Consider the following 139,130-nt stretch of genomic DNA (forward strand, 5'->3'; position numbering starts at 1 on the left):
ATTACGCAAGGACGCAGCCTACACAAAGTAAAACGGCACCCCCACAAAATCTTTGCATCAAGTAACTCGCGGCTGTGGTGTGAATTTGACAAATGACGCAAAAATCGTCCAGAACCAACCGTGAAAACTCTGACGACAGGAGGTCGATTTTTATACCAAATTTCCGCATGCACAGAGCAAGGTCTTTTTTCCCCCTCTGGACGTCCGCGTCCCAGAAATCTAAAGCTCCAAATCGTCGGTTGAGAATGATAAGGGCGTTAAGTGACCACAAAACCCAAAGGCCCGAATTCACGAAGGTGGTACAAATGAAACCATGGTTTAAACCATGGACAAAAACCATGGAGCGCCAAGTGTCGCACGGAATATTTCGTTACAAAATTGGTCATTTCCTCGACAAAATGACCGTTTCGTTAACGAAATTATCATTTCGTGGACAAAATGTTCATTAAGTTACAAAATGTTGTCATTTCGTTACAAAATAATCATTTCATCGACGAAATGACTGATTTCGTAACGAAATATTCCATGCGGCACTTGGCGCTCCATGGTTTTTGTCCATGGTTTAAACCATGGTTTCATTTGTACCACCTTCGTGAATTCGGGCCATAGTGTTCGAGAAGACTTAAAGCCCTTCTCATTCTCAACAGACGAAATTATCATAGTCATCACTGCCTCCGCTGGTTTTGCGTTTTTGGTTAGCGTTTGGTGGAGGGAGGAAGAAAAATTTGATAACTCTGGAATTACTCAAATAACTAATGGGAAAACAGGAAGATTATCTTCCCCTTGACACTGTGTGGAAAAAGGATGAAAATTTCTCCATCAACAAAATTGCTACTCTCTTTGAATAATGTTTCTATTGTACAGTTCATCTAAAAATCCTCAGACGTGACAACCTTTTTCTATATTGATCTTTTGTCCGCTTAAAGTTTGGATACAGGTTCAGTAACTACAACGGTAGAATCGGTGTGCTGGAGACACGTTAGTTAAGTCAATACACACAAAAGTGACAAACTCACACTTCATGAATTAAGTAGCCTACTCATAGTATGGTAATAGATTGGTTGGCACCATATACGTACATTGTGGCTTCTTTCTTTTCACTCACCTTACAGCACATAGACACATATCCAACAAATCAAACAAACAAACAAACAAACAAACAAACAAACATACAAACAATCAAACAGACAAACATTCAAGCAAGAAAAGCAAGCAAGCAAGCAGTGAGTTTGTCCATAGATTACAGATCTCATCGATTCGTCATCGGAATCTTTCGGGAGAGGTGAAACCTCAACGCCTGACTGTGGTTGCCATGGGAACCTGTCGTGACGGGAAAACCATGTGGAATATTGGAATGGAGGTCATTATATCAGCCAGTGAGATGAAAAATATGTACGGTGACATGTACCAGGACATGTACACTCAGATCGACCTCATTTATCATATCTGATGACCATTACTATTTAAACCCGGATCTCTCTATTATCCGGATAGGAAATGGCACGTTACTGTCATGTACCATATAGAAAAAAAAAAAGTCGGGATTTTATTCATATTCTGTTTCATTTCCACATCGATTGAATCATCAAACAGTCAAATGTCATGTATATTTTAATAGCGTTATATGTAGTAAATTGGTCATGATTTGCGCACATCCCTTCACAACTTGCCAGAAAGTGTAATGCTTGCGAGAATCTCGTTTTTCCAGTAATATTACTTTTGAATATCCGGATGGCCGCCGGTCCATCCGGACGTGACCGGATAGCTGACGATGGACTTTACTCCGAGTTTGTGCCCAGTCTGCCACAGATAATCTTGAATTAATGTAATCACTGTGATAAAGATTCCTGGACAACAGCAAAAAATAAATAAAAATAAAACAAAACAAAAAAACAGGCTTCAAGTTGTGTATTCGTTTCTTTTTCTAGTCCGTCTTTACAAAACTAAACGGCACAGAGATCTGCTACCTCTATATACATGTACAAAATAAATATATATTACAAGTACAATTACAAACAGCACCCAAGAAACACAACGATTTGCTCACAACAAATCTATACAGCCGATCAGAGTGTGACGTAACAATCATGGAAACACACAGGTGGAAATGCTTACTCTATGTTTAGTACCATACTTTAAATCTTCAAAGTACTTCTACCTTCAAGGGTATATTTTTTATTCCATTCTAGAGATCGTCACAGTGGTCACTATAAAAACCTACTAGCGTGGGGATCATTCTTGAAATGGGAAGGTTGGTCGGATTCGAATACGACCTACTCGAGTATCTCCAACTGTGTGTACAATGTAGGTTCATCACTGATCTCTATTCAGCGTTGCCAGGTCCCATGAGAACAAAATCACCAAATTACATGTGAAAAATCACCGAAACTCACAAAATATCAAATTTGAAAGTGTAGTTTCGGCTCCGATTCCACGACAAAAAACAAAAACAAACAAACAAAAAAACTATTATCAAAGCACTCTACATGATTGCCTGAGTTTTGGTGCAGTTTGATCGCACTATAGAGCTCTTTAGGGCCTAATCAAACAGATTGTGGTCATGATGCTCACGCACACACCATTATGCATAACTTGTACTACGGCCTTTCAATGTTTTACGGATAACACTCGATGTGTAGAACCTTGTAGATGTAGATGCCGTAGCTCTCCTTCCTCTTCCTATGTGTGCTAAATGACAAACGACGAACACGTTATCTTTGTATAGGCAATTGCAACATAATTCAAGGGGAGAACTTTTGGTAAATGCATTTTCGTTTTCATCATTGTGATAATTTTTCATTGGTCATCACCAAAACATCACCAAAAAAATTGCCAAATTTTGATTTGGTTACCAAGCTAGAATTTTGTTCCCAAACAATTTTAAAAATCACCAAATTTCACCCGTTTTGGTTACCAAAATCACCATCTGTTAACACTGTTGCTCTATTTCGAAGTTTAGTACACACACAGTCGGAGGATCCCGACTGAACTTAAACGTTACTGGTAAGTGAACGTTTGATATTGATGAGCGTAGTTTTGATGCACATATTAGTAGTTATTACTTACTGACAGGCGTGCAAACAAGTTGCGCTAGTCGTGGTTTCAAATGTACGGCAATGGACAGCGAATAAAAATTGAATCAGCTGCTACACACCACACGGCCCGACTTCATTTTCCACAACTTATCTTCTTAAAATTTCAGTCTTCATGTAATATTTCTTGTCCCAATCTCAACAAACTGTGCCTTTGTACTTTGTCACTCACTATTTTTCATGAAATTTGAAAACACAAAAGACATTTAATCGTTACATTAACTTTTTTTTTTTTTTTTTTTTTTTTTTTTTGCAGGATCCCCCCTTCATGGATTAAAGGAATACAGGGGCTTCGTGGATTAAAGGACTGCATGGATATATTTAGGACTGATCTTTGGTTTCGCGAAACCATGGGTTACTGCATAGCATTTATGCGTAGGTTTCCATGGCAAGTTAATGGCGGCTTTGGAGTGTAATTCATCTTTTCACATTTGTTTTTTTTTTTCATCCAACTCTCTGGCCTGAATTCACAATTAAGGTAGATTAAATTCAACCCATGCATTATGCAACAGACATCTAATAATGAAATTATAATGCAAACTGCTAGGGGAATGTGAAAGGTATACCTGGTACTTATGTGACACCTTTTTTCATCCAGGGATTGAGTTTAAGCCATGATGGATTTGATCAAATCTACCGTTTGGAATACGGGTCATTATTTCCAGGATAAGAGGAATCATCGACAATGGAAAGCACTTAGGAGACAAAAAAAAAAAAAAAAAAAAGAAGAAGAAGAACGTAATACATCACTACTACTCTTTTACAAAGAGCTGAAGCAAAAAAAAAAACGACAAAAAGGAAAAACAAATCGCACACACAAATTGCACATTAATGAGTAACATAGACATAACTTATTTCTGTTTAAGTGTAATATCAGCACATTGCACTACACAGGATTGACATGCACACAAACGCAAGCACAAGTCTTAATTGTGGTGGGAGTATTAAAGATCAACTCATAAAAAGTCCACTTTTCTATGCGTCTGAGAGACGGCAAGGAAACATGGCCAAATAACAGGCACAAAACATCAGATAAACTGAACAATGACAATACATAAAAATAATTAACACTATTTTACACCAAACACTACTTCATCACATCATTTCCATCTTATTTCAGCCAGATTTGAGGAAAAGTTCCCATTAGTAGCAATAACTTGTTGCCTGGACAATGCAAGTCTAGTTCAGTGTGAATAACAGACACCAACGTCTTTAATAACACACGGTTCCAATAATCATTGTAATTATGCCGCAAAATCAATTTGGAAAAGACAAAAAAAAAAAAGATTATAAATTTGCTGTGACAGCTTGTATATTTTGTACCAATTGAATGAAATGTTGAACTTCTTCCCTGTCCTTCCCATGGCAAAAAATCAACACATAATTTTCACAAAATTATCATCACGCAATGCCACCTTGGAGGAGGGATGCATTCCACAACAGACTGGACTATAGGCCGACTTGTCCGCATGGTTTGGGCTCAAGCTACATAAGATTATTATGTATGGTGACCGCTGAATCCGTTTCAGAAACATTGTCACTGTATGACTCACAGTCAAAAGAGCAGAAAGCTTACAGCAAAGGCTTCATTGGTATCAATGAAAGGGAACATTTCCCCCCCCCCCCAAAAAAAAAAAAAGAAACAAACTTACAAACAAACAAACAAACAAATTATATACATGGCACTAACAGGAACAAAACAGAAAGAAAAGATTAAAATGATTCACTGTTTACGTGCACACGCACTTGGCTTTACATTAAAGCTGTTTCATCAGCATTCAGTAATTCAGCCAAACTTTATCTAAACAAAAAGTAAGCATTTCACTTGCCTGTAGTGATATTTCTCATTGGTGGCAGGACATAGTGGCACAATATGAATTACAGGACCTAGATAATATCTATGCACTGGCAAGTACATTGTAAATTCTGGACATTTCTGCCAATCATCAGCACACAACAAAGCAGAGAAGGGGTTCAAAGACGAGACCATGAAATGCAATCAAATAAGCACACACAACCTCCATATCAACAGGTAGAAAGACGGACATTACCCAGGACATAAAGCCGGCCTTCCCACCTCCCCCTCCCCCTCCCATGTAGCAGTGTTTTTGGTATTAAGCCATGGAGACCCATGACTATTAAACAGAATAGTGGGTGGCAGTACGAGTGAAGTGAAATGAGCCGTGAAATGCTCATCAGCAAACCAGCCAGTATTAAAGGCTTACCTCATGAATCATTGAATACCACAGCCAATCGAGTGCCAGTGCCTGTCTAAAACCTTGTTTCTACTTGTACCTTGCCAGCCAGCCATAAATCACAAAGCCTTTTTCACTTTCCAGACAAGATTTTTGTGTGTGTGTGTGTGTCAAATATCTATCACATTTTGTTCATTGTATTTTAATTTTGCTGGGAATACTGTTATAAGTATTCCACCCCCCTCCCCCAAGAATCTATCATTGTGTGGTGAGAACAACTAGCCTACATATACACATACGTAGGTTCCTTTGCATGCTGCTTATATTATGTGATACAAGCTGGCACGCAGAAAACATGTATGATAGATATTGCAATTAAAACTTGACGTCCGTCTTTGTCTTGATAGGCCATTATTAAACAGAAATTCAATTGCACATCTTCACTGAAAACCCTGACATTTCCACAGGAAATCCACCCCAAAATATATTATGACGTCAAATACAGTGTTTGGGTGCAGTCAGGAACAAACATCATAATGGTAGCCGACTCGCACTTGCACTTTTACCAGCTCAAAAATAGATGAGCGGTTATCTCTACCGGCATTCAAACCATTCCACAAACAACTCAGCGGCCCTGCAACCTGGCCAAATCCAGTGACTCTTCATGGGTCCAGTACCAATTTAACAATGAATCTCGTAGTTATTGATGGGGATTATGAGGATTATATATGATCCCTTTCCACTGACAGTTCGAGGTTTCATGAAATCTGTAGCGATCACTACATGTAACTGAGCAGGCCAGCCAAGGGAGGTGCCAATCAGCAGGTTCAGAAGAGAAGGGGGGTACTAGTCTTTTTCAAGGACGCTCAGGTTTGTTACTACATAAGTAGCAATGACAGCCGTGAGCACAGACAGCTGTAGCCAGGTGTATCAATACCAGGGCTTTGGGATATCTTCAAATGTGACAATTATTCATGAGCCTGGAGATAGCTTTAATAGCAAGCCACTCCTGCCGAATAATCATAAACTAGTAGTTACTCTGACCAATGGAACTGCAAGATTTTTCCCTTTTGGCCTTCAGACTAAAACATATACATGCATATCAACTTCTCTGAACGACATGGTTTTGATTGGTTATGACTTTGCTACACACAACGGTAGCAAAATTGAGTAATTATGTGGCCTGAATTGAGAAGGTTCCCATCCTCTGCTTGCTTCTCTTACATTCACTACAGCCAGGGAGCCTTGAATTAAGACTAGGCATACACAGGATTACACACAGACGAATTCAAATGGTGATAGACTAGCAACACACTGCAACACAGGACTGTAGCCTTTGGTTTCAAAAACCACAGAGGCCAATACAAATCCCACTCATTGAACAACGTGATAGGAAAGCTGTTTGTGGTGGAACAATGTGTTGCACTAGCACAAAGAGCAAGAGAGGGCAGCAGACATGATTCACTGTCTTCTGGAATGGCTGAAGCACCCATTTGTGCACACTTTGAGTCACATCAATGTCAATGTACTTCAAACGAAACTACCTCGTCTCAACCCTGTATATTATTTTAAAATTGCACATTTTACTCATATTGGACTATTTAAAACGACAGACAAGAAATACCCATCCATATTCACCCAGACTTGCAGAAGAACAAATATTAATATTATTCACCGAAAGACTTCATGCAGGGAGTAGATGCAATGGGACTTGTATGCTTTATCCCATGTATCCATTAAGTCATGAAATTAGATTTCACTACCAGTGTGTGCTGTCATTACTTTTTAAGAAACTCTTCTTATTTCCCTTAGACAAAAGTTCAAATTATGTTATGATCTTTAATATGCATGTATGAAATAAAAAATAAAATAAATAAAAAAAATTAAAAATTCATATATTTTCATCCCAGTGGTTGCAGGATTTACTGCACTGGCTTCTAGAAAAGCATCAACGGTGAATCTCAGATCACTGAGCTTGAATTCAACGGCATAAATATGTAAACAATGGTGGGCTTCACACAGCATAAAACTAAATGTTTACACCATATGAGGAAAAGAAAGTAGATTGCACAGTTTTAAGAAGAACAGCTACAAAAACAATATCTAATACAATTCACTTCAGTACTCTTAGCACGTAGGTAGGATGTCTCCTTTAAAGGTACATTGCATCTCAACAGGGCACTACATGTACCGGCACTGGTGATACATGTCACAAATACTGCCACAATTACTGAACTTCAGTGCCAAATCTGCGTACGCTGAAGGGCTCTAGGTCCACTTAAATGTGGTCAACCAAGTTGGTCAACCAAGTGGACTTCTTTTTCTTTTAGATGAGCATTGATCCAAAGATTCTCCTCACCCTACACTTTGACTGGTATCTGTGCCATTTTCAGGGGGTGAACCGACAGACGCATTCTTCTTAAACATCAAATTTCATCGCCATGTAAACTGATAAGAACTCACAAAACATGTCAAATAAATTCTATCTGAAATGCACTTGTTTTGGTCAAGGGAACAAGAAACAACAGTTCAATGCACTGTTAGAATGATTACCTATTGTTGATGAAGATGAGCATTAATCCTAACATCATCAGCTATAGCTGAGCTAGATACATTTTGTAGTGAGGTACAAATTTCCGAGAGCTGAAAGCTCCGTTTTGGTCATTTCAGGAACACACTAGACACTGATAAAACAAGATTGATATAACTGCAGGTGGGCATAGATACAGCGATTCCGTGTAGAACCACATTACCAGCATTTATGAACGGAGAAAGACTTCAAGCTTAAAGCTGTGTAATACAAGAAATTCATCCTCAGAGATCTGCTTAAATTTTATGTCTAAAATAATTGGGAAAGACATGAAGCCACAAGGCTTAAATGAACAAGATATGAAGAGTTTGTTTGCAAAAACCGATAAGTCCATATTTGCCAAATGGAGATATTTGCGATTAAAGGTCAAGAAAAATAAAGAGAATAATAAGAAAATTTTTGCTTCTTTTGACCATAACTTCAAAAATATACATTTTCATGTAGTGACCAATATATAATTTAAAAGGTATTATTTTGCACTTTATGACAGAGATCGTACTTCAAAATCTTCAAAAATGGACTTATCGGTTTTTGCAAACAAACCCTTCATATACACTGAATATAATGTTCAAATTTGCCCTATTAAGTAGTTAGTCATACCACAAACACAAAGCATATATTCATGGACTGTATTCTAAAGTTGCATGGGCCAGCCATATGCAAAAGAAAACCATAAGAAATGCAGGACAGTGGGGTCTAGTATAGAATCACTTTTATAGAATGAAAAAAAAAAAGAAAAAAAAAAAACAAGAACAACATTTAACCCTTTATGTGCTTTGACTGCCGATTGGCACAGAATACCCCATAGTATTGTACACGCTGTCCAAAGACCCTGGTACAGAAAGGGTTAAGACAGTCTTTTCTTCTCATTCTTTCCTCTCAATCAGCTAAATGCATGGTTTTGTATACTTCAGTCCTAGAAGTGGTCTTTGCACAATGTGGGAAAGTTTCTTTTTCTTTCATACACGTGGCTGCAGAGGTGCTGTGAACTGCGTATTAAACATTTTCTGCGATGCAAAACCATTGCACATAAGGTATGAAAATCATTCCCACATCATTTTAGACTGCTATTTTCAGGTGTATGCAGTAAATCTTACACCGCTGCCTGGGGAACTGATTAAGAGCAACACATTTTTCAAGACTGCGCTTCACTCTTTGATAATTTCATGTCACAACCACAGCTACCTGAGGACCTCCTACAAAGGCTTAAAACGGGTGGTGGAATCATGAAGTGGTGGAATGGATGTGTATCAGGCAAATAAATATTCAGGAAAGGTACACTGTACAAATGACATTATGTGCTGTTAAAGTAGACACAAAAATGCACACATTTCATTGCAAATACTGCTACTCATCTCACTATTAAAGCCACAGCGTGAGCCAAATCGCAGCAGCCATTTTTGCGCAGTGAATCTAGGAAATGCGGATCTGCACGTTCACGAGAATAGCCACATGCTCTCATCTGAGGCTTTACCAGCTTTCTGCCAAGACTATACTATGAAACAGCATTAACGAGAACATCGACAGCAACGACAAAAAGATCACAGCAGTATGTGATAAGCTATTGCAACAGATTTGATGGCATTCTCTGCTAAAGACTTGTGGGCAAGCAACATCATACAGTCTTCTTTTTTGGTTTATTTGTTTCTTCCTTTCTCTTTCTTCCTACCAACTGTTGAAGCTTCTGCTACAGCTACATATCACAAGGACAATATGTGAATATAGAGTTTTTTATCAGCAGCTTTCAGAAATTCAAGAAAATCTAGACAGCATGGCGATAGATCCGGGACACTGCCTACAAAAATCTATCTCGAGGACTGATCATACATAATTATATACATGTGTACTGGTAAAATTTCATCTTACATGTATGAAATTGCATGAGGTTGAGGACAAACAAACAAACAGACAGAGACATGAGAGAAAAATGGTTGGCATGGCAACGGGATGCTCTCATCATCATTGTCATCATCAGCAGATGTTATTTGACACTTGGCTACAGGCACGATCCTTAGCATCCGCCATCAGGCCCTCCCGCGACACGGAGCGGCCGTCCGCGAAGACCTCATCCCCGTCGTCCTCGCTGAAGGAGGGGTTCACCGGCCGCGGCGACACGGCATAGTCCACGCTCGTCGACGATGAGCTGCCCGTCGAGGAGGAGCGGATCGGCCCTGGCAGGGACTCGGTGGAGTTGACACGCGACGATGATAGGCGGGACTGGATGAGCTCCACCAATCTTCGGAATCTCCTCACAGGACCTGGATAAAGTCCAGACATTATCGTTGCAACAATAAATACCTAACATTTGACCGATTAATGGAAATAACTTGGCTCAAAACATTCAAACCACAAAGAAGAAGAATTATTAAAAAAAAAAATGACATAGGTATGGAGCATGCAGTGCTATTGCAAATTAGAATATGTATTCACAAGCAAGCTTGTTGGCATTACCATTGCCAAACCTAGAAAAAGAAAGGTTTGAAAAATACTGTAATGTCTCGAGAGGGAACTACGAGTAGGCAATGTTATACTTGTATAATCAATGTCCCTCATTACGGGCATCAGAAAACTTCCCGTCACAGAATTACACGATAACAGGTGCATGCAAGTAAGGAAGAGAGCCAAGTTTGTTTAACCCATACAGTGTTTTGCTCACTACAATGCTTTCTTTGCCATTACAGACAGATGTCTACAAACTACTGTATATAATCAATGAACACAGATTACCTAATTTCCCCAATTACGTCACGATGACCTTTATTGCTGGACTGAGGCACATTACGACATCTGAATGGGTTTGCTAATCTACAACAATATACTACGTCAGGCTTGCATGGATTACAGAATAGTGATGAAAAAGACCCTCCAGAAGATACTGTTGCCAGGGAGACAGCAACTGATGCATTCTCACCCGAAAGCAGGAGAAAGTGGAGGATGTGGACGCAGTTCTCCTTGGAGGTATCCGCCCCTCCGTCCGGCATCAGAATCTCCACCTGGAACTTGATTGGCTTGGCAAAGACCGCGCCCGACCCCGCCCGTTTGAACTCCGCTCTGAACGAGGTGGTTGACTGGACACTATGGCTCATGTCTGGTATCTGGGGAGGTGACAGGAGAGTGGGAAATGTATGCTAAAATTAATTTCTAGTCATACTTAATCTTACCAAATATGCCACACACTGTCCTCAGGAATAAAATTTCTCTTCTGACTCCACTTTTACCACTTGCCTTTATGTAGATTTTCATTAACCCCAAAAGGGCGGGGGGCAAATCTGCTCCCTGCTACATTTCGCATGATACTGTAAAACATGATATATTCACGGCGTGCAATTTTCGCGAATTGGAGCCGACAGCCTCTTTTGTGGCATAAAATTTTTGCGAATTGCCAGTGACGTGCAATGCATACAGTGTAAACAAGAACTTTCGCGTGCATTTTATTTTCGCAACTCTTGGCGCTCGCGAAATCAAAATGTAGGCGAACATTCCTTGTTTTACAGTAATCCAGTAACGTGAGAAGGCCTCGTCAGGTTATTTAATCTTCTTTTTTTCCTCAAGTCTCATGCAACGTTTGAGACAAAATTTATGCCATTAGTGCATACTGTTATGAAGCCCCCCCCCCCCCATAATACTGTAGCATAGCCCCACAACCCAGGCTGAGTAGGGTTAAGCATGAGTCAAGCTACAATGTGTCTCATCCTCCTTTCACGAACAAAGCATACATTGTACATGGAAATTGGCATTCAAAATGTTTATACTTATCAAAACAGACATTTTTGAAGCCCTTCCCATTCATCTCTGTCTGACTACTATTGAAATATCCTATTTCAAAGAGAGAAATAAAAACACTTTCTTGCTTTAAGATGCATGTGACTACAATTTTTTAATGTAAGTTTTTTTTAACTTTGTCACGGAATGAGAATATGGGTTTTAATAACACAAACCACTTTACCCATCCTGAATAAAAGTGGTGCCCATATTCAAGATTGAGAGTCTCCCCTTAAACAGAGGCAGCATGAAAGATCCAGTCCTACCGTAAGGAAAGCTTGAACCAACTCTGCCTTGATGGACCCCAGCGACTTATCCCTGACGGCTATCGATAACTCCTCGTCCACTCTGTCCGACGCCATGAAGCTGCTGAACCATGACTTCTTGGACATTCTGCATCAGATGGAAAACAAAATAGATTAAAATCATTCAACTACACAAATGCGTCAGGTCTATGGCTTTTTCACATTTATTTTTGTACCGATGGACATTTCTTATCTCAAAGTCTGGTTCAGGTATTCATCATCTTCTGTGCAAACACAAATGGTCTGAATTAATATTTGATCCTCACAATGAATTGTGGAAAACAAAGCTTGAGCACTCAAGATTGGGATCTTAAACATTATCTTGAGAAAAAAGATGTTTTGAGTAGGGGTTGTGACATACAAGCAAAGATTCAAGATGATCTTGGTAAAGCTGGATAAAATGAAAAGAAAGTAGAAACCATTTTGATGTCACTTCATTATATTACATGTCATTGTATAGGTGCCCTGTTTTGCTCATGGCATGATCATTGACACTTTTGGATATCTTGTTTAATGATCGTCACTTGCTTTTTAGTGGAAAATGTCAAAACTGCTCTTTTGTTCTCAAAATTGTATTGAAGAAATTGATGAGAGCTATCCTAAAATTAGAGCATGATATAAAACTGGTCTTGAACTGGATTGCTATTGTTATCTCTACAAAAATAGAGGACATCAAAACCATTCACGTTTAAAAAAAAAAAAAAAAAGAAAGAAAGGAAGAATTACACCATAGCATTCAAATAATTGCTAGTTGGTTATCTATCTATCTCTGTTTGCATGTGCAATTTCATCATTATCATCATCTTTGAAAGGGGGGGGGGGGCGGAGATACAATGTATGTAGCGATATGAACAGTAAGCTGACAGAAGGTGCACTCACTCTGGTGAGTTGTCTGGTGTGAGGGAGAGCTCGTCCGGTTCGGCCGGCTGCATCTTGCGCCGGTGGAAGCGGGGCGAGCCGAGGATGGAGTTCTTGAGGCTGTTGAGGCGCGCCCTCCAGGGCGTGGATTGCTGCTGCTGCTGGGAGGAGGTGGCGGTGGGGCTGGCTGGGGGCGTACCACCACCGGAGCCCGTGGAGACCAGACTGCTACCGGAGTGCTGCCGACACACCTGCCGCGGGCTGTGGGTGGGCGATGCCAGGGGGCTGCTGGTGACACTCCTAGACCTGCAGGGTGGGGTACAGAGGGGTGCATTAGATCCCATCAAACCGGTCTTTGACCCCCTTTCCACAAGGTCTATGGTGTTGAAATACAAGCTTTTGTTTTGAAGTATTTATACCTTCATGGTAAAACCATGTAGATTTGAAACCTATAAATATGTTCTCCTGTTTTTCTCTGCATGGCTGTTCCTTTAATTTTCCATGGTATCTGTCATAATGACTCTCAGTGAATTTATCATTCTTGTTGACATTCATCTATTAATCATACAAACAGGCTAGGTACGTAGCATTTAACATTGATTATACTGATTAACAGTTTTGAATTGGTTGCTTCTATCCCTAACTCACATTTCAAAAATATTTTGAAGCACTAAAGCTGGGATTTTGTTATATCTGCATATGGTAAATAATGCCTTTAACCCATTGAGGACGGGCTACGACACGCATTTCCCACAAACACCTGCCCGAGTGTACTCGGGACTAGTCTTCAACGAGTTGAGGAAAGACGGGCTCACCCTGAGTTGTGATGGGACATGGCTCGCCTGGCTGGTGACATAGACCCATCTCTAGGCATATCAAAGGACTTCCTCTCTGATCTCCTCCGGTGGTAGGAATCCACTCTCTTCCTGGGCGGGTCCGCTGCACGAGAGAGACCGGTAATCATTAGCAACTGCATCAATATTTCTTTTTTTTAGCAGTACAGACGATTAACAGTGTACATTATAATCAAGGTAAATCAAATACCAATCAGTGATTGGATAAAACATGATCACATGACAGCATCCATTTGTAGAGTTCCCCCATGAGTAGATTGTTAATCATTATGTAGAGAAAGTATAAACTGCAAAAAACTACGTTAAGAGGAGTTCTACTCGTCTTTGAGTTGACTCAGCACTGAAAATGGAGTAGGCCCTACCCAACTGCATATAAAGCAACTATGCGAGATGTTTGCACGCTTGTGAATTATAACAAGATTTCGTGCACTAGTAGCAAGCGTTTGCACACTCAGCAAGCGCTTGGGCAACAGACGAGACAAAATATGGTGAACGAGATATGAAACTCGTCAGACTGACGAGTTAGGTGATACGCTTGGGGTTATCAGATGTCGGTCATCTGTGATCGACAAAGAAAAGAATGTGATATAGGCACCTTGAAGTTATAATTGAGTTTGCATGCAAAACCGTTTCCCTAACCTCTCGGCCACGGGACATCCACGGAAATGGTAAGGCAAAAAAGAAATGTATAGATATTACAGGGAGAAAAGTCAATGCCCACTCAACCAACGTGGCCGCGTGAACATGTATTGCACTGCTAGACGGAAATGCGGCCTTGTAACTACTGATGTTGCTATGCCATTTCTGGCAACTTGGGAAAAATACGTGCCGTAAACATAAAACCTATAATCGGCTGGTTTTGATACCTTGCCTTTAATCACAATTTTCAGTGTGATGACGTCATCAAAGTACAAAACAATGATGTGGTCTTGAAAGACAATTGTTCAAAGTACAACACCTTCGTCGTCGTCATTACATATTATGATCAGTTTGACAAAGTCAGCCTGCAAAATTTTGCAGCAGTCGAAGCAATATGGTCTCCAACACAAAAAAGAGGGATATGGTGTGTGTGTGTGTCTGTGTGTGTGTATAGGTGCGTTTATATACGAATGTGATTTCTACATGGACGATATATGTAATACAAAATTGAAGGAAAAAAAAGTAAAATAGCTAAGTATTTTGTTTCGTGATCTTGTGGGGTTCGAACCCGCCCGTGTGCAACCTCACGTCTCTGAGACGTCGCCTTTAACCACTCGGCCATACGTCTCGACGAGAAAATAAAGAGGAACGTAAACTTATGTATGTGAAAGATGAATCAGGAATCGTTTTGTCCACATTCCATTCTCATTTTCAGTTGTAAACTGCAAAATTGTCAAACTAATAAGGAGATTTCAAAGAATAACATGCATGATTACTGCAGCTTATTGTCTCAGTTACCACACACTTAAGTTACAGAGGAAATGGAGCAAAATCATCTGAGATAAAGGTGCTTAAACGTTGTCAAGTTAATGCACATAAAAAAAAAAATCACCTCCCATAGAGATAACACGTAAACTTGTCTGATTTTGAGTCTTTACCTTTAATAACAATTTGAAGTATGATGGTAAGTCTTCTTGAACCAAGAGTGTGGAACGCAAGCTTCTACGTGAAAGATGAATCATGACGATCACCCGTGACCGACACATCTTCAAAGGGATCAGTTATTAGAAGTGGAAGCCCTCGTGCCAAGCATATTGTCTCAGCAATTCCAAAGCAATGATACCCTTACATTTATGCATACCATAATTTCCCTCTGAAATCAATGGTAGGTATATTCATGTACAATTGCTTGCCTTGTCCATAAACTTTGCTTTACAAACTTTCAGTGAAACGTGTCATAACATAATTCTGTAACTCCATTAGCAGGGATTGACTTCATAAAGAAAGATTATATCAAATTGAACGCTTAGCGCGTATAACTAAGGGGGATTTTAGCCTGATGCTCTGTTCTTCACTGCTCAGATACCAACAACACTCATTACCTACGGCTACGTATAGAGAAACAGCCATGACGAAAATAAGTTATTCCTTTCCTTTGGCAGATAGACACACAACCCCTTTAAACCACACTATAATTGACATGGAGGGACATGAAAAAGTTCATTACTACTACTGAACAGTGATGCCTTCTACTCATGTGGCACAAGATACCTCTATAGCAACATAAAACCTGTCTACAACTCCGTTATTGCGTCAAACAATAACATCATGGAATTTCAAAGAGATGAGCGAGACGCCATACACCTGGCCTAGAGTTAATTCATTCAGTTGCCATTCCTGCTCCAGTTGAGTTATGCAAATTATTTTCCGACCTGTCTTGTGACAATATAACAGGAACAAACGTAGAGAAAAGGAAAGGGAAAAGGAAAGGTGGCAAGCGGGGCACTGTACCAAGGGCAATTTAAACAATACGTATGATAAATGAAGCAAATCCAACCTAGAGCCTCCGACAAAAAAAAAGAGGAACTTGAGCGACTGTGTGTCGTGGGGTAGTATAATTGATAAGATAATACGATAAATGACATCGATCGGAATAAAGCTGAACTGCCAAAAGAAACACAAAGAAAGAGAGAGAAAAAAATGATAGCGTCCTGCGGGTCTCGAACATCTCGTCCTAAGGTAGTGCATAATGACCATGCAGCGCGCTAAGTGACTATAAAGCCACACGGCTGTACCGAAGATTGGATGTGAAATTTATCTTTAATCTTTATATATATATATATATATATATATATATATATATATATATATATCTTAAATATTTATACCATATACAACATGAAAAAGTTCATTACTACTATTAAACAGTGATGCTTTCCATTCATGTGGCACAAGATACCTCTATAACAACATATAACCTGTCTACAACTTCGTTATTGGGTCAAACAATAACAACCTGGAATTTCAAAGAGATGAGCGAGACGCCATACACCTGGACTAGAGTTAATCAATTCAGCTCCCATTCCTGCAAGTTATTTAAACATACATGTTCCTACCTATCCTGTTACAGTATAACAATAACCAATGAAGAGAAAAGGAAAGAGCAAACGAAAGGTGGCAAGCGGGACACTGTAACAAGGGGCAATTTACAACATTAAGTGTGACAAAATTAATGAAGCGAACCCAATCTCCAAACTCCAATACAAAACAAAGGAAATAGAGCAGCCGTGTTCACGGGTTACGTACACTTGATAAAGTAATACGATAAATGACATCGGAGTAAAGCTGAACTGCCGAAAAAAAAGAGAAAAAAAGAAAGAACGGATAAAAGTCCTGCGGGAGTCGAACCTCTCGCCTTCCGGTATGGCGTTATGAACAACCAGCGCGCTAACCGATTATGCCACATGGCTGTCCTGAAGATCGAGTGCGAAACTTAAATCTAAATACTATCGTGACAGTGTTGACTTGTGATGGCGCTATTCAACTTCCCACAAGTAGCAGCGTGGATTCGATCAATATACAGTTGCAAAGAAAAATTGGGAATCGTTCCGTACAGATTGCATTCTCATTTTCAGTTTTAAATTGCAAAATTGTCAACCTGATGAGGAGATTTGAAAACATAAAATGCATGATTACTAAAGCTTGTTGTCTCAGCTACAACATATTTATGTTTCAGAGGAAATGGAGTAAAATCAGATGAGGTAAAGGTGCTTAAACGTTGTCAAGTCAATGCATGGTTTAAAAAAAAATCACCTCCCATAGACATAACACGTAAACTTGTCTGATTTTGTGTCTTTACCTTTAATCACAATTTCTAGTATGATGACGTCATCATATTTCAAAACCATCACATGGCCTTGAAAGGCAAATGTTCAAAGTGCAACATATCTGAATTTGGGGTAATATTGAGCTTAAACAACAGAGATACGAGCAAATGAATGTCAGAAACAGTACCTCAAAAAAATCAATTCCACTTTTTTGATTTAAAATGACGATATGATGACGTCATCGCGTATTCCTGGCAATACTGATACTTGGAATGTTACTTACAATTCATATACTTTTGTAATATGCAATAGAAATATAGGGTCAACGGACGATTTAAAGAGCTATGGCGAAATAAACAAAGACATGTTTTTTCACTATATTTGCAGAAAGACGCGCACGCGGAATTTCAACTTTGACGCCAGTGCATTCCTTTGTTATAGGTCGTAATCGATCGGAAATCAATGGATATTATTACTCAAAGTATCAGGAATCCAAATCAGTCAAAAAAATTGCATTTTCATGTTGCTTACGGGCTCTGCGCGCGAAATTGCGCGGACGGACGCGCACGCGAGAAAATGTTTGAAACGCTTAAAATTGTCTGAAACTTCGAGATTTCCCATTGGGAAGTCGTTTTGAGCCTTTTAAAATTTTGACGCGCGCTTACGCGCGCGTAATGATGACCTGTGTAACTAGCGTTAAAAAGTAAGATAGAGCGTGACCTGAACTTCATGTCCACCGAAAATGATACAGAAATGACATCTAGTTATGAAGTTATGATCGATCATGTGACAAGGTCCGAAAATCACAAAATGGCGCCTAGATGACGTCATAGATATGTTACTGTCATGAAAACCTTATTGTGGCTAGATTTTGTCATTAGACATGTTGACTGAAAATGTCATGTTATTTCGTAATGTCATTCTTGAGATATTGACGACACAAAATTGTCCAGAAAGAAAGAAGAATAAAAAACGAGATATGAAACTCGTCACACTAAGGACGAGTTAGGTGATACGCTTGGGGTCATCAGATGTCGGTCATCCGTGATCGACAAAGAAAAGAATGTGATATAGGCACCTTGAAATTATTCAGCGTGCATGCAAATCCGTTTCTCTAACCACTCGGCCACGGGACATCCACGGAAATGGTTAGGCAAAAAAAAAATGTATAGATATTACAGGGGGAAAAAGTCAATGCCCACTCAACAAACGGGGCCGCGTGAACATGTATTGCATTGCTAGACGGAAATGCGGCCTTGTAACGACTGATGTCGCTATGCCATTTCTGGCGACTTGGGAAAAATACGTGCCGTAGACATAAAACCTATAATCGGCTGGTTTTGATACCTTGCCTTTAATCACAATTTTCAGTGTGATGACGTCATCAAAGTACGAAACAATAAGCCAGTTCGGGGTTCCACTTTGAGCATGAGCAGAAAAAGGTCATCTGTACCAGCAGAGCATGGTGGTTTTTAAATTCACTGAGATAAGCATCTGTAATGTAATGATTATTCAACTGATCCCTATAAGTGGTGCTTGCCAGCACATCCACATGACAGCAAAAGCGGTGTCTGACAATATCAATAGAAAGAGATTGTTAATACATTCAATGCAAAATAATGAAATGGATGCTTTCCAAAATGTCAATGGAAGGATCATTCTGGTCACCTGGTCTATGCAAGTTCATCCTTTGTTTGAACATGACTGATGAATTCCATAAATTGTTACGTTGGGCAAGCTCATGCCTTCTGTCGCTTGAAACTAGTGGAGTGCCTAATCAACTGAGAAAGAAGAAAGGTCATTTGTACCCATGTGCCCATGAGCTAACCCCGAACTGGCTTATTGACATGGTCTTGAAAGACAATTTTTCAAAGTACAACACCTCCGTCGTCGTCATTACATACTATGATCGGTTTGACAAAGTCAGCCTGCAAAAGTTTGCAGCAGTCGAAGCAATGTGGTCTCCAACACAAAAAAGAGGGATATTGTGTGTGTGTGTGTGTGTGTGTGTGTGTGTGTGTGTATAGGTGCGTTTATATACGAACTTGACTTCTACATGGACGAATATGTAATACACCATTGAAGAAAAAAAAGTAAAATAGCAAAGTATTTTGTTTCGTGATCTTGTGGGGTTCGAACCCGCACGTATGCAACCTCACTTCTCTGAGACGTCGCCTTTAATCACTCGGCCATACGTCTCGACGAGAAAATATGACGAACGTAAACTTATGTGTGTGAAAGATGAATCAGGAATCGTTTCGTCCACATTCCATTCTCATTTTCAGTTTTAAACTGCAAAATTGTCAACCTGATGAGGAGATTTCAAAGAATAAAATGCATGATTACTGCAGCTTATTGTCTCAGCTACAACATACTTTAGTTTCAGAGGAAACGAAGCAAAATCAGCTGAGATAAAGGTGCTTAAACGTTGTCAAGTCAATGCATGGTTTAAAAGAAAAATCACCTCCCATAGACATAACACGTAAACTTGTCCGATTTTGCGTCTTTACCTCTAATCACAATTTTCAGTGTGATGACGTCATCAAAGTACAAAACAATGACATGGTCTTGAAAGACAATTGTTCAAAGTACAACACCTCCGTAGTCGTCATTACTTATACTATAATCGGTTTGATAAAGTCAGCCTGCAAAATTTTGCAGCAATCGAAGCAATGTGGTCTCCAACACAAGAAAGAGGGATATTGTGTGTGTGTGTGTATAGGTGCGTTTCTATACGAACGTGATTTCTACATGGACGAATATGTAATACACCACTGAAGAAAAAAAAAAGTAAAATGGCTAAGTATTTTGTTTCGTGATCTTGTGGGGTTCGAACCTGCATGTGTCATGGTATACCCTACTGTAAAGTCATGTAATGTCGTTGTGTTTCTACTGTCTTGTTCTCTCCTGTCTTTGTAAAAAAAAAAAAAAAAAAAAAAAAAAAAGTTTAATGTATTCACAAGAATCCTTTTGAGTGGTTCACAATTTACAAGCATGCTTTTCAGTGAACCTCTCAGTTCTTTCTTTTTTTTTTATCCTCCAAACATAACTTTGTATTTTGCCGGTATGCATGTATAATTTCGTATTTTTAAACCATTATCTACCATGTAAAGTCGAATACATGCCTATGTTATATCTTCTGATACATTTCGTGTTATGTTTGACGACAAAGAAAGAAGGAATGAAATAAATGAAATGAAAATGAAAATGAATGAATGAATGAATGTGTGCAACCTCACGTCTCTGAGACGTCGCCTTTAACCACTCGGCCATACGTCTCGACGAGAAAATATGAGGAACGTAAACTTATGTATGTGAAAGATGAATCAGGAATCGTTTCGTCCACCTTCCATTCTCATTTTCAGTTTTAAGCTGCAAAATTGTCAACCTGATGAGAAGATTTGAAAAAAAATAAAATGTATGATTACTGCAGCTTATTGTCTCAGCTACAACATACTTAAGTTTCAGAGGAAATGAAGCAAAATCAAGTGAGGTAAAAGTGCTTGAGCATTATCGTCTATGCATGGTTAAAAAAAAAAAAATCCCCCCATAGACATAACACATAATCTTCGCTGATTTTGATATCTTGCCTTTAATCACAACTTCTAGTATGATGACGTCATCAAATTAGAAAACATCGACATGGACTTGATAGACAATTGTTCAAAGTATAACATATTCAACGTATGTCGTCAGTTTGGTATTGACTGGACGATCAAACACAGGAACATGAGGCAGCGATTAGTAATCTTCGCTGATTTTGATATCTTGCCTTTAATCACAACTTCTAGTATGATGACGTCATCAAATTAGAAAACATCGACATGAACTTGATAGACAATTGAAGGGGTCGATGCAATATAGTGCTAACCCACACAATGTTCATTTTGAGATAATCGCTGTTGAATGTTTGGAAAGTCCATACATTGTATATTGATAAAACATGAATGCATGCATTTTTTACCATCTTATTGGTTGAATTCAAATATGATATTTTCACGGAGGTTAGAGTGAAGGATAAGGATTATGAAAATGCTTAATCGTGTCATTAATTCCCAATCAATGACATCCCTACTATAGGCATATCATAATTTCTCATCTAAAATCAATGGTCTATAGGATTCATGCACCATTACTTGTATAGTGCATAAACTTTGCTTTTTAAGCTTTGAGTGAAACGTGTCATAGCATAATTCTGTAATTCCATCAGCAGTGATTGACATAATGAAGAAGAAATATATATCACATTGAACGCTTAGAACCTAACGGGGGGGGGGGGGGTATTATAGCATGATACTCGGTTTTTTACTGCCCAGCTAGATGCCAACAACATCCATCACTCACGGCTACGCATAGAGAAACAGCCATGGCGAAAATAAAACTTTGCTTTCTCATAGGCACAATGACACAGAACCCCGTCAAACACACTTTTCTTGGCAGGGATGGACATGAAAAAGTTCATTACTAATACTAAACAGCGTATGCATTCCATTCATGTGGAGCTAGATACCTCTATAGCAACATAAAGCCTGTCTTCAACTCCGTTGATAGAACAATGACAACCTGAAATTTCAAAGAGATGAGCGAGACGCTATATACACCTGGCCTAGAGTTAATTTATTCAGTTCTCATTCCTACTTCAAGTTGGGTTATGTTATTGTAATCATTCCCATCTGCAGTATAACAAAACCAAAGTGAGGGAAAAGGGGAGAGAAAAACGAGAGGTGGCAAAAGGAAAACTGCATGCACAACTGCAATCCATAGCATTGCGTGTGACAAGTGAAACAAATGTTTTAGTTGTTATAGCAGTGTTTTATGAGCATAAACAGACAAATAGACAGACAATGTCAAATTTAAAAACCATCAATTTAATGTCAGAGAAGATGGTAAACAAGATGCATTGAAACCGTAACTAAATCGAACATATTCAGATATAACATTCTTGAATTAAAAACAAGATAAAGAAAAATAATGTCCACGTCAGGATTAAAAAAAAAAAACGCCGCACGAACATGCATTATATTCTTGATGCAAAGTTCCAAGGATTGTCTCATTAATTTAAAAGCAATGATTCCCTTACCACCACCAGCACCACACCACAATGACGTCTCTAAAATCAATGGTAGCACATATCATTGTATCTTGCATTGAATTAGCTCCCTTTTCCTAAACTACCAGTGAAACGTGCCATATTATATGGTGTAATTCGATCAGTAGTGATTGACTTTAAAGAAGAAAGATAATGCAACAAATTGAATGCTTACCACATTGCTTATAGGGCTATTCCAGTTTGGTACTGATCTGTTCTATTCTCCCAGATGCCAACAACACATATCACCTATGGCTAAACTAGTGAAACAGCCATGACGAAAATAAACGACAGAGAACCCTGTCAAAATCACTACACTAATTGGAAAGGTATTGCCCGAAATTCCTCATATAATATGAAGCAATATCAAGTCACTTCCTTCCCTGCCTGTCTTTAACTCCGTTTTTGTCAAACAATAACAACCTGGAATTCTAAACAGATAAGCGAGACGCCATACACCTGGACTAGAGTTAATTAATTCAGTTCCCATTCCTGTTAGTTATGTAAACATACACGTTCCTAAATATCCTGCTACAGTATAACAAGAACAAAATCTAAATGAAGAGAAAAGGAAAGAGAAAAAGAATGGTAGCAAGCGTGGCACTGTTTCAAGGGGCAATTTACAACATTACGCGTGACAAAATTAATGAAGCAAACCCAACCTCCAAACTCCAATACAAAACAAGGGAAATAGAGTAGCTGTGTTCATGACATCAGAGTGAAGCTGAACTGCTGAAAAAAAGAAAAGAAAAAAGAAATAAAAGGAAAAAGTCCTGCGGGACTCGATTAACTTCTCTCCTTCCGGTCGGGCATTATAAACACGCAGCGTGCTAAGCGATTCTGCCACACGGAAGATCCGAAGATCCTGTGCGAAACTTAAATCTATCTATGTATGCTATACACAACACAAATTTACATTGATATTCAGTTTTTTGGCGATATACGTCAAGTGACTGATAGCGCTGTTCAACTTCCCACGAGTGGTCGCGTGGATTCGATCAATATACAGTTACAAAGATAAATCGGGAATCGTTTCGACCAGATTCCATTCTCATTTTCAGTGATCGACAACGAAAATAATGTTAAGTAGCGACTTGAAGTATAATATAATATTGAGAAATATTCGTGAAGTCCAATTCTTTATGCAGTCCTACATAATTCAGATGAAATTGTTTCTGTCATGCAACCAATTGAAAATTTCGTGTGGTGTCGGCGTGTCCAAGTAAGTTGATTGGAAAGGATATGTGAATGAATATTTACCAATAGGTCTTTATATTATAAAAAAAAATCAAACATGGCCATGCGGTCTTTTAAGAGCCATCTTCACTTTAACATTTGTAATTTCAAGTCCAAGTTGCCAGTCAAAGCAATGTGGTCTCCAACACAAAACAAAGGGATATTGTGTGTGTGTGTGTGTGTGTGTGTGTGTGTGTGTGTGTGTGTACGTTTACATGAAAACGTGATTTCTACATGGACGAAGGTGAATACTCCATAAAAGAAAAAAAGCAAAAGATGTAAGTATTTTGTTTCGTGTTCTTATGGGGTTCGAACCCGTACGTGTGCAACCTCACGTATCTTGTGACGTCGCCTTTATCCTCTCGGCCATACGTCTCGACGAGAAAATATGAGGAATGTAAACTTATGTATGTGAAAGATGAATCAGGAATCGTTTCGTCCACATTCCATTCGCATTTTCAGTTTTTAGCTGCAAAATTATCAACCTGATGAGGAGATTTGAAAAAATAAAATGCATGATTACTGCAGCTTATTGTCTGAGCTACCACATACTTAAGTTTCAGAGGAAATGGAGCAAAATCAGCTGAAATAAAGGTGGTGAAACGTTGTCAAGTCAATGCATGGTTTAAAAAAAAAAAATCACCTCCCTTAGACATAACACGTCAACTTGTCTGATTTTGAGTCTTTACCTTTAATCACAATTTGAAGTATGATGGTAAGTCTTCTCGAACTAAGAGTGTGGAACGGAAGCTTCTACGTGAAAGATTAATCATGACGATCACCCGTGACCGACACATCTTTAAAGGGATCAGTTATTAGAGGTGGAAGACCTCGTGCCAAGATATTGTTTCAGCAATTCCAAAGCAATGATACCCTTACATTTAGGTATACCATAATTTCCCTCTGAAATCATTGGTATTATTCATGTACAATTGCTTGCCTTGTCCATAAACTTTGCTTTATAAACTTTCAGTGAAAGGTGTTATAACATAATTCTGTAACGCCATTAGCAGTGATTGACTACATAAATAAAGATATATCAAATTGAACGCTTAGCGCGTATAAAAGGGGGATTTTAGCCTGATGTTGTGTTATTCACTGCTCAGATACCAACAACACTCATCACCTACGGTTACGTATAGAGAAATAGCCATGGCGAAAATAAGGTTTTCCTTTTCTTTGGCAGATAGACACACAACCCCTTTGAACACACTATAATTGACATGGAGGGACATGAAAAAGTTCATTACTACTACTAAACAGTGATGCCTTCTACTCATGTAGCACAAGATACCTCTATAGCAGCATAAAACCTGTCTACAATTCCGTTATTGGGTCAAACAATAGCAACCTGGAATTTCAAAGAGACGAGCGAGACGCCATACACCTGTCCTAGAGTTAATTTATTCAGTTGCCATTCCTGCTCCAGTTGAGTTATGTAAATTATTTTCCGACCTGTCTTGTGCAGTGTAACAGGAACAAACGTAGAGAAAAGGAAAGAGAAAACGAAAGGTGGCAAGCGGGGCACTGTATATCAAGGGCAATTTACAACATTACGTATGATAAATGAAGCAAATCCAACCTCCAGCCTCCGACAAAAAAAAAAAGGGAACTTGAGTGACTGTGTGTCGTGGGGTAATGACATCGGAATGAGGCTGAACTGCCAAAAGAAAAACAAAGAAAGAGAGAGAGAGAAAAAAAAAATAATAGCGTCCTGCGGGTCCCGAACATCTCGTCCTAAGGTAGTGCATAATGACCATGCAGCGCGCTAAGCGACTATAAAGCCACACGGCTGTCCCGAAGATTGGATGTGAAATTCATATCTTTATATCATTTACAACATGAAAAAGTTCATTACTACTACTAAACAGTGATGCCTTCCATTCATGTGGCACAAGATACCTCTATAGCAACATAAAACCTGTCTACAACTCCGTTATTGGGTCAAACAATAACAACCTGGAATTTCAAAGAGATGAGCGAGACGCCATACACCTGGACTAGAGTTAATCAATTCAGCTCCCATTCCTGCCAGTTATCTAAACGTACATGTTCCTACCTATCCTGTTACAATATTACAAGAACCAATGAAGAGAAAAGGAAAGAGCAAACGAAAGGTGGCAAGCGGGACACTGTAACAAGGGGCAATTTACAACATTAAGTGTGACAAAATTAATGAAGCAAACCCAATCTCCAAACTCCAATACAAAACGAGGGAAATAGAGCAGCCGTGTTCACGGGTTACGTATACTTGGTAAAATAATACGATAAATGACATCGGAGTAAAGCTGAATTGCCGGAAAAAAAAAAAAAAAAGAAAGAGAAAACTTCCGCGGGAGTCGAACTTCTCGCCTTCCGGTATGGCGTTATGAACACCCAGCGCGCTAAGCGATTACGCCATATGGCTGTCCTGGAGATTCTATGCGAAACTTAAATGTATGATAATACTGTCGTGACAGTGCTGACTGAGATGGCGCTATTCAACTTCCCACAAGTGGCCGCGTGGATTCGACCAATATACAGTTGCAAAGAACAATCGGGAATCATTCCGTACAGATTGCATTCTCATTTTCAGTTTTTAACTACAAAATTGTCGACCTGATGAGGAGATTTGAAAATATAAAATGCATGATGACTGCAGCTTATTGTCTCAGCTACAACATATTTATGTTTCAGAGGAAATGGAGCAAAATCAGATGAGGTAAAGGTGCTAAAACGTTGTCAAGTCAATGCATGGTTTGAAAAAAAATCACCTCCCATAGACATAACACGTAAACTTGTCTGATTTTGAGTCTTTACCTTTAATCACAATTTCTAGTATGATGACGTCATCATATATCAAAACCATCACATGGACTTGAGAGGCAAATGTTCGAAGTACAACATATCTGAATTTGGGATAATATTGAGCTTAAACAACAGAGATACGAGCAAATGAATGTCAGAAACAGTACCTCAAAAAAATCAATTCCACTTTTTTTATATAAAATGACGATTTGATGACGTCATCGCGTTTCTCTGGCAATATTGATACTTGGAATGTTATTTACAATTCATATGCTTTTGTAATATGCAATAGAAATATAGGGTCAACGGACGATTTAAAGAGCTATGACGAAATAAACAAAGACATGTTTTTTCACTATATTTGCAGAAAGACGCGCGTGCGGAATTTCAACTTTGACGCCTGTGCATTCCTTTGTTATGGGTCGAAATCGATCGGAAATCAATGGATACTGTTACTCAAAGTATCAGGAATCCAAATCAGTCAAAAAAATTGCATTTCCATGTTTCTTAAGCGCTCTGCGCGCGAAATTGCGCGGACGGACGCGCACGCGAGAAAATGTTTGAAACGCTTATAATTGTCTGAAACTTCGAGATTTCCCATTGGGAAGTCGTTTTGAGCCTTTTAAAATTTTGACGCGCGCTTACGCGCACCTAATGATGACCTGGGTAACTAGCGTTAGAAAGTAAGATAGAGCGTGACCTGAACTTTATGTCCAGCGAAAATGATACAGAAATGACATCTAGTTATGAAGTTATGATTGATCATGTGACAAGGTCCGAAAATCACAAAATGGCGCCTAGATGACGTCATAGATATGTTACTGTCATGAAAACCTTATTGTGGCTAGATATTGTTATGAGACATGTTGACTGAAAATGTCATGTCATTCCGTGATGTCATTGTTGAGATATTGACGACACAAAATGTGGCAGAAAGAAAGAAGAATAAAAAAAAAGAGAAATTTTGACAATTACAATAGGTGATACGCTGATAGCGTATCACCTAACGAGACATGAAACTCGTCACACTGACGAGTTAGGTGATACGCCTGGGGTCATCAGATGTCGGTCATCTGTGATCGACAAAGAAAAGAATGTGATATAGGCACCTTGAAGTTATATTGAGCGTGCATGCAAAACGGTTTCTCTAACCACTCGGCCACGGGACATCCACGGAAACGGTAAGGCCGAAAAAAAAATGTATAGATATTACAGGGGGAAAAAGTCAATGCCCACTCAACAATTGTGGCCGCGTGAACATGTATTGCATTGCTAGAAGGAAATGCGGCCTTGTAACGACTGAGGTCGCTGTGCCATTTCTGGCAATTTCGGAAAAATACGTCCCGCAGACATAAAACCTATAATCGGCTGATTTTGATACCTTGCCTTTAATCACAATTTTCAGTGTGATGACGTCATCAAAGTACAAAACAATGACATGGACTTGAAAGACAATTGCTCAAAGTACAACACCTCCGTTGTCGTCATTACATACTATTTGACAGAGTCAGGATGCAACATTCTGCAGCAGTCGAAGCAATGTGGTCTCCAACACAAAACAGAGGGATATTGTGTGTGTGTGTGTGTGTGTGTGTGTGTGTGTGTGCGTATAGGTGCGTTTATATACGAACGTAATTTCTACATGGACGAATGTGTAATACACCATTGAAGAAAAAAAAAGTAAAATAGCTAGGTATTTTGTTTCGTGATCTTGTGGGGTTCGAACCTGCACGAGTGCAACCTCACGTCTCTGAGACGGCGCCTTTAACCACTCGGCCATACGTCTCGACGAGAAAATATGAGGAACGTAAACTTATGTATGTGAAAGATGAATCAGGAATCGATTCGTCCACATTCCATTCTCATTTTCAGTTTTAAACTGCAAAATTGTCAACCTCATGAGAAGATTTCAAAGAACAAAATGCATGATAACTGCAGCTTATTGTCTCAGCTACAACATACTTAAATTTCAGAGGAAATGAAGCAAAATCAGCTGAGATAAAGTTGCTTAAACGTTGTCAAGTCAATGGATGGTTTAAAAAAAAATCACTTCCCATAGACATAACACGTAAACTTGTCCGATTTTACATCTTTACTTTTAATCACAATTTAAAGTATGATAACGTCATCAAATTTCAAAACCATGACATGGACTTGAAAGGCAAATGTTAAAAGTACAACATATGTGAATTTGGGATAATATTGAGCTTAAACAACAGAGATACGAGCAAATGAATGTTAGAAACAGTACCTCAAAAAAATTAATTCCACTTTTTTGATTTCAGATGATGATATGATGACGTCATAATGTATTTCGGGAAATATTGATACTTGAAACGTTATTTCCAATTCATATGCTTTTGTAATATGCAATAAAAACATAGGGTCAACGGACTTTTTAAAGAGCTATTGCGAAATAAACAAAGACATGTTTTTCGCTATATTTCCACATAGACGCGCACACGAAATTTCAACTTTGACGCCAGCGCATTCCTTTGTTATAGGTCAACATCGATCGGAAATCAGTGGATATTGTTACTCAAAGTATCAGGAATCCAAATCAGTCAAAAAAATTGCATTTTCATGTTGGTTACGCCCTCTGCGCGCGAAATTGCGCGGACGGACGCGCACGCGAGAAAATGTTTGAAACGCTTTAAATTGTCTGAAACTTCGAGATTTCCCATTGGGAAGTCGTTTTGAGCCTTTTAAAATTTTGACGCGCTCTTACGCGCGCGTAATGAAGACCTGGGTAACTAGCGTTAAAAAGTAAGATAGAGCGTGACCTGAACTTTATGTCCACCGAAAATGACGCAGAAATTACATCTAGTTATGAAGTTATGATCGATCATGTGACAAGGTCCGAAAATCACAAAATGGCGCCTAAATGACGTCATAGATATGTTACTGTCATGAAAACCTTATTGTGGCTAGATATTGTTATGAGACATGTTGACTGAAAATTTCATGTCATTCCGTAATGTCATTGTTGAGATATTGACGACACAAAATTGTCCAGAAAGAAAGAAGAATAAAAAAAAATAAAGAGAGATTTTGACAATCACAATAGGTGATACGCTGATAGCGTATCACCTAATTATTGAACAGCCAGTAAAAACGGTAGCCTATGGGGAAATAATATATTGGCCAGAGTAGATGCATTTCATTCAATACGTTCTCGTTTTGTACAGTAAAATTTGAGCGGCCAACAATTCCCATCTTTAATGCGCTCCTCAAACATCCGATCACGATGATAATGTACAATGTATTATGTTGTTATTACTGTCCTTAAACCTTGCCAGTTGTGAGAAAGGAGCTTCTCAAGATTTGATGAAAAGAACCCTGTTGAAAAATATTATCAACTGGCAAGTTGGCCTTACACTTCACTTCTTGCACAACTTAAATTCAATAACACAAAAGGTTAAAATCTTTAGCTCTGAATAATAGATGACATTTTCACAATGACCAATTGTTCTGCAACATTGAAAAGCTTTGGTTTCTCTCTCTCACTCTCGCTCATTTCTCTTTCGCCAGTTTTCACTACTAAATATGTCTTCTGTCTGAAAAAGTAAATATCATGTCGAGAAATGATGACATTTACCTACAGTATAGGTTTTCTCACATTTCTGGAAACACACAGGACATACATTGTACATGTATCCAAATGTCAGCCACAGAGCAGACGACGGAGCTAGAATGACATGCCTGTCGTCATGGTAACATTTCAGTCATGGTGAAGTCTTAGAATTATTTTCATCCTTACTACCAAGACAAGTCAATAGAGACAGAAAATTCCAAGGCTAAAGTGTTTGTTAAATGCAACTTCGTACATATACATTGTATATGTACTTGAGAAAATGTTTCATTCCCCATTAATTATACATGTGTGTATTTCATTTACATACAAAATTCAATCTAAGCTTCTAAAATATGTTGTCAATTCAAGGAAGTTTTAAATTCAACAGGAATTCAAAGGTTCTTGGTATTTCTGTAATAGAAATAAATAGTGGAAAAATGAGCAAAGAAAATGGGATTCCATCAGGATTCGAACCTAAGACCTCCGGATTGCTAGCCCGGTGCTCTACCGACTGAGCTATAGAAAGCCCTAGTTCAGTGTTTGTCCCAGAAACCCCAAATTCTCAATGCTCGGATAGTCAGAAGCTACATGTATAGCAGTGTGTTTGTGTGTGACACACACACACAGACTTGAACCTGGCATAAACCCGAAGGATAATTCAACTTGGGGATTATATAAATGCGAGGGATCACCAAAGTGATGCAGCTTTTTGAGTACAGTATGTAACAAATGCAAACAGAAGAAAACTGCCCAGAAATGAATATAATTGATTTGTGGAAAAATGAGCAAAGAAAATGGGATTCCATCCGGATTCGAACCCGAGACCTCTGGATTGCTAGCCCGGTGCTCTACTAACTGAGAAATAAAAAGTGGCATATTACAAAATTAGGGAACAAATGAAAGAGAAAGTTGTTTTTTTTTTTATCATATGAAATACTGGTATTGAATGATAGAAATCAAAACAAAAAGTTACAGCTGCCTCAAACAACCACGCACACTTGTGGTTAAAAAGCTTCGCAAGTTCCTGCATCATGGGACACAGGAAGCAACAAGGTCCGGAAACTCACCAGAATCTGATCTTGTCCTGTATTCCAGCTCATCTTCAAAGCTGGGTTTTCTCTGTTTTCTGTCTAATAGCAGTGAATATATCACCTTCTCTGAATTGTGGCTGAAAGATAAGAGAAAAAAAAAATACATATAATGATGATATGAATCCTAATCAAACGATCGGCTGAAAGCTATCACAAGATCAGACTTTTATTTTTTGCCGAAAGGTCCAACTTCACTTTTTCTAAGGAACTTGTACAATAACAACTACAATGTACTAACAAGTGCTGCATTGCCTGTGTATTACAAAGGTATTGTATAAATACAAAATGTAGTTTGTGTGTGTGCGGTTCAGTTAGCTTGGAGCTGGTGCTGGCCTTTGGGAATCTTGCAAAAACGCCTGCTGCAGAATTCAAATCATGTCACCGATTTTATAAAACAAATAATGCACATCACTCGGTCGGGCGTTGGTACAATTACCCACCTTTTGTGACTCTAATATGAACAGTGCAGAACGCATGCCGCTTTGCCTCATTTTGTTTCTAACTGTTCTAAAGTTGCTATTGGGGGATACATTTGTAATTTGTACTCAGCTGACGCCCTGTGTGATTATTTGTCACTGAGTAATATCAATAAGGCATTATTAAGTTCTTGTAAAGACACTGCCACTATAGCAAAATCACAATGTCACAATAGCACACATTACAGAATCACTCGATAAAACATGGCTGGCTTTTCCCATCAACAAACTGGAAACACAAATCAATTGTGACCCGCTACAACAAAAGGATCCTAAAGTCGCTGACGGGCGAGCCAAGCATGGCCCAGAAAAATGCTATTTTCAGGCCTTTCCTTTGATCATTTAGCTTCGAAATTTCGGCAGATGATAGAAGATACATTAGACTACAAAATTATGTAAAAACAGAAATCCGAACGTTTTGACAGATTTTGGTGATCTGACTACAAACTCGATTTTCTCGGCTCAGCGACTTTAGGATCCTTTTGTTGTAGCGGGTCACAATTGTTTTGACTGCACACTATTTATCAAAGTCTTAATGGAGTTGAAATCAAGTTTCTCCTCAAAGAGTCTTACTGGGCTGAGAGAAGATTCCTCAGGAGCTTCTGCTTGTCTTTGAAGCAGCCCAGTGAAGCCATGCTTGCGATGACATCGGGATCAATGTCTTCATCACCGAGGATGGGAGGTATCTGGCATGGGTGAAGACAAGCAGATTTTATACATTGCACCTTTGCATATTACTGTATATGTGGTAGGATAGAAGCCACTAGACCAGTACAGTCAAGCAAGGAAGGATTAAAGGCTGTATCTCACCAACGGAGACGTCTCCATGACGTCTCCAACTTTATCAGTCGCAGCAGTCGCGGAGACATCTCCAACATAAAAATGGCTTGCAGTCTCACCAAGGTCTCTTGGGTGGCATGTTGGTAGAAGTAATGGCAGGTGTCAAAAGGTTTCAAATATGATGGAGCCATTGAAGGATCACCTGACTTGATCTAGGCAGGATGTCAGCACGCAGATGGGTCACGTGGTTTCTAAAGTAGGTCAAACAGCGTCAAATAGAGTCGCGGAGACGTCTCCGCGACCTCTCAACCAGTTTTTCTGGTCTCCAGCAGGTCTCGGCGACGTCTTTGAGACGTCGCGGAGACATCTCAGCAGTCACGGATATAATTAGTCTCCGCGGCGTCTCCGCAACTGATGGAGACGTCTCAGAGACATCACGAAGACTTCGCGGAGACTGGAAAAAGTCCCCAAACAAATCAAACATGTATAAATTTCTTGCGACTCCTCACAGACTCTAATTTTCAGGAGACATCTCGGAGACGTCGCGGAGACCTCTCTGCAACAAGCAAAATCTGGAGTCGCGAACTAGTCGCAAACTAGTTTCAAGCCCGGTGAGATACCCCCTTTAGCGTTTTTCTCACCTGCAAATTCTCCTGCAACCCCACCAGTTGCTTGTTCCCCAACCCACCTCCTTTAGATACATCAACTTCCTGGGATCAAGTTTGGCCCTGAAACACTATTCTCTTTGGCTGCCCTTAACCCGTTGAGGACGAGTCCCGAGTATACTCGGGCAGGTGTCTATGGGAAATGCGTGTTGTAGCAAAATCAGTCCGTCCTCAACGGGTTAACCTGTTGGAGGACGGGCTGATTTTGCTACAACACACATTTCCCACAGACACCTGCCTGAGTATATACTTGGGACTCGTCCTCAATGGGTTAAAGTGAGCTCTCGACATCATTAGTCCAGGAATATCAGGTACTGCACTGATTTGGAAGGCTACGACTGCATTTCAATAATTTCTAATACCCCCCCCCCCCCCCAATATCATGTGGCATACTTGCCAACTCTACAACACTTGGCAGTAGACTACCACTTTGAAAGATTTCATTTTTGAATAGCCTTCCAGCTAGCGCTTCTCGTACAACAGCAGGTAGCCTGGATTCTAATGCCTTCTCAAATGAAAATGTTGGCAAGTACATGATGTGGTATCTATGGCAGGTTTTTCTGCATAACCTAGTCCCATGTTATCATACTATTCAGGTGTTCAGAACATGCCTTTATAGTAAGGTACCATTTAGTAATTTTTTTTTTTAAAAGAGAGAAAGACTAGATACTACATAATTATGGTTGTTTCTCCATGAAACATGAATTCCAGTCCACTGATGAAATATTACATTGTACATTGCAGGTGGGTAGAGTGATAAACTTAAGTTCTACCACAGTATATAAGCTGACCCAGAAGGTACTGAAATCGTCATGATGACCTTTACATTGTAGCAATGCCTGCTATTTGTTTTATTAACCTAGCCATGAGAAACTTTGTTGGAGGCAAGAGTCAAACGCACCACATCACCACTGCACTCCAATATGATGCCATCAGATTATTCAATACCTTACAGTCTGGTTTTTGTGTAATGTGCCTAACTCTGGGATCTTACCTTCATGCGTGGTGATTTTACCTGCTATTTGTTTTATTAACCTAGGCCATGAGAAACTTTGTTGGAGGCAAGAGTCAAATGCACCACATCACCACTGCACTCCAATATGATGCCATCAGATTATTAAATACTTCACAGTCTGGTTTTTGTGTAATTTGCCTAACTCTGGGATCTTACCTTCATGTGGAGATTTGGGGGAGGATATTTTACCTTACCTTGGTTTAATATCATTATTTGTGACTGTGCACCTCAAAACGAACATAAAGTCGCACACACTGATTTTGCGTGAGGACTGAAAATAAGTGAAATGGGTCAACCTAGCCGAACTTGACTTTTTCATATTTTCTGAAAGAGCGGGTCTTCTTTTACATTATGCTAAAATTTGGTATCATAAAACGGACAGGAAAGTGTGTTTTTTTAAGCAGTTTATCTCGAACATTTTTGGTAGAACAGTGTGATTATGTGTGTCTTTAGAATCCCTTTTTCATTTCTGAAAAACCTTGTCCACACTCTTCACTTTCAACTCTAATAACTTTTGAAAGGATAGTGCTACTGCTTTGAAAATTGGCATTAATTATGGACATAATGTGTTAATGAGGCATGCTTAATTTCAGTTTAATCTGATAATCCCTTCATTGTTGTTACTCTGGTGGTTTACTTCCTGTTTTTTGTCCCATTCATCGCACAGCCAGCACGGTTTGGTAAAGATTAAGCGCTTGAATAGACACTGTACTTTAGAGCCTCTTTTCTCAGTTCACACTTTCCTTGAGTTTGTGCTTTCTTTCCAATATTTAGATAGGTTAGGAGAGTCCATTTGATTTGAGTTATACATCATTTTAAAGCTTAAAGTATGCTCTTTCAGAATATGGTCTTAACTAAAAATTCATGTCTGGCGACTTTTTGTTTGTTTTGAGGTGCAGGGTCGCATTTAAGAAATCTTACCTTAATGTGGTGCTTCTTGGGAAGATCTGACTCAGGTTGGTTGTCATTCCTTGTCCCTCTGGGATCAAATTAAACAGAACAAAAAACAAAAAAAAATGAAATAGGAAGCACTTCAAAAGGGCTGCATTAAAGGAAAAGAAAATTAACCTCAAAATCACCACCTAAACTTACAACCACACATATTATTCCATCGCATAATATACATTGTATTAACAGTAACTGTTCCAAGCACACACATCTATTTGTGTTATTATATAGTTTATTATAGTTATAAGAGTTCTGCAGTCTCAAATGATTTACTTCATTTTATTTTCTTCCATTTCTACATATTTTTATACTCTTTAAAAAAAAGGAATGCAAAAGTAAGATTTTCTCAATAAATAATCATGTACAGAAAAATTGTGTTCTGATGGCTATTAACCCGTTGAGGACGAGTCCCGAGAATACTCGGGCAAGTGTCTATGGGAAATGCATGTTGTAGCAAAAGTAGCCCGTCCTCAATGGGTTAAAGTACATATGTACAGTGTATGTGGCATAACAGAGTTTACCTAATGCATTTTCATCTGCAAGGTTGGTAAGAATTTGATTTCTGCCATTTCTGCCATTTTTTGTTTTGTACAATTGTGTATTAAGTGATTTAGAATCACACAATACTAATCATGGGGGCCAGAACATTAGAAATGTACAGTTGTATTTCAAAGATACAAAACACTGTACAGTGATACTTACAGTACAAACCAAGGATGTCTCTGTATTTGTGACAGCTGTAAAGAATAAAAGAAAGGAAAGAGTCTAAGAAAAGCAAAACAATATACTGTAAAATGAGAAATGTTCGCGTGCATTTTAATTTCGCGAATTTCGCGAGCGCCAAGATTCGCGAAATTAAAATGCACGCGAAATTTCTTATCTACATTATATGCATTGAACGCAAGTGGCAATTCGCGAAAATTTCTTGCCGCGAAAAAGGCCGTGGGCTCCAATTCGCGAAAATTTCGTGCCGCGAATATATCATGTTTTACAGTAAATGTTTCATGGATCACATTCAACAGCCCAGAGATTATAGATATTCAATCACAAAATATGCATACTACTTTTACTATTAGCCTTGTATATTTCTCTTCACCAGCTGGGAATATACACACATTGTAAAATTCTAATGCATCTTATTGCATTTTTGCAATCACAGCATAGAATATTCCACTTCTGATTCTAGCATATTTCCGTCTTGTTGATAGCAGGAAGTATGTCAAGTATTCACAGAAAAAAATAGTGCTGATCTGAAGGTATAGGTTTACACGAAGTATGAGCTTTTAAATGCATACTATTTTGACATATGATTTGGCACTTCGTAACTCCAGTTATCATCATACTCAGGTTACGCGGTTTGAAGCACCATCGTCAGTACTTAAGATGTACAGTTACACGCTGCTATCATTGCAGCCATTTTCAGCAGTTGGCAATGATCCAAATTCATTCCTGTTATGACACATTTAACATGTTTACAATAATAATTTTCTATAAATTTATAGTTATTTTTTTTTTCTAAAAGACTCTACTATAATTTTGGACTCAGCAATTAAGAATGAGATCAGTTTAATTAATCCACAAACTTGGCTCGTCATTCCTTATTTTCATCTGTGGACTGATATTTTCATAGCCAGTAGTGATACTGATGCTGTTGACCTGTACATGCATGCACTGTCTATACCATTACTGTAGCGCAGGGCATTAGCATGATACTGTTTGGTACTGGACCATAATCAGAGAGAGAAAAATACATAATCGAACAAAATACATAAACAAACAAACAATTGATTATGATAGCTTTCATTTCTCATTGTCGCATTTCATTATCACAGCAAAATCTTTTTGCATAAAGGATTTCAAAGCTTCTTTCACCTATTTTTGGACAACCCAAGATACAGCACTATTAAAAAGAAAATAGTAATATGAGCAAATGGTGAATTTTCACTTGGCAGGCAAGGGTACTTAAAGGTGCATAGTCCCGGTAGTGTAGAGGGCGCTGTTGATGATACTGCTGATCACCGTTAGCATTGATATGAAGACTACCGAAGGTGAGCTGTCATCAAGAGTAAAGTGCGTACATATGTAGGTGTTGCTAAGTAACGTTGCCTTTGTTGTCTTCTCTGCGCATCGTGCAATCTGTAGTAATGCCAGGGTGCGTGCATATGCACTTGTTATTATGACATCACAAGAGAAGTTTGCTAAAGCTGTCATCTCCCTCAGCTGAATCATGAGCCGAACTGTGATTGGACCACTGACTACAGTGGATTGGACTTCTTCGGACTCGGGGAAGTGGGCCAAAGCGTAAGCGCTAAAGAGGAGTCGATAGCGTAGGTCTCTATAGGAAACTTGCGCCGTGCGCCCGCGTACGCATTTGACTAAAACACCAGGACCATGCACCTTTAAATGAAGTATACATACATATATGTTCTGATACCAGTGCACTACATTATATAGATGATGACTGGCAAGAAGGGAACATACCGAATGTTCCACCCGAAGGGTTTGAAATGCTATTGAGGAAGGTTATAAGTCCCGAGACGAAGTCGAGGGACTTATAGCCTCCCGAAATAGCATTTCAAACCCTGAGGGTCGAACGTTTGGTATGTTCCCGACAACAAAAGTCATCATCTGTTATATTATATGGGTTTAATAGTCAAATACCATCACTATCAATTGATTTCACGCTCTGAAATTGGCACATTAAACCGTACACCGTACCTTTGATATCATGGTACGCTTTAAAGCGTAAAGGTCTAGCACGCGCACAATGCACTCGATCGCGCTAGCTCGCGCAGAGCCAAATTCACTGTGCGCGCGGGTATTTGTTACGTGAAAATGTTTTCCCATGGGCAACATAACAAGAATGTTCGCCCATGGGCGAACATAACGAATGTACCTCCATCACGTGACTGTGTTTAGCCAATCACTAACCGGTATTTGACTAACCTATTTAATATAATAGATTGTAATTAAAAGAATTTACATAGTATGAGTACTGGTGCTTCTTCAGTGAGTCAGTTAGTTTTGCCAGCCCACACACATCACCCATACCTGCCAACATTTTAAGATGAAATATCTTACTCGTGGATTGCAAAAATCTTATTTTATATGCAAACTGAAGTTAAAAATCTTACTTTCGGTCAAATCTTCAGAAAATACACATGAAAGGTATATCTAAATATTTTTTAAAAATCTGATTTCTCTGACAGAAAATCTGATTTTGCTATTTTGAATGTAAAAAATCTTACTGAATCTGATAAAATCTTACTAGTTGGCGAGTATGATCACCCCGACACTCACCGTCAGTCGCTTGTCTGCGTTGACCTCAACCATACCCCGCAGCAGGTTCTGGCAGTCGGGCGGGACGAAATGCGGAATGTGGAACACCCCCCTCTTTACCTTCTCCAGCAGGTTACGCAGGTTGTCGTCGTCAAATGGCAGCGCCCCCTGGTGGCGAAATGCATTTAAAGGTTTGATTCGGGTGGCAAATTTACTGCAAAACCAGCAATTCTCGCATGAACGAAACTTTTTCTAATTTTGAGAGGGGCCAAGATTTGCAAAAAGTAAAATGTGCACAAAAGTTTTCTCTACACAATGCACTGAATGCCAGTGGCAATTCAATCACACAAAGTTTCATGCCGCAAAAAAAAAAGGCCGTCAGCTCCACCTCAGGAAAGTTTCGTGCCGAGAATGCTTCTTGTTTTACAGTATGCTGGATAATGTTACAGAACTGACATTCACTGTGAAAAGGATGCCGACCTCATAAACAGCACTGCAGTAATCTGAGGGCTAAAAATACATGGTGGGAAGAGTATATTTACCTTCACTGCAATAGGCAAGGGAAGGATTACAATTTTGAAATTAAACAGCATTTTCCCTGAAACCTGCATTTTTTCTGGACAAAAAAAAAAATAAAAAAATTAGTACTACAAAAAACATTAAGCTGGCATCTCTCCTGTAACTCAATAGGCTCTGTAATGTGATTACTGTTGCTAGGAGTTTCTCATGCCACCTGTATGATTGGTAAAATGAAACATTATGATACTGAGGTCTGACGTTTGCAAATGTCATTAAATTAGTGATTCTATAAGGATATTTTGTACTTCAATGGAAACTTCTTGTCTTTTCTCATTTTCAGTCTATCTCCTTGCGACTGACGTCAAGTGCCATCTCATGTGCAACACACAATTGAGTGTCTGCTGTGAATTGATCAATTGTACGTGGAACAATAGAGCTTCAGGGAAGCTAGACCGAATTATCCAAATATAGCTACCCTCACAAAACACAAAAAGAAGAAAGCAAGATGCCGTCTTAAAATTCATTCTCTTTAAGAATGCGCAATGCAGAATCCCGCTTGAATCTACCATAGATTAAGCCTTAACATGCTACAAATGTATTAAAGTGAGTCCCTAGCCAGTGCACAGGTCCTATTAAACCCTCCATTGCAATATTCAAGTACTGTAAACCATAGATTTTTGTAAGAGCCAAGATTTGTGAAATCAAAATGCACACCAAAGTTCTTTTCTGCACTATCTGCACTGAATTCCAGTGGCAATGCCCAAAATTTTCATGCCGTGAAAAAGGCTGTCGGCTCCAATTTGCACAAATTTGATGCCTTGAAATTTTTGTTTTTGCTTTACAGTATTCAAAGACTTAAGTTTAAAAAAGAAAATAAGAAATGTACAAAGCACTGCGGCAAAATTTGTAGGAAGTGGATCATTTGTAATCTACCATTCATATTGTAATAGACCATCAATGGAATCAAATGGACCATTTTGTATATTTCACCGTGCAGTCACTTTGTCAGAAATAACGATTAAAAAAATAAACAACTTGAAATAAAATGATATACTCACAACAAGAAGGGCATAGAGAATAACACCAGCACTCCACACGTCTGCCTTCCTGCCATCATACTTTTCACCCTGCATGGAAGGAGAAAAATAAAGATGCAAAAGAATAGAATGAGACAATATTAAATGCAGCATAGAAAGAGAGGATTTATACTATGAATCAACTTGCCCACTTGCCCACTTGCCCCTGGTGACTAAAACTTTACTCTTGGGCAAGTAATAATGAATGGATACTAATAACTTGTTTAAGGCTTACTTATCAGAGTTAAAATTTTGAACTATATTATGATACAAACAAATCCCATAGAGCAGCAAGTTTTCTGGCATGTAAAGAGTTAAATCATGGATCCCTTGCCAAAAGCCATATCGAGCAAACGGGGGAGGAATATTTTATTTCTTTTTATAATTTACACTTCTTGTAAAAAAATTAATAAAACTACAAAAGCACTCTGAGAGCGCAGACCTCCGCCAAGCATGCAGCTCATTTCCACCACTGATCTTGTTCTTCCATAGAGATCAGTGATTTCCATCCATACGTACTTATAGCATTGTGTGCTGAAAGTCGCCCGATTACCCAATATAGAAGCCTTTGTTACGTCATAAAACCTCAGCTGCACGGCGAGCCTCACCCTAGCAGAAACTCGAGCACGCACTTAAATGCACGCATGCAAACCTCAAATACGCGCAGCTTGAACTCCCAAGTTCATTGACCCTACCTGCCAAAATATCAAAAATCCTTTATAAATTCAAAAAAAAAATTCTCGGATCACTACCAAAATTTAATCACCTGTTACTTGTATCATTCTTAACCTTTCCTGCAAGTTTCATCCAAATCTGTTACCTACTTTTTGAGTTATTTTGCACACGGACAAACTAACTAACTAACGAACAAACCAACGGTAACAAAAACATAACCTCCTCCCTTGGCGGAGGTATAGAAAAACAATAGAAAGATACTAGCATCATAACCCAGCCTGATGAAGACACAAAGCAGCCTGTATCACTGACATCTCTTTTTGATCTTACGTCCATCGGCTTGCTTGCTCTCACCAACAATTTTATCAGCAAAAGCAACAAGATGCCTTGTGATGCGTGGATGCATCATTCAGTGCAATGTGCTAATAAGTACTTTTATGCCAATTCACATAAAAAGAAAACAAATACTCAAATTGGCAATGCCAGGAAGCAAAAACACAACAAGTAAAAACAGGTAGGCTCTAAGTATATCTGAATAACTTAATTTGCAATGCAGGGTGAGAAAGTCAGAATAAATTGGAGGTGAAAAAAGTACACTTGACATGAGCAGCTATTTCATGAGCTATTAACCTCCGCTAAATGGACAATCATGTTAGTGTAACACATACATAACATCCTTACACACACAAAGTATGGTGTACACTGTACCAAATGAGGATCTGATGAGGTTTTTGTATGCACATTGCAGGTTAATGGCTAGTACTGTTTCACTATCCCCCTCTCAAAAATTTCTGCATGTTTTCAAACTACACAGTATGTCGTGGGCGAGTTTAACACCACACTGATCCCATGTGATAAAGAAGATCTGCTGCTGGGATAACGTTCCAGGTGAAAACACACTAATGCATGCAAGCATGAACCCCATGGACCATATTTTATCTCTATATCTGGGCAGATGATAGAATTCCAATGTGTGAAACTGAATTATATTTTGTATTAACGTCATGCTGGATCAACCATATTCTTTACTTGATATGAATAGCACAGATACAAATGTAGGGTATTGTATTAGAAAAAAAAAAGATAGCTGTACTGACAGCTACTGAATGCAGGCCTGTATAATTCACGTCATATTTGAATTGAGTTCTCGCCTGTGTAAATTATTTGGTATCCATTCTTCGATATTGTAAAAAGAAAATAAAACTTTCAGACATCCTTCATGCTTGGCAAAAAAAAAAAAAGCTCAAGTTTCACACAATAATAAACTCTACACTAAATATCACACTAGATTATAACCTGATTGTAAATAAAACTTCCATTATTTTGAATTGCTTTTCAAAGGATTCCATACTTACAAACAGTAATTAACAGCTATGGGGGAAAAGATCTGAATGCAAAGGTGTTAGTTGCAAAGTTTAATGTCAAAGCTTCGTAACACCATCCACCACCATTAGATTGTAGGAAAAGAGTTCAATTCAAATTTTAATGCCAGTGCCACAAAGAACACATATATCCATTGTATCAGAAGGCGTGGTCAGACTGGCAAAAGATCGAGAAATTTAAGATCGCGATCTTGACGATCTCTTCAGTTTTGCTAGTGTGACCATAAACTTCCCGCGAAACTTCTCGATCTGTTTGCAGGTGGTGTCTCCGAAGTGCGAGGCAATGTGCATTGTAAGTCACAATCACTAGCCAGCAGACAGTGCACTCTTGCTTGCGTGCGTACCAATAGCCCAAACTTTGCAATCTTAAACTTCTTGATCTTTTGCCAGTCTGACCGCGCCTAGAGAGTAGAATACTATGGATTATAAAACTATAAATAACTATAAAAAACTATAAAAAAGAAGATAATTCACACAAACAAAATGAACTTAAATCTAAAAAAAAAAAAAAAAGATTGGTGTAGCAGCTCTCCCCTATTCTATCAGGACTGAAGCAGTAAAGTAATACAGAGAGGAATATTGATGTGTTTTTTATGCAAGTACATTGCCTTTACGGCACTACGATACTGTAGCTAATTCAGTGGGATCAAAGTATATCCTTAAAAATCAAGGAACACCTCCAAGAAGAAAAAGTGAAGCAACATTTTGTAGTTTGCCGACGCTCTCTGATGCCGACAAGCTGTCTTGGTTGCCATGGCAACATGCAGTGTAACAAAAACGTGATGACGTGGTATCGCTTTCCTATAAAATGGATGCATAAAGCAGTGCAAGGCAGTTTCTCCTTTCAGAGATTAGAAAGGTACACTCACCGCTAAAGGTTTTGATTCTAATTCTCATTCTCCTTAATCTTTTTTGCATTTTTCCTTCCCTTTCTTCTCTCCTCATGCCCCTTTCTTCTTCATCTCCTTCATATATTTCTCTTCTTCTTCCTCCTACTCCTCTTTCATATTCCTTGTTCTCCTTTTCCTTATTCTTTTCCTTTTTTTCTTCTCCTTCATATATTTCCTCTTTTGTCATTCTTTCTTTCTACATAATAGTGGCCCGCTACAACAAAAGGATTCAAAAGTCGGGGGAGGTCGATTTTCAAAAAATAACATGATATCATTCACTTTGAATTTCACATATAACACGACTCATAAAAGTACTCAGTTGCGGAGATGTCAATAATTTTATTAGCGTATGTCGAGTGGCTTAGGAAATCAGCATTGAAATCAGCATTTCGAGAAAACCGTTTTCAAAGTTTTCCTTCAGATGCAATAGTGATCAAGGGGAGGCAAGACAGTTTTTACCTTGAAGGTATGCTCCTAGCAATCTCTGCGATGTTCATTCAAGCTTAGCCCTAGCGGTCCAAGCACAATCAATCTGTAACCAGGACGCCATGCACTAACCAATTAAAGATCACTCCCTCGTTGCTAGGGGCGGAGCCTATGTGCAGCGCTAAATCCAAATCTTCAAACACATTTCTGTTCCGCTGAAAGTCGGAAAATCATGGCCCAGAAACTGGTAACTTTCTTGCCTTCCCTTTGGTCATTTAGCTTCAAAATTTCAGCAGATGATAGACAAAATATTAGACTACAAAATTATGTCAAAACAGAAATTTGATGGTTTTGACCAATTTTCATGATCTGACTTCAAACTCGATTTTCTCGGCTCAGCTGTCAGTGACTTTCGGATCCTTTTGTTGTGGCGGGTCACATATGATAGTAACACTCTTCTACTTTCTCTTCCTTCTCCTTGCCCTTTTTTCTTCCTTTTATCTTCATCGACTCTTCCCTCTTTCGTATTCACTGTTATCATCATCACACTCTTCATCCTCATTATCATTTTCCTTTCATTATCTTCCTTCTCTCCGCCTTCCCCATTCCTTCCTTCTTTCCTTCTGTTTATCCACTTTAGGCTTCACTTAATGTAACACGAGGAATGCTTGCATGCATTTCAATTTCACAAATTTTGCGAGAACCCAGATTCACGAAATTAAAATGCATGCAAAAGTTCCTGACTACATTGCATTGAACGCCAGAGGCATTCCGCGAAAATTTCATGCCGTTAAAAAGCTCATCAGCTCAAATGCGTGAAAATATCATGTTTACAGTACTGCTTGTTTTTCAGAAAATAATCATTCTACACAGTCATTTAGATTTCCCGCGGCACAGGAACGTGCCAAGTTTGAGGAAACCCTTTATACCTCTCTGGGTTAATGCGTATGATAGGAATCATTTTTGCACCACTACTTCATGTGAAGTCCTAACAGTGGATTGTTCTGTCATGTTGCAAAAGCATGTACAAGTTTTGTACCAAGAGTCTCACAGTGAGCACAGGCTTAACATACGGTGTACAAGACTCATGACATTAAATTTATGATTTGAACCTTGTACCATGTTCCTCAGATTTACTTCGTCAATCTATTGAGGGTTTTTTTTTTCTGTTTTGAGAGTGCTGTGTGATGAGCTAAAAGACTAATTTGTAGTTCCTTCTATACCAACATTTTGGTGCAAAACAATTGGCATTAAAGGGTTACGATGTTTGTGCACAGTTTTCCATAAAACTACCCGTGAGCATTTGTCATGTGTTGTCATCTGTCACGTTTCTCGAGAATTAGATTAGAAGCTTTGACATCACTTTCAAAACAAACATTTGTGAGTGAAATATTCATGGTTGAAATTCTAACACCATCTAAACATGTGAATTGCTGGAATGAAGTGCCGAGCAAGTGCTGTATGCATGCCATGTTATGCGTGAGTTTATTTGGCAAGTTGGACCTTGTTCGTGATCAAATTCATAGTTGAAATGAGATGTTAGTATTATCCATTTATGAGAGAAATGTTTTAGAGTGACCCCCCCCCCCCTTGGATACAATACACACAATGCAATATTTCCAAGAGTTCCAAATTCCGTGAGTATCAGTTCACGTTACACACTTTGTGAAAGTATAAAACGTTGTTGAAGATACCATCGATATACAGTAGCTGTTGCATTGGTAATTACTGTCATGAATAATATTAATGATAATGAAATTTTTATAGCGCATATAACAAATGAATGTTCCCTATGCGCTTTACAATCTCATCACAAAACGTACTGTAACAATTTACTTTCAATACACACACACATATACAATGTACAAACCGGGAGTGGACATTAAATCCCCTTTTCATGTTGTTTGAAATTGCACTTGATCCAGGTATGTACTAGTAGTCTCAGGCCAATTCTCACCTGATAAAATATTTCTGAACTTTGGACTTCAAGACTGTCATTGGTTAAAGTTTGTGTGTCCCTTTTGTAGCTCTGAACACTGACTACTATTCATAAGCTGGTATAGTGATTTATTGTATAGGTTTGCATCTTTCCTAAGAATGATAAAACAAGATATTTCTTTTATGATGGAGAGGGAAACAATACTATAGATTTCTGGTGAATTTATTTGGATTTTTAAAAAAAATCCAATCGTTATTCTTGGTGCAAGAGGGGGAAATATTCTTGATTGACATGGGGTTAGTTTTTCATTTCTTTATTAAAAACTCTGTGGTGTATTACTGTAAGATTTTAGACATGATGTTGGGAGAACACCATTCTTCAAACATGCAAAATATTATCAATGAGATTTGCAAGAGGGATAAAAAAAAAAACATATATGACCTTCAGGTTTCTAATTCCATTTTCTATTTATGACTAAAAAAATGAAAACACACACACAAACACACACACACACACACACACAGTAAACAGAAATAGAGATAAGGAGCATTCTATTTCAAGGAGTAAATAGTCATTTCACACCTTGGACCTGATGTGGTGTACATGTATTTCTATTGCAGAGGCAATATTTTTGGCTTGTTGTCAATTTGCCATCATCAGTTAAATATTTAATTTTCCAAAGATACAAACACTGTGACATATGACGCATACGGTAATTCACAGATGAACCAATGCGATTGTGCTTGGGACAGCTACAGCTAAATTATTCATGAAAAGGTAAATTCTGTACCTTCACGCTTCATAGTTTACGCACATAATCGGCTTTAATGTTTAAGTCTAAGCACCATCTGTTCCAGGCATAGCAAACTTAACCCTTTTAATGTCGTTAACATCAGCATGCTCACAGTTTGATTGTCACATGGTACTTTTCACCACGGAGAGGGGAAATGGATTAATCCATTTGGGGTTTTTTTTTTTTTGGGGGGGGGGGGATGACACTGCCTGCGAGGATTACATCCCGAATTGCTAATTAGGGTGATTATCACTGGTCGTAATTGATTCAACTGGCAAGTGGATTGAGGGATTAGTTGCTCTTGGCAACAAATCTGACATGCCTTCAACCATACCCCTTTGCCAGCCCCCCCCCCCCAAATGTGGCTGTTAGAAGGGCAAAGCAGATTAATTAACAGCAAATGGTCTCACTCTATCCTACAGACTTTAACATACTCTCAATACCCCATACAAAACTGGGGAATTCACTATCCATTCATCATCAAATTCATAATAGAACAGAGAGACCAGACAGAATTTGTTTAATTTGTTAGGTCTGTACTAAATTTAAAAGATATTCAACATAGACTTGCCAATATGAGAGAGAAAGATTGAACTTTGATCTTTATTGTATACCATGTCATGACTCAGTTGTTCAAAACTTGAGCACTTGAAGCAGCTGTTGAAAAATCTATAATGGAAATAAACTAGAAATGTCGCTTTGGCGACTGGTATGCCTCCGCCATAATGCATGATTTTCCCAATAGGTCTAGATAGTACATGTGGACAATGTGTGATTACATTTTCACAAAATTGGCAAAATATTGAAATGACAAGTTTGTCACAAATGTGTTGAATGTTCACCTTCCTTGACCTAGGTTTAATTGGATGAATAGGAGAGCATGTATCTAGGGATTTAAGGACTTTAACTCGACTTTGACCCATTCATACATTTAGGCATTGAGTAATTTTCAAGGTACAGGTGTGGAGAAAAAGTGCAATTTCTGAATTGAATAGTAAATTGTTACCATTTTCATCTGGCCCTTGACCCTAAAATTCATAAGATAATCACTTTCAGGTAGAACATGCATAATATGTACTAAGTTTCAAGATAACTTGAGCCACTTCCGAGATATGGAGGAAAAAGTTTGTTCAGCACTTTCACTTGATCTTTGACCTTTTGACCTTTGAGGCAAACAAAGAAGAAAAAAAAACTTTCCAGAGAATTTCTATTAGGTTACAAATGTATGCATACATCAAGTGTAAAAAAAAAAAAACCCTGCTGGCATTGCATGATAGGAGGGAAATAGTAAAATTTCGAAGTGTTGCACTTGACCTTTGACCCCTGACCTTTGACCCCATGAACCCTACATTCTCTAGATAATCACTTCCAGTCAGTATATGTATATACTGTGTTCCATGAAGATACCTTGAACAATTTTCCAAGGTATGGAGAAAAAAAAGAAGTTTTAATATTTTTACTTGACCTTTTGACCTTTGACCTTTGACCTCATGACCCAAACTTTCACCAGAGAATCTTAATTGGGTAATACATGTATACACTAAGTTTCAAGAAAATATCTTCAGGCATTCAATAGATATGGTGGAAATAGGAAATTTTATGTATTTGACCCTGACCTTTTGACCTTTGACCTTTGACCTCATGACCCAAACTTTCACCAGAGAATCTTAATTGGGTAATACATGTATACACTAAGTTTCAAGAAAATATCTTCAGGCATTCAATAGATATGGTGGAAATAGTGAAATTTTATGTATTTGACCTTGACCTTTTGACCTTTGACCTTGAGCATGTGCACCCAAAAGTTGATAGGCACAACTTCACCCCCTAATACACATACATGCCAAGTTTCATTAGGATACCTCAACAGGTTTTGATAGTTACCTTGTCCACAAAATTCATTACGGACGGACGGAAGGACGGACGGACGGACGGACGGACGGACGGACGGAAGGACGGACGGACGGACGGACGGACGGAAGGACGGACGGACGGACAACCCGAAAACATAATGCCTCCGGCACCACTTCGTGGTGGAGGCATAAAAATCGTAGCTCAACAACAAATGGTTGTGATGAAAAATTATTTTCTTTTCTTCCTATATAAATAAACAATAACAACGGATAATAAAAAAGAATCACAAAAAAATGCACATGTATGTAATCTCAATAAATACATACAGCACACAAAGCAACAGAGATGTTTTTGTTTTTGTTTTTGTTTTCTCTTTAATTTCTTGAGACTTGATGGGTTAAATGGGGAGGGCTAACCACAAGAGATATCTCAAAAGTGAAGTGCTAATCCCCTTATCAGGTTGTTCATTACCTTTGTCATACATCATTACATCTCTCCAGCTAATGTTTAACACTTGCCTTACCATTCTCCTGGAGAAAAGTATTGACTTTTACTGACATACAGGTAACAACATGGTATTTCAGAAGAGGGTTTAAAAGGCACAGCAATTTTCACCAGCCATGTTTTATGAAATCACTGTTGGACTTTATTTCTCTTTTGGGTCATGTAGTCTTAAAGTATCGCACAACTTCTAAGTACATTGTACTTTAGAAACACCGAACACATAAGCAATTGTGGAGGGAAAGTGCACAATACACTGTAAATCTAAGTAAACACAAAAATGTCTACAGAGGAAAAGTACACTTGTTTGCAGTCTTGTGCTCCAATGGAAGGTACATTGTAGCACAGTTTCACTGAGAGAGAGATTCAAACGGACCGAGAGCAATCAGCCGGTGGTAATTAGCCATCATTGATTGATGGTGATGTATGATAGATTGATGATTCAGGGTTCAGCAAAGACGAGCAGAATCCCCCATCCTGAGGCATGATTCTACCCTGACGAGTGTCGGTCGGTCCAGATTCAGGACAGTCTATCGAGAGCTAAAACAGGTCGCGGCATTTATGTGCATCGCCTCCTGAATGATTCTACTGGAATTTGCATATGCAGACTTTATTTGCAAAAGGGGCTAGATCCAATTTTAGTACTTCAGAGAAAAATGGGTTTGTTTGAGAGAATTTGTACAGAAGTGTATGGAAAATCAAATTCTAATTTTGCGATAATTTCTAGTCAAATGGTTGTCTGGTAGTGAAATTTTCACTGTAACTAACTTAAATGGAATTCTGTGCAGTGATGCTAATAACTTAATTTTCACCAGAAATGGATCTAGCCCCTTTTGCAAATTAGCTCTTCATATACTGGTAAACCTGGCTATGAATTATCAATCGCAGACATGCGGTCAGTGTTTGACTGAAAGTCAAAGCAAAACAAAGAGACGATCTGGGACACTGTTACAAAACTCTTTCTCCAGATTACTCCAGGTCAATAAATCCTTCATCTTTCAGGTAGTCCAAGGACAGAGGACTTTTATATCAAGAACTATAAAATGGGTTCAAGAATGTAGCCAATAGGAAGCGCTGAAATGAGTCACGTGTGCTTTGGTTATTCTAGTCCCATCGCACTGCGTGTTAAATCCTATTGCCGATATTCTGTGCGCGCGGCGGCTCCTTTGAATTGCATGCATACAGTACGCGCTGTCAATCCTGTATAAACAACTTCTAGTTCGGGCTGCTGGCCGGCCGGCCTTTCTTCCCTTGTGCATAACATGATGTGTGGCGTACGTATACTCTTATACGTACACTTTGCACAGTACAGTAGACCAAGCGTTGTGGGACCGGACGCGTACATGGAGTCACTTTGAAGGGCAAATCCAACGATTTAGCAGGTTAATTCTCACGCCGTTTTCAGAGTATGTTGTCTAGTAGGCCTATATGAGGAGTCTATATCAAGTCTTTAAGATAAAGGGTGCATATTCTATGTAAAATAAGTAACTTTTCAGGCGGGAACTTAAGTGTCCGGAAACCCAACCCCCCATCATACTTATACTGTATGTGCGGGATTTCCGAGTGCGACGTGCGTAAATGTTTGGGACGAACATCGTCGGACGTCTTGAACCACAAAGGTACGTGAAAAATGCTGTTAGTTTTTGAATTTTCAACCCATTTTATAAAACAAATGATGCACAGGATTATTTCGGGGCGTTAGTGGAGGCGCAGCTCACTCTCGGGTATTTAAAATGTAGTGCAACATGCACTCGGCTTCGCCTCGTGTATGTTTCACAATTGTAAATACCCTCGAGTGCGCTATACGCCTTCACTAACGCACTCTATCCTGTGCATCATTTGTATACTATTGAACGAGTGACTAAAAACAGTCAGTGTTGTGACCATGCAGGTATTGGAGTGGACCTGAACTTTTCAGGGTTTTATTGTTTTGTGTGGTTATCTGCAATTTGAAGGACAGAAACGGAAGCATGACCACAACACTGTCAAGCAAAAGAAAGGACTCGTCCTATGAAACTTCCATTGCAGCCAATGTTATATTTTATTCGTTCGTTTGTTTGTTTGTTTGTTTGTTTGTTAGGGTGGTGAGAATTTATGACACACCAAAAGAAAAAGCTTGGCAAACTTTGAACTTTTTAAATGGAATGGTCACAGCAAGTCATAGGACACCTTACTGTACATTGTATATTGTTCTGTGGTCTCTGTGACAATGCTTTCAAAATATAAACAAAGCAAGAAAGAGGAATACTGTAAATATGGCATAATATATTGCAGTGTTTCTACTTTAAATCCACAAATTTCCTGAGTGAAATGTTGCTTCCTGTAACACAAATGTTGCTTCCTGTAACACAAATGTAACACAATGTACAAAAATTGTAGTCTGCATAGTGTAGTCTGCATATGTAGTCTGCATAGTGTGCAATCACTACCTTTTTGGCTTGAAAAAGGATCAAATCTATTTCTTGCTCTTTTTCTCACCTTCCTCACACATTCAACCGCTTGCAAATCATCTCTAATACACAAGTCCTAATTCGCTGAAAATATCATACTCTCAATATAAATGACGTATTGCAAACCCCTTGAAGACTAATCCGGAGTATACTAAAGGCAGGTGTCTGTGAAAAATGTGCGTAATGGTAAAATCAGCCTGTCCTCAAAGGGTTGGAAAGAAATTCTTATCTGCTCACTCCCCCAACCCTTCCCCCACTTTAGGACCAAGTCGTTTTTCCTTGGGGGGGGGGGGGGGGCTGGGCTGCTACTTACCCTAACGACCTCTAGACAGGAGCAGTGGGGGAGCCACAGCTGGTCTCCAGGAGGGAGTGATCTACAGCTGTAGCCGCAGGGATGCCATCCCAAAGTCAGCCATCCAGGAGGACTTCTTGTTCGGTCCCTCCCTCCCCCCCCCCCCCCCCCCCCTTGTGACCACGCCCATTTTAACATGGTGGGGGACACTACTCACCCTTATGACCTCTGGGCAGGCGTAGTGAGGGGAGCCACAGCTGGTCTCCAGAAGGGAGTGGTCCAGCTGCAGGGATGCCATCCCAAAATCGGCCACCCGGATGTTGTTCTTGTCATCCAGAAGGAGATTCTCTGGCTTCAAGTCTCGATGACTGCAGAGGAGGAGGAAGATGAGGAGGAGGAGGACAAGGAACGGTCACAGGAATATAATTGGTAAAGGAGAAATGTATTTGACTTGTATCAAATTGAATTCATTTCACTTACATAAAATCCTGTTCAAAGTAAGAATGAGGTTCTAGCCAATAGATATAATTTTGTGCACAAGTTGTGTACAATATCAACCCGTTGATGACAGTTTGATTCTGCTACAACACGTATTTCCCATACAGACGCTTGCCCGAGTCTACTCGCGACTCATCCTCAACAGGTTAATGCTGCATTCCTACTGTTGTGTGATCCCCTATATGGAAGTTATGATTAACCATTCATAGTTGATTAAACTATCACAATCTGTGCCACTAATGAAATCATGGTCTGATGTGTGGAGTAATCATGGTGATCATATCAGATCTGGAGGTCAGTCGTGGCTGTCACGTTGGTCATATGACTGTAGACAATTTTTTAAACGTCCAAGACTTTTCTACGATCATCGGGATTGCCACAACTGACCTCATGATCTGATGAGATCTGATACAATCCAGATTAGACACGATTCAGACCATGATTTCAACAGAGGAGCAGATTGTGATAGTCTACATTTAACAAAAGATCCATGATTAAAGGACAAGTTCACCTTCATTAACATAAGGATTGAGAGAATGCAGCAATATTAGTAGAACACATCAGTGAAAGTTTGAGGAAAATTGGACAATCGATACAAAAGTTATGAATTTTTTAGATTTTTGTGATGGAACCGCTGGATGAGGAGACTACCAAGGCTCGTGATGTCATATGAGTACAACAATATAAAGAAAATGTAAAGAAAATTCAACATATTTTCACTTTTTTCGCATAATAAAAGAGCACTTGACTTGCCTCTTTCTAAAGGCAATTGGAATAATATTACCCATAACATATATCAGTAACGAGTCAAGGGAATGTGTACTTTTTTCAAAAGATGAAATTTTGTGAAATTCTCTTTATATTTTCCTTATATTGTTGTACGCATGTGAAATCATACACTGCATTAGTCTTCTCATTCAGCGGTGACTTCACAAAAACTTCAAAAATTCATAACTTTTGAACGGATTATCCTCGAATTTTAAATGACGTGTTCTACTAATATTGTTACATTCTCTCAATCCTTATGTTAATGAAGGTGAACTTGTCCTTTAAATATCAACAGCTACGTATTAAAGTAAGCATGAGTAACAGATCATACGACAGTGGGAACCCAACAAAAAGATATTTGTATGAGTGGGAAAGGATATATAGCACATCTAAAAGTCTTGGACACCACAAATAAATGCACAAGATACACTGTACAAATGAACAGAGAAGGCATGTTTGTACAAAAGGCATTTCAAATGGAGCTTCTCTATTAAAACAATGGAGCAAATGATTTAACGGAGTAATTCTTTCATTCTGTTGAAGAAAACAGCATTGCAAGAAATTGAACACATGTCAATGCATGAATTCCGTGACAAGACTCCATATATGGACTCACCATTTGGGTACACACACACACACACACACACACACACACACACACCACACACGACTATAAATATACAAGCATAAATGTGCCTGTGTATGTGTAAAAGTGATTGTCTGTTAGTCTGCGTCGAAGTTTGTGTGTGTTAGTATGTGTTTGTGTACATCGTATATGCAATGTGTGTGGTTGTGTGAAAATGTGAATTGTCACTTGGTTCATATATAATACTGTTCACATAAAACAATGTAAATTTGACTCTTTCCTCCAGTAAAGAAAAAAAAATGATAGTGCAAGAAACCTTTCGGGTGCTAAAGGGTTATGAAATAGCCATCTTCTCTTTGGCCAGGTGCCCAGCTATCCAGGGATTTGTGCTTTGCCATTACGACAGACTCAACTTCCTGAACAACTTCCGACTTTCATCTACACAAAGTGTCGGGGACAAGGATCCCATTTCCTCTCTGTATTCAGAGCACAACGACCTGCTCTTTGTTGGGTTTAGGGCGAAAAAGACAACTCGGTCTTGCGGGACCTTCTGAAACAACTGAGCTGCATTTGAACATGGCTGTCTATTTTTATATGTGTCATATCAACACCCTTGTAGGGATGTCTGAATATTTTAGGCTTCAAATATCATCCAAAATGACAGAAATCCTCAAAAAAAACCCAAAAATATATATTTACTGTATAATGGACAACAAAATGATGATGATGAGTGCACAGCATTTTTCTGATATGTAGAATTCTAGAAACATATAGTCAAACCTGTTTTATCCACTACTTATCTTTTAAAGACAAATCTGCATACACTATAAAAAACACAGAATTTGGTTTCCCCATAGAGCCTTCTGTGTGTATGTTCATGAACCTGTCCTTAAAGCTAACCTGCTCATAAAGACTGTTTTTAACCTGCTGTTCTCCAGTGATCTTTGTATTCAAGGGGTTTTACTGTAGTTGGCAACGAGTTAGGCTGCTTAATTTGCATCACTTTCTGAATTCATACTCTGAAATTTACAAGTCTGAAGTCTCACAGTCCCGTCTGTAACGTAAAGTCAAGGGGATTTGAAGTTAGGGGTCCTGGAAGAATTCAAATATCACAGCCTCATTGCATGGGACTTTTAAAGGAGAGTGAAACCCAAATGAATTGAGTGAAAGCAGCAGTCTGATAGTATAATATCATAATCATGATGATAATCAAAATATAATAATACTACTATAATGATATCAATACATGTATGATATTATTATTATTATTACTATTATTATTGTTGTTATTATCATTATTATTATTATTATCATCATCATTATCATCATCATCATCATCAATATTATTCTATCACTATCACTAATATATATATTTAATATTTATCACAAATGATAATTGTATTGCACAGTTCTATAGGAACAGACTAAAATGTTCTGAGATAAGTACCAATGAAGCTTGATTTATTGGAAGATTGGACAATTCTCATTACTCAGTACGCCAACTCATTCTCTAATCGATACATGAATGCGAAAACAACTACCAAGGTGCTTACTTTCAGGGAAGTGAGAAAAGTTGTGCTGAAGAATGAAGGAGAAATTTGGAAGTGACAGGACATAAACCTTGCCAAGCATCTGCTCAGCTGCACTGAACCACCTGACAGCTCAGAGTTAAAAATATCTGAAATATCAGGAGCTTATCGACTACGTACACACACATTCCAGACTTCGGAGGAAGTGAGGGGTATTGTTACGTTGCAACAGACAATTTTGGGAGTAACAGCCACCATACAATTATGGTCCCTTCATCTCCCTTACTGCATGCTGTTATTGGTGAATCATATTCAGCATTCACTGCTGTGCACAACGGAGAGGCTGTTCACCCAATCTCTGACTCCCCTCATGTTCCGCTCATGCCTCGCTCTCCTTTGCACCCTCCTCCCACCCCCCAGCCACCCCATTTTTAATCTTACGCCCCAAACACTCCCGCAGTGCGACAATGACCTCCGTCATCTAGCTGTTTCGAGCTCAGCCTTGAACCACTGACTCACCATATTGAGAAGCTGTGACAGAAGTCGATGGCGGAGATGATCTGTCGGAAGAACCTGCGTGCCTCGCGCGGCGTCAACCGACCTTTCTTCACTAAGTAGTCAAAGAGCTCGCCGCCTGATACGTGCTCCAGGACGAGATATCTGACACGAAAAGAGGATAACACACAACAGCAATCAAAGTGGAACAGTCCCAACAAAATAAAAATATACACTCTTCTATAAGATTAAAACTGGAGAGGAATTTTACAGATTTAAGTAGTCACATCCTTATAATTGCAAACATTCAAACTGAAACCAAAGTTTCACTGTAGGTGTGTTCAAAACTTATGAATGTAAAGTGACTTTCAACCATACATATACGGTACGATACACAGGATTGTTTAGTATATAAGGAATTGTGTGCATCGAAAGCACCCAGACAATTCCTGTAATGACTGCTTTTCTAACAATTCTAGATGAACTTATCACAGCCCAAGGTAGAGAAATTGACCAAATGTTATCACAATGGAAGCATATTATTGCCAAAAGAATATTAAAAAAACACACAAAAAAAAATTTGCAATGTGCCAACTGGCACACATTCAAGGTGTATAAGATGACACCAGAATATTTCATTCAAATACATAGAAGATGGTCATAAATACAAGCCCAGGAAATATAAAATCTGCCACCTAAATCTCACTTTTCGTCTGCGTGAACACGGTTTACAGGATTTAGGTTGGTACAAATAAATATGTCTACAAAGTACAGCTAGAAGTAATATCAATGTAGATTAGTCCCCATCAGACAGTAAATCTACAAAATGCATTGATATCTGACCATCTGTCACTATGACATGATGCTGTGATTATTTCTGATGTTCATAACCTGATGTCGGCCTGGTTACTGTGAATTTATTTGTGCCATTTCACTGTGAAAACCCATCAAAGTTTATAATGAACATCAATTCAAAAGGTTTATTGGTAAATGGTATTGTGAATGTTTAAATTCTCCAGACTACATGTTTTCCTTGATGAGGACTTAGTTCCATCTTATTTCTAAAACCTATAGACAAATCTTGGAAAAGTAAAAAGCAAAAGAAATTGAATTTGGAATTGTCCATACTGCAGATTATAGTGCACATGAAATTTGGCATCTAACACTGATGTGTATAGGCGAACAAGAAAGAAAAATCAAAAGTTTTATTTCAGAACCATACAGTCTCAAATCTCAGTTTTTTTTTAACATTAAAATTCAGATTGCAGAGATTTAAAACTGTCACTTTTAATTTAATCAAAATCCTCCTTTGCATTATTCAAATCACTATGGTTTACAGTTTTCTAAATTACTGCACTATCTGTATTTAAATAGAGTGATGATGGTTAATACTATTGAAAATGAAATTATGCCGAGCATGCTTTCCATATCAAAAGAGGATCATGTTCTCCTTCACAATATCACTTTATTTATAAAAGCACTTTGTTAATAATTAAACAAGTATATGAAAATGTGAAGGCAAGATAAAATTGTGGTAACAATTATATGCAAATTATCATAGGAACATGGGTTGAATGCATGTAATGTTTAGATAGATACTCACAAGTACTTTCTGTTTTCATAGACGTCGTAGAGGCCAAGTACATGAGGGTGTTCAATTAGTTTCATGATGGCAATCTCTCGTTCCACCTGCCAAGAACAATGAAAGAACATTTAATCAATTTGAAGTGAAGCCATGAGTGCAGACATTCATTTGGTTCAAGAAATATTGCAAAACCAAAGCCATTTGCATGCAAGAAACTTTCACAAACTTTGTGGGGAGCCAAGATTCTCAGAGTAAAAAGCACAGAAAAGATTTACAGAAGAAAAAGACTTTCAGTTCTCTGAACATTTACAAAAGATCTGTCAACACATAAAAATGCATTGAATGTCAGTAGCAATTTGTGAAAGTTTAATGCCAAGAAAAGGGGGTCGACTCCAATTTGCTTATTAAATAAGTTTCATGCCGCGAATGTTTTTGGTTTTACAGTAGACTTCAGAACTCCCCATTATCTGACAACTACTGTAAAGTGGGAATTTTTGCGGTGTTCCCGCATTTCGCACAATCAGAAACTAGCACAAAAATGAAAGCATGCAAATATTTTGCCAGCCTTATGTTCCGGTAGTTGGTATTTTGATTCCGCGGAATCAAAAATGTGCGAAACTCTTCTGAATACCCGGCTGAGTGCAAAAAAAAAAAAAAAAAAAAAAAAAAAAGTTGCACAAAAATATCCACTTTTACAGTAATAACCCCTATAATAAATATAGGAAATTTGGAGTGTTTAACTCTGTTTTTGACTTTAATCATATCTGTATATTAATTTGGAGAATAGAAGAGAAGATGATCAATATTTATAACCACCCAGAATTCTGAGACATAAATATGAAAGTAAGACTTGAGTAAAATGGTGAGTATGGCTGAACAACTGTGTACCTGCCATAAATCAAGTGAAAGACAGAATGTCATGTTTTGAATACATCATAACCAACAGATACACAAAACCTGGTATGGTATACAAATGAGTGTTGAAAGAAAAATGATACAAACTGAGCACTGTGTGTGAGTGTGGTATCTGTCACTCTCGATTCGTTATTAATCTTTTATGTGCCTCTAGAGGCATAGAGTGTAGCTTCGATAGCTTGCCATGCACTCTTTTATCAGCATTTAGTAACCCATCAAAACTTGTAGTTGTACAGTCAGCAAGCCTACTCCAGGAAGGTGTTTCATAAAGCTGTTCGTAAAGTTATGAACGACTGGTGATCAGTTCTTGTGCTGAATTATTGAAAATCTGATAAAGTATAGCACATCACAACTGATTACCAGTTGTTCATAAGTCGTTCTTAACTTTACAAACAGCTGATGATGAAACAAGGCCCAGATGTAGCAATGTGGCTCAGTCCAACAAAAAGGCCATAATGACAGAATGGGGATTAATAGTAAGGGGATTAATAAGGTAATTTCTATTATCAGTTTACAATTAGTTTCCGAGACATTTGTGCCAATTGGCGAAGAAGGCAGGCACTCTATGAAAGTGCAGGCAAAAAGGCGTACAAAGCACATAAACATCTTCTATTGCATAATTTGTGATGCAAGGGCTCCTATCTGCAGAAAGGTCATTGGATGAATACAAGTTTATGCCATGTGGAAATATTATCATGATATATTTTCCTTGTGTGGAATCATTGCGTCTGAGATAGATCATCCAAGCCACCTCTGTACACAACACACTCTGCTCGACCTCACCAACTCAATACCGACACGGATTACCATCTAATCTCCGTCGGGCTCGAGCAGATACGAGCGCTGGGCCAACAGATTCCGTGTCGGGGAAAATGAAATTTGACACACCCGCCCTATGTGAATTAATTTTGTATACATCGGATACAGTGTGCTGTAAATACAATTTTCAGAATGAGGTATAGTGTATACACCTGTCCGGTTTTGTGCACCTCAGCGGTTAAACTAGAATTTCTTGTGAGGGCAGCTAGGGTACACATAGATATTGACGTTTAATTTGCAGCAAACTCTGCAAACAGGCTTAATCGCGTCTACAAAGCGACATTTACAGTATAAAGACAACTACATTTGGTGATTAAATCCACCAACTAATGGCATGTTATGATAATAAAACTTAACAAAAAAAATACTTTCTTTGTTCTGGGCTTGGTCTGGCAAAATCAGGAAGGTTTGATAGTGAACTACAAACTGTATATATAAAGATGATTAATTTTACTGTCTGCCTGTCCGTTTGTACAGTAGCGTGAAGATGACACAGCCAATTAGATATAATCTGCATACTGTATAAATCACTTGTATGCTGTCTCTAGGTTTTAATTTCACAGTCTCTTCTACAGACATCTACAACAATTAATTTACAGTGTACATTTCCCGTGTGCTATTAAAAAATCAGAATAGAAGAAGGTTCCAAAGAGCAATCAAGAAGATTATGTGTTACATAGTGACAAGACATTTGCCTCTGTAGCAATTGCTCCAGTCTTACTTTCTCCAAGGACTAAAAGGGTTACGGATAGGTTTGGGATAGGGTTTTAGGTTTTAGTTTGACGTGAGGATTAGGATAAGGGTTAGGGTTATGTTTGTGGGTAGGTTTAATATCTGGCTTAGTGCAGATATTTAGGAGCAATTGTTGCAGGAGCAAATGTCATGGGGCCATGTTACAACATATGCACCTGAACACGATAACAGAAGAAAATTTGGGTTTTGAAATTCTCTTTTGTCGAAGATATGATTTTTAAAGCTTTTAGAAAGCCTCCCCAATGATACAAGGAAGACTTAGCAACTCTAGGCACTGTTTTATCACAAGATAAAATCAATTTTAAATTTCCTTAACACACAGGCTGCCATACATTGTAGACTTATCATATAGAAATCAACTTTATAATCAATTTTCACTCTTCACTAAACAGGTCCCAGTATTTGAGAGATGGGTATAGCAAAAAAAGCATAACTGCATCTTACTCATTTCCTGCTTGGTTGAAGTTTACTTTGAATATGATGGAATCAGACTTAAATGAATTGAACTGAAATAAACTGATTTGGACTGAATTAAATAAAATGAAGTGTACAGAAATTAAACACTAAATTCAAATTGACTAAAATTGAAAAGATCTGAATAAAACTGAGTTTGAATGGAAATGACTTGAATTAAACTGAATAACAGTAATTTTGATAAAAAAAAGTTGCTCGATTACGCAAGAGGAGATGTTGTGTAAGATCCAGTAGCAAGGCAAGATGTGGCTGGTCCAATTAAATCAATCTTTATTGGCTGCCTTGAAAACCATGACAACATCCATCGGCGAATATGTGCATCGACGCATACATGGTCATTTAAAGTAATGATAGACTCCTGTCAAGATTCCTCAGCTGTGTGTCTGTGTGCTTTCTCAACCGCTGTACATTTATAGAGATCAGTAATAAAGCTGTACACAATTTGTTACAAGGATCACTCTCAAATATATCCCAGTCAAGCCAGCCTTCCTACTCCATGGTATCCCCTAGGTACTGGGTCTTTAATTCAGCATGTTGCCAAAAGTTACATCAACAATCACGTAATGTGCATGGATGTCTCACATTTGATGCCATGGATCATAGTCATTATGTATGAGCTTGGCTAATCATACATGTATGATGGATAAAATGTGATAACATCTTCGTATTTGTCATCGCTGTGCTCCTTAATTAAAAGAACTTAATATAACCGCAAACATTCTTGCCTCTTAACGTAAGTACCCTGGAATGAAAACCAAAGTATCCAAGAAATGTTTGGCTTTTTGACAGCAAAGCAGGGATGATACTGGACCTACATTTGTATGTTGCTTGCACAGTATTCAGCAAAAGAATGAGAGAGCAGAGTGTGAAAACCTGTGCATGATAGCTACTGGTATATTAGGACTCGTTATGCGTGTATTTTCAGAGTATGTGCATGCACAAAGTGGACGGAGGGTTACGACGCGCTGCACTTTGGTCCCTAATTGCACATGTGAACTATGCTAATGAATTCGGCTAATGGGGGGTGTCGGATTGACTGTCGGGGAGAAGATTGGCCGCAGATCCACAGAGTGTCAATGGCATTGATCTCCGACCAGCGGGATGGACGGACGCTTGGCAAGTTACAGGTGAAGGGTTGTACCTTTGTCTGGTAGTCAAGGGTGGGGATAGTTGTCAGGGCTGGGGAAATGAGGGAGGAAAGTGGTACATTGTAAGTGTGAAAGCTACAAAAGCTGCGATGGATCACATTATGGCTACATGCTGTTAGAATTAGCCCCCACAGCTATAGGAGGTTAAAATGGAGCGCACATCAGTCGCGCACAATAATTAGTGACTGTAATTAGCGAGCAATAATCAATAATTAGCATTTTTGCACGTCCAAGCAGCGAGGGGCCATGTTGCCGTGGCCAGATCATTACAGTTTTGATAATCTTAATTTGAATGCCCAGCACACGGAGCCAGCCTAATGAGCTGCAGAGGGGGGTGTCCACACACACAACATGGCTGATGGGTATGTGATTCCCAGAAACATGCAATGTACGTAGGAAGCTAAATTGCTATTGATCTATAGCGAACGTCCGTATGCCTCTAATGTGATGAATCTCCCATCTCCCCCCTCTCCCCCCCCCCCCCAACACACACACCCACGAGACTTCTTGACAGAATCTATTCAATACTGAACCCTTGTATCCCACATATAAAATCCATGGCAGGGAACAATTTTCCCGGTATTGCATCGCAATTTGCCATGCATTTTTTTTTTTTTTTTTAACTGCTATTCAAACCATCTTTTGTGTAGCAGTTTCATTCCACAAAAGTGTACTGGATACCATTTGAAATATTATTCATCAGCTGAAATTGCTATGGAATCAAATTCAAGTTGATGTCAGAGTTTCCAGTAGTGAGCAACAGGCTACCATGAGTAGTGACTGCTACTGTCCAGGAGTTCAATCCAAATAGAAGGAAAGGAAAAGAAAGAAGGTTTGAGCATTACACTCATGAATGGAATATTCTTTCCTTCATATGCTGCAGGTTTTTTGTTTTGTCTATATACACCTTACATGACTAAAACCAATTTAGAAAGCATTTCTTCATACCAAACACCAAGTAGCTTTAAAATCACAATTTCAAATGCTATGTACACACGTTTGGCTTTCCTCAGAAGAATTAAAGGGACTGTACAGTACTGGTTGAGGTAGAGATTCTTGTTTTGAACATTCCTAAGTGAGATAATGAAAAGCCTCTTATGAAATATGAAAGAGCATGTCATTTTAAGAAGGATTCAACGTTTATTTGATGAAAATTGGTTTTCAAATGGCTGAGATATCCAAAAAAGTGCTAATAATAAAAGGCGACATGCCACAACTTTATTAGGATCTCTTTGTTTCACCTTGTTTTGGATATCTCATCCATTTCAAAACCGATTTTCATCAAATAAACTTTTGACACCCCCTAGAATCGCATGCTCTTTGACATCTCATACAGTGGTTTCTGAATACCTCACGAAACGTTAAAAGCTAAATCTACACCTCTCCCAGAACTGTACACACCCTTTAAGTCTAGATTTGATGAAATTCGGTTTTGAAATGGTTAAAATATTCAAAAACAAAAATAGAAACAAACACAATTCCTCTTGGAAGTGTATGCTCTTTGATAGTTCATATCAAATAAGTGGTTTCTAATACGTTATCTCACACACACACGCACACAAAAAATTTAAACCTAAATCCCCATCTCAACCAAACCTATAACATCCATTTAAATTTAGCAGTGAATAATCTTAACAAAATTCTGCAACCCACACAATTTTGTATCTGACAAACATATTAGGCTCAAATAAATGATAGCCATTATTCTACATTCTAAAGTAGTCTACTATTAATGATCAGTAGTAGTTATAGGCAATGATATATAGCCCCCAAAACACAACAAAAATAATATGGTTTCTCGTGGTTGACGAGTTGATACTCAAGCCTTTTAAAGTTATGTGCAAAGCAAGAGTACTTTAATAATTCAGGCTGCCAATATATTTCTTACTTTTTATCTGATTCATTTTCTACCTCCTTATATTTCCCGCTCTTTTTGCTTACTTGCCCACTCAGAGTATAAGTGGGAAAAAACAATCGTAAAATGCATCAATACTTAAAATTCATTGTAAGATTGTGTTTCAAAAGAAGTGATAAAAGTAGCCATCCATTTTTACTGAAATTAATCCACTCTCATGTCCTGGCACTACATTTGTATGCCTGTGTAGATTATCATGACTGTGTTGTTACAAACAAACTGCCTACACTATAGGTCAGGTCATAGTTCCACTTTGCACATACAGCAGGAAAAAGTAATTTCTGATAGCAGGCAGGTTGTTTTCTAAATTCAATGAGATAGATCTGTGATATATTGCAATTATTCATGCAATCATTATAATGGGGCTTGCCATTGTAGCAGCACATCTAACTGACATCAATAATGAATTTATTATTAAAAAGCCTAGCATTTGGCAATACAATTAGACAATACTTAATAATGTTTTCAGTGCACAATAATAAAATGCACTCTTCCCAAAATGTTAATTGATAGGCCATTCTTGTCACTTGGTCTACAGCTGTGTACAGTACTGTACATGTGTCACAAATGTACACACAAGTGTACATGTATCAAGGCTGTATGCATGGTTGTTTTAATGTGTACATTGTATGTACACAGGGTGACCAGATTAATGGAGAACATTCTATATGATATAGATATAGTACATACAGGCTGACCAGATCAGTGGAGAATTTTCTACGTGGTATACAATGTAGCTACAGTATATGTATGTATGTGACAGGAAATACAATGTACATTATAGTTCACTCAATCTAGAGTGATGTAACCCATTCCAGAATATTCTGGGAAGTGCTTACATATTTGGCTGAGTGAGGCACTGTCCCTGCAGCCCAATGTGATTGGTAGTTAATTTTGGCAATGATGTTATGCACATAGTTAGGCAGTGAGTCATCCAGGATTCCTGGAACTTGGACTTGCTAGAATATTCATGTGTGTAGCCCCAGGTTGGAGAAAATTACAGAATGTACTAGAAAGGGGTGAATGGATAGTATATAAGCCTGAGAAATTCTGAGGTAGGCAGAGTATCTGACACCTCTGCTCTGAGAGTTACGTCACTTCTGGCTCTGAAGCGACTTGTTATAATCAGTCCTGTGTTACCTGCTGAACTACTATACAAACTGTGTTTGTGGAGATAAGGCCTGGGAGACATTTTGCCTGCAGAGAATTAATTTGCCTACGTTGGAGATAGACTCCATATTTTAATATCAACGGAGATTGTTACGGCTGTGACGGGCTGGATTCCTCACTGGACATTATAAAGTGAATCATCATTCAACGCATCAACTGGACGTGGTCGTCATAACGTTTGGATTCTGCACGTTACGCTGTGAACATTATACCGTGGACATATATTGCGGATTTTATTCCGGATTTATACTGTGGATTAATGCAACCTGTGCCTCTGGAGTTATGTCGGAGGAATCATTCATCGGCACGTCAAGGATTATTCATTTGTGCATCGAACATCGCATTTGGACCTTTTTAATTAAAGGATTACCTGATTTCAGATATGTGTCGAAAGTGATTCCACTACTGATTCATAATTGTTTTATTGATCATTATTGTACTGATGTGAAAACCGATTACGAGTCTGTACCCACAATATCACTGTTAATAAACCGCCTGAACATTAGTTGATTGTTTCTTTTGTGCGATCATTCTCAGAGTGATTTTGGTCGTAACACATGCAAGTTTGTTTGTTTATTTTTTTGTTTGTTTGTTTGAACATGAACTTCCTGAATTGTTACATATAATTGGGCATGCGTAATACATTATGTTACTTTGAAAACAAGTGAACTGTCTGTTTAAATCAATGGAGAAAACAGAAAGGTTACTTAAGAAAAGGTGAATTGAATTGAATTGAATTCATTTTCCATTTCCATGTCAACATGAACAACATGAACAAGAACAGAAGACATGATACATAGCATTAACACACAAGTAAAAGTACAATTTACATATAGACAATTGCAAAAAAAAAAGATAGAGACAATATGAATGGCAAATGGATGGATCTCCAGAAAGTAATAAAATAACTTATAACTTGAAGATCCAACAACAATCATATAAAGTATAAGTTGTCATTGACATGCATATCAAGAACACTGAGACATTTGTACATACACACACACACACATATTACAATAACTCAGCCTGATTTAAAAAAAAAAAAAAGCTAATTATCTGATATAAACTTTTGTAATAAATATTTTTTCAACTTTACTCTAGAATTTTTAACAGCACTGCGTTGTTTTATATTTTCAGGTAGCATATTCCACAATTCTGGTGCTCTGCATATGATATTAGAGTTTGTAAATGAGGTGCTTACCATGACTTAATCACATACTGGCTTATTGTGTGTGTCTGTGTTTAATTTATTTTTTTTTTTCTTTTTGCAGATATCTCGTCAGGCTTAAAGGTTATTTACCATTGGGAGCACTGATTTTTTAAAAAAATAAAGTTATGACATTTGATGCATACTGCATGACCGTGATGGTCAGGTGTATCACAAAACATCCTACCACATAGAAATTTAGCAATAAAGCCTAAAATATAAGGAAATATCACTACTTTTCTCAATTATCATAACTGTAGACAGTTTGGTTTAGAAACAATTTTATTTCAACTACTGTTCACATTTTGTATCTTTAACAATTTTACTTAGCATTGATTATACTGACTATAAACGTTTTTACATTGGTTGTTTCTATCCCTAACTCACATTTTAGAACTACATGTATGTTGAAGCAATAAAGCTGGATTTCTGTTTCATCTGCAAATGATAAATAATGCTTTCAAAAGATAGATATTACAAGCTTTAAAGGTAGGGAATCCCATTTGCATGCCTTAAATGAAGAGTTGTATAAATACAGTGGTATGTTGAAGAGAGTATCATTTTAGAAACTCCCATAAAGTATTGAAAGTGGAAGGTAACATTTAGTACATTTTTATTGACCGTTAGATTTTGAATTGAATTTTTTTCGGGGCTCACCGTAAATTCCAGTACATTACTAGGCTACCTTTGCAGACCCATGCACTGCATGTGTGTCCATCATGTATATTTTGCAAAGAAAGTTCATCAAAACTTACTAACATTTATATATACATTCTTGCCACACACTCTATATGTTATTACATCAGCTCTTATACTTTTAGATTTGTGTTTATAGATTAAAAAATACAGAAGACTGCAACAAAAAGGCTTAAGTGTGGCTGACACACAGAACTACTGAGTAGTTGAGTTTTGTGCATTATTCAAATTGTAGATAACTGTTGACTTCCAAATTTCTCAGCAGTGGCCTAAACAAGTCCCCTGAGGTTCATATTTAATGTTTTGCTGCATTTTGGGAGGTCTGTAAAAGGTATCCCCTACCTTTAAAGGCAGATGTTAAAGATTTTCCTCCATGCCAGAGAGTGCACTGGAGCCGATAAAATTACTTCCACTGGTGACATTGTGCTGTATACCGGGTAAAGGATACCAGGTGAATGAATGGGTCAACTTTTCAGCACATTTTGACACCAATGCAGGTGTGGTCCCTCGGCTTCTTCCTTTATTAACCTGTGGAGGACGAGACCCGAGTATACTCGGGCAAGTGTCTATGGGAAATGCGTGTTGTAGCAAAATCAGTCCATCCTCAAAGGGTTAAAAGAACCTGCAGCTTGGGGAGAGATGGGCAGCCCAATCGAATCGATCTTCAGTCACTGCCCACTGGGGTACATTGGAAAACCAAGACTATAGCAGCGAGTAGATGCTAAAGAATTGCATGTATCAAGCAATTTATAGGAGCAATGAAGCGATCACTCCTTGCTATTAACACTCAAACCCATTCGAAATTCGTCAGCTGTGTGTGTAGGAACCTACTCATAGTGATCAGCAATAAAGGTGTCACATATTTTTTTTGCAGGGATTCCCAAATGTATACATTTGTACAGTGTACATGCAAGTCAGGACAGCCATGCATTACATGGTACATATCCATGCTACCAGGTGTCTTTACTCTTTTGAAACTGGGTGATACAAATATTCTTTTTTTTTTTAACCCGCTGAGGACAAACTGATTTTGCCATAACATATATTTCCCATAGACACCTGCCCGAGTATTCTCGGGACTCTTCTTCAACGGGTTAAAGTCAGATTGTCCAAGGCAGGGTTATGTGTTGTACAGGACTAGCTTCGACTAGTCCAGGTAACAAGCTGACCCTTGATGAAAATTCTTTTATAATAAACAAATGTGGTTTAATGTGCACATTGACAGCCTATGCACTGGGAGTGCAGTGCTTTTAACAATTTAAAGCCACTGTTTACCACTGGGAGCAGTGATTTAAAAAAAAAAAAAGAAAGAAAACGTTCAAATTATAAAATCACATTTGATGCATACTACTGTATGTATAGACATATTTCAGTTGTACCACAAAAAAAAAAAACTTTAAAAAAAAACTCTTACCGTATTTGGCAATAAAGGCACAAATATAGGGAGTATCAATAATTTGCTCAATAAACCATAACTGCAGAAGGTTTATTCTACATGCTGCACAAAAAAAAATTAATAACACCATTGCTCACATCTTTTATACTTAACAAAAACATAGATAATACTGATTTCTAGGTTAGTTACAAGTTTCAATCCCTTTTAAACTCACATTTTTGACGTATTTTGAAGCAATATGTAAAGCATTTTTTTCATCTGCAAATGATTAATAGTGGCTTTAACCCGTTGAGGACGAGTCCCGAGTATACTCGGGCAGGTGTCTATGGGAAATGCGTGTTGTAGCAAAATCAGTCCGTCCTCAACGGGTTAAAATGAAAGACAATTAAATTCTCACTGCCTTCCTCCAAGACACCTTGGCTCCCCTCCAACTCATCCTTCCCCTTACCCCCTCCTTCTGCTGCCCTCCCCCTCCCCTCCCCCCCCCCCCACCCCCGATGTACATGTACCCATCAGCCATTTTTCACTGCATGAGCAACCATTTCAGAAGCCACAGAGAGCTGTGGGCTGATCAGCCCCAGCAAGGTAACTTCACAAATGTCTCACGGTGCAGAAAGCGTGAAGCAGCATGTCACGCTGGTGGTTACAGTGCTCTGCATTTCTTTTCTCCCTTTCTTCCTTTTTTATTTAGACTCATCATTGAGAGAGAAAAAGAGAAAGTGTGCTATCAGAGCTCCCTAATTCTTTCTTTTTTTTCTTTTCTCTCTCTCTCTCTCTCTCTCTCTCTCTTTCTCTGTTTTTCCCAGCTGCAAGAACACTTATGAAATTTGGAGGTCAAATCTCCACTGGTTTCATGCCGTGAAGAAATTGATCTTGAAAAATTTCAGACAGACACTTCTAGGAATACGCTAATGTCTTGCATCATAAATAGCTTTAAAACAATTCTATACTACTCCCTCCCTCCTCTCAAAAATTAATATTCATTATACGTTTATTACATTTACTGTGGTAAATGTGCATAGTATGTAGAATACCCTTGAATTATTGCACAGCTGAAGAAAAAAAAACCTAGCAACAACAACTACCTAATACCGCTAAATTTGTACTGTATACCATCATGGTTAACAAAATAAAATAATGAAAACACAAACATAAAAATACCTACAGATCTTTAAATACAGCCAAATATCATTATAAACTTTGGATGTTCTGAGCAATGCGCTTTAACTAACAAAAAAAAAGTTAATAAAAGAAGTTGAATTAAATGAAATCATAAAAAGATTTCATCCAAATATAATGTGTCGCTATTATTTCATGATTACACATTTACTCTTCTCTGCATGACAAATGTTGCTATGGTGCATAATAGAAAGTAAATATCACAGTCAACAGCCAATGAAAGTACAAGCACTGTATGAGTTATAAAAATGTACACATAAAGATAAGAGAACACCTCAAATTTTTTGCATTACCCCATTGAGGATAAGCATATTTTGCTTTAAATACTAAAACACACATTTCCCATAGATGCATCTATAGGCTACCTGAGTATACTTGGGACTAGTCTTCAATGAGTTAACAGTGAATGTTTATAATAAACCATAGATCCTGTTATATTCCCATAGCTGGTTCAAAAATCTAATGATTGCTTCTTGAGTTTGATTTAAAAATGTTCCTACTGACAAGCTGAACTGAAAGACACTTGCTGTCAATGAAGATCAAACATTTAATTCACCTGTCACTCTCGCAGAAGAAGATTACCTTGTTAATCATGAATTAATATCTATTAAGTTCAAGAATTTTGCAGCAGGTATTTCACAAAATAGTCATCAAAAAATGAGTCAATTCTCCCATGCCAGTAATCATTGATGCAATGATTACCGGTACTTTTTATATTAAATTGCTCATTTTTCATCTATTATCTAAATATTTCAAAAGTATTCACATAGTGTATTCATTCATCTATTATTTCTTATTCAATCTAGAACTAGTATTGTTTACGTAATCCTTTTAATAACCCATTGAAGACGAGTCCGAGAATACTCAGCCAGGTGTCTATAAGAAATACTTGTTGTAGCAAAATCAGTCCGTCCTCAACGGGTTGCTAATGCGTTTTGTTTATCAATTGGCACATCTGGTGCAGTATTCACTTCGCTGATTGGCACAGATTCCAGAAAATTAATTGCCTATGAACTGTGATTACAGTGTACTTATAATTCTCCTTTGAATCCTTCTTGTGTCACAATTGCCCCCCCCCCCCTCCCGATGGGCGAAGGCACATTGCTATACAATGTCTGTACCTTTTTTCTTTCTTTTCTTTAAGTGGGCTACTGGCTAACTTCCAGTCAGGTCAAATTTGACCTAATTTAATTGCAGACAGAAAGGTATGGCATGGTAAGGCTAATTGTTTGTACACGTAGAGGGTCCAATTTATTTTATTATTCAGTCAGACCATTCTTCATTTACATCCAGTTGATGAAACAAATAACTTAACCCTGGGTGTAAGAATCAACAACTGCTAGGTTTAGATCCAAGGGACTAGATCAAAACAGTAGGCATATAATGCTATGCTGTAGAGACTCTTTTCATATCTACCTCTGATAATTTGGAGGACATTATACAGTCACAAGGCCATACCTTTAGATTACTCGATACGTTGGGTTTCTTGTGGCAAACATATTAGAGAGAATGCGAGTACGCAAGCTCAGGTGGAGGAGAAAAAAAAGAAATGCCCCGAGCACGTATAGACTGTGTCAACACATCAGATGATCAGAAAGTAGTCTACTAGATCAGACCTCTTGCTGACACACACATTTCGTATGCCAAGCATCTACATACTGTGTCATGCCATCAGAGCCAAAGCATATTTTTGTTTTAAATACACACTTGTACGTGTAACCATGCTCTGAAATGCTTCACACACACACACACACACACACACACACACACATGCACACACACATACACACACACACAGAAAAAAAAGCTTGCCTGAAAATTGAGATGAACTGTTGATAAAAACAGTGACCTTCGTTTAAAATGTGGGAGGTGTCAGAAGATACAAAAGCTTTTCTCCAGTTTAAGGAGGGCAGGTATTACAAGTCTGCAGTTTCGTGCATTTTTTACTGAAACAAACTTTGTACTCTTGAACACATATAATTTGTAATTCATCTTGAATGTCTGTTCCACTTTGTGAAGGTTTCATGCTGCAAATGTTTCTGGTTTTACAGTATAGTACATCTAACATGCAGCAGTTACTGCATGTGTCATATCGTGAGGTCTTCCTTTTTACGAATTTTGTGTGTCAGGTGCCATTCATGAATCTTAAAACAAGCAAAAATATGAAATCTGATCCCAATATGATCGAGCAGTGCATGTGTACACTTCTCTGTCCATTGCTGTACTCCACAATTGTAAATTTAACCACTTGTGGAATTGCTGGGATGTCCTGATTCTCAAAAAATTAGATTTGTTTAGCCCACTGAGGATGGGCTGAATTTGCTACACCACACATTTCCCATCTAGTAGACACTTGCCCCAGTATACTCAGGACTCATCCTCAACGGGTTAATACACGTATGTATGGCTTGTACAGTACTTGATTGGCATGCACAAGGGAAATTAGCAATTGCTGTGCCGTGACCATATACAAAATGTATTCCTGCAAGTTGTAGATTGGACCCTGTTTGAACCCATTTCAAAATTGCACACACACACACACACACACACACACACACAAAGGATACATACACTTACACACCAGCATACACAAATCCAGAACTTGTTAACTCTGTCGTTCTCATTGCGTACAGGTCTAAATGTAATACACAATATCAGCACGACATCTTTTAGTAGCTGGTACTCTACAGGTTAAAGTGAGGAAGTGAAACTGCCTTTCAGGGATAAACTCCAATTAGCCCACTTTGCTGTTTGGGAACAGGCGGGAAAACTCCGAAAGCCGGCCAATCTACCTCCCAGGCGATCTACCCCTGTACTGTACCATTCTGATGAGCCTCACTGGCGAGGCCTGAAAATTGGCTCCTAATGGCCCCCTCCAGACATTGGGAGTCTTGAGAGTATGTACAGTAGATCAGATGCCAATGCAGGTACACAACTTTATTACCCTACGAAAGCCATCCCAGAGTTAGCATTTCTGCAAGAACCTTAAAATCATAGACATCAACTCTTCATCCACAACCTATCATAGTTCTCGGGAATGTTACGAAATTGCTCAGCAGGAATAGACAATTTGCCAGTTTGTTTGCAAACTAGAGTTTAGTAGAGCCGTCAAAACAAACTTGAGTTATATGGTAACTAAAATCTCGAGTAATTTCACTCTCATCCGTTAGTCCACTTGCCTTCTGGATGCATGTCTCAGGGTTACATTGGTGTTTCTGCCTATGTGAGACATTCACATGCTATAAGAATGCTGTTCTACACTTGAGTGATGCAAATGCAGCCATTGTTACATACATTGTAAATGTACCATATATATGTTTCCATATCAAGAAGAGACAACCAAAGTCTCTTATCATTGTCTTCAATAGAAAAAGTCACAGAGCAATTAGTAAATTGATACTGACAATGATCATGGACTATGCACGAGCTGTCAAAACTGCTGGGACCAGACACGAAGTGAAAACAATTTCTTTCGGTTTCACTAAGGTGTTATGGGATATCAGGGAAGGCACACGATGATTGGATGTCATCACCATGAATGTAAAATTGAGCATCCATCGATACTGGATGAAGACGAATCACACCTCTCCTTCACATTGGCAGGTCGGCCTACCCTTCATAATAATGACTCGGTGATGTGAATAACCCTCTGCGCAAGGCAACGATCATAATTACCCCATTACCTTGAGAGTCAGAACGGCGTTAAATCAATCATGAGATATCGAGTCATATGGTATCCAAGGTCACCCTATGTGGAGCTAAATTTTTTTTACACTGAGAAGTGCTTACTCTGCTTCTACACGTTATTTACCTATTGAAGAAAACAGCAAATTGACTTTGTGTGCCTCCATTGTCTGTACATGAATGTAATGCTTCTTGGTCCTTGATCTACAAAAGTATTCCTCTGTTGAAGACATAATTTACCATTTGTAGACGAAACAAAAAACCCAGCTTTAGTGCTTCAAAATAGTTCTAAAATGTGAGTTAGGGATCTATAGAAACAACAAATGTAAACATTTGAATCACTATAATTAAGTATTGTTACAAAATAAACAAAAGTTAAACAAAGTTATGATAACAAATTTTACATGATTCTGGCAACACTGCTGTATAATACATTGTCTGTAGACTATGTTATTTGCAATTGTATGGCTGAATCAAAAAAAAAAAATAGAAATAATAATATTAATCATTACACTGTTTTAAGCCAAGCAATGATTACCGACAGTTCCAGGACTTGAGTAGATCAGCACAGAAAAGGCAGTACGGTCAAAGAGCAAGTTTCTCCTAAAATCTTCTCATTTTATGAGAAGTGCACATATTTTTCACCTGTTGCTGATACAATACATAATTATCTTCATGCCTTCTGGAGGATCCACGTCATTTGCTTCACTGATGTCCTGAAATAAATAAATATTTTTTGTGGAATTCATTCATATTTTTTTATAACTATTCTACTAAAGTTAGTTGAAATTAGCAATACTGACAATTCGTAACCTTTCAAAAGACCATTCAATTTTCCTCCAACTTTTGTGGCATGTTTCCACACAAATTTTGCATTTCCTTCATGTAACATGTAATACTCCAATTAGAGCCCCCTTTTATTGTCAAGGAAGTTTTTCGGAGGAACTCTGGAGGACATGCCAGATGAAAAAGAACACTTTTTTAATGCTAACACTGCAGGGGGTGAGAGATGCCCCTATTTAGCATTTAGAGTTCCCTGGTTGTCTCGCACAAAGTTGCAATACCACACTTCTAGGGAAACCAGTGGTGGTGCTAGTATACATATCTCCCCGTGAGAGATGGTTGGTTTCTCCCACAAACAGCACAAGTCTAGCACACGTCTGGCACAACCTCCAGAGGTTGTGCTAGAATCTCGCTCAGCTGTCTACGGCGATTTTTACCTCAGACTTATGCCAGACTCATGTTTTGTACTTAGAGCTGTAACCGTTTTGCTTTTGAGCTGTGACCACAAAAAAACAAAAACAAAAATCACTTGCTGTGATGCAAAAACTTGGCAAGTTTATAGCTGGTGCCTGGGTGCAATAAGGTTGAAACAAGAGTAAGATTCAGCAATACCAAGATACGGAAGGATGTGTACATGCTGTGTATTAAATGTGATGTAACCCGTTGAGGAAGGCCGATTTTGCTACAACACGCATTTCCCATAGACACTTGCGAGAGTATTCTCGGGACTCGTCGTCAACAAGTTAAATATTACCACCACTTTGAATGAGGTGTTTCCTTGCAAATCACGTGGAAATGGGAATAGGCATCATCAGAGGAATGTCATAATCAGCCTTTCTGTCCACCTGTGAATTATACTCAAATCACCCTTTGATACCTGGAGTCTACTTGTACAGTACTTTGTATGCATTTTGTACTGTCTTGGGCAGGTCTTGAGTAAGCATCTTGGATGTCAGAAACAACCGCTGTCAAACAGGTTTGCATACATGTTAGATGCATGAGTACAGTGTATTTCAGTCATTCACTATCAAGACAAAGCTTTGAGGATTGCCACTGTCCGTTGTTGATTATTCACTACAGTATGCTATTACTTTCCTTGGACTCTCCTGTGGAGTATATAGCATGTTATCAACACTCAAGGTTAATATGACCATCAGCATAGAAGCTTTTAGGAGTCTGAAAATGACAGACTAGGTGATGACTCTGCCAGTATAACACAGGGGAGAAAACACACACAGTATGAGCAACTTAGCCACAGAAGTGCGATGCCTCACGGGTAGGCAGTAAATTGAGTGTGTGGGACACCTGCAGGGCATAATTTGGGCTCTCTAGGAGTACACCATCACACATGGGGTGAGAACTGTCACCCCTCCAGTGGAAATGGAGGGGGGTGGCTCTCTCATGGATTGTCATTTTCCTTGATGCGTCCAAGTGCAAGAAGTAGACCCCCCAGCTCTTCCTGAGAGCACCCACATTTTGGACACCACCCTAATTTTGGATGAATGGAGTGCAAACAATCCTAGGAATTAGGCATTAGTCACCACAGGGGTGCATGACAGGTATATGAAGAATTTAGGCCCCTGCTGTTCCATAATGGAGGGGGGGGGGGGGAATGAGGGACTGTCAAAGTGGTAGTGGGTGCATGATGGACTACCCATCACTCTTAACCCGTTGAGGACGAGTCCCGAGTATACTCGGGCGGGTGTCTATGGGAAATGCATGTAGTTGTAGCAAAATCAGTCCGTCCTCAATGGGTTAATGCCATTCCTGTGCAATCACCTCTTTGCCTTTCTATATCATTACGTCTTTTTGCCGTGCAGTCAACCCCCAGTTTACGTCATGGAATGCAACAAAGTCCAGCAATGTGGGAATGGTACCATGGCAGGGGCCGAAAATTCAGTGGGCACATAAAGGGTTTAGTAATCTGCAATACATGTATATGCCCCCTTCCCTTTATTGTCATTCATTTATGCCAACTCAGTACTAGCCCTCCCACCCCTCTCCCTATCAGTGCTGATTCTTTCTATCCATCTCCCCTTCCTACATCTATCAGTATCAATGAGCACTTCTTAGGATCCCAGTTCCCTTCCCCCTCATCAAAATCTTCCCGCTTGCTCATATTCCCCCCCCCCCCCCCCCCCCGACCCGACACAAAGACATTTTATCATTTGTGCTTGCCGGTTTAATGCCAGACCTCCTTCATCATTCACTGTCCATGCCTATGTGTATAGTTTGCTGCCTTACATCTAAGCCCCATTCCCCACTTTTTGTCATCAATGTTTGCTTGGAGGCCTGCACCACCCTCCCCATTGCCCCACCCAACCCCTTATTACTACCTTAGGTACCTCACTCTCCCGGTCCCACCTCTCCACTTCCCCCGTCTCTTTCATCAGTCAGCGGTGCTTGTTTCCATCATCAACACCAGTCTCAGTCCCTTCATCACCCAAGTTTGTGTCTGCTTAACCCCCTTCCAACCATCATTCAAGGTTGGAAGCCCTTCAAGCCCCACCCCTCCTCCCCATCCCCCCCCCCCCACCTAGATTTCCTGCCCTACCAATAATGCTCCTCTGACCGTGCCTGCGTCGACCCAAATTCAATTTGCACGCGGTGCGGCTGAGAAAATGTCCATTACAACCCGCTCCTGCCACTATTGTGCATTTCCCCCCGCCATAGGTGTCGGCACTGACCGGCTGGGGTGAAGATCAGAAGGCTGTCAGGCGCTACACACTGCGGCTAACAGGTACCAGCCTACAGCGGAAGGGAATGCATTACCACGCACATGTTGTGAATACAGCCAGGCATGAAGAAAGACAGCAGTTGTCTCAATTGTGCACATGTATTCCTTCCCAGCTCATCCACCCCTGCATAAAGTTAAGGGCAGCATGATTCAATTTATAAGGATTTCAGCAGCAGCTCTGTACCCCATCAAGTCACGGCATACATACCAAGCTTCCCATTATATGCACACCACATAATTCTACATCATATGGCCACTACATCCCCTGGCATCTCCAGTTAATGTGGGCAACCTGATTTATACATGTACAGGTGTGCATTGTACAATATCTACAGCATATCGGGAACTGGTTGAAGGTACTGTTTACCATTAGGAGCAGTGATTTTAAAAAATGTTCAAGATATCACATTTGATGCATAATTGTATGTGTGTGTCAGGTGTATCACAAAACATCCTACCATATAAATACTTTGGAATAAAGCCTAAGATCAGAGATATCACTATTTTTCTCAGTAAACCATATAACTTCAGAGAATTTAGTCTAGAAACATTTTAACATGAATAAATATGGTTCACATTTTGTACATTTAACAATACTTAACATTGATGATGCTGATTCAAATTTTTACATTGGTTGTTTCTATTCACATTTTAGAACCATTTTGCAGGACTACAGCTGGGTTTCTGTTTCATCTGCAAATGCTAAATAATGCCTTTGAGAGTCAGCTAACCTGCTGCCTACCACATCATGGTGACTCCCTGTAGAGAGTCTATGGGGATTCATGTCATGCCAGAGCAAAGAGGTTACTGGTAGCTTGTGTCACTTTATATTGAGCCTTTATAACTGTGCATTTTGCAGTTTTACCTAGAGGCTTGCATGTCAAGACGTGCATTTGACATCAAGCCATACATACAATGTAGATCGGTCCAAGTCTTTCACACTGCCGACATAGGCTATATGCATCGATAGGGGCAGCAGCATCTAGCCAAGATATTAACATAAAATGATTGAATTCTGCGGGCTAGGATCCATTTGCTGCTCCACACATCCTATACAGCTATCTCCACAATACAGGGTTAGAGCAGCACACTTCTGCATGCAGACAGTACAGTGGTTGTACTTTGCTGAATGACATCACTAAAACATTAACCCGTTGAGGACAAGTCACGAATGCTGAGTACACTTGGGCAGGTGTCTATGGGAAAGGGTGTAACATAGCAAAATCAGCCCTCCTCAAGGGGTTAAAAACTCTCAATGGAGTATGTGTAAATTCTTATTCAGTGTATGAGACTTCTGATTCATGAAAGTTAATGCCAATATTCAAGTGACCTTTAAGGCTTGTATCTATCTACTCACATAAAATGTATCAAACATGAAAAATGATGATGATGATGATGATGATGATGATGAAACAGCATTTATATAGCACCATTTATTGGTAGAAACATTCAAAGGCGGCCGGCTCCCACAATGTGTCACACATCATTCACAAAGTTGCTGGAAAAGATAAGTCTTCAGTTCAGATTTAAAGGTATTGAGTCTGTTACAATTCTGAAGCGGGACTGGTAGAGATTTCTACAAACGTGGTGCAAAAGAAGAGAAGGCTCTATCCCCATACATACATTTTTATGTACATTTTATTACAATCCCACTGATACTTTATTTAGTAATGAACAACTGTATAAACAATATGCACACTTTACTGTATGTTTCACTTGAAGCCATGCAATCATACTCGACTGAGTGTACAAAAACTTAACATTGTACATTTCATTTGAATCATCTGGAGGGCAACTGATTTCTGCAGTATGCTTCTAACACTCACATTAAAATGTAATTGCACATTTCATTTGAAAACATTCTGAATATAAACAGTAAAAAAAAATACTATAAATCAAGACTTGCATCAAATTATTAATTGCTGCATTACAAAAAATTCATGTGCCATGGATCTCACAGTACTTGTATTAGTTTTGCTTTTGTTTCTTTTTTTTTTAATGAAATGTCAGTTGCATCTACTAAACACTGAGGGCAGTATTCATTATCATTGTCCAATAGTCAGTCTCCATGGTTTCTACTTCTTGGGAAAGCTTTCACTCTCCAGTGAATAGCAACTCAGTGCTCTGTGAATTTAAAAAAAAAAGAAAGACAATACCAGAGTCTGAGTTCGAAGACTACAACATTAGCCGCATCAGTCGATATCTACTTTAGATAACAAGTGACACTGACACACACATAGATGCCCACACATACACATGCCAAGAAGCCTGGCTGTGTTCAAACTGTACAGCTCCTGTTTTTCTGGGGTTGTTTACTGTTTAGATGTGTAATAGGTATTGCTATAAAATGTTATGGATGCATTCAAATAGCATGGAATAAAATTGTACTATAATAGTGAATAACGGTACTGCTGTGTTGTGGGATCAGAAAAGGGGCATTAACATTACTGGATAAGATAGCAAAGTCTCTATGCACGCACCTCTACCACTCTTACAAGAGAGAGAAAAAAATAAGGACAGCCTGATTTACATGTTGAATCAGACTGGAATAAATGTAGATGTCACTGGGTATAGATGGGCAAACATCACTAGTCTTCACACACTAAAGATCTCTTATCTCTCTTCCTCCCCTTCTCATTTGCATACCACACATGTATACAGGTGAGTCTGCTTGTCTCCTCTTTGCTTGCCACCCTTTGTACACTTACTGTATAAGCTGTTATTTTCGCGAGGGTTTAATTTTCGCGAGTTTTGCGAATCACAGTTGGATCGCGAAATCAACAACGCGCAAAAATGTTGCCAGACACTAGAGTAATGGTACATTTACATTAGCGTCGGTGTCAATTCGCGAAAACAACACCTCACGAAATTGTCTGTGACCTCCTCATTCGCAAAAATATCTGTACGCAAAAATAACAGCATATGTAAGTATCTCTTTACTCTATCTACCTCCAAATTCTATCATTTCTCCTTTCCGCATTTGCCATTTTTCCCGTGTATTTTTACCCCCCCCCCCCCATCTCTGACATAACACTTGGTGTATGGTGTCTACATCTTCTTTTTGTCTTCTTTAAGTCTCTATTTTCTGCACTGAACTTTAGTATCTTTCCCTCAATCTCTCAATTTTTCCCTTCAATTATTTCAATATATATTCAAATCCTCTTTTCAATATATGTACCTCAAATTTGTCCCTTGCTCTGATGGTCTGTCCCTTTCTGTTACAAATGTAATTCTCACTAAATTTGAACAGTCACTTTTCTCTTGTACAGTCAAACCTATCTATAGCGGCCACCCAAGGGAGATGGAAAAAGTGGCCGTTATAGACAGGTGGCCGCTATAGACAGGTAATCCAACTTTGTGTGCATTGCTTACATGTACATGTATCATCGTTGTATCCTTACATGTACATGTACAGTGTATGTGTGTACGTATGCATACACCGTGTTTCATGCATTTAACCATGCCGGTGTATATGATATTGTTGCACAGTAGCATGTTTATTGTCGTGAAGAATCATGCATTATTATGACTGAATGAAGGATGAATGCAGCAGTGGTGATCACTGAACGTTGCTCGCACGGCTACCAAACAGAAAAATACGCTGAATTATCAGCTTGGCTACGGCTCCATTGGGTTTTTGGCCGCTATAGACAGGTTAATATCTCCCGCGGGAAACAAAATTTGTGGCCCCTGGCCGCGTTAGAGAGGTGGCCGCTATACACAGGGTCTTTAACAGGGCTTTTCTCTCGGGGGGATTTTGCAGTGGCCGCTATAGACAGGTGGCCGCTAAGGCAGGTTTGACTGTATTTACTTGTGAATTTCTTCGTCTCACAATTTTCTTCCTTCAGTTCCCTCTTCTATCAAATATCACACAACTATATTCTTTTTTTTTAGCGTACTATATTGCCTTATCTCCTTCATTGTCTCATGAATTCATTCCACAATCTTCCCATTTTCATCTCTCAAATACACTGTCTTTTCTGTTATCTTTTGGTGGCCCAATTGGACAGCTAAAATTTAAAATGAATGCTTATATCTCCTTTTTCTTTCAGGCCACTTCCTTTTTTTTTTTTTTTTCCAGGCCACTGCACTGGTTATTTCAATGAGTAATTTTTTACACTTGGCCGGGTAAGATGAGTTTAGCTTGTTTTTAATTCCATGGAATCAAGACCTCAACTACAGAAACACATGGCATGCAAAAATATTTGTGTGCACTTATTTTTGCGCCAGTTTCTGGTTGCGTGAAAGGAGCGAAAATTTCAATGCAAAAAAAAATTTCAACTTATACAGGAATAGAGGCAAGGATTCTATTTAACATTTTATGGGTGGATTGCTTTTCTTTCTCTTCCCTTTTTGTCTACATAAAGACACAAATCAGCTATGAAAAAAAGTTCAAGAAAACACTCATTTGATTTTTATTTGTATTATTTTCACTGTTTATTAAAGGTGCATAGTCCCGGTAGTGCAGAGGGCGCTGTTGATGATACTGCCGATCACCGTTAGCATTGATACGAAGATAGCCGAAGTTGAGCTGTCATCAAGAGTAAAGCGCGTAGGTGTTGCTATTCAGTAACGTTGCCTTCGTTGTCTTCTGTGCGCAACACGCAGTCTGTAGTAATGCCAGGGTGTGTGCATATTATGTGCTTCTTAGTATGACATCATAAAAGAAGTTTGCTGAAGCTGTCATCTCCCTCAGCCGAATCATGAGCCAAACTGTGATCCGACCACTGACTACAGTGAATCGGACTTCTTCGGACTCGGGGAAGTGGGCAAAAGCGTAAGCGCTAAAGAGGAGTCGATAGCATAGGTCTCTATTGGAAACTTGCGCCGTGCGCCCGCCTACGCATTTGACTAAAACACCAGGACCATGCACCTTTAATTCTTTTGCTGATGTCAGCTTGACTGTACGTCATCCCCCCCCCCCCACAACAAAAGAAAAATAATATTAATAATATGTATTTGCAAACCATTCTTCAATTGAGAAAGAGAAAAAAAATACATGTGCTCTCATTGTCCAGATTGTATGAAATATAAGAATACTTATTGGTGTATTTTCTAGCACTACATATGACTTCAACAGTTGTGAATATACTTGCGTACATTGTATGTGGTAGCGGCAGTGTGGTTTGTTTTCATGTGTATAGGCACCCCTATCACTGCATGCATCCTCAACATAAAATGTACCAGTCTGAAGTAGCAACCACACATAATCTATTCAGAATGGCTCATCAAACACACTTAATACTGGTTTCAGTGCCTTCATAAGGAGGATTGTGTTTATTGTGTGTGTGTGTGGGGGGGGGGGGTCATCTGGGTTGTACATGTGTGTCTGTATGTGTGAGGGTGTGTCAGCGGTTTGTTTTTGTTTTTGTTTTTTTTTTAGTTTTTTTTTAGAGGGGGATAAGATTGTAGGAGCAGTCATGTGTGCACTGTCATGTACTATGGGGGTGGCTGTGTGGGGTTGTGTGGGCTAGAAGGTGTGCTGTAGGCCTATAAATTATGTGCAAGTGGTTGTGTATGTTCATGTACCCTGTCTATGATATGTTTGTGTACATTGTATGCATGTGTGTTGTGGGTTCGCGAGTGTCCATGTGTGTGTGAAAGAAATAGTGTACAAGTTTGTTTGTTTTTTGTTTTGTTTTTCAGGGACGAAGTCCAAGAGGACACATGCTTTCGTTGTCAAGTTTTGGTCATCTTTACGGCACCACACTTGTGCCTCTAACATGGACAACCAATCTTCCATATTTTTATACACAAAATAAATAAAAAACAAAGAAAAATTAACGAAAAATAGATTTCCAGTACAAACAAGAAAATATTTGTATCGCTGCATAAGGCATGGATACATTACATAATGTCAATCCAAGGTACTTTTCACATCAGTTTTCATGTTCTAATGTTGTTTTTTGTAACACATGGTTGATGATAGCTAAACATTATTTTCAAGGATTTTCAAAACATGTATATTTGAAGATTTAACCTGGAATTTGTATTCAATTATTTATTTATTTATTCATTCATTCATTCATTCATTCATTCATTCATTCATTTACTTATTTATTTATTTATTTATTTATTTATTTATTTATTTATTTATTTATTTATTCATTTATATTCAGTCTTATTTCTACAAAGTAGCCTCATCAGTAGGCAGGAACTGTTCTTCCTGGGGGCCCTGCACATACAACTATATAACAGATAACAAAACAATGACATTTACACAAAGTACAGGATACAATCACACAAGAACTATATACCATGTCATTTATGAACATACTAATCTTGAAAACAACAATACTACCATGGTGAGCATCCCATGGGTTTGACATAAGGACTCAGGATTTATTCACAGTGTCTAGCAAGTTGTCTCCTGAACAACAATATTACCATGGTGAGCATCCCATGGGTTTGACATAAGGACTCGGGATTTATTCACTGTGTCTAGCAAGTTGTCTCCTGAAGAAAACTAAAATTTGTTCAAAAAGTGTCAAGCATATAATTTACATACATTTTACTTCCCAAATTACCCAGACTTTTAATGAAAATGCATTATGGGGAAGAAATGACATGCAATATCATCCCATGAAAATTCTAACACATGTCTCATTTTGTCTTTGATTAAGAATTTCCTTTACATCAGTACTTATTTGTGGTGTTGAACACATTAACTAATTTTGATCATATATAAAAGAGAATGGATGACTGGTAGTTTGAAATTATATGACTGTTGTATCTTTTCCTTGGCAACAATATGACTCACATATCAAACCAAAAGTATAGGAAATAAAAATACAACAGAAATCCATTGCTCTGCTTTGGTTCATAGTTCAATAGTTATCACTTACTTTATTGAGCATAACTTGCCCAGGCATCACAGCAAAATTGTTTACAACTCACAGAAACCATGATGGTAAAGCTTCACACTGACTGCATTCAGGGACCGCGCGATGCTCAGAATGCTGAACTGCTGCCAGCGTAATTGGAAGAGACGTTCGGCATTCGGCAGCTGATGCACCAACGACCCCTTGGGCACACAAGCGCTCATCAAACATTCAATGGCAAGGAGGCCTTTATTCTTAAAGGGACATACATACAAGACCGTAATACACGTAATACTTTCGCCATGCATTTTAGGTGAAATATTTCTCAAAAGAAAAATAGGGGGGAAAATGCCTTTTACCCTTTACATTTACATTGCACTTCAAGATCATAATGTGCATAATTATCACAATGATAATCACTCTAAGCTCCCTGAGATTTCACGTATAAAGGCAAATAATAATGCCACAGTCCCACATATAAAGACCAAGGTGATGAATAGTGACCAGGGTAGGGACTTTTTAATCTCTCATCATTTGATGATTACCTTCAGGACAAGTACAACAATCAGAAGATGTCCTGAATGGTCAATGAAGCAGGTGGACAGGTTTCATGAACAGTCGGGAATCTTCTAGAAGGATGCAGTGTGATACCGATTGCAGATCTGGCATAGCACTGCCCTCATGATTCTGTCATTTCTGTCTATTTCAGCCATTCTAATCAATATCTTAATCTATCAATGACTGGATAAATGAGATTCAACTACAAGTGGGATGAAGAATGGCTGGAACAGAATTCAAACTTAGAATATTAGAAAATAATTGAGGCACATTATTACTCTTTTCACCATTTCACTGCGATACCTACTCTCCCTATTTTACCAGTATTTCCTAACTTGCATGAATTTGTGAAAAATGCCCCAAAATCTTTGTGTCCCACAAAAGATATGCAGTACCTACTTCATCCAAAGTGTAAAGTCATTTTTCCCCATAGGACTTAAAAGGAACTTCATTGCTGTGGTTTGAGATTGTAAAATCCTACAACTCCCAAAATTGTCTTAAAGACCTCATTCGCAAAATAATTAGGCTTGCAAAACACACACTTGTAGGCCACATACACGCAATGCATGGCTGTCTCAATACAAAAAAAAAAAAGAATGATGTGGAATAGCGTAGGATTTAAAATTCTTAACTGTACCTTTCTCTTTTTCAAAAGTATGGTAGTGTGGATATTATTATGTACGAATATAGAACAATATGCAACCAGCCTTTCACTTGTATAACTACAGATTCTGCCTCCTTAAATGTCACCTCTGAGCACAAATATATAATATCCAAAAATATTCACTTCTTTCAAAGCACAAACACTTTTTCCAAGGCTTCATATTCTCAAGCACCTTTGACACAATATGCTGAATTTCTATTCAAAGCATTTGAAGAGATGTCCTTGTTGTATCCTCCATACATCTAAAAGGATACTCACGTAAAGAAATGTCGACTAAAAGAGATTCGCTGATTATATGTCTTTGCTTTACTGTCATCAACCCCCTCCTTCCCTGTTTCTCTTTTTATCTTCCTCTCTATCTCTCTTTCCCTCTCTTCCTTTATCTCTCCTTCTATCTCTTTCTCTTTCTCTATCTCTCCCTCTATCTCTTTGTCACTCTCTATCTCTTTCTTTCCCTCTTTTGCGATCGCAAACTGTCCTTGATGGATTTATGGAAAAGAAATTTCAGGCAATCAGCCGAAATCAACTGCTCCAGCTTCGAAAAATTACAGAGCAATATATGCAAGTAACTATAGCATGCACAGGCACATGCACACACACATGTGGATGAATACGTAATAGCTAATCCAGGAATATGCCATTATTTGTTACAGCCAATCATGAAATAGGTTGAACTTTCTCCCGGAAAATGAGAACAGAGGCCAGGCATGTAAATTAGTCTCTCGAGTTCTAAGGTAAGAGGCATTTTCAATGTCTCTTTTCCATCCCGTTCTCCGCGAGTAGCATTCTTCTGTCCCTAAGAAAGGATAGAGGCCTACATGTAGAATACTTTATGGAATAAATTATAAAATTTTTAACCCTAAAGGGTATACTGTTCCATTTGGTTGAAAGACAATGAGTATCATAATTATGTCCACTTTCAATAGATCCACAACATCAAAGCACATTCCTATAGGTTAGACAATCTATCAATTATGTTGAAGGGTCAAGAACATCTAAACTTTGATTGGAAAGACATACATAATGGTGTGACCTGCTCATGACAAGTTTTCGTGCAACATCTAAATTTGGCTGAAAAAATGTGGAAAATTATGCCATGTTTACCCTAGTTTGGGTCTTCTTCATGTATGTTTTACAATTCATTGAAAGCATTTTACTTTCTTATAAAATTCACATTATCTTGGCAAAATAAGAAAGAGCAGTGGACTACCAGTACTCGTCATAAATTTGTTAAGTTTTTGTGAGTCTGGATTTCAAAATTAATCGAAGTCAATCCTCCTGGCAGAAAAGGGAAGGAAAATGTTCAAACTGCCCTCACAGGCGGAAACCAATTCTTCTGGCTCCTTACAGCCAGCAGGGAAGCTCGTCTCACCTTCCATCAAAAAATGCATCTTTTGACGTTGCTGGGGGATGAGGAACGGGGGAGGAGGAAGCGGAGATGGATTTTATAGTGCTCATTTTTTTTTTTACAAAAATGGGCTCCACGGCAACGCTCTCCTCATACTCAATGGAGGAGCGCTCTCATCCAATCGGGAATGCCTTCCGTCAGAAATGCAAGGCCCCCATCAAAGATGCCATCTTGCAAATACAATATTTTGCCCCCCATCCCTCACAATTCTTCATCTACTTTTCTATCAAGGAACTGGGTCAGAAGCCTTCAGCGTTAAAATATTCACAAGGAGACGGTTCCCCGGCCTAAATGGATGCCTGAAATCATCCATTCAGCTCAGAAAACCTTCAAAAACCATATTGTGGAATGCACATTCTTCACGCTGCAGTGGAAATACAGTATGCTCTTGATTCGAACAGATTCAACAAGGTTTGAACTTCATCGTCCTGGCACGGTTGATCATTTCAACAGTGTTCGAAAAATTGACTGAGCATTTCTACCCACTGCTCAGTGAAATCTTTATGAAGCATCCTTTGTAATACCAAACAGATATTCTTTAAAAAAAAAAAAAAAAAAAAAAGATATTTCACACAGAATGCCATTTTCACACAGGTATTTTGTACACATAATAGTAAACACACTCATTTGGCTTCAATTGCGTGAATGTTTGATTCCAAAAGAGTTTTTTTTTTTTTTCCAAGAGCCCAAATCACACAGCTTAACAGCTCTGAACAAATGTACACATATTATTCAACTTGCACATTTTAGGAGTAAAATGTAGGCTCTTTCCAGTATATGTTGAAGGTCAATCTCTTTTAATATAAGCCTTGCTTCTTTAATAAAATTAGTAATATCTCTGGCCACACTTGAAACTTATTCACACACTCACTCAAAGGCTATCTATTTGATCAATATCCGATTAATCAAACATTATCAAAGATAATTGAAAATTCCCATGAGTGCAACAGAGGGATATGACAAAACATGGAATTCCCACTTCATTTTAGTGAAATAACATTCAACATTTCAAGCTGGGAGAAACATGAAAATAAAATGAAGCGGGCTTTGCTGTCACAATGACATGACAAGAGTGGCATTTAAGATTTCAAGTTTAGAAAAATATTTAACAAAAAGAAAATACAATGAAACAGGCCTTGCCATCACAATCACATGACTGCTTTTTACTTTGAGTTTTACAAATATCAGCACATCATCAACTGACAGTGACATTTTTATAATTTCAAATGGAAGATTCTCTGTCAATTTTCTTCTTCTTTTTCTTCTTCATGTATTTGAATTTTACCCGCTACATTTCCTGCTTTCATTTTAGTTAATACCTCATAGACTGGAGGTGAGTGACTCATAGCAGAACAAACTCTAAATGTCAGGTGTACAAAGGATGTATTTATCAATGTCCAACTGAAGATGTACAACCTTTTAATTCATCACGCACTGGAGGAACTTTTCTTCACAAATCATCATTTTGTCATCATTGTTGCATATTAATGCATTTTATACTCCATGCACTGTATGTCAGAAAAATATTAGATGCAATATGCACAACATCAAATTCATCTTAGAAAAAAAAAAACAGAATAAAAAATGTAAAAGAAGTGACCAATTCAAGACTGAAGCAGTAACTTGTGCAGTATACTACTATGAGATATCTTTTCATATACATTGTAGTTGCTTTAATATAAGGATCAGGTATAGATTTAGCAACTTAGAGGCTCTAAGATGATGTTCTGTATTAAAAAAAAGTGAAAAAAAAGCATGTAACTGAAAGAGAGGTTTTCATAAATGAAAGATTGTCTTCATTTATTCTACCTTATGAAAAACTAACCATGAATTGAAAAAAAAAAATCATTGTTTTAAAAGGACAATGCACAAAACTCCAGAAATGTGGTCTCTGAGATATGATGGGTTAAAACACGCAAGAGGAAAGTGAATCTCTGGGGTAAATGTCCCATAGAGCATTTCTCCCTGGTGTGTGTGGGATGTATTTGAGTGCTCATCATGTTCGAAGTTGGTTCGTATTTGAAGACAAGCACTCAGGACAGCACAATGCACACTTGCATCGATGCCTTTGTGCTCCATGGACGGATGGTAGATTAGACCACACAAAGCGCCGGCATTCATATTTAATGACAAATAAAAACTGATGGGAAATCCATCGCTCTCATTGACAGGATGGGTCGAAGACCTGACTCCATCAGCTCCGCATTATGCCATGATGGAATACCCGGTTAAAGAACACTGTGGTGGCAACATTTCAGGAAACAAAGTATAAAAACTTTGCTTACCGTAGAATATTTAATAAAATAATGATGTTCTAGTATTTAAAAAAAAAAATACTCAAGATATATCATTCAAATTGCTCAGGATATCACTCTATCAAAATCTTTTTAGATTCAAATGATATCAAATCACTCTTGACATCAAAGGTATACATTCTGAACAAAACCATGACAGTAATAAAATGTTGTAGAAATGGTACAATGCTCAAACTACAAACATTCTACAGCTTTTGGATACATTGAATAGTATTAGTCAGGTCATACAAGGATTTTTGCTTAATATTGGTCTATGGCTGAAAGCCCAATTATTCAATAATGGGGTGCTACAAAGCAGCTTGACTGGGGCAACTAAAATCACTGCTGAGCAAGCACAGTGTAAAACAAACAGCAGCTTGCTTGTTTGAAGCATGGGACGACGGCCCAAATGCACACATGGGCAGGTACAAATGTACATGTACAGTAGATATGTACAAGAAAGTCTTTCTCAACGTGGAGGGGTACCTTCAAAAGAATTTGAGAGGTCTAACCTCGGTGAATGAAGACAACAATATGTTTATTTGGTACTCCAAGACCACTAGCATTGCTGGAATTTCAGCACCTATCGTAGACATGCCGTGAGAGAGAAGGGTGCCTAAATCGGCCATGGGCAAAACAATTACAATTGCAATTTCTAGAGCAAGCTCTGCATCATGACTACATACATGTAATCAAGTGTTGTGATGCCTGTGGCAGAGGGGGTTTGCTACTCTCCGTTTCCGTATGATGACTTTTCCTTCATAACTCCTTGAAATAGCTTGAAAACAAAAGATAGAGGATGTCCCCCTCAAACACAAAGACAAAAAAGTGGGAAAAAATAGCATTAGACCAATTATTCCAACCTTCAAGTTTTCAAGAAAATTACTGCTCTTGAAATCAACCTTGTGAAAGGTCACAGTCGGATGCCACCTATCCTCCAGTCATGTGACGCATTTGGTTGTCTTGGCGATGACCTTTCTCACTTCTGTACTTGGGGGGTTTTTGATATTACTGATGCAGCAATCATATCTCGGGATCATTGTCACTCAAATTTTCATTGCATTGACTAGTCTATTAACTGCTGGGAGTCAGCAATACCGCCATTGTCACATATTGTACTCTGCACATCGCAGAAATGTTTTCGTGGTGAAGCGGACAATATTTTGCCGCTGTATTGTCGATAGAATGCACTGAAATTCTCTCAGACTCCAAAAAGCAGCTCTGTCTGTAGACTATGTTTAGGACAAGCTGATTTTGCTTAAGCACATTTTTCAGACACCTGTCTGAGTATACTTGGGACCAGTCTTATGTAAACAGGTTGTGCACAGTTTTCATGCAAACTGTCTGAAAAGGAATTTTCATCAGACAGTCATCTGTACTATAGTAGATATTGGTTTTCCAAGCATTTATGGACCAGAACCAGTCTTCAAAACAAAAGTCTAAAAAAAAAAAAAGATGAACTCGTACTCTGAAAGCCACAATGATGAATCCAGTGGCAACTTGAGAATTTAAAGTGTACATTTGGCAAGATGAAACTGAATTTTTTTTCTGTCCTACAATACTCATTTCAAAGAAATTTGCTTTGCAAGAATTGTTCACATAATAGCCATCAAGTTAACTTTCAAAGAACATACACTAAAATGTTATGTTCTTCAAAGAACATACACTAAAATGTTATGTTCTCAAACATACTGCACAATCATAAACAACTGATGTACACGTATAACATTGTGGCTACAATGCAGTATGGTTTCCACTTGAAATATGTTTGTACAATATCGGAAGGACAATGATCTACACTCGAAATACAAAATGCAAGATGGAGAGCCTTTTGAATTATTGTAGAAAGGTACCTGCACATCATACGTAACTCACATTTAACATCTGATGGTAATTGATCCAACAGATCAAGTTTTAATTAAATCATGTCCACATAATTTGCAAGTAATGATAATTCGCATCCCAGTTACTTGGTTATTGTTGTGCCACAGATCGACTTGCGATGAACTTAAATGGATATATACAGTTGTACTCATTGCTTGCAGTGAATCACACTTTGCTCATCATTACATGGTTCTTGTTTTTCCTCATTATTTTCTGTTTTACAACTGTACAACTTCAAGTTGTTTGAAAGTGAATTTGTAGTGATTTATGCCTAGACAAGTGATCTTCATTATTCTGAAGGTTCGTTTATCAAAACAAAAACAAAAAATGAAAAATTGTTATTCTGAAGGTTCTTTAACCCAAAAATGAAATACAAGGTTTGCCAATCTGAAATCAAAAAGAAGGTGCATACTATTTGTACCTTACATTGTTTTTGGATAAATGAATTCGGAATAAAGAATCTTTTTCCATTTTCAGATTAAAGGGGCTTCGTGATAATGAACCTTATTTAATTTTCAGTTTAAAGACCTTTTGGAATAACAAACTGTAACCACCTAGACTAAACAGGAATATGTGATGAGATGCACTCGTGTACTCTTCTCTTTATAGTGCAATTCAACTTCTCGGTTGAGGCAGGCAGTTAAGTGTGTCGTATCATATCCTGACTCATCATCTAAAGAGAAGATGGGATGAACACTTGAGGCTGAAAGAAGTTTATTACAAAAATGTGTCTTTCTAAATATAACAATGCCTCAAGACATTGGTCAGCTAAAGTCTGATTTAGAAAGCATGCCCTTGATAATTTGATGAAGAAGAAGAGAAAATAAGAAGCCTAGGCTATAACTTAATACTTGGCAATGTCATTATCAATGCAAGAATGGGTGTTTGTGGGACTATCCAATGAATGGAGTATACCCATTACGACTGCGTTATAAATAAATTTGATTTTTTTTTCAGGGTCACACAACATACAGTCTGAAAAAAAAAAATCATTTCTATTCACTTTTGAATGCATAATGGTATTTTGAAAACATGTTTTTTGTAACTTAGGCTGTTATTTTTCATACATTTTTTAATTCACTATTCACTCCTTTTTTATCTGGGCTTTATTTCGCTTAAAGGGTGTGTACAGTTCTGGTCCAGGTGAGGATTTAGGCTTTAACGTTTTGCGAGATATTCAGAAACCACTCTATGAGATGTCAAAGAGCATGCAATTCTAAGGGGCATCAAAAGTTTATTTGATGAAAATCGGTTTAGGAATGGCTGAGATATAAAAAAACAAGGTGAAACAAAGAGATCCTAATAAAGTTGTGGCCTGTCGCTTTTTATTATTATCACTTTTTTTCATATCTCAGCCATTTGAAAACCAATTTTCATCAAATAAACATTGAATCCTTCTTAAAATTACATGCTCTTTAATATTTCTTAAGAGGTTTCTCATTATCTCACTTGGGAATGTTCAAAACATGAATCCCCACCTCAACCAGTACTGTACAGTCCCTTTAAACTAGTCATTGTTTTATCTTGGTTACAGGTTTATTAAATGCCTCTTGAGTGTTTTTAATCTCTTTAGTTGCTGTTTCAAATTGGCAAAATTTTTGCTATTCATTTTCCTGACTTTGGGCAGACTTGATGAATTTAAGCACTTCAATCACATCTTTCTCTGATAATGGACAGACAGCATTGCCAATTTAATGATTACTAATGGAAGCTGATCATTTCTGCAGAAATAATACACAAATTGTATATCGACAGTACACCATAAGAGTTAGCATCATTTCTGCTCTTGAGAGTTTAATGGTGCTTTGATCTTGTTATCACAAAGAGCAGGATATTACTGTAGGCAGGTCTTCAAACTCCTATTTTGCTTTTTTGTTCTAGGTCTATTATACATTTAAAACTACATGTACGTTGCAGGGTTGTAAAGGCATCGCTTGTGAGCAGAGCCAAGCTCAATGCTATTGGTAGATTCTGGATCCACATGAATGCAATTCTTCCACCATTTTTCACAGAAAAGCAGCTATGGACATTCCTTAAAAAGTGATGCACGTACAGGGCTCTGAAATCAACATGCATACTGACTCTCTATAGAAACTGAGTTCTTTTGAAGCTACAATTTGTATTAAGGCACATGAACAATTTTGCCTGAAAAATGACCAAAAAAATAATAAAATATGCCAGAAGTAAAAAATGTTTGAGTTCAATTCACCTCTTCTCCCAATGTCCATATTTCAAAGACTTTCTTTGTTGAAAAGGATATTGGAAATCTGACATTAGAATTCAACTGTACCACTGAATGTAAAAGGAATTTTCTATGATCAGTTGACCTTTGAAGAGATGGTAGAGTACACTGTACATTTACTGCAACTCAAATTCAAACTATTGTGCTTCTTCTTTCTTTCTTTTTCCACTTATAAAATGCTGCGTATGCAGTTACCTACATGTAGATAAATAACTCAACAGGCAATGCTGCAATACTCAAGTTATTCAAAATTGTAACAAATCGGTCTTTGTTTTTGGTTTACACATCACGTTCAAACGTACTCCATGGAGAATTTACATCATATCTCATCCAAAATGAAAATTAGTGTAACTTGTTTGGAGAATGTTCCTTTGATTCTAATATTTCCTACAAGTATGCAAATAACCTTTGAAGACACAACACATCTTTTGCATAATTTAACAGTGGGAAAAAGTCAAAATGTATAAAGATGGTACAGATCTTACACTGTACACCATTTTTGATGGATTTTTAAGATAATTAAGATTTCAAATTACGTATGAGCCTTCAAATGCTGCAAATAAATTTATTTTTTGTATCACAACTAGGTTACATTTGCATTCATTGTTTCATTATCTAAGGCAATAAACAACATAAAATAACCCCCCCAAAAAAAAAATAAAATAAAATAAAATAAAATAAATAAATAAAATAATAAAATAAAATAATATCTGCAGATTTTACTTCATCTATTTCTTAGATGATATATTTCCATCAAAGATAATATTCTTGTATTTAAAAGCTATTTGGCTGTATGTACTTGTGCTGCTAGAATTTTCCCGTACTGACTGCAATAAAATGCACTCATGACTAATTCTAAATGAGAGAAGGTGCCGTGGAGAGAGGGAGAGAGAGTGAGAGGAGAGAAGATAAAAGCCACTTTGCTATTACACTGAGACTAAACATTGCATTGTTTTAATGCACTGGTTTGCCAAACAGGTGGCATACTGGGGGTGTGTGTGAGAGACAGTATTAGGTCTGAGTGGTTTGGGTTTTTGCCCCCACTCAGCCACAAAATGCATCCATATCAGTCATGTACAGGCATCAGGAGACACAGAGAGAGAGAGAGAGAGAGAGAAAGACAAGAGGATATACACACAAATGTGTGTGTATGTGTTGTCTATGTGTGTGTGTGTGTGTGTGTATGTACATTATTCCTAAAAAGCACAGCAGCCTCAATGCAGATATGAAGCAGCGCATTATATTTTTTTTTTCTACATTGTGCGTTTGTGCATCTGTGTGAGAGAGGGTATTCATTCACAGAATGCTAGGCCTGTCTGCATTACAGTGCCTGTGTGTGTGGTTGTGGTTGTGTGTGGTTGTGGTTGTGTGTGTGTGTGTGTGTGTGTGTGTGTGTGTATGCATTAATATGATAGTGAGAGAGAGAGAGAAAGAGAGAATTTTGGGTTGCAGTGGAGGCACCATGCATAGATGTGGTGATTTATGTACGGAGAAAGGGGTTTTCGTCTCTTCTTCGGTTGGCATCCAAGCAAAATGCATGGAGCTTGTATTGGATGCATGATGCAAGCAAACGGCCACAGTTTGCTGCTCATTCCAGCTAGAGGTCCTGCGGGCATAACAGTGCGAGATTGAAGGCAATCAAAGAACCCATTGCTCATTTAGCCAGGAAAAAGGAAATGTATTCCCTCTCTTCTGGAATGCCTCTACTCTATAGACAATTGCATAAATTTCAGTACTTCATGTGATACATATAATGATACATATAATACGATGTACATTCATGGTTTAAGACCTTCAGAATCCAGTTTTAGTGGGCTATTTGTGGCGTGTAGCAATTTCCTCAACAGGAGATTCAAAAAGGAAATTTGGCAAAAAATTTGAAATTCTACATACATGTATACTTTTGTAGATCTACTCATCAAAATACATTCCTTTAATTGTATTGTTTGACCAGAATAAACCAGTACCTGAGATCTACAATCTACAGATCTGCATTGTATAAATTTGCATTTGAGTATGTATTCATGTGTTTACAATGAACAATAGTTAACAGCATTAATATCTTCAGTAGAGAACAGAAGGGCTTTGTATCAGTTTTGGGGGGTACTGAGTTATTAGTATCTTGTGTACAGCTTGATCTCCTCTACATTATGGTGTCAATTTAAAAATGTTATTTTAAGTAAAAATTTTGAAAATAAAAACCACAAGGGCTCTATATTACCCTAAATTTGGAACAATGCTTATTAATCTACACGCATCTGATTTGATTTTTTTTTTTTTAATTTCATGAAAAAATTTTTTTGTTCATTTTCATGCTCAAATCTAAGAACACATGGCACCCTCCAGGTTATCTGACGATATGTACAATAATGTATACTTCACATCTACTGAAGACTAACAATGACAAAACAATTAAAAATGGGCATTTACCTTTCACAAAGTGACCACAAATTTGAACAAACCCTTCACGCATTTAAAATGTCGCTATTAAATAATGAACAAGATGGTGAAATTTGTGTCTACATTGTACCTTGATCCTCCTGCTATCAAATGTGACCGTGCACCTCAAAACGAACATAAAGTCGCACACACTGATTTTGCGTGAGGACTGAAAATAAGTGAAATGGGTCAACCTAGCCGAACTTGACTTTTTCATATTTTCTGAAAGAGCGGGTCTTCTTATACATTATGCTAAAATTTAGTATCATAAAACGGGCAAGAAAGTGTGTTATTTAGCAGTCTATCTCGAACATTTTTGGTAGAATAGTGTGATAAGGTGTGTCTTTAGAATCCCTTTTTCATTTCTGAAAAACCTTGTCCACACTCTTCACTTTCAACTCTAATAACTTTTGAAAAGATAGTGCTACTGCTTTGAAAGTGGGCATTAATTATGGAAAGAATGTGTTAATGAGGCATGCTTAATTTCAGTTTAATCTGATAATCCCTTCGTTGTTGTTACTGTGGTGGTTTACTTCCTGTTTTTTTGTTCCATTCATCGCACAGCCAGCACGGTTTGGTAAAGATTAAGCGCTTGAATAGACACTGTACTTCAGAGCCTCTTTTCTCAGTTCACACTTTTCCTGAGTTTGTGCTTTCTTTCCAATATTTAGATAGGTTAGGAGAGTCCATTCAATTTGAGTTATACATCATTTTAAAGCTTAAAGTCTGCTCTTTCAGAATATGGTCTTAACTAAAAATTCATATCTGGCGACTTTTTGTTTGTTTTGAGGTGCAGGGTCACAAATACAGTACATCTTTAAAGCCATGTAGCTTCAAGCTTCAAAAGCCATTTGAGAACAAATCAAAGTTGGTATAAATAGCGGGTTAAAGATTTGTACAGCAAAACTGGAATATTAATCCCATTTAGGACAGGGTCCACATAAAAAGTGTTTCTTGTCTGTATCAGTGTGTTAGTTACACTGAATACTGTTTGTTAAATGCTTCTTATGTACAATGCCTTCTTTGTTCTAGTAGCACAGATCCCGTTGATCATCTGTCATACTATTTAAAACAACAACAAAAGTTCTTTCAAGATACATCATCATGAAATATTCAATATCGCCAACAAGTGCATGATTTCCACGTAACATATTAACAACATGTATTTCAATCTCATCAACCATGTCGTATATCACATCTCCTTGACTTTAAAGGGACGGGATAATTTTGGTTGAGATGAAGCTTCAGGTTTCCATCACTTTTATGAGGTAATGAGAAACCTCAAAAATTTATCAAATATCAAAGAGCATTGTACAATTCTCAGAGGAAGTCAAAGTTTATGTGACAAAAATTGGTTTTCAAAAGTCTGAGATAGGTGTATATATCCAAAAACAAAGAGGGCCTCATGAAAGGTGGAACCCATCTTTTATTATGACCACACTGTTTTACTCTTCTTCTTTTTTTTTCTCTCTTTTTTTTTGATATCTCAGCCATTTCCAAACTGAATTTCATCAAATAAACTTTGAATTTACCTTCTAGAATTGCATGTCTTTAGTATTGCTTGTAAAGTGGTTTCTCATTACCTCATAAGCAGCAAAAATCTGAATCCACCATCTCAACCAAAACTACATTGTACACCATCCCTTTAAATCTATGTAGGAGACTTGTTTTTCTTGCCAAGTGCTCTAATTTCCTTGAAATCCCTGGGAAACATCACTTGTATCATCTTGTCATTTCAAGATTGGCTCTTGAAGAGACGAAGACGATAAGCTTTCAATAGGAGAGGCTCACTAAACAGCAAGCTTGCATTTAGTGCTGTAAACACCTGCTCACATTGTGTTAATGGTCAATTCTCAAATTGTCATCTCTTCTGATAACTCTTAATACAGAAAGAGATACATGTGTACATGTATCTGTGTAACACAGAAAGATAGCACTGTACACTGTAGATAGATCATATATAGATAGATATAGATACTGTGTAGATACATACATACATACATACATACATAGACAGATATAGATAGAGCTATAGATGCAAATTATATATTGCCTTTACTTAACACTTTAAGTGTAATATACACTGTGTTACAGTCGATAGATACCAGGTAGATAGATAGAGACGGATATCAACTACATGTACATGTACATGTAGATATCATTCAAAATATTGCCTTTTTAGAGGTGTACTAACCTGGTAGACAGAGAGATAGATAGGTAGATAGATGGATAGATAGAAAGACAAATAGATATAGATCTTGTACAGATATTGCTTTGGTATCGTAATCATGTAAAACACTTGAAGTTGCCATCCCCACAGGAGTTAAATTTTCTTCAAAGCTTACATTTTCCATGAAACTCGTAACACTGGGGAAAAGTTTTGTCTCAAGGGAAAAATATAACTCCCAAGGAAAATTAAAAAGACAGACAGGGCAATATCATTATATCTGTAGCTGGTCTATACATTAAAATACTGTATGATTTCATTCTACAGCACAGCTCCATTGGCAGACAGTCAAATTCTGGATTATTATCACATGTGATGCCACTGCTCACAATACATTAATTCCATCCTCGCTGCACGTGTCATATGATGGCATTATGACCAGTCCAGTCACCAACTACTGTATGTATACACCAAATATTTGGCAAGGTTTTTATTTTCACAAATTTTGTGAGTCAGGTACTATTCACGAAATTAAAGACACATAAAAATAATAACTCTGATTCTGATATGAATGTGACACACACGTATACATTTCTCCTTTCAGTACAGCACTCCACGATCACGAATTTAACCACTCGCGAAATCGTCGGGGAGTCCCGATTCGCGAAAATTTCAAGTCGCTTTTTTAAAATATATGGCATATACAGTAGTTACATGTGTAGACCATTATGCTTCTAGAAGGAAAAAAGTTGCAATGTTTGACTGTTTCCCTTCACAAAACCAGAACTTGTGATGTTATTGAACACTGTCAAACTTTCAGAGTTGTAGCCATCTGATCAATGTGGGATTGGCATACTATCAAATGATGCATACACCACAATAGCCTGATCATCTTCAAATTTCACAATTGGCCACATGATTTCAAAGCCTAGATGCTGAATGGAACTCGTGGAACCAAAAAAAAAAGTCATAGATTTTCAGAGGTGAGTGCTCTCAATGCAACTCAGCAGCAAACTCAATGTGACACTAACCACAAAAATCACATTCCATGATTCAACATCTCTGGTGATGTTTTCGATGACATTTGGCACGCTTGCTTGGCATCTTCTTTGCACTGCATTGCCACTAGCTATTGATGTTTGTTTGTTTGCTTGTTTGTTTTGCTCTGATATTAAACAGTCAGTGTGAATGGCCATTTGTTAACTTCCTAAAAATAATACATTAACCCATTATTAAAGAACGAGTCCAGAGTATACTCGGGCAAGTGTCTATAGATGGGAAATGCATGTTGTAGCAAAATCAGCCTGCCCTCGAGGGGAATACAACAGTTTTGCTTTGAATTAGTCTCCTCTTCTCTTTATGATAAACAAAAACTACCCAAAAAAAAAAATCTGAAACTATTACGTATGCAAAAGGCTTTTTTTACTTTAATTTTGGAACAAAAGGGAATGTTTGTTATAGCCCAGTCCAAATGACATGCAGGTTCCTAGTATTAAAGAGCATGTACAGTGTATTAAATGGCCCCGGTTTTTTATCACATTGGTCACGATCCCAAGAGTCTTGAAGTTTTATGAAATGAAATCATAATGACTGCAGACAAATGGTAGATGGCCAGATGCTTTTAGAGTGTAAAATGGATCCCATAGCCCTGCCTCTATGCAGTGGGCAAGACAGAACAGGGTCTTCTCTATGTTCAATGATGGATTACAGCCACTTTATGCATTATACAGTTCAACATCAATAGCGTACTATATGCCTGATGAACATGTATTTTTGTGTTGACAATTTGCTACTTCATAGACACTTGAACAATTTTGCAAACAATCCAACTTGACACTTTATTACCAATTACTGATAGGGTGCTTTATTTACTTGTACACACTGATACATGTATGTCATGTTATTCAAGATTACATTTAATACTTGTATTTTGACTTGTGTGATATCTCTCATTTTTCATTTTTCCTTTCATCTTTTCCCTTTGTGCTTTAAAGAAACATTGTATTAAGCGCATTACAAACGTAATGTATTATTATTATTATTATTATTATTATTATTATTATTATTATTATTATTATTATTATCATTATTATTATTATTATTGTTATTATTATTATTATTATTATTATTGTTATTATTATTATTATTATTATTATTATTATTATTATTATTATTATTATTATTATTATTATTATTATTATCATTATCATCATCATCATCATCATTATTATTACTATCATTATTTAATGTACCTCCTACATGTGGACATTTGATCACCTATTACAGACACATTCTTATCAGAAAATAATTGCATGCAAAAGTTTTCCAAAAAGTACCCAGGACTTTTCTCTTCAATCAATATAACTGATTTGATCAAGAACATTATGTACAATGTTGTACTTTTCATTTGTAATTTTCCCTACCCCCTTCAATGTAAGCTTGGTATCATGTTGTGAAACTGTGAAACATCATTCAATCATAAGAGTGCTATTTAACCCAATGAGGATGGTTTGATTTTGATACAAAACGCACTTCCCATAGACACTTGCTTGAGTATACTCGGGACTCGTTCTCAACGGGCTAAAGTAACAATAAAATTGTATTGTATTGTATTGTATAGTATATTGTAGTATTATACAGTGCATGCATCATAATTATATGAACAACACATGAACTTTAAATTTGAAATCTAATCCCGAAAACCTTCAAAATAGTAATCTGCTTTGATCTCTTTTGAATGGGCAATATCAATGATTTGAACAGTTGTGACTGCTAAAGAAAAGAAAATTGATCTGCAAATTTTTCTTCATGAAGCATGAAAGCGGAGAATGAACTGTGGAAGCCACTTCACCTTCATTAAGACTGATTCACTCAGCTTTTCCTTGTTGATGATCTTGATTGCCACCTTCTTCCCCGACACGCAGTGAACTCCTAGTTTTACCAGACCTGTGTGGAAACAGGGACAGAAGTAAAGCAAAAAGAAAAAACAAGAAACAAAAACAAGAGAAGAAATTAAAACATTTTCCTGTATAACACACATTTTCCATAGGCACCTGCCCAAGTACACTTGGGAATGGTCTTACAAAATACACTATTATATATCATGGACGCAATTAAAAATGCAGTATATATGCTGAGGGCTGGAAAAAAAACAAACAAATAGTATTTTCACTTTTCCTGCAATAGACATGTGTACATTTAGGAGCACAATATGGCAAAATATTTTCAATGAAACCTTCAATACTTTCTTTTGTATTTAATAAACAAAAAAGTACAAACCAGATGATACTGAAAAAAAATCAATTGTCATACTCTGAGTACAAAGTAAAAATTTAAATCAAACATAGTATCAAATTATGACACAAACTTTTTTTAACACACATCACTTGGTAATTTTATAAACAATTTACATTGCTACCAAAATATATATTTTGTTTGTGCACACCTGTTAAATATGTACACTGTTTGATTTTAAACAGAACATTTATTGGCATATTGTTCATGTTGGCAAGAAAAAAAAAAGTGTTCATCTTTGATATGAGATGAACCAATACAGTATTGAGATGAACCAATACAGTATTAATGTGAGTGTATCAACATGATGTAAGTCATTTAATTTTCTATCCAGATCTTAAAGAAGAAAAACTTGATCAATCCCTTATCAAATTGGTTTGTAAAGAAAAATGAATAAATTCTTCAACCTTCTGTTTCTCTACACTATCAGCATTTTCTGTTTGTGGTTTGAATAACACCCTACACTGTATTTGTTGGCAGGGAAACCTGTATACTAAATGTATGGGATGCTCTTCTTTCCAGATCTTACCCTGGAGCTGAATACAATCAACTTCTAATAATACCATCATTTCCACTGAAAGGTCAATCTTTACATAGGGCGGAGCATACTTGACATTTACAAGAAACTCAGTGCACCTTAAAAACCCATCCTGACGTGCATTTTGTAATCATTTTTATTTTCAATATTGACAGCACGAAAAAAAACAAAAAAACTGTTTTTTGTAACTCATTCCTGAATCTGTAAGTAAGTTGCTGGGAAAATGCTAAATCAGCAAAACAACAACAAAAACTGAAAAATCCGCTTAAAAAGCAGGCTTGTTTTTTACAACACACTGCTCAGCCATCTTTTACCAATTGGTGATGTACATTGTACACTGTAAGCTGTTATTCTTGCAAGGGTTTAATTTTTCAAAAAAAAATCAGGAAGCACAATTGCATTGCGAATCTGAGAACATGCGAAAATGTATGCAGTGTACATGTATGATGTCTGTCTAGCAATCAGGGGGGCATTTCATGAAGGAACTTGTCGGATAGAATGTCCGACAAGTCAATTATATCCGACAAGTTCAGAGAAATCAGCCAATCAGACTAAAGAATTTCTCAAAACTTGTCGGATATAATTGACTTGTCAGATATTTTATCCGACAAGTTCCTTCATGAAATGCCCCCCAGGTCGTTGAATCGAGTCACACAGCAGCATGTACATTGTATACCCATGATTTTTATTGTGGGTATTATGAAAAAATTGAAGAAGGATAATTTGTTTATCACTTGCAAAAAGAAAAAAGAAAAAGAAAAATGATGCCAGAAACACTAATTTGAAGTACATTGTAACATCTTCATTAGCATCATGTACACTGTACAATGTACAGAACTAGCTACACTGTAAAGCTCTACACTGTGTGGTGAACAGTACCCAATATGATGTGTACAGCTGTAGTTAAACTGCAGTCTTTTTGGTTTCAGTACCCTTTAAATCAGAGGTCTCTACTTACAGGGAGGGCAAGTCCAAGATAACATGCGCGTTACGTATGGGACATTCAGAGACTTTTTTGACCTGAAAAATAGTGTTAATAGCCTTTGATCATATTGAACTTTATCGTGGTGATTGATATCTAGGAGAAGTATTTAGATCATGTAAAAAATGGAGAAAAATTACCTTCACAATTATATTCTAGAAGAGAAAATATGTGCCGTTACGTATGGGACCAGAATTTTTTTTTTTTACATTTTTTTCAACCTCAAAACTCTCTGAAAGTATTTCATTCTACAAAGTCTTCTAACTCACTGTGAGGAAAGTCACAACTAGGTAAGTTTCATGTCATGAGGCAAAAAGCTCTAATTGTAAACAGGTTCTAATTAAAGACAGACATGACGTGTTACGTATGGGACAGTTACTTCCTGTATGGGACACTTTGTCCCCCATTCGTTTAGTGTGTGGAGAAACAGCTTTATGGGTATTTTGCATAATTATTGAAGTAAAATCAGTTGAAACTACTCAAATACTGATCCAGATTGTCAAGGAAACAATATTCGCCAAATATTTACCATATATATCACATTCAATCATATTTTTATATTTTTATGACCAACCTGAGTATGCATGCCCTTTGTCCCCCATTTGTTGAGTGTGTTGAGAACTATAGCATGGGTATTTTGCAAAATAATTTTGCAAAATACCCATAAACAAATTTTTGCATAATCATCTAGGTAGAATCAGTCGAAATTACTCAAATACTGATCCAGATTGTCAAGGGAACAATATTCCCCAAATTTTTACCATCATAATCATATTTAATCATATTCTATATTTCCATGACTAACCTGAGTATGTAGGATGCCCTGTTTTTTATCAGGATAGTTACTACTAAAAAATTGAATAGTATTGAAGTGTTTACTTCCATTGATGAAGGGCAGTTTGCCATTCAGTTTCAATAAAAAACAACTTGACACATCAAGAAATATATGCATATCATGCAATACCTGCTGCATGGAACCCTCGTGATTGAGTAGATATATGTCTCTCTACATGTAGCAATCAGGTCATTGATTCAAGTCACACCTCAGTATACCCATGAATTTTGTTGTGGCTACTACTGAAAACTGAATGAGGACAATTTGTAAATTACTTGCAATGAAAAAAAAAAAATGATGCAAAAAACACTAATCTGAAGTAACATCTCCATTATCATCACATGTGTTATACAATGTAGCTAGAGCTCTGCATTTAGTGGTGAACAGTACCCGATCACACTGAAGTTGAACTGCAATTTTTCAATCTGCCTGTGTATTCGGTTTCAATACCCTTTAAATCAGAGGTCTTCGTCTCTACTTAAAGGGACTGTATACAATGTAGTTCTAGTTCAGACGGGAATTCTGATTTCAACTTTTACAAGATAATTAGCACTTCTTTTATGAAATATTTAAATAGCATACAATTCTGAGAGGAATTCAAAGTTAACATGACAAAAATCCATTTTGAAATGGCTGAGATAGCCAGAAACGTGGTGTCCTAACAAAAGATGAGTCACATTTTTTATTAGGACAACTTCATTTTACTTTGTATAAAAGTTTGTTTTTTGATCTCAGTTATTTCAAATTGGATCTCCATCAAATAAACTTTGAATTCCTCAAGTCTTAGAATTGTATGCTCTTTAATAATTAATATTGATAACTGGTTTCCAATCATCTTGTAGAATCTTGAAAACCAAATCCCCATTTCTACAAAAACTACCATCCCTTTAATGCTGATTTTCATTGTGTACATTTTGCCATCTCCCCCTCCCCCTTTCTGAAAATTGTTCAGTCAAGTACATGTATTGTTTCAAGTGTCTTTTACTCAAAAGTAGCTGCAAAGTTGGTATGCTTTCTTCAGGATGATTGACCATTTGTGTACTAAGAGACCTTCCCAGCTACAGTTTGTACAAGTATGCATTCACATGCAATACAATGTATGTATGAGGATGACGTAACATTATTTCATTGCCTAATAAAAAATATTTCTTTTACTATTTTTTCTTCTTTCTGTGTATTTAACTTCTCTAAACAATAAATTATTAGAACTTTCCAAAAGGGCATTCAAATACATAACCATAGAAATTTCAGAAAAAACCTAAAAAAAATGACCTCAATTTGTGACGTATGGGACATCTCATGATACCTAATGTACAATGTAGGACACTAAAGCTAATTTTCATAATCATTTGCATAATCCCTAAATTTTCATACCAAGTTAAACTATTTGATGAACTTCTTATGTCCACATATTAATCAAATATCATTTGCTTTCCTTTGAATAAATATGAATTTGTGTAAAATGTCCCATATGTAATGCTGTGTTTCACATTTATGCAAATGAAGCCCTTGAAATTTGCATTTAAATTTACATATCATTTTTTCCTCCATGGAAATCAGAACTTCAACTCATAAGCTTCAAAATGATACCAAACATGTCAACATTGAGCAAAGATGAAATTTTGCCTTCTGAGGGGACCTTATCTTGGACTTGCCCATGACTGTATAGTTCTGGTTTAGATGGGGATTCTGATTTCAACTTTTAAAAGATAATTAGAACTTCTTTTATGAAATATTAAAGAGCATACAATTCTAAGAGGAATTCAAAGTTAACATGAAAAAAAAAAAAATCAATTTTGAAATGACTGAGATATCCAGAAACGTGGTGTCCTCATAAAGGTTGGTCCCGTTTTTTATTTGGACCACTTTCTTTTTTGGTTTGTTTGTTTGCTGTTTTTTTTTTTTTATATCTCAGCTATTTCAAAATATTGGATCCTCATCAAATAAACTTTGAATTCCTCTTAGAATTGTATGCTCTTTAATAATTCATATTTAGAGGTTTCTAATCATCTCATAAAATGTTGAAAACTGAATCCCCATTTCTACAAAAACTATACCCTTTAATGCTGATGTTCATTGTGTATTTTGCCATCTCCCCCTCCCCATTTCCGGAAATTGTTAAGTCAAGTACCAGTACATAATATTGTTTCAAGTGTCTATAACTCAAAAAGTAGCTGCAAACTTGGGATGCTTCCTGCAGGATGATTGACCATTTGTGTACTGAGAGACCTTCCCAGCTACACAACTGTAGCTACATGCATTCAAATGAAATGAGGATGTCTAATACGTAACACATTTGTCCCATACGTAACATTATTTAATTGTTCTAATGAAAAATCTTTCTTCTACTATTTTTTCTTCTTTAACTTCTTTACACAATAAATCAGAACGTCCCAGAAGGGCACTTGAATAACCTTAGGGGCAAGTCCAATATAAGGTCCCCTCAGAAGGCAAAATTTCATCTTTGCTCAGTATTGACAGGTTTGGTATCATTTTGAAGCTTATGAGTTGAAGTTTTGATTTCCATGGAGGAAAAAAATGATATTATGTAAATTTATGTAAATTTCAAGGGCTTCATTTGCATTTAATGTGAAATACAGCATTACGTATGGGACATTTATAAAAATTCACATTTATTCCAAGGAAAGCAAATGATATTTGATTAATATGTGGACATAAGAAGTTCATCAAGCAGTTTAACTTGGTATGAAAATTTAGGGATTATGCAAATGATTATGCCAATTAGCTTGTGTCCTATCATGAGATGTCCCATACATAAGAAATTGAGGTCATTTTTTTAGGTTTTTTCTGAAATTTCTAAGGTTATTTGAATGCCCTTTTGGAAAGTTCTAATTTATTGTTTAGAGAAGTTAAATACCATCTAGAAAGAAGAAAAAATAGTAAAAGAAATATTCTTTATTAGGCAATTAAATAATGTTACGTATGGGACAAATGCATTACATGGTATTGGGATGCGACATCCTCGTGCATACTCAGGTTGGTCATAAAAATATAAAAATATGACTGAATATGATTATGATGGTAAATATTTGGAGAATATTGTTTCCTTGACAATCTGGATCAGGGCAATTCCGCAGTTAGGTGGACATGACATGGATAAAAGAAATGTGCCTCTTTATCTTACTCTTTGATCTAGGTATCAACTAATGCCATGGATGTTCACCAATCATTAGGGTCTTTCAAATTCAGTAGATTTTATTTTTCGTATTTTTTTATTTTGTGAGATCTAAAACCATCATTTAAAATGTACATGTGGGACTGGGGACGCTGAAATTCACTTAAATGCAAATTACAGTGGGTTCCTTAGAAATTTTTTCCTCAAAGTTTTGCTAAAGGGTAAACGATGAATACATAGTTTATACTCCAGAAGTCATGTGACATTTTGTCAATTACAAAAGGGTGAAATGACCTGTGGAATTACTCCGGACAAATGTAACGTTACTAACCGTAACGTTACTAACCATGCTTTTGGGGGTCTAGCTAAAAAATTATCGGTCGAACTGCTAAAAAAATTTGCATGAACATTTGTCATGATGCAATAATTGAAATTAATGCAACACTTTGTTTGAAGTAACTTGAATTTTTGCACACTTTTTGTTACAAGACATTGATTTTTTTGTCATGTCCTTTTTTCGTAACATTACTAACCAGCCATTTAAGTTGCTATAGCAATTCTAATATTTCTTGGATTGTGTTCATTCTTTTCTGTATCATAAACCTGGGAAGAATGAACATGTTTTTGACATAATTTTGACTTGAAATGGGTAAATGGTAATTTAGTGGTAAAAACAAATATCTAAATTTGTTCAAATGTAACGTTACTAACCGCGGAATTGCCCATCAGTATTTGAGTAGTTTCAACTGATTTTACTTCAATAATTATGCAAAATACCCATTTATGATTCTCCACACACTAAACGAATGGGGGATAAAGTGTCCCATACGAAACTGTCCCATACATAACATGTCATGTCTGTCTTTAATTAGAACCCGTAATTAGAGCTTTTTGCCTCATGACATGAAACTTACCTCTGATAATCTTGAGTGCTGTGACTTTCATCACAGTGAGTTACAAGTTTTCTTGGACTTGCCCTGATATCTATTTAAAGTTAAAGGCTACACTGTAGGTTCCCACACACAAGTAAAAGAAAACAAAAAAAAATTTGATGAGCTATGAATTTACAATATTTCCCTTCTGATTTCGAGAGAGAGAAAAAAAAAAAAGGAAAAATTTTAGAGAAGACTTAGCCAACAGGAGACGGGGGGAGGACAACAAATTTGACAGACAAATTTGCATGTAAACGATATGTCAGATGCAAGGATAATTTCAGTACTTAAAAGTTCAAATATTCGACAAAATGCTTCACAAAATGTCCTGCCCCTCCTCTTCCCCCATTCTCTCATGACATCATCACTTCATCTGACGTGCAAAAATATGTGGTTCTAACTGACTAACATGACACTTTTTCATTGAAACTGTGCTTTAAATACAAAGAACACAAGACTGTGAAAATCAATCTTGTGACACAAGTTCTCAAAGCCCACATACTTTGTACACTGCCTTCTTTTCCATGAAAGAAAAGCAAAATAATTTGCATTTAAAGAGAGAGAGAAAAAAAAAGCTATCATGACTCTTTGAAACACAGGCTCGCATTCAGGAGCTTTATGGCCAGTGGCAGGCACAGAGTCACTGGAGCATATAACGTATATAGAAAAAAAAAACAATGACAAGAACAACAGTGGGTAACAGTTACAATCAATACTAGCTGTCCTCAGTCAATTCCTATTGAAAGATTAAGACAATATTGATTACTCTTCACTCAAGTGGACTGACGTCAACAAAGGTAATCCCCTCTAAAAAGCTTCCCTAAATCCCTCTCAAAGTAAAGGAGATAACATTTACATTCCCTGAATTTACACTGGTGTAGGTTCTTGCTTCTATATAAGGCACCATAATACACTTTAACCCATTGAAGATGAAGAACAATTAAATCGCTATACATACCTATATAATATTATGGTCTTACTGTTTAATTCCAAAAACGGTTTCATGTTTGATTCTGGACACTTTATCACCATGTCTGTCAAGTGAGTATCTTCCTTTTCTTTCAGAATTAACATTATCTCCTCTTCACTCAACAAAATTTGTTTTGTGTTTTGTTTGTGTTTGGGGGGTGTTTTTGTTTTCTTTTGTTTTTATTTTCATGACACTGTTATTTAGTTTATATCATACTTCAAAGTTTTAAAAAAGGTAATTCTCTGTATATTATATGCCTAACCATCAATAGGTCTACATTTTAATAGTACACCAGATACAAGTAACGTTAGATACAGTACTGCTACTGCCACTGGTAACCTGACATCGATCAGCCAAGTACCAACACTCAACAGTTTATTAACTAACAATCTAATTAAAAAACAAAATCAAACGTATACGAATGTGGCAAAATGATACACTTGAACAAATCGTATCTTACTCAAGTCTAGTGTTCAAAAAACAAAAAACAAACACACATAGGCCTAAACAACAACAAAACTGACTTATTAAAAACTGATCACATCTTGCTACACACACACACACACACACACACACACACAAGTATAAATTGTATACACACACGGGGGCTGGGATGAAATATTGATATCTTATGTTAATTAGATTCTAGTTTCTAGATAACGTTAATTCAAACATAATACTAGCAGACAGCGGGAATTAGAAAAAAAAAGTATGGAATTAAAAAGAAAGCTCAGTTAGCTCAGAATGAGTCGTATAGGTTGTATATAAACCGCAACTAGCTGTCATTCTGGCAAGCTGCAGTACAATCAATGTAGTTCGGCCCCGTAAATGGCCTAGATGGAACAGTCAAACACTCGTTAGCCAAGGTCAGAGTGAAGTCTATTGTTGGCGAGACTCAGCAATGCGAGCGAGGGGGAGCGACCTCAGTAACGAAAGCACAGTGAGTGTGACTGGGGACACTGCGCGCTGCGGCGGTGTAAATAGAGGGAACGTATGGGAATCACAACTGTTTTGTCTAGCTGCTGCTGAGACGACTCATACAACTCACCAGTTTGGCCCTTCCCTAGCGTTTTCTCCAGCTTATAAGGTCCAACATACTGCGTATCACCACTCGACATTTTGTTAGGATGTTTTAGGCTATCCGCGTCTGATTTATTCCGATATTTCACTTCTGCTAACCAGTTTTTCCCCGGGCAGTACTCTGCTAGCAGTCTACATTTTCCCTTTCTCTGTGTGATCGTGTAGTGCGTGCGTGATGCATAGGTTATGCGCTAAGTCCACCACAATGTACTTTTCTACGGCGAGAGAACACGCGCACGGGATGCAGAGCGCGAGTGTAATACCGTCTGTACGCTTTCCATCCGTACGTCGGGGAGTTCTCGCTGCAGCTGAGCAGCTGAGCCTGATCATGACAAATTGACTGTGGGCACTCTCACTTTATGCGATAGAGGGCGTATTAATACATTAAGTATGGACGTAACATTCAAGACAAAGTATACCCACAACCCACAACCTACCCAGCTGCTGCAAGAACATTTTCCTGGGGGAATCTCACAACTTTGATTCTTACAAACTGTTGTCTTGATCTCATTCCGGGATCTCAGACACCACAGGCATCTTCTATTTTAGTAGTATGCAGACTTCTTCAATCACTTTAGATTGTTTCGTTCAGACAGGATCAAACACGTCACCAGAAATATTACAGGATATAAGTCAGTTTTGCAAACGAGCTACTGAAAATCGGTCGATGTTTGTTAATTCGGTAAGTTCGTTAATCCGGCCGAAAATGAAGTAAGGTTCGTTATTCAGAAGGCTCGATGAAGATGTTCGTTACTCTGATCCGAATTGAAAAAATGGGATTCGTTAATCCAAACATGTGGCGTTAATCCGCATGTTCGTAAACTATAGTCCTATACATAAAATAAAGAAGGTTCGTTAACCCGCAAATAAGGTCCGTTAATTCCTACTGAATTAAAGATAAGATTCGTTATTCCTAAGGATAGATAGCCCGAAAATGAAAACAAAAAAGCGCATAATTATACGGTATACTAACTGACCTTAAAGTCAACTGATCTACGAACCTACAGTTTCTCAGTCGGATTGACAAGCCTTTGGAACTACGAACAATCTTTAATGTTCGATTACTAACCTTAGAATTAGGAATATTCGGACTACTAGACTCTATAAGGAACCTTTGGAACAACGAACATTATTATTTCTTTGGAACAACGAATCTTGTGAAAAAAAAAATAAAAACGAACCTTCGGAATAATAAACCATCGGTATAACGAAAGAGTACCCCAGGATGGAAATCATTATCGGAGAATGAGTTATAATACAAAAACAAAAGCCTCACGTGCAATATAAGTGACGAAACGAAGAATTTTACTGTTGTATGGTATTCATCTTAAAAAGAAAACAGAAGTGGCAATCATAGTAGGGCTTACCCTATTATACCTTGAACCTTGAAGTATTAATCCCTTTCAGCAGCTTTATCTATTGTTGTGTGAACATTGTTTGCTTCAGAATGGTCTCATATTCAAGTAATGTGCAGTTTAATTGCCCCGTCACTGTTTAGGCATGCTAACCTGGACACATTAATCTGCACATTATAGAGACCATTCTGAAACAAATCAGACAACAATAGATACATAATGTATTATACTCTTAAATGAATCAACAATCATCACCCGGCATTCCCACTGATTCCCATCAGTACTGTTACTCACCATCCCCTTTAAAAAGAAAAATAATGTCCTCCCAGCTCAAAACCCACAAAAATAACTAAACACTCGAAAGAGTACTGTGTTGTAATTGGACCATCTTTAATCCTTTCGAAACGTGATTGAATTAAAGGAGACCTCCGGATGATTTTCAGATTTTTACATTTGAACAACTATAAATTAGTTATACTGAGGACAGAGTTTCAGAATTTGTGATAATTGGGATGAAGAATAAGAATATTTTCAAAATTTAGAACAAATTGCAGTGAACAAGGATGATGACATGGCAGAGTCACCATAAGAATGCATGAGTTGGGGCTCAAGGAAGCAGAACAAAAGAAAAAGGCATGCATAGATTATACACAGGTGAACTCGCAAGCAATCTGTATTGTAATGGCATTACACTGCTACATTTCTGAAATATGTGAACCTCCTATGTCATCATCCTTGTTCAGTGTAATTTGTTTATGATCTTTTCAAAGTATTGTTTCTCTGCCCAAGAACCACAATAAATTCCGCAAATCTATACATGAAGTTGTCGATTTATGTACTACATGATGGGAAATTATGAAAATCGCCTGGAATATCCCTTTAAAGAAGAGAGTTGCACTTTCATAGAAAAGTGAGAAAAGAAGGTCCAGGATTTAAAGATTATGTTACTCAAGCGTGCTGTGCAGAAGTATCAATCAGTCCGAGTGAAAACAGCATTTGCCTGGGGAAAAATCCAGAAAACTGCTTATATCTCGATTTCTGCGGGTTAAAGCCTCCAAGGTAGCTTATAGGTAGAGAAGAAATTATTCTCCATCAGGTAAGACAAATTTTGAAAATTTGAGTGGTAATAAACTCCAGATGACAGTGTTTATTAGTGAAAGAATTATATTAACCTTTTTTAACGACTTTTTGTGAGTTTTGTGTTGGGCGGTCACAGTTGATGAGTGATATTTTTTAACCGTATTCTCATCCGAGTTGATAGGCTCTACATACGCCTAATCTTTTTTAAAGGGATTAAACTTTTGTTTCGACATTGATTGTTTTCAAACGGTTAACGGTTAAAGGGCAATCTGGGAAAGTGCAGATTTCGCGTTTTTGTAGTCAGCAAAAGAGAAATAAAATACTTATACATCGTGTCTTTTTCTACTTAATGCTCTTGTTTTTCTTAATCGCACTTCTTAGTCAATGTATAATCTATTATGATCACTCTTTTCTTAATTCTTCGTTTTCATCACCTCCCTCTTCGACCATTTTATTATCATGCTCCATCTTTTAAGACTATTTTCGTATATCAATACATGTAGTATGTCCCCCAAGAAAAACAATGGATATAAAAATCGGACTTTCTGCAATAATAACCTTCACAAAGTATATAATAGCGAATCAATTAAAATACAACTTTAGGGTTTGAAATTATAGCTTATTACCAAGATCATGTAGAAAACCCAATTCGATTTGCTTGTGGTCACATGCAGAGAAATGGGGATCTTTGTAACATACAATATGTCAGAAGTCTCTTCCCTCCAAGTTTTGTAAGAAGACGCGTCATCCATCGTGTTTATGCATGCCTGACAAAATTAATAACAAGTCGTTCTTGGTGTTCTCTGACAAAACAAACAAACAAACAAACAATTCTTGAAAAGGACTGGTTGTTCCATTTAATTTTCAAATAAGGAAAAATGAATTACATTTAAAAAAAAAACAGATTTCGGAATTTTACAAACAATAATAAGGTGTGAAAATGAATGATTAAAAAAAGTTACGAAATTATCAATTAATGCAGACAGAAGAAAACTGACCTAAAATGCCTTTGCTCATTTTTCCACTAAGAAATTATTAACTCATTGAAAACTAGATCGAGGTCTTCTTGCTTTTTGGCTTTCTGATTTCCATTTTCTGTTTTGTTTCTCCCTCTTTTTTTCATCAAGATTATCATAACAGCAATATAAACATATTTACATTCTTATATGAAGAGTTTGTTCGCAAAAACCGATAAGTCCATATTTGCCAAATGGAGATATTTGCGATTAAAGGTCAAGAAAAATACAGAGATTAATAAGAAAATTTTTGCTTCTTTTGACCATAACTTAAATAATGTACCTTTATATGTATAGTGACCAATATATCATTTAAAAGGTATTATTTTGTACTTTATGACAGAGACCGTACTTCAAAATCTTCAAAAATGGACTTATCGGTTTTTGCGAACAAACTCTTCATATTCATATCATATTGATGTAATGTTGTGCACGAAATTTAAATTCATTTGTTGGTTGCCCTGTCACTTGTGAGCAAAATAATTTTTCATTCATATTATGGATGTCGAGAACATCTAAGTGCTAAACTAGAGTGGACCCATCCATGGCATTTATAACGAAGATCCACATTTCTCCATGACCACTGCACCAAATGGAGTTGGGTTTTCTGCAAGGTGAACGTAACAAATGACATTTAGATTGTTTGATTATTTCCAAAGTATATAATCAGTGCGATTAGTTCGATTGTATTCTATTTATTTATTTTTAGGGGGCGGAGATTGTTGGGGGTGGACAGTCGTAACCTCGAGATCGTTTGAAGGGTTTGTTTGCAAAAACCGGTAAGTCCATTTTTGAAGATTTTGAAGTACGGTCTTTGTCATAAAGTACAAAATAATACCTTTCAAATGATATATTGTTCACTTCATACAAAGGTACATTTTTGAAGTTATGGTCAAAAGAAGTAAATATTTTCTTATTATTCTCTTTATTTTTCGTGACCTTTAATCGCAGATATCTCCATTTGGCAAATATGGACTTAATTATAGGTTTTTGCGAACAAACTCTTCGTTTCTTTGTTCTCTCCCATTTATTATGATTGTGGTATCGACTGGCGTACCGTACGTGTTCTCAGTTCTTTGCTGTTTATATTGTTTTTGTTTTAGTGTGATCGTGAAACGCATGTCGACCCACTGTCGAGAAAAGTTGTTTTGCGTCATTTTTTTTTAAAGTAACAATGACAAACCGCTTAAGTAGAATCACTGATGAAGATTCTCCTCTACGAAGATTCTCTGAACAGTTACACTTACAATTTTTTTTTATAATACATGTATAAGCCATTTCTATTCACTATAGTTTGTCGAAAATTTGATGAAGATCAACTTCCCATGCTTATTATGACAATAATGTCGGCATATTGAAAGAATCCAGTTATAATAATGATGATGCTAATAATGATAAAACAAACATACATACATAAATACATACATACATACATACAGTTTCTATATAGCGCCATTTTCCATTCTGATTAATGCTCAAGGCGCTTTACACGAAAGCAAAAGGACTGAAAATACAGAAGTTATGCAGTGAAAATTCATCCAAAGAGTGAGAAAGAGATGAGGCCTAGCCCTGTAAAACCGGGAATCGTTCTCTTAAAGGGATAGGCTAGCCTATTATAATATTGGTTGAGGTGAGGATTCAGCTTTTAACTTTTTGCGAGATAGGCCTACTTAGCACTTTAATGTAAAAAAATATATATATAATAATCCGAGAACAATTCAAAATTTATTTCAAGGAAACCGGTTTTGAATTGGCTTCATAAAAAAAGTAAAACAACGCGATGCTATTATGATAAAAGGTGCATGGATCCCATCTTTTATTAGGATCGCTATATTTTGGATATCTCATCTATTTCAAGGCCAATAACTTTCATCTAATAAACTTTGAATTTAGTCGTAGAATTGCATGCTCTTCCATATGATAAAATCAAAGGAGCTTTCCCCCGTTTCTAACGATTATCTCACAAAATTACCATTTAAAAAAACAACAACAACATTGGGAAGTATGGAAACCTGAAGCGCCATCTCAACTGAAAACTGTGATATCTATCGCCGTCTCTATCCTGTCACCACGGACCACCATCACTTCTATCATCTTGCCATGATATTGGTGTGTGGTCGGTGCCAATGTGCAAAATATTTATACCTAACCCCAAGCGTCTATATAGATAGGCCTATATAATCCGCCGTGCCAGACTAGCGGAAAGCGTTGTCCTTTTAATTATCGTTTGAATTAGGTCCTATTTCTTTTCGTCGAGAAACGCCTGTTGGCCTACATTGTTCGGTGTCTAATATAATTATTATTGTTGTGTGCAAAGCATTCTAGTGATTGCGAATTCTAATTTGGCCTCGGATTTGAGAAAAAAAAAGTATCATAAAATCCCTTTTATAGCTTCTGTTATGATTCTCTCCTTATTATGCTTGCCTAAAACATAGTAAAGTGCATAGTAGCCTAAAGTGTTTACATACAGATCATTAACCCTCTGAGTGTCACATTATATCACCTGCTCATAGGTTTGTGCTTAAAGAGATGGTACAGTATTGGTGGAGATGAGAATAGGGCTTTTAACTTTTTGCGACTACCAAAAAAACACTTATAGATACAGATCATACCATTTTAAGAGGAATTCAAAGTTTAAAAATCTGGTTTGGAATGACTGAAACATCCAAAAACAAAGTAAAACAAAACGATCGTAATAAAATGTAGGTCCCACACTTTATTAGAATCACTCTGTTTTGGATATCTCAGTCATTTCAAAACCAAATTCAATCAAATAAACGTTAAATCCCTCATGGAATTACATGCTCTTTCATATTTTATAAGATGTTTCTCATTATCTCACCAAAAAATGTTAGAAAACTGAAATTAAGTCTTAACCAAAACTATAGTACGATCCCTTTAAAGTTTGTGCACATTTGATGGCACAGAAAGGGTTAATTTCCTCGATCATTGAAATGATTGGGGGCCATTTCGTTTTTACAGCTTGACGAGCCTAAAGCAAACCAAGAAGATATTTGAATACTCTACATAATACGAAATTCAAACAGGAAAATAATAATCTAGAACATTTTTTTCTTATTTTCCCCCCACTGACTGGTGTCTTTCTAGACCCCATAATTATGCCTATAATGCTGTACCTTTTTTCTTTTACTGTATGCTGTCGATTTCTGCAGTCTTCTCGATCCTCCGTACGTACGTCCCTTTTTACTTCTTAATTTTCTCCGTTATTTTCTTATTGTTGATGTCATTCTTTTTAAGTTATTGATCCGTGTCAGTAGTTGGCGTTCCATAGGATTGTTTTCGTCTGACTTCCAAACGACGTACGTGGCCTCGTAGAGCCGTACCATCGAAGTCGTATCGTGCCTCGACGCTCGCTTGCGCATGCGGTGCATGTGTGTGTGGTGTATGTACCCGTGTTCCGTGCCCTGTCACACTAGCTAGCTGTGTCCGTCCACTGGAATCGCTAGTAATTGCAAGTGCTGCATAAGTAAGCCGCGTCCCAGTTCAGCTACGTAGACTGCACAGGTTGGACATCCATCAATCCTAAGACAAACTACCACTTTCACGAAGTGCATATCATGAAACGGAAAATATGTGGTCTTTCTTGCATTTTAAAGAAGTTCTAGCCGTGATTTAAGCTTCAGACTTCAGTCGCGTTTAGTGACATTCTCAGTTCAACTTCAGTAGAAATTTCTAGACCGGTTGCAAGAACTCCCGTTGTCATCCAAGCTTCAGCACCATACCAGCCGCTCGCAATCGCCTGCCGCCCGCCCGCCCCACACCTTGTGGGCGTGACGGAGGGGTTCTCTCTTCACTGGCCTGTCGACTGTCGTTCCCCAAGTCCCACTAAGTAAAGCTAAGAACTATCCACGGGTAAGGCAGCAAACCCTTCGGAATTCGATTGGCTTACCAAGTACTCTCAGCCTTGAATAAATAAATTTACAGTTGTTTTGTAGTGTAAATTTACTGGAAAAAAGATAAGTCTAATGAGTAGGCCTGTGCTCCTGTGGTGACTTCACCGAAATAATTCACCTTGGCTTTCCAACTAAAACCAACAGATTTAGAATTGAGCTGGAGTTATGCATTAATAATCATGATAACAATATGTGTAGTCGAGGACAGGGCCCAATTCTAACAATGTAACATCATGTTAGGGTATCATTCTAGTTAGAGTTCTAATGTTTAAAGTTTACTTCTGAACGTTTAATTGCGTACTAACTTATTTATTGTTTGTAAGGGAATCGGCCTCGATAGGCTTCATACGGCCTTTACTGATCCATCACGTGCTATGTTGATTGTATATTTTTCTCTTCTGTTTGATTGTGAACGTGATGTTTTCTTTTTAGCATGTGAAATAAATTTGAATTTGAATTTGAATTTGAATTAATAATAGAACCAAACTGTCTAACGGTTAGTATGAGGATATGAGTGCATTCTATTTTCACCAGACGCCACCCCCTGGTGGCTGTGAATTTTCTCGTATTTAATTATCATTTTCTCGCAGTGTCTATGACTGCACTACTCACATGACTCGGGACACTTCTAACGTTAGTTGTAAAGTAACTATACACAGCCCAGTCGCTGTACGTAGGCGTCTGGTCGGGCTAGTTGTAAAGCAACCTGCTCATCTATTCAATAATAACGCCATCCAAAATTTGACTGTCGACTGCCAGAGCTACATACATTATAGAAACCTGTGTGCTTTTGCGTGTGGTTGATTACAAATTGAATAAATGGTCTTTATTCATGCAATGGAATAAGAATCCGTATTTTGTTTATAAAGATGAGACACAGTATCTCGCTTCTTGCATAAGTTTACACCACCACACTCATGATTTTTTTTTGTGTGTGTGTGTGTTCATGTGTGTGATGAATTATAATACAATTTTGCTTGATGTGATAGTTTCACCAATCCCTGCTTCATCAGTCTTTACTCTCGCTTTCTGTTTAATATTCAGCATGGCATTGGTTCGCCTGAGAGCTTCTGGGACAGCAACGTCTTGGATATGGGAATTTCACACCAGGATTTGCCAGTGGAAAAAGACAAGTCCTGCATTCTTTAACCTTCGGAGATTCGCAAGCACGAAGCGGCAACAACAAGCTATCCAAGAGAATGTGACAGTAAGGGAAATTATAATCGGTGATCACCAACAAATGTTTTAGAACGTCATTAATAGTAACACACTCATCTGCATTATAAATTTTTGATGAATGTATCACACATGGATATAATCAGTATGGCTGTTTGCTGCCACCCCAACTCATTTTCTATGATTAGAAAGTGCGCTCAATATTCTCTACAGGAAGTACACTGTGTTACTATCTCACAGATGTAGACAAAATAATGTGTCTACCATAACATAAAAAAGCAGGGTGCTTTGTCTACATTTTCATCAGAATTTTGTTTTCCCCTGGCACTAGTCATTATGATACATGGGGTGTAGATTGCAGTGCTCCACCTAATCCATATTTTCATAAATTTTACCAATTTTAGAAGGAATTTGTCTGTGACTTCATATTTCATGTAATGTGTTATGCAGCATATCTTCATTCAAAGTGTATTGTAGGCTGCACGCTTGGTAGAGGCAAAATCAGCATAAATTTTATTCACATGTTGTTCCATCTTCAGGGCCTGGTGTATCTATCTACTTCCAGCAATGTTTTCTGCAACTTGGCGTTTGAAGATTGGTAAGGCTTGTCTCTTTTGCACTTATTGTCTTCCTCACCCTGTGCAAAGGTTAAAGTGATGGTAGAGTTTCGATGGAGATGGGCTTCAGGTTTCCAACTTTTTTGTGAGATAATGAGAAACCTCTTGTCAAACATAAAAGAGCATACCATTCTATTAAAGAGGAATTCAAAGTTTATTTAATGAAAATCGGTTTTGAAATGGCTGAGATATCCAAATCAAAAGTCAATCAAACTGGTCCTAGTAAAGACCCACCTTTTATTAGAACCTCTTTGTTTTAGATTATCTCAGCCCTTCCAAAACCAGTTTTTTCATCAAACAAACTTTCAATTCTTTTTAACATAGTCACAAAAAGTGGGGAACCTAAAGCCCCATCTCCATCAAAACTATGTACCATCCCTTTTATTACTTGTAGGCTGAATGGGTAACAAAAAATTGTAGCTGTGTAAGCCTCACCAGTCTATTCCACTGGTGTGTTGAGTGTATATTCTTAACTTTACAATGAAGTTCTAGATACTTAAACTGGAGACCTACTGTATGCCTTGTAATATATTTAGCAAATATAACATTTTGTTAGTCTGGTTTTGTAAGACAATTTCGTGAGTGGTTGAATTTTCAATGAAGGCACATTACTACGCCTGATGAGTGGGTTTGCTAACTTCTAAACTAGGCCAAGCTTAGAGGGATTACTGAATGCTATATTAGTAATGAAAAGGCGTGGCAAGTTGCACATTGTAAGCCAAGTTTCTGGGCTCATTAAGGGTTACTAGTAATGAGAACATTTTGGGGAAAACAATGCTTCAGGGTGTGTTTGGCAATGATCTCAATTGTCTCCTGTTTACAACACAAGTGCATCTGTAGGCGCGGTCAGACTGGCAAAAAATCGAGAAGTTTAAGATCGCAAAGTTTGGGCCATTGGTACGCGCGCAAGAAAGTGCGCCGTCCGATGGTTAGTGATTGTGACTTAAAAAAGCACATCTGTACATGACAATGGCCTCACGCTTCGGAGACACCGCCCGCAAACAGATCGAGAAGTTTCGTGAGAAGTTTCGCTGGAAGTTTGCGATCACACTGGCAAAACTTCGAGATCTTAAAGATCACGATCTTAAACTTCGCGATCTTCTGCCAGTCTGACCGCGCCTAAAATGATCTTTCCAGCACAAGCAGTGAGCTACTTACTTGTAGAAATAGTTATGCACATGTAGTCTTTTGCTACGATAGTCCGCGTCGTACTTGCCATAAGACCAAACCATGTGTTGATTGTATATTTAAGAGGTTGAGGTGTCTCATTATCCTTCTGGCTCTCAATCATGTTTTCTACAAAAACTGCTCTACTCTTACGCCAGGGTGTACAACAACACAGACCTCTCCAAGACCAGCATCATGCTTCTCTGGCGGAACGATCCCTGCGTGGTGATTGGCCGACACCAGAACCCTTGGGCAGAGGTCAACCTGCGGCTGCTTTGGAGTTCACAGGTCAAGCTAGCAAGGAGAAGAAGTGGCGGAGGGACCGTGTATCATGTAAGTTGGATTTTTAACCCTAATCAGGCTGGGCTTTAAGCTGTATAATCCGAGGGGGGTTGAATTCCGCACCCCAAAATCTCAGCCATCAGTGGTGCAATCGGTACGAAATTTGGCAGGCAAAACAACCATTTCATTTGAAGATCATGTCTTGAAATATTTTGAAATTATCAATTGCAAATTTTGATTACTTGATTACAAATGCCAATTAACCCTAAAGGGGCCGGGCTTTTTTGGCTATGCTCAGACCGGGGGGGGGGGGGGGGGGGATTCCGCCCCCCCCCCCCCCCCCCCCCCCTGAGATCTCGGCCATCGGTGGTGCGATCGCGATGAAATTTTGCATGCGTGAGACCCGCATCATAATCTACAAGATTGTGTTATAAGATTTTTTGAAACAATCAATTTCTAATTTTAATTAATTAATTATGCAAATTAAGCTCAAGGTGATATTTTAGCTTAATTAAAAGCACTGAGAGTCTAATTTCTGATCTGTAAATCTGTTTTAGCATATTCAACAATTGTACATCACAAAAACTTCCAAAACTCATTTCAATTCTTATGTATTTTATTGTTTTCAAAATTTCTTATGTATTTCTCTGTTTTTCAACTTTTTTTTTTCTTTGTTTTTTCATTGGAAATTGTCACTGACCACTTTTCTACCATAATTAGCACAAAATTAATCAATGAAAGTGATTAATTGTAAAAATAATCAGGTTTTTATGCCTTTCATGACAGAGCACTGTTTTCCATAGGAAATGTACACAAAATCACAAAATTGTGCCCGTTTTGGAGCGACATTCCGTTACAAAAATGGGCGTGGCTTCGCAAAAGTATGCGCGGACGTTGCAAATTTGGTCTCAAAAGTTCTGCGAGACTTGAACAAAGAAAGTCAAGAAGCCTCGCGATGAGGCCTTCTCGCGTTACAGAATTATAGCGCGAAATGTCGAGGGGGGGGGCGGATTCCGCCCCCCCCCCCCCCCCCCCCCCGGCCCTTTTAGGGTTAAGCCCGAGGTCTTGAAGTGTATTCTAGCCTGTCAAACACTAATCAAAAGCATTGAGAGTTTTACTTTTTTGTTTGTACAATGTATATCTATCTGTTGTAACATATTCAACAATTGTATGGTATAAAAACTTTGAAAAATTATTCAAATTCTTATGTATTTTGTTGTTGGAGATTTGCTATGCATTTTTGTGATCTTTGACGTTTTTTTATCCTCTTTTTTTTTCGCTTGGAAATTGTGAGTGACTACTTCTCAACCATAATTAGCATAAAGTCATTCAATCAAAGTGACTGAGTAAAAAGGTCTTTGTGAGTTTTGTGACGGAGCACTGCTCTCCATAGAGAATGTACACAAAATTTTGTATTCATAAACATTGGTTGAAAAAAAAGCCTCTCCTATTTTGAATGTAAAATGTAACATATATCACAAATCTTGTTCTTTGGCACTCACAAATTATGCTACTGTTTTTGGCAGAATACCATAATTTCCTTTTTCACCCGTGAAAAGTTGATACCATAAATTGATTGATATGACATTTAGATATCAGATGTGCTCTATTCCCCTGTAATAGTAATGTATTCTACAGACCTTTAAACTTTGCTTCAATACTCTCAATGTTGGATGCTAATTGGCAGCATGCCATGGTTTTCAGATGTAGAAGTGAAAAGCTGACAGCACAAATTTATTGATAAGATGTTTTGATGTCATATGTGCTGTCTTTCCTAGTAATGGAATTCATTCTTTAAAGGTATTAGCCCACATTTGTAAACCTGCAGCAATTGGTCTCATAGTTAGCATGAAGTTTGGGTATGATTGCAGTAACACCTGTGCAAAATTTCGTTCCAATTAGTCCATTACTTTCATAAAAATAAATGAAAATGCACCGTAATCCGTATGCATGCGTATAACGCTCGCTAGCTCCGGTCCACGTACGTGTTACATGTACAATGTATGTAGCTATAGCCCGCGTTCGTAATTCGATTTTGGGTCGGGTTGACCCGGTTTGAAAATTGATTTTAAAACGATGATTTTCTCTCTTTTATCGAATGGTATAGACAAAGAGCGACAGGTGAGGTATGTTACTGTTATACCTTGTACTTAAAGTCATATTGGACCTGTTTTATGCAGTTTTGATTTTCATGGGTTTGCAAATGTGGGCTAGTACCTTTAAAGCTTTGACATCTCATCATGCATGTGTACCAACTTCTCCCTCCCCATCCTCACAGGACCTTGGTAATCTGAACATCACCTTCTTCACCTCCCGAGAGAGGTACAACCGGTCTGAGAATCTCAACCTCATCTCAAGGGCCATCCAGAGGAACTGGCCGCACCTCAGCGTGTCCATCACTGAGCGAGATGCCATGGTCGTCGACAACTTCTTCAAGATATCCTTTTTTGTAGTGTGGACATTTGTAACCACCCAGCTCAAAACCCACTAAAAGTAGGCCAAAATGAATTTCTTCCTCTCTATGGAGTTTCAAAGAGTAAGCTCCAAGTGTTATAATGATGTACAACTTGATTAAAATTGGACCATCTTATCCTATTCAAAGAATGGTTGAATTAGGAGTCACAGTTTCATAGAAAAGGAAGAAAATAGGGTATTACTATTGGGTCACCCAGGCATGCTGTACAGAAGAATGAAACCATTTTCTCTTTCCCAGAATATGGTAAAGAAAAATTGCTAACATCTTAATGTTTGTTTTGTTTTATGCTGCCAAATTTTGACTGTAGGTAGACAAAAGATTGACTCTCCCACGTAAGATAAACTTAAAAATCAGAGTCTATCAACTGAATGACATTTTTGGTCCATTACAGAGGGTCCTAATCTGCAACTTTTTGTGGGCGTTTGAAAAGCTGGGCAGTCACATTTAGATAATCCCTGTCAATTGATTGATGAGTGCGTCATAATCCACATAGGAAATTCAAAGCTATTTGCTCTGGACCATGCTGAATAAGAAAAATGCAGTCAATCATAAGCCAGAAAATCAAATTTAAGTCAGGTACCAGCAAAGCGAGAAGACCTCATCTTGAGGTTCCTTGACCTCTTTTTTTTTCCAATTCTCGCGCAAGTTTTGTGACGAAATTTTCAATGTCTGCGCATACCATTTATACAAACCAATGCCAATTTTTTAACTGCATGTCACCCCAAAATGGGCACAATTTTTGTGTACATTTCTATTGGACAGCAATGCTCCGTCATGAAACTCAAAAAAACCTGAGGGAAAAACCTGGGGGGGGGGGGGGATATCGGCCCCCTTCCCCCTCCCCATTAGGGTTAATGTTCATAGCCCTGTAACCCACCACCACCCACTCTGTGATATGGTGAAGCCCATACAGTAACAAGTGCTTCCATGCATCCAGTATGTACAGTGTACACGGTGACTGCTCCTTGCATACCCCTTTAGATTCCCTTGACTAGTGTTGTGTTCACATCTCGGGGACCTCGTCCAAACTGGGAAGGAAAATCGCCTACCACCACTGCACCCTACTGCACAGTGTGAACACACACAAGCTGAAGGAGCTCCTAAATGTAAGCAAGGTACTGTTCCCAATTCAATATATTATCCTTTTACCTTTCTGTTTGCAAATAACAGCAAAAGAAATGCCTGGACAAAGAAAGTGAATCTATAGTATGAAAGTGTAATACTGCTGTGTTATTATCGTCTGATTAATCTCCATTTTGCCTGATGGTGAAACCATGAGTAAAAAACTAGAATGAGTTGAGAAGTTCCACAATAGTTATGTACAAATGTAATTGGAAGTTCAAACATGAAAATATCTAGACTTCTGGTTAGTGATTAAAACCACATTATTTCTCAGCTGATACAATGGTTGGGCAAGGGGGAAAAAAAATGATACCTGTATGTAAAAGAAGAAAGAAAAAAGGAAGTCGTTCGACAAAACAACATACATGGCTATATTATTTTCTTGAGAACTTTCTATTGAGCAGACCATAGACAAACATACATGTATCTCGTGCTTTAATGTTTGCTTGAAACGGAAATAGAGTAGTCTCCACTGAATTGGGTACTGTCTGGCAGAGCACTTCTTACCTGATTAAGCGGAAAGTACTGTACCACAAAATTAATTCACCGAGTTTGCTCCTGCTCCCTGCACTCTTCTACGTGAAGAATCCTGCAATTTCATTAACCATGACTACCTCTTTCCATGCATGTTTAATACCGTAGAAAGGATTACAGAGCAACGCTACAGCCAGTGTTCGAAGCACCGTCAAGAACCTGGCGGACATCGAGCCAGCGATCTGCCACACTAGCCTGATCAAGTGCATAAGTAACGAGTTCTACAGCCAGTTCACTCCCTACAAAGAAAATCAGGTATGAGATTGCAGAATGTTGCAGTTTTTAATAGTATTATCAATTGTCAGAGATTTGTTATGCTGTGTTAAAAAAGAAACACAGTTCATCGTTCTTTCTTTCTTTCTTGAAGGCGATAGTTGGTTGTAAACTGATAGCAGGTTGATAAATGTTTTTATTACCCGTATCAGGCATCTGAGCTGTGGTTCTTCGAGATTGTATTCCCCTAGTATTATGCGCGGGATTGCGCACCAGGAGGGAGAAGAGGGGTGAATTTCTAATATTCCCCTCTTTGGCAAATGCCTATGGGATTTGCGTGTTAAAAACAAGGGGAATATAGCATCCAGGCACTTGAGCTCCCAGTGAGGCCCAAAATTTGCTATTGATGATAGTTTCTCATGGAGTGGCTTCGCGACGAAGGGCAAATTCCCATAGGTTAACGCGTAAAACTAAAGGACAATTGCTATTACTGTGTGAGCTGGTTGTTTCTACGCACGCCCATACCCAAGTTTCGCGACAGAGGGCAAATTCCCATAGGTTAACACGTAAAAATAGACGACGATCCCTGAGCCTGTGTAAGTTGGCTGTTCAACGCTCGCCGAATACCTGAGCTGTGTATAGGGATGACGCGCAGTGAGTGTAGAGCTTGAGCTGACGCCGAGTGGAATACAGTATTCATCGCATAATCGGGCATCTGATAATCGGGAACCTCGCTTAAATGACAGACGCTTCCCAGAAACATTTCCAATGCACGTTATTGTCACTGGATAATCGGGCGGGGACCTCTGATAAACGGGACAATTTTTCTTCAAGCGATCTTTGATTTTGTTGATATTTTACACAAAAAATCTACCAAAATATCACAACAATATTTCAAAGATTCCCTATCAGTTGTCGTTTACATCAAACTTACAAAGCAAGCTTCGGACTGGTGTGTTTTGACCTCCGTCCATCCAGTACACGTACATTTCAGCTCGCTGCCCGCCTTCGCTTTTCTGTACATGTGTATCCATATGGCGAGCTAGATCGCTACAACACATGTACAGTGCACTGATAGCGGCAAGTAAACAATCAAGCCGTGATGATTGAATGATTGAAGGACTTTTCATTGACGTTCCCACATCAGTTCTGGGTAATCATTTCCCATGGTTGTGGATATATGTATTTATACAGAACGCCCTACATGTACGTGTCCAAGAATTCTACGAATGTTTAAGAAAGTGCTAGCTTTTAATCCACATATTTTGTGTTCGAAGAGAGGTGACAGAAGCCGAACCCAGTTGCGATTACTCTACATCATTGCGAGAATGCAGGGACAGCTAGAGGGTCGCGCCGAGGGGTAGCGTGGTTGTGTATTCATGTACATGTACAGTACGTCAGTATGCATGTGTGTGTGTGTGTGTGTGTGTGTGTGTGCACTACATAATGTACATGTCGTATGCCGTTAGTGTATGGTGAGTGCTCATCGCGAAATCGGGCACCCCGCTTAAAGGGGCCGTGTTTGCTACTCCCAACCTGTCCCGATTATGCGATGAATACTGTACCATGAATTGGGAAGTTGTAAAAAGTTTACATTGTAATGATTTATTTTACTGCTCAAGATGCCTGAAATGGGTAATAATAATGATATGGACTCTCTACTTTCAGGGGAACATGACATTTATTGCCCTCATTAGAATTGTATTGCCCTCGCCTAATACAATTCTAGTTCAGGCAATAAATACTGTATCCCCCTCAAGGCCAGTCCATAGTATATTATTATAGAATGTTTAAAAAACAGAGTGCTCTTCAGAAGGAAAATATTTGTCAAAGCCTGGGATTTCATGTTCTTGTCTGTTCGGCCCCATATGTAACAGACTAACTTTTTTAATTTCAAAGCAGTATATTAAAAAAACACAAAATTTGTGTATGTGTAAAAGCAAAAACAGATGATTATCGAAAATGCAATTATTAAGGTTTAATGCCAGTGAGTCAACCAAGCCTGTGTCTATGGATTGATCAGTATTCCAATAAAACAACCATCTTTGAAATGAAGACAATGTCTGTACCATAGATTAACTGTCAATTGGTTGTTTCATGTTGAATAAAGGTCAGTAATATCAAAGACTATTGTAAAAGTTGGAATTTTTTTGCAGTGTTGAAATTATCCTGCAATGTTGTGCGATGTGAGATTAGTACAAAATAAAAAGGTGCTCATTTTTACTTTGTTTTGCTTTTTAGTAGTATTCATGTTTGCTAGCCCTGCAGCATTTTTTTTTCCAGAACCAGTTATAATAATAATAATAATAATAATAATGTACATTTATGTAGCGCTTATTACAGTAGTTTCTAAGCGCTTAACATTTAAATCTTAAATTAATACATGTATAAGGATTATGAAAAGCATAATAAATTATATAACATTACGTTACATAATATTACATTAAATTACATTATATTACATTACATTGCATGACATTATAATAAGTAATTAAACGAAATAGATTGGATGACATGGAATCAGTGAATCGAACTACAGTTATCTCTTACCTTTGTTCATGCTCCCCAAACCCTAATGGTTGTGGGAGCAGTGGTAAGCTTTTTGAAGTGCCAGCTCATTTGTCGGGACTGTCCACGATACTAAATACTTGCAAAATTCTGTATACCTGCTGGGTGCACGAAAGAATCACACAAAAATGTCTGCTCTTGCAGTAAGTTGAAGAATAATGTATTCATACTTCACCAAACGATGAGCAGAACACCAGAGTCTTCAAGGACATGCCACAGCAATGAAGCCATCCTGACTAGCCCAGGCAGGGAGACATCTTTACTGAACATGTTCCGATGTACATGTATGTACGTGTATGTGTACGTGTACGTGTATGTGTGGATTTTTAGTTCAGGGCAGGTTCTGAAAGAGCAGACTCTAAGCTTTAAAACAAGAGACCCGCGGGTCTAGCGCTCACCTGAGTATCGCAAGTTCACCTTTCACTCAGTCACTAATCTAAATTATTCACAGCGCTACTAAAATTTGACCAGGCATTCTCAAGTAGAAGATGAAAATGTACAATAAGGGCCCAAATTTTTTAAGATTCCTTAATTTGGGGGGATTGGGGCCCCCTGGGGCCCACTGGGTGGGGCATGGTGCCCATTTTGATAAATTGAGATCCTGACCCCCTAGGGATGCTACCTGCCAAGTTTGACGAAAATCCATCATGAGGTTTTCAGGAAGAAGATGAAAATGTACAATTCAGGCCCCCATTTGGACCTTCCCAACCACCCCCCCCCCCCCCCCCTTTGCCCCCAAGAGGGGCACCCCTGGATCTGCTATGAACAAACTTGAAACTACAGTCATTAATTTACTCACTCATAGTATTATCTTAGCTCTATCACTTCTGATTCTAGAGAAGATTTTTAAAGATTCCTTCATTTTGGGGGGTTTGGGCCCCCCTGGGGGCCCCCTGGGTGGGGCATGGTGCCCATTTTAACAAAATGAGATCCTAACCCCCTAGGGATGCTACCTGCCAAGTTTGGTGAAAATGGGTCATGGGGTTCTCAAGAACAAGATGAAAATGTACAATTTAGGCCCTATTAGGACCCCTCCCCACCCCCCTCCCCTGGGTCGCAAGGGGGGCACCCCTGATTCTGCCATGAACAAACTTGAAACTACAGTCATCAATGTACTAACTCATAGTATTAACTTAGCTCTATCACTTCTGGTTCTAGAGAAGAAGATTTTTACAGATTTCTTAATTTTGGGGGTTTGGGCCCCCCTTGGGGCCCCCTGGGTGGGGCATGGTGCCCATTTTAACAAATTGAGTTCATAACCCCCTAGGGATGCTACCTGCCAAGTTTGATGAAAATTGGTCTTGGGGTTTTCAAGAAGAAGATGAAAATGTAAAAAGTTTACGCACGACGGACAACGCACGACGCACGACGGACGCACGACGCACGACGGACGCCGGACGAAGGGTGATCTCAATAGCTCACTTGAGCCTTTGGCTCAGGTGAGCTAATAATGTATAACTCAACTCAAATGGACTCTCCTAACCTATAATCTAATAACGGAAATAAAGCACACACCATGGAAAAGTGTGAACTGAGAAAAGAGGCCCTGAAGTACAGGGTCTGTTCAAGGGCTTAATCTTCTTAAATAGCAGGTCGTGCTAGCCATGTGATGAATGTGACAAAACAGGGTGTAAACCACAGGAGCAACAACAATGAAGGGATTATCAGATTGGGCTGAAATTTAAGATGCTCTATGAACACATTATGAACACAATGTCCAAGATGATTAATGTCAACTTTCAAAGTAGTCGCATTATCCTTTCAAAAGTTATTAGAGTTGGAAGTGAAGAGTGTGCAAAGAATTTTCAAGAAATGAAAAGGAGTCTCTAAGACATACCTGATCACACTATTCGACCAAAAAAAAAAAAAAAAAAAAAAAGGGGGGGGGTTGTAGAAAACTGCTGAAAACCACTTTCACATTCATTTTAAGATTCCAAACTCAAGAATAATGTTGAAGAAGAGTAGCTCTCTCAGAAAATTTGGAATACTAAAAATTGACTTGGTGTATTCGTTTCACCTTTTGTGAGTTCTCATGTAAAATCAAGGGTTGCAACTATTTGTTGGTTTTGTGATACATTGTCACTTTTAAAGTATTAAAAAAAAAAATGTTTCATTGCTGCTGGCTCAGTTTAGGCCTGAATTTCATCCTTCTGCTGTTTACGTGCCAAAGCGGTCATTCTTGATGGCCATCTTATCACAGCAAACACTCTTTTCAAAGTACCTTGGTGTGAAAATGGATCAAACAACCTTTTCACTTTCCTCCCCTCAGATATACAAGATTGACCCAAAAGATGAAGCCACGTGGAATGGTCTGTCTACACTGCAATCAGAACTTGAGGTAAGTTTGCATCAGTGTGCAATTAAACAAAGAAATTGAAAAGGGTGCCAACTCGAACAAGAAATGAAAGAAGAAAAGATGTCATTCATTGTCTCAATGGTATAAATGTGTCAAATGTGTGATAACTGGATGTGTTATTTCTGAAAGGAAATTGTTATCTTGCTATTTCTCTGAGTAGATGTGTGGGTCATTGTACTTTCACTCATCTGTCACTATAAAGTCTATCATTCCATTCCAGTCCTCACTGTACTGTGATACCAGCCCTCTATCTTTGATACAAGGTTGTGAGTGCATTCAGAATCATCAGAGCATATTTGAAGTGTTAGTTCATACCGCCCATCCACTTTAATAGTTAGACAACTTGATTATCTGTATGACTTCTGTACACTTTCTTCCAAATCATCTCCCATTGTCTTGGAATATAGAAAGGTTAAAGGGGAAGGCTAGTAACTGATCACTGGGAATCAGTGGAAATGCTGGGAGATGATTGTTCCAATCCTTATGGGATTCATTCAAGAGTTCATTGTATATCTAATGTTGTGTGAAAATGATTTGCTTCCGAATGGTCTCATATTCAAGTAATGTGCAGTTTAATGCTTCCAGGTTAGCGTCCCTGGTCAGTGACGGAGCATCAATCTGCACATTACTTGAATATGAGACCGTTCTGAAGCAAATCATTTTCACACAACATTAGATATACAATGAACTCTTGAATGAATCCCATAAGGATTGGAACAATCATCTCCCAGCATTTTCACTGATTCCCACTGATCAGTTACTAGCCATCCCCTTTAAACTTTATCAGGTGGATGTTGATAAAATGCTGTAGAAATGTCTTCAAACAGTTTCCCTTCACTGCTTCTCAGAGCCCATCTTATATAAACCTTGCATCTCAGATTCAAAATGAGGGCTTCTGCTTTAATGAGGAAAACAAATTTACTGGTATACATGTCATATTCATCTATGATAAATATTTCTTATCGGAAGTATCAGGCTGTGTTGGATTAACCCTAAAAGGGGCGGGGGGGGGGGGGGGGGGCGGAATCCGCCCCCCCCCCTCGACGTTTCGCGCTATAATTCTGTAACGCGAGAAGGCCTCGTTGCGAGGCTTCTTGACTTTCTTCGTTCAAGTCTCGCGCAACTTTTGAGACCAAATTTGCAACGTCCGCGCATACTTTTGCGAAGCCACGCCCATTTTTGTAATGGAATGTCGCCCCATTGGAATATATCCCCCCCCCCTCCATTGGAATCCATGCCCCCCCCCCCCCCCCCCCCCCCCCCGGTCTGAGCATAGCCAAAAAAGCCCGGCCCCTTTAGGGTTAAGTGACAGACTGCATGGATATTTAGCATGCCTGTTACAAAAAGAGAGAGAGAGACAGAGAGAGAGGAAAAATGTCCATTTGACTGACTCTGATTTTACAATTTCAGAGTTGGCAGTGGGTGTACGGGAAGACCCCACGATTCAGCGTCACGGAGCAGCGAGGGGGGATCACAGTCATCGTGCACGTTCATCACGCCAAGATAGAGGGTGTCGTAGTGCAGGCGCCAGATGGCTGGTTGGATGTTGAGCTTGTTCAACGCTTCACGGAATGCTTGCACGGTTAGTGACAAGACAGCAAATGTGTCCATCATATCAGTCTTGTGCATAAACACAGGGAATATCTGTAGATACTTGCGCCAAGTGAGTTTGCTTTTGAAAATAATAGTTTTGAAACTGTAGCAGCACTTCTCATTTGAATGAAGAAACCATATTCTAGTACTACATCTTTTCTGTTTCTTGCTATTGTGTAATTTGCCCACATGAACCATAAAAAGGAACATAGCAGTTCTAGGCAAAATTGAAAAACAAAAACAACAAAAAGTGGCAATGATTAGTGGCTGGAAGTTGATGTCACAGCAGTGGAAATATAAAGAGATCTGATATAACAAAATACCTAATATAACAAACTAATTTCTCGGATCCCTATGAATTTATTTCCTTTGTTTTGTATTGTTATTGACTAGTCATATAACAAAATATCTGAATATAAAGAACGAATTGGCTTGGTCCCGAGGATCTCGTCAAATTGTGTTTCCACTGTATTTATTCACATGTCCAGTGCACCACTTCTACTGATTTTAGTCTATGACAGAGCCAGTAGTCATATTATGGATTAAATTAAGATGGTGGTAATGCTTGTCCGTGCTATCCAATTTACAGTTTCTACCACTTATAGCATCACATCTCTGTAATTTCATAGTAGGACCTACTCCTCACTTGATGTTTTGCCTTTATAAACCTACAATGTACGTACATGTCATTGTTGTCTACGTCCCCCATTATCTCGATTCCAGGTCAGCACTTCTGGTCCCAGAGCGTCGCCGACGCAGCGTCGGCTCTCCTGGGGGACGAGAGGACAGACCATAACACGCTGAGGAAGTACCGCCTCTTGGCCAGCATGATTCGGGATGCGGCCAGTTGATGAAGAGATGGGGAAGGATGATGATGATGATGATGATGATGACGGCGGTGATGACGGTCTTGGTGGCCACCCCACAGTGTGTGAAAATTTTAGCTATGATGATGGTGATGATGGTGATGATGGTGATGATGATGATGATGATGATGATGATGATGATGATGATGATGATGATTATGATGAAGAAGATGAAGATGGTCATGATGGCAACCCCAATGTAGGCAGTGTGTGAAAATTTTACCATTGATCATGGTAATGATAGTGATGGTGATGATGATGTTGATGATTAAAGTAATAGTGAGAGGGATGACAGTGGCTTCTGTGAGAGTAAAGCTGCTCTGAAGTTTATTATTGGCATGTCATTTTGATGTGTGTCTGAGGGTTGAGGTCAAATACATGTACTTTGCATTGCCTTTATTTAAAAGGGAAACCCATTCTATGTCCAGAATGACATCCTAGCTATAATTTTCTGGTGCTCTTGCACAGTTGCATTTGTAACCTGGCCAAATTTGCACATATGATATAAAACAATATTTGTGTTTTCTGAAAAATATTAATTGAAAATTCCACTACTTAACGGCTACAGGTAGTTGGATTTTGATTAAAGCATTAACATTTTTTTCCTTTGACTTTCCTCTCCTTCTGGCAATCATAAAGTCAACGTGAGGGTGGAAGGTGTTTGCAGGTCAATCGTGAAATGACAACAGCACATGTGTTGGTTTGTCTGCCAAGGATTTCTGCCAATGCCACATCTCTGTTCCAGTTCTGAACAAAAAGCAGACATTGTGTGTGAGTCTGCTTTACACCAGGGTATATTTTACCAAGTGTGCATTTCAGAGATGTTTGACATTTATAATTATCCAGAGATGTACATGCTTTTTTTATGCACTTTTAGAATGGTGTTAAAAACACAATGCATTTGTTTTTAGTTGTGCACCAAATTAGTGTTTTTTAATCACTTGGCTGTACATTATACAGCCAGGACTTTTTATTATTTTGAGCAATTTTACAATATGGAGAATTGATTCAACTGTAAATGGATTATTGTCCATTTTTTCTTTTTGTCTCTTCGCAGTAATGTCATCAGTGTGTCGTGAAAATGTATAAGTTGATGTGGAACTGAAACAATTTTATATTAATTAAGGTTCTTGTGGTTATGGAATAGAACTTTGCAGAGCCAAGATGCCTTGTTTAAAAAAGATAATATTAGGTTGATTCCCTCAAAATTAATAATTGTGAGGAAATATTGTTCTATATTGAAGTCAGATGATATCTTTAGACCAATAGGGGGATCCTTCACCATGGTTGTAATGTTGCAGAATCTCATGATGTGATGTTTTGAGTAAGTGTACTATGCAAAGAAAGGGAAGTTGAATCAGTCGAGAGTCTGGCAATTTGCAATCATGGAAGATTACATAATCTGGGTTTGCAAATGCAGATATTCATGTGTATAGGTTATCTACCTCATTCTCTGTGGACTGTAACAATTCTTGAAATTGCTTTGAATCAATGTTTGCTGGATGTTCCATGTGTAAAGGAGTGTCCAGTACTCTCAGAATATTTGGCTTGCCAAAAAACGTGAGGGCTGAAAGTGGCTGTTTTTGTTTTGATTTTAAGTGTGCTTGCAAGGGTGAAGAAATTTTGTCTTACAGGGGCATCCTGGAACAGTGGTATGTGTGCTTGACAGCTATAATAGTATTAGACTATTTCTGCTCAAATTCATGAAATTCTTCTGTCGGCATTTTTTTTTTTATTTTTTTTTTTATTGCAACTGATTGACAAATTGCCCTACATCAACGTAAATAACAATTACCAATAATTTAATTAATTAATTGTATCCCCCGAACAAAGTTCGGAGGATACTATGGATTTGGCCTTGTTGCGCCGCGTCCGCCGCTGCGTCCGCCGCAGAGATTTTCTTGTGAGGGCTCTGCTGGCTCCAGCTCTTCTTAGATAAATCAAACAGGGTAAATTTAACAGGGTCTGCTTGTGTGTGTGACGCTGGCCTTGTTTCTTAACCGATTTTGTTCTAATTTGGTATGTAAATGTGTCACAGTCAAATCTATACACCTGTACCTATTGATGATGCTGCCCTCACTGTTCCACCTTTTACAGGGTCAAAGGTCACCCTGATCATGTCAAAATTTGCAAAAGTGCTTATTTATGCAATAACTTGATTGTTACATAACGGATTTCATTGAGACTTGCTAAGGAGGTGTATGGGTGGTCATTCTACATGAAGGACACAACAGTTTGTGGTGACAGCACCCTCAGTGTTCCGACTTGGATGCCATGTCACATTTTTGTGTGCGCTCTATCTGCCACATTTTTTATCATATTTTCTTCAAATTTGGCAAAAAGGTGCATTATAGTGAAATGAAGATGCCTATTGTTTTTGGTGGTGGCGCCCTCGCTTGTTCCGTCTTTATACACGAAGCGGTAAATATTTTAGGGTCTTCTTGTGTGTACGATCCTGGCTGTGTTTCTTGACTGATTTTTTTTTTTTTCTCGTTGGATTTTATTCTGACTTGGTAAGGAGGTGTATGGATGGTCATTCTACATGTACATGTAGGACACAACAGTTTGTGGTCATAGTGCCCTCAGTGCTCCGATTTGGATGCCATGTCACATTTCTGTGCTCTATCAGCCACATGTCTTGTCAGAATTTATTCAAATGTGCTATTGAGGTGTATGGGGAGTTATTCTAGGTAACAAAAGTTTTCATTGACAGCACCCTCATTATTCAGACTTTTATATAATGACATGTCATATTTCTTGTATTTGCTTTACCAGCCTCATTTCATGTCAGATTTTGTTGTATCCTGTGACAGTTGCCCCATGTACAACATTTTGGTCTAAAAAGTCATCCAGATGGGGTATGGGAACGGGTTTGGGGGATACATGTGCTTGAAAGGGTCCCCTGTGCAAGTGCTAGCTGTAGTGTGTAATATCAGTTGCAATAAAAACATCTCGACGGAAGAATTTCATGAATTTGAATAATTATGCAGCACCCGCTGCATACTATAAGGATTAGATTAGATTGCTGTCAGGCAGAAGCTCGGTGGTCTTTTGGAGATGATGCCTGTCCGGAGATCAGGAGGTTGTAGGTTCGAATCTAGCCTTTTGCAAAGGCAACTTTTTACAATGAACTCGCATATGGTGGGTGGTAGACTCCAGTTGCACGCACAACAATCGGATGGGAGCTCACTGGTCGTGCGCTGTGTTTGTGTGTTCTGAAATTATAGCGAGCTGCCTTTGCAAAAGGCCAGTTCGAATCCTGCCCGACTATGTATGCCCATGGTTTCTTTTATCATGGCTACTTCTAAAACACTGATCAATTCAGTGCTTATTTACATCAATATAGACTATTTCTGGTTTCTCGTCCAGTCTACAATTTAGTGTCCCAATCAAGGGCAGTACCTCCTTTACCATCAAGTCTACAGGTAAAGACTAACTGTACTGAAATGAGCTTTCTTTACTGTACCTTGTCATCTTCACAGAAATTTTGTAAAGTGCAAATATTTTACTAGAAAGTCTCGTAGTGTTTTGTAAATGAAAGTGCTACAACTTAATTTAAGAATTCAAAATAGTGTACGTATTATATTGACGAATGTGGAGGAAATATATGAATAGAACATTTTGTTGCAAGTACATATATTGTAGTGTACAGAATTCTCATTGACTTGATAATGCAGAAAATGTGAAGGAATGTACAGGGTAGTGAAATACTGTATACGACATATACATGTATCTTGTGAGTCTAAATTTTAGCAAATCGGGAATTCCCGACAATTTCGCAAGTGGTTAAATTGGCGATCGTGGAGTCCTGTACTGAACGCAGAAGTGTACACGCGTACGTCACGTTCACATTAGGATCAGAGTCAATATTTTCGTGTGTCTTTAATTTCGCGAATAGCACCTGACTCGCGAAATTCGCGAAAATAAAAACCTCACGAAATATTCGGTGTACACAGTAAGAGGGTGAGAAGGGATGTTTTGCTGTTGTGTTATTTCAGGCTGTATTGAAGAATATAGAGCTCTACCTGTAGAGTAAAGCTTGCAAGAGGCTGAATTCCTCATAAACTCATTTATGAATGTTCTCAAATGCTTTGCCAACATACAAGAGTCAAAATCAGCTAGCCCTCCATGAATCATGAATTTGTTCTATTATGCCCACCTTTTATGTTGTTGATGACTCCTGGTAGTATTGATCTTCAAAACTGTGACTTTGTTTAGACAGGGACGGTAAATTGGCTCAGTCGGTAGCACAGCTGCCGCCAGAACCAAAGGTCCTGGTTTTGATTACCCGAGTCTAACTTGGCAATGTTGTGTGTAATCATACCGTCCCCCTTATGTAAGAGGCAAAACACTCTGCCCCTCGGATAGGGCTTAAAATGGAGGTCTCATGTGTGAGAGAGTCACTACTCATGCACATAACAGATCTCACTTTATTCATTCATCACAAGAGCAGGGTGTTTAACCCGGCGAAGTGGTCCCGCCTCACATCCAACTGGACCCCATGGAAGACCAGCTAGTGCAGCTGAATAAGGGCTATCCAGCCATCTTCTCAGATGAAAAATAAAACAAACAACAAACCATTCACAACTGAGTTCAGCCACTTCCTCTCCAAATAAAAGAAGAAAGAGAAACTACATGTAGAATGATTCATTACCTTTGCTAAACACTTTTAATGAAGTTTTTAATAATGAAGGCATTTTCACCAGCATACTGTAGTCATCTGCAGACTAGAGAAATCTGTATTCAAACTGGAGAAGGCGGCAAGCACAAAAGCACACTAAAACATTTAATACCTTGATGATGCCCAGTAAAGAAAGAAAGGAAAAAAAAACTAGTACTGATTTTCAGTAATTTCTACTGAAATTGGACAAGAATACTGAAGGTTACAAGCAAATTACTGATTTTAGAAATCATTGTCTGTGATAAATTCTATAACACTGTTAAGGATTACTGATTTTCACTCAAAAAAGGGGGAAATTACTGATTTTCAGCCATCATAGTACTGAAAGGCTTTTACAAAAGTTGGCAGCTCTGTAGAGGACCATTCAACAGATCCAATCCTGAGCATGGAGAGGTTAATGTGATGTATTCAAGGGGTGGCCAATTTATGCAATCTGGGCCCTGTTTTATGAAGAGTTATAATGGATTATAAATGGTTGATTTCTATCATAAGTCTATGGCAGCCTGTGTGGTAAGGGAATTTACAACCGATCATATCTTTCGATAAAACGGGGCCCTGGATTAAATCTATCTATTAAGCATACATAATATTATGTATGTTTCCAGTGATCATTGAGTTTAGAGTTGAAGGTGTTTTATGTTGCCTCAACAGTACATGTATTGTATCTCCACAAAGGTTATTCCAAGAATTCAGGTCTTTCTTTAGTCTCGCCTAACTTAATGGTGTGAATCAAGTCTCACCTAACTTTATGGTGTGAACCAAGTCTCGCCTAACTCTATGGTGTGAATCGAGCCTCACCTAACTTTATGATGTGAATCAAGACTCGTCTAACTTTGTGGTGTGAATCAAATCTCTGTCTTCCACACTTGAACCAAACTCGTACGCATAAGGAAATTCACAGTTTACTGAACGTCTTAGAATGTCATATTAGTTGATGCAGTTAATCATGTCATGCAGTGGGCACTTGTCCTTGCTATACTTTATATACAGTATAATTATATCAAAACGTTGTTGTACAGTGGTCTCGTCCTTGACACCACTTACATTTTCTTGTCGTATCAAGTATCTCTCTTTATCAGAGGAAGAAAATCTAGAGAATTTGAAAAGAATAGAAACCTGCAAAATTTCCCATGCAGGTATGTCCTGCCTTGTTGTAAAGAGATTCCACATTATAATGAAGTCTGTTATGTCAGTGTTATTCATTATTAACAGGAGTCCTCTGTACAGTGCCCTCCCATTGTAATGAATACGGTTACAGTGCACTCCCGTTATAACGAACACGGTTATAACGAAATTCCGGTTACAACGAAATAAGATTTAGGGCCGCAACATTATTAACTCTATGTATTTTTATTGTTTATTCATTCAGTTATAACGAAATTTCGTTATAACGAAAGAAAACTGCCGGTCCCGAGGACTTCGTTATAACGGGAGTCCACTGTATAACTAAATCAAAATTCAGGTCCCAAAATTATCATCTACACTGTATATTACTTCTGTACACTATACTGTTCTGTTATGTATAACAAAATTTCGTTACTACAAATGAAAACTGTCGGTCCCGCTGACTTTATTATACTTTTAATACAGGAGGTCTTGGTCTTGGTCGCATCTGCTGTAGTGTTGCCTCTCAACTTAAAAGAGAACTTAGTCAAAAACACTGATACAGCTCTGTGTTGGGCAGAAATAAGCAGTCTTCATTCACATGTTCTTCATAAATTATTGGTGCATAAAGAAATGGCATACGATTGCCTCTATTTATGAATGCTCTCCGTAATAAAGGAAGCTCTTGTTATATTAACACATTTGGCTGTCGTCACATTTATAATTATTGGTTGTCTCTTTACCCAGTGTGTGTATAAGGTTTTTTACATAGTATTTTTTTTTTTTGTTGATAAAGTTTTTTTTTTTTTTGTGATAAAGTAGATCTGTGTTTTCTATCTCACACACACACACACACACACACACACACACACACACTTTTTCAATAACTATTACAGTTATTATTACCATTCAAACAATACAACAGTATTACAAGCTAGCCTTGTGCCACTGTACAAAATGAATGAATGAATGAATGAATGAGTAAATGATTTATTACCAAATTTAAATTCAAGTTTACAATCACAGATAATTTATACAATCATTGAGAATACAATAATAATAATACAATTAACAGGAATACAAGACATGAAAGTATAGAATCAATCTTATCAACAATATGAATATGAAAGTACAAACATATTCATTCATTCATTCATTCATTCATTCATTCATTCATTCAACATATTGTTATATAAATACTGTGACGGTTTTACTGGTGTGTAAGTAATCAATAACAAGTAATCAATGGTGTAATAATGAAATTATTACACCATTTTGAAAAAAATAACAAATTATGCGAAATACTGATTTTCACAAAAATAGAAATTATTGTAAAAACTCATTGCATAACACATACTCACACAGACACATGCACACAGTCATATACAGGTAGAGAATTTTCTTCTGTTTTGTACATGTATGTCAATGTGCCGTGAAAAAGTGATGTGAAAAGGTGAAGTTGTGATGATGGATATTCTAAACTGAAAGTTTTAAAAAATCCAGAATAAAGAAAGTCAATTACTTCACAGCCTAATAAACGAAGTTTCTACTTGCGAATGTCGTTGCATCAGATCTCTTTGCAGTTAACGCATACATTATACTACGTAATTCCTTCAAGGATTATGTTGAAAAGAGAGAGACCCACTCGACGCATGCGCAGATTCCCCAATTCGTCGACGGTGCATTTGCAAACGCATACATTATACAGTATATGCACATACACACACCATGGATATGAGAGTTCTGTACTTCCAGAAAAATAATAAAATAAACTGCATTTAAGTGTGAACATGTCAATGCATGCATTTAAGTGTGAACATGTCAATGCATTTGAGCCGCAGAAAAGTCTGAAAAGTGGGTTTTTGGGAAAAGTAGAAAAAGTCTAAAATCAGATTAAACTCTGAACTCTCACATCCCTGACACACAATAGACACATGCACTCGCACACATGCTCCCCCCCCCCCCCCAACACGCTACACATACATCCTTTAAAATACACAAAATGTTGGTGAAGTACATAAATTACTCCTCAAATCTCCTGTTTAGACAATGGAAACAAATGAAGACTTGATGAAAGGCATTAAAGCTATCATCTTTATTAGAAAAATTTAATTACAAAATGGCAAAATATCACATACATAGAGCATTACATGCATTTGAATGCACTGACATATAAAGCCCGTGCCGATATTGATAAATGTACAGTATGTTCATTAACTCACTGATCAGTGATTCAATCTTTTACATTGGTTTATTGTTCCAAAACCTCTTGAAGAAAACATGTATTAAAGCACTGACTGTGAAGTAAAGATTTATCTCCACCCTTCAGTTTAATTGCAGTTGTCATGTACATCATACAAGTGTATTCCACGGATGTCACAGATTCAAAACAGCATCGATTCCAGAGTTTAAAAAAAAAGGTGATAAGAATTTGTACTTGTCAATGTCTCTATGGAGCTGTAAAGGTTTTAACTCTTTATGTGCCATGGTGTAAACCGGCCTGTGTGCCACATTATTCTGAGACAGCTATGTAGTCACGCTTTGGGAAAATATTCTGTTTTTCAAATCTATGTAACCTTTGTAGATTTTTGTTACTCTGGAAATGTAATGGGCAAAGTTACAGAGAAAATCAAAAGTTTTGCTTTGACGTAAATTGTATGATGAATCGATTATTTCTCTTTCAAGTGACGGATAGCTAACATTATTGTAGAGGCGTGACTTTTGCACACAAAACAGTGACAGAAACTTAGAATTTATGAGCAAATCCGGTTGGGAACACATCTTGATAAGCAATCACCACAAAAAAAGTGAGCTACATGTGACAGGAATGGAATGCTTTCACTGTACTGATGTATTTGGCGATTTATTGATCAGTTTGGGTGGGTTTGTGCATTTGAGTAGAATACCGTATATGCCATATATTTCGCGAGTCTAAATTTTTGCGAATCGGGAATTCCTTACGATTTCGCGAGTGGTTAACTTCGCAATCGTGGAGTCCTGAACTGAACAGAGAAGTGTACACGCGTACGTCACATTCACTTCAGGATTAGAGTCAATATTTTCGTGTGTCTTTAATTTCGCGAATAGCACTTGACTCGCGAAATTCACGAAAATAAAAACTTCGCGACCCTAATCCTAATCCTGAACCTAATCCTAGTAACCGTAACCCAAACTCTAACCCTAAACCTAACCCTAACCTTTACTCTAACCTTACCACTAACCAGTATTTAGCCGGGGGGGGGGGGGGGGGGGGGGGATAATTTCCCTGATACGGGCATCTGTATTTCGTC

The 139,130-nt window shown here is 37.9% G+C and overlaps 2 protein-coding genes across 2 annotated transcripts; one reads left to right on the forward strand and one right to left on the reverse strand.

Moving 5' to 3' along the window:
- Positions 1-9,732: 9,732 nt before the first annotated feature.
- LOC140235610 (serine/threonine-protein kinase BRSK2-like) lies at positions 9,733-107,758 on the reverse strand. The gene is made up of 16 exons (XM_072315617.1): positions 107,689-107,758; positions 98,805-98,899; positions 56,619-56,704; positions 55,040-55,180; positions 51,357-51,507; positions 39,920-39,988; positions 38,364-38,510; positions 35,766-35,800; positions 35,037-35,094; positions 32,229-32,341; positions 31,156-31,256; positions 13,618-13,741; positions 12,824-13,108; positions 11,906-12,032; positions 10,789-10,972; positions 9,733-10,135 (listed from the first exon to the last, which is right to left on the reverse strand). Exons 1-16 carry the CDS (start codon positions 107,756-107,758, stop codon positions 9,849-9,851), a joined length of 2,073 nt encoding a protein of 690 aa, XP_072171718.1. The 3' UTR covers positions 9,733-9,848.
- Positions 107,759-116,130: 8,372 nt separating this feature from the next.
- LOC140236349 (lipoyl amidotransferase LIPT1, mitochondrial-like) lies at positions 116,131-130,040 on the forward strand. The gene is made up of 9 exons (XM_072316306.1): positions 116,131-116,292; positions 116,801-116,859; positions 118,204-118,378; positions 120,606-120,764; positions 121,811-121,918; positions 122,568-122,714; positions 127,510-127,578; positions 129,007-129,178; positions 129,913-130,040. The coding sequence occupies exons 1-9, from the start codon at positions 116,131-116,133 to the stop codon at positions 130,038-130,040; spliced, it is 1,179 nt and encodes a 392-aa protein (XP_072172407.1).
- The last annotated feature ends 9,090 nt before the right edge of the window (positions 130,041-139,130 follow it).

Source organism: Diadema setosum, chromosome 12, assembly GCF_964275005.1.
Source record: "Diadema setosum chromosome 12, eeDiaSeto1, whole genome shotgun sequence".
Lineage (NCBI taxonomy): Eukaryota > Metazoa > Echinodermata > Echinoidea > Diadematoida > Diadematidae > Diadema > Diadema setosum.

Coding starts and splice junctions, on each gene's coding strand:
- LOC140235610 (XM_072315617.1), bottom strand. CDS start 107,758: ATGTCGAGTGGTGATACGCAGTATGTTGGACCTTATAAGCTGGAGAAA. Junction 35,801..38,363: donor ACGCAGACAAGCGACTGACG/GTGAGTGTCGGG, acceptor TATTCTTTACAG/CTGTCACAAATACAGAGACA. Junction 10,973..11,905: donor TGGTTCAAGCTTTCCTTACG/GTAGGACTGGAT, acceptor TCACCTCCCCAG/ATACCAGACATGAGCCATAG.
- LOC140236349 (XM_072316306.1), top strand. CDS start 116,131: ATGGCATTGGTTCGCCTGAGAGCTTCTGGGACAGCAACGTCTTGGATA. Junction 116,860..118,203: donor AACTTGGCGTTTGAAGATTG/GTAAGGCTTGTC, acceptor CTCTTACGCCAG/GGTGTACAACAACACAGACC. Junction 129,179..129,912: donor CTTCACGGAATGCTTGCACG/GTTAGTGACAAG, acceptor TCTCGATTCCAG/GTCAGCACTTCTGGTCCCAG.